Consider the following 144,179-nt stretch of genomic DNA (forward strand, 5'->3'; position numbering starts at 1 on the left):
GTATTTTACATACATATATTACTCTTAAGTGAAAAGTGAGTATTATATAAATCTTTAAGACATATACATATATTTTTTTTTAATTTTCACAAAAAAGAGCGGCAAGAAAAAAACCTAAATAAGGGTCTATTTAACACATGGCCAAACAACATTACAATTTGATGTTATTATCCTTTTTACAGTCGTTTGTACTGAAACTAAATAAGTATAAACAAAATCAAAATATAAATACTTACGACAACATATGTGTAGATGTTTGTACATAAATAAAAGAAAAAAGTAAAACATTTAAAGAAAAAGGTTACATTGAGTCCTTCATATCCTTCACATGTGTGTAGTTATGTTCATGAATACAAAAACACATGCAAGTATAAATAGAATTTTTATTATTTATAAAAAATTTACGACTGTTTTGTCCCTGAAATAATATAAAGTTAATCTAGACACAACAACAGTATATAGTGATGCTTAAAAAACAGATTTATTTGTTCTTGCTTTTTTGTTCTTGTGCAACGAATTTTGTATTTTTTTGTTTACAAAACACAGAAAAAGGACATTTTTGTTTTACCTCCATTTATACTTGTAGACATTTGTATACATATGTATGTATAATTATATACTCATGCATATTGTGTAAAGCTAAGATCTATGTTTAAATATAGCAAACATATACGTATAGGGACAGTCTCAAAAGTTTGTTTTTTTTAATTTACAGATATTTTTACTACCAAAATTTAAACTTATTCGTTAGCCACCGAAAAAGCTGGAATATTTCTAACTAAACTTAGTATTTAAAGAATAAAAACTGTCGCCTTCGCTTATAATGTGCATAGATATTCTCTATTTCTATATATCTTGTTGTATACTTTGTCTATGGCCTCTCATTAAAAACAGAGTTTATTCTTTTATTTTAAAGTTAACAAGTAAGAAAGTTTTATTCGGCTGTGCCCAATCTCATAAACCCAACATCAAAGCGTATGACGTAAAAGGAATGGTCTCCAATAAACATCAGGGTGATATTTGGAATATGACTTAAGTCAATTATGGGTAGAGATTAGTTCAACAAAATAATAATTTTGAACAACAAAATAATAATTTTGAATAACAAAATATTTTTGTTTAATTTTGAAACCCTGAACGTATGAGTAATTTTGTGAATAGGACCTTATATGCGTCAATTATGAACGGATACTGATAAAATTTTGTACATACATTTTGTTTTGTATAAAATATTTTTATGTTAAATTTCATCGTTATACTCATATTTTTAAATCAGGAAAATTCGTATTTTAATAACCAAAACTCTTTCCTGAAGGGAACCTTTTATGGGTCAGTTATAGATCAGTCCTCATTAAATTCAGAGTGAAGGATTATGTTCCTAAATATAAGTTTTTTTTTATTTTTCGATTTTCATCGTATGTACTAGTAATTTTCTAAATCCTATTCATCACATATTCTAAATAGGACCTTATATGAGTAGTACGGTTAATTATTGAACTATTATAACTTCTTGTGGATTTTGGTTTATATAAAACTTGTTTACATTGAATATCGTCGGGTTTTTCTCTAATTTTTATGCCAGCAATTATCGTTAATGAAATTTTCTGAAAGTTAGGGTGATTAACCCACGTACTCCGCATGAAATTCGATTGCATACAAGTTTCTTATGTCGAATTTTATAACGGTATTTCATAACTCGTGTTTTTAGACAATAACTAGGGCTAATTATGGACCGATTTATATACAATTTGGTAGAGATATTTTGGCTCGCAAGGAACATACTTCTGTCAAATTGTATCGCTATGATCGTATTTTTAACCAGTAATGATCGTAATAATAATATAATGAAGGGGACAATTATTTGCACTGAATTTCTTAAAAACCTTAGCATAGACTAGACTATAGACAAGACTATAGACTAGACTATAGACTAGACTATAGACTAGACTATAGACTAGACTATAGACTAGACTATAGACTAGACTATAGACTAGACTATAGACTAGACTATAGACTAGACTATAGACTAGACTATACACTAGACTATAGACTAGACTATAGACTAGACTATAGACTAGACTATAGACTAGACTATACACTAGACTATAGACTAGACTATAGACTATACTATAGACTAGACTATAGACTAGACTATAGACTAGACTATAGACTAGACTATAGACTAGACTATAGACTAGACTATAGACTAGACTATAGACTAGACTATAGACTAGACTATAGACTAGACTATAGACTAGACTATAGACTAGACTATAGACTAGACTATAGACTAGACTATAGACTAGACTATAGACTAGACTATAGACTAGACTATAGACTAGACTATAGACTAGACTATAGACTAGACTATAGACTAGACTATAGACTAGACTATAGACTAGACTATAGACTAGACTATAGACTAGACTATAGACTAGACTATAGACTAGACTATAGACTAGACTATAGACTAGACTATAGACTAGACCATAGACTAGACTATAGACTAGACTATAGACTAGAATATAGACTAGACTATAGACTAGACTATAGACTAGACTATAGACTAGACTATAGAGTAGACTATAGACTAGACTATAGACTAGACTATAGACTAGACTATAGACTAGACTATAGACTAGACTATAGACTAGGCTATAGACTATAGAAAAAACTTTAACCGTATTTAGCTAATTACATTTTCAATTTGTGTAGAGCAAAATTATATATGTATTTTGATAATCCTTAAATCTTTCACACACATGCATAAATGCAAATTACTTAATATAAATAAATATATTGTTCAATAAATCTTGGAATTGTAATAGATTTAAATCTTGGGATTTTTCTTTTAAGACATGAGAAAACTCATTTCTTCAAATACTTGATAAATTAGAAATGTATTAATATAAAAGTAGCAAGTGGAGGGTATTTAAGATTCGGCCCAGCAGAATATAGCACTCTAACTTGTTTTTTTACTCTGTTGGATTATTGAAAATTTCCTATCGGATTACCGACATTGTAAGCTGCATAGCAGAGATCGTCCCGTTATCTTCTTCTGGCAACTTTCTGGTACGATGGCGGTACTTTTCCTTTCCTAACATCCAATTTCTCCTTCCTTTTTTTATCCTTTTTGGGAATATATAGTGCATTTAATTTTTCATATTAGTTAGTTAGTTAGTTAGTTAGTTAGTTAGTTAGTTAGTTAGTTAGTTAGTTAGTTAGTTAGTTAGTTAGTTAGTTAGTTAGTTAGTTAGTTAGTTAGTTAGTTAGTTAGTTAGTTAGTTAGTTAGTTAGTTTGAACTGTTAAACTTAATATTGCTACCCTATTAACTATGTCTAAACGTTACTATAACTATTTAATGGTAAATATAAGACTGAGTATATGTCACTCATACAAATCTACAGCTATTTCATGCATTTTTGTTTTTGAAACAGGATACTTTCGCTTAACAATGCACAGTCGAAAGTATTTTATTAAAAATTTTAAAATATTTTGATTTATAAACAGTCATAATTTTTATAAAATAATATAACACATGTGTCGAATTTATACTTTTTTATTAGAAACCACAGCAACAAATAAATTGCATTCGATGGTAACTAAATTTTGTGATAAAATTTAAAAATTTAAAATAAATCTAATTATAAAAAAGATATACAATTTTACTACAAACATAATTATACTACAACGCAGCAAAAATAACACGAAGTACTTACAACAAAATAACATTTTAACTTCAAAAGTAGCACGAAGTGAATTTTTTTTAACTTCTGACGTCCAAAAAAGCGAAATGAATTTATTTATTTTTTTAATTTATTGTATATGTGTTTGTACTGAAATCTTCTGAATTAAACCAATTTATTTTGGAGTTAATTGATAAATGCGTGTAATTTATTTAATTGCGTCAAATTTGTTGTATTCTATAATACTACATTTTCACTAATAACTAATAACTTGTAAAAAGGAACATAAATATTATTTCCAGAAATTATCTTCAGATGTAGTGAATTTGGAATAAAACAAAAAGGACATGCCTCAGGACTTTTTCAGTACATCCATGGAGTAAATTCTTCTTTTTTAAGGCTCCTTTCAAAGTTCTTTTTTTTTTTGGGAATAAATGCATATATTTTTAGCCCTTTATTCATAATGTAATCTGAGATTTATATATGGTTTATAAAGCAGACGTTCCAAATTTAGAGCTTAAACCTTTATTCTTATAGACGCCAAATGGCAATTTTATAAATAAAGATGTCTTCATGCTGTTACGGCCTAAACAACATTTTTTCAAACTTTATGACAATATATCCAGACATGGCAGTTAATTTCTGAGATTTAAATTCCGCGCTGCTCAATTAATTCTTTGGAATACTTTGTATTCTGGATTAAACAATTATGGGCTTGTATTAACGAAATTCCACCTGAAATAGCGTTTAAGTCCAAAATCAATTATTAGTGCTTTGAATCTATAGAATTAACTTTAAAGGCTATATTGCAACAAGCTTCAATTAGTATTGCGGATAGTATTGATTTCATTTCAAGGGGTAAACATATTTCTTAGCCTTTTTCTAATAAGATACCCCAACAGGATAATTAAAATCGCTAAAAACGAAAATTTTTAATAAAGTTTATTCGTTTTTAAGTTATACTAAATTTAGTCATTTACATCTTTAGGGTGTACATACGTATGAGCAATATACTTATTATGTCATAATATTTAATAAAAAATATACGCTGTGTTTAACAATAAAATTTTTATTTAAATTTAAATAAAAGTATTTTTGCATTTTAACGTATATTGGGAGGGTATATTGAGTTTGTGCTGATGTTTGTAACACACAATAATATTGGTCTTATACTGTCCTTAAAGTATACCAATCGGCTCAGAATCTTTTTCTGATCTAGATATGTCCGTCCGTCAGTCCGTTCGTCCGTCTGTCGTTCTGTCTGTCTGTCCATGTAAACCCTGTTATCAAAGTACAGGTCGCAATTTTGAAGATAATTTAATGAAATTTGGTACATGATCTTATGTTATATCGTAGATGAAGCCTATTGAAAATGGTTAACATCGGTCCATTATTTCACCTAGCCCCCATACAACTGAACCCCCGAATAGAGCTTGCAAACATTACATTATTATACCCTACACCACTTTAGTGTGATGTTTATTGTGTGATGTTTGTAACACACAATAATATTGGTCTTATACCCACCTTAAAGTATACCAATCGCCTCAGAATATTTTTCTGATCTAGCTATGTCCATCCGTCCGTCTGTCTGTCCATGTAAACTTTGTTATCAAAGTACAGGTCGCAATTTTGAAAATAATTCAATGAAATTTGGTACATGATCTTCTATTATACCGTAGACGAAGCCTATTGAAAATGCTTAACATCGGTCCATTATTTCATCTAGTCCCAATACAACTATACCCCAAATAGAGCTTGTAAACCTTGTAATTAAACTACAGGTCTCATTTTTGGGGATTATTCAATGAAATTTGGCACATAATCTATTATGGTACTGTAGGCGAAGCCAATTGAAAATAGTTAACATCAGTCCATTATTTATCCTTATGTTTAATATATAATTATGTTTAATATATTCGTATCTCAAAAAAAAGCTGCAAAACCAAGTTCTATACTAGCATTGATGGCCTTGCCCCTAGCCCCTATAAAAAGCCCCCATCAAAATTTTACTTAAATATCCACAGTTTTATTAAACAATAAATGGCTTAAGTATATCTGAGTCAAGGTATAATTCAACTTAAATGCTTTCTTATGAAAACTAAATCACATTTTATTCGTATACAGGTGTAGGGTATTATATGGTCGGCCTCGCCCGACTATAATTTCTTACTTGTTTTTTATAACTTATTGTTGACTTTTGTTTTAAAAAGCATCATTAATATACTTTAAAAAATCAATAAATCAGTTCATTGCTATAAAAAACACAAACAATATTAACCTGAAGTAAGTATTTAATGTAAAAATCTAAAAAAATAAAAACAATATTTTAATGCCCTTAAGTGAAATAACAATAGATTTAGTTAACAATTAACAATAATATTTCAGTATTTTTCAATGACTTTTGCAGTAAGTTATGGCATTAAAAAAAATTGCAAAATGAGCAAATTCTATATGTAGTAGTAAAATATTTATCCACAATTTATTGACATTATTGGCATTTACTGAACTTTAATAACCACTAAATACTTTTAGACTTTCAGTTTTAAAAACTCTTAAAATATAGTGGTGCGTGCTTGTTTGGTATTTTTAATAAACTAATTAAAAGCTGACAGTTTGCTGTTTGCGTATTATTATATTATTTTAATTAATAACATATAGTTATTATTATAAATAATACACTTTATAACGGAATATAAATTGTGTTGTTAATGACACTCTTAAATTGTAAAGTGTAATTACCTGAGTGCATTATTGCTGTTTTATTTAATATTTTTTTTAATTTATTGAGAAAATATAAAATTTTTACAAATGGATTGTAATGCATGTTTGCCATATAAGAATATAAATTTTTTTATACCCTATACCCATATAGTGGGGAGGGTATTATGCGTTTGTACTGATGTTTGTAACATGTAAAGTCTGGGTGTCTATAATTGTGCGTACGCTACAGCTCGCAATTTTTTAAATAATTTGATGAAATTTGGTACATACTCCGTACCCAAAAAATAGGGCTTTTAGGATCATAATTATGTTAAATTATAGAAGTTTGAATTACGCTGCCGATTTTCCCCTTTAGAAAACGACCTAAAGGTCAAAATTCTCTCATAAACACTAATAACACGATTAAATTCCACATGAATTACTTTGAATTAGACGTAATTCCTCTACCAAAATGATAGGCCAATATATGAACCCTCTTGTTCACTTTTCAATTTATTTTTTGTTAAAATAATTAATTTATTATACCCTCCACCACTATCAGTGGTTATAGAGGGTATATATAACTTTGTCATTCCGTGTGTAACACCAAGAAATATAACACGCTCACGTTAAAACTAAGCCAAGGACATTAACCAAATTCACCGAAAATATTTATTGTTATCCTAAGCAGTTTGGTATTGAAAATGAGCAAAATCAGTTCACATCAGGAAACGTTATGAATCAAAATTTAAAACAACCTCGAAAAAATAAGCATTTTTTACATATTCTGATGTAATTTTCTCGAAAACTATGCAAGATAATTCCATAAAAATCAACATATATTTGTTTCTATATAAGAGCTTAATTTCTGCCGAAAATCGCCAAAATCGGTGTAAAATTTCATATACCTCCCATACAAATGTACATATTCCCGGAAAATAGGTTTTTTGTTAATAACTTTCGTCGCAATGTCGATATCTTCACAAAATTTTAGAAATTAAAATCTTATGCTAATAGAATTCATTCAGAGGAAAATTTTTTTGGATGGGTCCATAATTGGGCATAGCTCCCATACAAGGGCCCCTCCCGAAAATCACTTAAACACGCATAATTCATTACCAACTTAAAATACCCATATAAAATTTGGTACAAGTATTGATCTCACATAAGGAAATATTGTTATGAAATTTGTTTCCGATTGGTCCATAATTGGTCATAGCTCCCATACAAAGTCCCCTCCCGAAAATCACTTAAACGTGCATAACACTTTACGAAATTAAGATATCGACATAAAATTTGGTATAAGTATTGCCCATATTTATATAAATATTACAGTGAAATATTTTTCCGATTGATCCATAATTGGTTATAGCTCCCATACAAAGTCCACTCCCGAAAATCACTTAAACGTGCATAACACTTTACTAAATTAAGATATCGACATAAAATTTGGTATAAGTATTGCCCATATGCATATAAATATTACAGTGAAATATTTGGTCATAGCTCCCATACAAGGTCCCTTTCCGAAAATCAGAGCGAGCTTCCGGTGCTCTTAAAGTGGGTGAGAGAATCCCATAAAACTTCTTGGAATAATGAAACAATGGGTAGAACCACAAAAATCATATGGGGTGACCCTGATGAGAGCAAGACGAAAAATCTCTTCAAAATGAGTAAGTCTGAAGTTAGTATGATAGTACGTATTTTGAGTGGACACACAGGATTTCGAGCACATTTATGTAAATTTGGACGTGCGGATTCAGACACACAGGATTTCGAGCACATTTATGCAAATTTGGACGTGCGGATTCAGACCTATGTAGAGCATGTGGAGAGGACAGTGAAACACTGGAGCACTTTCTTTGCCACTGCCAGGCTTTCACCGAAGTTAGATCAAAGTATCTTGGAAGTGATGTTATTCCGGAAATGGCATTCCTGACTAACACTGATTGAAAGATTCTTAGGAATTACGTTCAGGAAACTGAGTGTCTGAATACTGAAAAATAATTATTTTTTTATACCCTACACCACTATAGTGGGGAGGGTATTATACGTTTGTGCTGATGTTTGTAACATACAAAAATATTGGTCCACCTTAAAGTATACCGATCGATTCAGAATCATTTTTTGGATCGATTAAGACATGTCCGTCTGTCTGTCCGGCTGGCTCCCATGTAAACCTGAAATTTGAAATTTGGACCAAGCACAGGGACGAAGCCTATTGAAAATGGTTAAAATCGGTCCATTATTTCACCTAGCCTCCATATAACCGTACCTCTCGATTTGATTTGATTTATGCCATAATTACGTCAAATATTCTATTATCTCTCTAAAAATTGGCACAAAAAAGTTTTATATAAGTATAAATGACACTGCAGATTTTCGTAAGGATCGGTCCTTATTTGACCCTAGCCCCCATACAAACCCCCCTTCAAAAATGTCTTAAACGTCTGAAATTGTCTTGTAACCATTTGTATCGCAATGAAACTCAACAAAACTAACAATTATTTAAAAATATATCCTTTTCCCAAATTTACCGAGGATCGGCCCATATTTTCCTACTTGTTTTCTCATGATAAGGAGCGCACAACAGGCCCGATTGTGGCATAAGTGTATTTCTTCGGATTAGATGTAGTATACATCCTCCTATCAATCTAATCATATATTGTCAGTCGATAGCTCAAATACATACATACCCTTTTGTCAAAAATCATAGAGCAGTATACCTTTGATAGACCTCGAAATAATCGATCTGATTTATATACGATCGCTTGAAAATTGGGCGTTAAATAATATAGTTACACATATAGGCGAAACTGAAGGTCAAAGACTTTTGTTCTTTCCAAAAGCCTAACTGATGAGAATGTATTAGTAGAAACACTAAAATAAACACAGTTGTTTAAAGGACTAATTAGTAAATGTACTTTTGGAACGTTATGTTTTCAAAAATTTCAAATATTAATAAATGAAAATATTAGTTTAAAACTCTTTTTAAACCCTTCACCACAATCAGTGGTGACAGAGGATATATATAACATTATCATTCAGTGTGTAACACCTAGAAATATTCATCAAAGACCAAACAAAGTATATATTCTAGGTCCATCAAATTCTGATATGGTGTAGACATTGGAAGCATGTACTTAATACGCTCGTTTACAAATGACTACTTATAGAAGTACTTACAAATAAGGAGTTAAACATTTTTTTTAACATAAAATCGGTACACAGAATATGAACCTTGTTTATTAGTTGGCCGTCTTACTAACTATACCACCTCTTAGCTAGTGCGCTTCCAGTAATGGTTTTTACACAGAAAAAAATGTTCTTTCTTTTGTTTGTAAAAAAATTTCTAACGCGCATAAATAAAAAAAATGTGCAAATAGAATCTCAAAAATCAAAAAAAAGTTCTAACTTATCGGATTATATGTAAGCAATTGTAGGAATACAGGAGATAAGTAATAGTCATTGTAAAGTAAGTGGTTATGTAAGTACAAGCCATTACAACGTTTTTGCTGGTTACATATATATGTATATAGCTTCATTTTCTCTTTAAATGATTATCTAACATCTTTTCTCCTTATTTGAAAAAAAAACAAAAATCCTTAACCATATTATCGTGCCAACAGATGAAAAAATCCAAAACGAAACCAAAAACCACTTAAATACCATTAATTGAATTGTACAGGTGAGAAGTGATAAAAGCTATAAATGTCATTATTTCGAATCTACAACACACATGTGACAGTTTTTCTTATGAATCTGTATATGAATGTATGTAAATATCTTTTTTTTCTTTTTTGCTAAATCAGTCTATTTGTTTTTTATGATTTTATTTCAACAAACTTTTTAGTGTGAAAGTATTTTAGTCAACCATATACGTATGGTATATGACATGTTTCAAGGAAGACCATTGAACAAAATATCCTTTTACATGTGTCCAAGAAATTTGTACACTTGTAGTTTGTTTTTTATCTCTTCTTTCAATCTTTCACTTAAAGTTTGTTTTAACACCTTTTTTAGTGATTTTCTCAGAGAAAGAAAAAATTTTACAACATAGTTAAAGTTGTAATAAAAAAAATCATAAAAAAATATTTTAAATGTTAATAAAATTTGTAAATCATTTAACAAATATAAAGGCTGGAAGAGAAAATAATATTTAAATTTGTAATGTGCTAAATATAGGAATTTTTTTATGTTTCCGAAGGTTCAAAGTAAAAAGAGCTATGAGTAAGATTGTTCTAACACATAAAGTGATTTTTAAAATTTCTTAACTCTCCAAAATTTAATGCAACATTTTCTACCCAGTGTGCAACAGGACATCATAAAAATGGTAAATAAAAAAAATAAGAATTTCAAGTTATATCCAAAAGGTAAACCATAAACCGTAAATGATAGGGAATTGAACAGGTGAACAAGTAAAAAAGTAAAGTGTGTGTGTATGTTCATTTAACTCATAATACTAAAAACATGTTAGGAACTTTAAAATGACAACATAAAAAGGTGTCATATTTTTTGGTCGGTCACATTTAAACGTGACTTTTAAACCATTTATTTAGCTGTATTTGTTTCATCACCGTCATCATTATTCACATCATTTGTGGTCAATTTAAAATATTTATAAACGCAGTCATTCATTTCCCCACCATAAATCATAGAAAAAAATAAAAATTTATTACTCGTAAAGAAGAATTGCTAAATAAAAAACTTTACAAAGTGATAAAATATTTTTTTTTAATTTTAAACCTTAATTAACAAGTAATTTGTTGACAAATTTGATTCATGATGGCTTAAATACTTCCTGCATGCCATCGAGTAATTAAGGTTAATTAATTAAGGTCAGTAAAGTAATAACATAATTGCAAAATGTAATAAATGCAAATGTATAAAAAGAGCAAACAGTTTATATGTAAGTAATTAAAAAATCTCTATTTCTGATTTAGTTGGATGTTAGATTATAAATACAAATGACTGGTAAACATACGCTAGTTGTAGTGAAGCGTGGAAATTGAACCGGTAACAACCAGGATAAAAAGTAGCTTACCGGGCAAAGCATAAGAAATTTATTTAGGTAAAATTTTTGTCGCAATATCCATACACTTGTAAACGTTTTTATACCCTACACCACTTTAGTGAGGAGGGTATATTGGATTTGTGCTGATGTTTGTAACGCACAATAATATTGGTCCTATACCCACCTTAAAGTATACCAATCGGCTCAGAATCATTTTCTGAGTCGATTTAGCAATGTCCGTCCGTCCATGTAAACCTTGTAATCAAACTACAGATCGCAATTTTGAAGATAATTCAATGAAAATTGGTATATGATCTTCTATTGTCCCAGAGGCGAAGCCTATTGAAAATGGTTAAGAAGCCCCCATACAACTGAACCCAATAATAGGACTTGAAAACCTTGTAAACTACAGGTCGGAGATAATACATTTCGGAGATAATTTAATTAAATTTGGCGCATGATCTTTTATGGTACCGTAGACGAAGCCTATTGAAAATGGTTAACATCGGTCCATTATTTCACCTAGCCCACATACAACTGAACCCAATAATAGGGCTTATAAACTTTGCAACCAAACTACATGTCGCAATTTTGGAGATAATTTAATGAAATTTGGCGCATGATATTTTATGGTACCATAGATAAAGCCTATCCCCCATACAATTGAACCCGCCGAATAAGGCTTTTAAGTTAATAATTATGTTAAATATACTCTTATATCGACATAAAACTGCAAAAACCGAGTTCTATACAAGACTTGATGACCCTCATGAATCAAACCCAAGCCCCTATGTAAAGCCCCCATCAAAATTTAACTTAAATGTCCACAATATTATTCAACAATAAATGGCTTAAATGCTATTTAAAATCAGCAAAATCGGTCGGTAAATAACGGAGATATGAACAAAAATCCGAGACAACCTCTGAAAATTTCATCAAAAAATTGTTATAAAAGCAACAACAACACTGAATATAGAAAAAGACTTACATGTGTGTGTGTAGATATATTTGGTTTTATTCAGCTGTGTATTTTTTTGTTTTGTTTGGAATCCAAACATACAAAAAATACACAGCAAAAAAATATGATTTGCATTTTTTGTTAAAATAAAATAATATTCCCTTTTGTATTGCAAATATATTTTTTAATGAATAGAAAAAAGTATTTAAAACGTATTCAATTATATGAGAGTAGATTGTGAGTTATTGTACAATAATTTTAATGCGAATAATGTAAGTTTGAAATTTAAAACTAACACAAATTTTTCCCAAGTGCTTTTGAAAACAATTTTTTTTACGATAAACAAAAACAAAATCTACGTCTCGTCAATGTTTACCAGCAATGAATCAGAGGTCGAAGTCGACCGGCTTCGAGTCGGAGCTTAGCCGCCGAACTATACTTAGTTGCTTGAGCCGCCGCCGAAACATTCGGCTTAAATCGACTCAAATTTTTTTAATGTTTTTATTAACAAGACTGTAAGATCAATTATGTTTAAAATACACTATGGTGAAGGGTATATAAGATTTGGCACAGCCGAATATAGCACTCTTACTTGTTTTTACTAAAATAGGACCTATAACAAAATTCGTAAAATCAAGTACACAAATTCGTAAATTCTTTATTGAAAAAAAATTCAGAATTTTTCTTATTAAAATTTACGAAAAACAATAATAAATATTCGCAACATTTCCAAAAAATTATTTTACTGCAACCATAACACAAGTTATTTGTATTTCTACTGAAATTCAAGCAAATTATTTATCTGAAACAAATATATATGTTATTGTAGTTTGACAATAATAATTCACAAGGTTTCATATTGAATCTATAAAAACTTTTTTTAAAAAATATATATTGAATATAGACAAAAATTCTATAAAATCTATAAAATTAAAATTTTTTAAAACAGTATTTATATACATACAATAACTTTATTTAAACAGAAACATTTATGCATTAAACGGTATAAACCAAATAAGAATTATACCAATTCATATTAGAGAAAATTTCAAAATTCTGTATCAATATCATTCTTTGGTAATAGATATTGTGAATTTAAGTGATCTTCTGGAGGTTACCTAGTATGAAAGCTATGCTTATTTTTTCGAGGTTGTTTTAAATTTTGATTCATAATTCATAATATTGTCGTGTGTGTGTCCATGTAAACCTTGTTATCAATTTTGAAGATAATTTGATGAAATGTGTACGCACATTACTTTTAGGTGAATAAGGGCAAGCCGTATGGATTTTGGGTGATATCGGTTTATTATTTCATCTAGCCCACATATAACGGAACCTCCAAAATTTGGGATTTGTGGCTCATAATTATGTCTAATACCAAAGTAGGCACGTTTCACACAAGCATGAATGATACTGCAAAGTATTTTAATGATCGACCTTTTCTTAACCCTAGCTCCCCTTGCAAAATCCACCTCTGAAAATATCTGAACGCCGGTAATTCTCTTATAAAAACGTGCACTTCGAAGTTGGTTAGTTAGTTAGTGGTTAGTTAGTTAGTTAGTTAGTTAGTTAGTTAGTTAGTTAGTTAGTTAGTTAGTTAGTTAGTTAGTTAGTTAGTTAGTTAGATAGTTAGTAAGTTAGTTAGTTAGTTAGTTAGTTAGTTAGTTAGTTAGTTAGTTAGTTATTTAGCTGGTTAGTTAGTAGTTAGTTAGTTAGTTAGTTAGTTAGTTAGTTAGTTAGTTAGTTAGTTAGTTAGTTAGTTAGTCAGTCAGTTACTTAGTTAGTTAGATAGTTAGTTAGTTAGTTAGTTAGTTAGTTAGTTAGTTAGTTAGTTAGTTAGTTAGTTATTAGTTAGTTAGTTAGTTAGTTAGTTAGTTAGTTAGTTAGTTAGTTAGTTAGTTAGTTAGTTAGTTAGTTAGTTAGTTAGATAGTTAGTTAATTAATTAATTAATTAATTAGTTAGTTAGTTAGTTAGTTAGTTAATTAGTTAGTTAGTTAGTTAGTTAGTTAGTTAGTTAGTTAGTTAGTTAGTTAGTTAGTTAGTTAGTTAGTTAGTTAGTTAGTTAGTTAGCTAGTTAGTTAGTTAGTTAGTTAGTTAGTTAGTTAGTTAGTTAGTTAGTTAGTTAGTTAGTTAGTTAGTTAGTTAGTTAGTTAGTTAGTTAGTTAGTTAGTTACTTAGTTAGTTAGTTAGTTACATTTAAAGGTAACACAAAATTTATTCTAAATATTAAATATTCGCTTTAATTACACTGCTACTGAAAACTTTCTAAAATTACACAAACTCATTGCATACCATAGTCAGGTAAAACACTTCCTTACAAATAGAATTAAGCACTAACATTACATTACCTCTTCACAACAAGGATAATCACAACAAAATACAATAATAAAATATCGGAGAAAAACAAAAATAACCAAAACAATTAAATTAAAACAACCACTAAAAGGCATTTTAGCACGTGACACACACAATCAGCGTATGTGTTGGTGGATGTTGTTTAACAACAACAACTACTACATAAACAACAATATTCCGACCGGGTAAATAAAAATAACAAGCAAACAGGTGAGTGAAACCCAGACAACCGTATTAACCATGGTAACAGATGGTTGCCATGGGAAACGTAACGAATCACGAAGCCCACTAAGGAAGGACACAACAAATAAAAGCCAACACATGGGACACATTTAAAACAACAGCTCAAAGGACAACAGTCAAACGAAAAGTGAATTACAAAGAAAAATATAAAAAAATAATAAAACCAGAACAGGAAATAAAAATCCTGCCACAAAAAAATATTTCAATTTACAATTAAAGACATTCGCTAGATAAATAAACAAAACATCATGTCGAATAAAACGAAATTTATCATCAATACATCTGGTATTATATACAAATAAGAAAAAAACAGATTTAAATAAATATATATTTTTTCTTCTTTTAAAATCACTAATTGACATGACCTAATTTTTGTGCTTTTTCTATTTCCACTCTATGTCTTCCAATATTCGCTATTTAGTGGAATATTTTGCTGTGAATTCACAAACTGGCATCGCTTTGGATGAACAGACCGCAGCAATATTAGAATTTTTGGAAAATGATGAAATAACTGTAATCTCAGCTGTACATAATAAACAAGAAGATAAAATTAAATTTCATCATCGCATACCGAACGATGAAGTTTGTTTACTCTTCTATAAAATACCACAAGTTGGTAAAAGTGGTATGGGAACCGGTACAACATCAACATCGTCGTCATCAACAATGGTAAAAACAACAGCTACTATAGATAACCAACCACTTGGCATTTTGACGCTTGAAGGAGGTTTGGTTAAATCCATTTATAATTCTGTTTCACGTGTATTTTCACCACATGCAAATACTCGGGTATGTGTTATTTTTACTACCTAAACATATATGTACATATACATAAATATGTATCTATGTATGTATATTGTATATATATGTGAGTGCAGAAATGCACATTGTTTTCTTTGTTTATTATTATTTGTGTATATTTTATTTAAACACCGTAGTTGCTTTACTCCTGATACTCCTTTATAATACCAGATAACAGCTAAACAACATAAAAATAAAGTTTTAATCCAATATAGTCTAGAGAATTATTCTTATGCTAAACATAAATAAAATTTACTTTTAGGGAGTACGTCATTATTACGTTTAGTTTATAAGAAATTCTTAAACTTTTCGTTTACAGTGAGTCAGAATATATTTTTTTAGAAATAATTCTTTGTATCCTATACCACTATAGTGGTTGGTAACACCTAAAAATATGGTTTCTGCACCTTAAAGTATACTAATCAGCTTAGAATCACTTTCTGAGATGATTTAGCTATGTCCAACTTTACCGAAAAATACAATTATAAAGGTGAAATTCAACACAAACTCGATCCATAACGTATCGATAAGAATCAGTCTATAATTATAAAGACCTCTTATATTGGATATGGTAAGTTATGGACTTTTTAGTTTAAAACTCGTAACTTATATGACTTACCATATCTCCTATATGAAGTCCTTATTAGAAAATTATGACTAAACGGTTGGACTATAGGGACATGATACTTCCCATATTAAATTTTATACCTTTGTGAAATTTTGAGTAAATTTATGTATGTCCGTCTGTCTGTCTGTTTAAAGCAAGCTCAAGTTAAAACTACGCAAAGAAAACCAACCAAATTCACCAAAAAATATTTGTTGTCTGACAGTTTGGCTTTTAAAAAATTATGAGCAGGGCAAGGATTTTTATGCACTAAAAAATTTAAAATAGGCGCTTATAATATGCACTATAAAATATGCACCAAAAATATTTCTTTGTGAAGGTACATATTAATAGAATTTAGACCTTAGAATTTTGACAACAAATATGCTGGTTTTTAAGGCCTGCTTTATGTACTGTAATACCACTTTAACGGAACAACGATCTCGAAAATGACAAATGTAAAGACTAAGAAACAACTTTGAATAGTATATATTTAATTTCTGAAAGTAGAAAGCTTGATAGCAATTCTAATAAAGTTTGGTGAATGAATGTATTTTTGTATAAATCATATTTCTTCCGAATTTTGTCGTCTGGTAATGTATTTAAGTGAATTATGGACGTGAGAGAGATGTAAGAACAAAATTTCATTAAGTTCTCTTTTTATATGGACACACAGATGGACAGATTCAGAAATAGTTGCACCGATAGTTTAAATAGCAAAATATTTTGGACGTTACAACTAGCGGCACAAACTCTATTGTGGTTTTAAAAATTAAATAAAACTATGTAAAATTGTACTTCATAGAACATAGTATTTTTCATTCTTTCTGAAAAAGTTGTAACTTTTCATTTTTAAAGAATACAAGTTAGAGTGCTATATTCGGCTGTGCCGAATCTTAAATACCCTCCACCAGCTACTTTTATGTTATTACTTTTCTAATTGATCAAATATTTGTAGAAATAAATTTGCTCATGTCTTTAATAGAAAAAATCCCAAAAGTTAAATCTATTACAATTCCATGATTTATTGAACATTATAAATTTAGTAATTTGCTTGTATGCATGTGTGTGAAAGATTTAGAGATTTTCAAAATACATATACATATAATAAATTGATAATGCTCTTTAAATACGGCTAAAGCGCTTTTAGGGGAAGGACCTAATATATGAGAAATAGAAGTATAAACAAGTAAGAGTGTTATATTCGGCTATGCCGAATCTTTTATACCCACCATCAAATCACTGTTATATAAATGAACTTTGATATTTTGAATATTTTATTATTATATATCGATATTAATGCGAACATCAGGGTAATATTTGAAAGAGGTCCATTAATGGGGGTTTTACTATTGACAGTGCTATTTTTTATAGCGAGTAGGGGTATTTATACATACATACATATATACATACATACATACATACATACATACATACATACATACATACATACATACATACATACATACATACATACATACATACATACATACATACATACATACATAAAGTCTGTAGGAAGATTTCAGTTCATTATTTGTTTAAAATTTCATCGATCTACTTGTATTTTGAAGCCATTAAGGAGCATTAGTAATAAAATATGGTAGTGAGATTTTAAACATTTCCTGAAGGGGCCTTATATGGGGGTAGCGTCAATTATAGACCGATCTCCGTAAAATTTTGTAGAACGATCTTAGTTCCTACAGGTTTATATCGAATTTCATCGATTTATTCGTTTTTTATTGCTTTACTCGTTTTTTTGATGGGGACATTATATGGGGGTAGGTCAATTAAGGCTCGATCCACATAAAATTAAGAGTTTTTGACTGGCAAGAAACTTAATTGAGTCGAATTTTATTACTATACTCGTATTTTTAAGCCAGTAATAGGCCTTAAAGTATTTTCTGACCTTATGTTGGGGTTAGGGTCAATTAAGGTCTGTTCCACATAAAAGAGATTTTGGCTTGTGAAAAACTTCTGTGAAATTTCATCGATATACTCGTATTTTTAAGGCAGTAAGGAGCGTTAAAGTAGTTTTATGGAGGGGACCTTATATGGGGGGTAGGGTCAATTATAGGCCGATCCACATAAAATTTGGTGGAAAGGTTTTGGTTCCTAAGATACATACTTATGTCAAATTTCTTCGCTATATTAGTATTTTTACGCCCATAATTAACGTTAAAGACGTTTTCTGAAGGGGGCCTTATATGGGGGGAAGGGTCAATTGTGAATCGATCCACATAAAATTTGGTAAATTTTGACTTGTATAAATCTTACTTCTGTGTAATTTCATTGCTTTAATCCGATTTTTAAGCCAGTAATGAGCATAAAAAAAAATTATGGGGGGGACTTCTTATGGGGGGTAGGGTCAACTATGGACCGATCCACATAAAATTTGGTAGAGAGATATTGCCTAGTATAAAACTTATTTCTTGGAAATTTGGTAAAGAAATTTTGACTAGTATAAAACTTACTTCGGTTAAATTTCATCGCTTTAGTCGTATTTTTAAGCAAGTAATGAGCGTTATAGTAATTTTATAAAAGGTCTTTATATGATGGGTAGGGTCAATTATGGACCGATCCACATACAATTTCATAAAGATTTTTGGCTTATATCAAATTTCATCGCTATATTCATTTGTTTAAGCCAGTAATGAGCGTTTAAGTCATTTTTGAAGGGGACCTTATATGGGGGGTAGGGTCAATTATGGACCGATCCACATAAAATTTCATAGATAGGTTTTGGATAGTAAGAAATTTACTTATGTGAAATTTCATCGCTATACTTGTATTTTTAAGCGAATAATGAGCGTTAAAGTCATTTTCTGAAGGGAACGTTATATGGGGGGTAGGGTCAATTATGGACCGATATACATAAAATTTGGTTGAGAGATATTGGCTTGCATAAAACTTATGTATGTCGAATTTCATCGCTATATTCCCATTTTTAAGCCATAATGAGCGTTAAAGTCATTTTCTGAAGGGGACCTTATATGGGGGGTAGGGTCAATTATGGACCGATCCACATAAAATTTCATAGAGAGGTTTTGGCTAGTAAAAAACTTACTTATGTCAAATTTCATCGCTATACTTGTATTTTTAAGAGAGTAATGAGCGTTAAAGTCATTTTCTGAAGGGGACGTTATATGGGGGGTAGGGTCAATTATGGACCGATATACATAAATTTTGGTTGAAAGATATTGACATGCATGAAACTTATGTGTGTCAAATTTCATCGCTATATTCCCATTTTTAAGCCAGTAATCAGCTATTTAGTCATTTTCTAAAGGGGACCTTATATGGGGGGTAGGGCCAATTATGGTCATATGTCCGCCATAATGCAGAAATATTTTTCAGACGTCAAAAAACTGACCTATGCGAAATTTTATGGTATTTGCTTCATAAACAACGAATTTGTGAATATTTGAAGCTATTTATACAATATTCCGGGGGGTACATTTGTATGGGGGCTATGTGAAATCGTTGACCGATTTTGCCCATTTTCAATACCAAACATTTCTGATCAATAAAATATATTTTGGGAAAATTTCATCTCAATATCTCTTATTTTGTGGACGCTATCGTGCCAACAACAGACAGACGGACAGACGGACAGACGGACAGACGGACGGACATGGCTAGATCGTCTTAGAATCTTACGAGGTCCCAGAATATATATACTTTATAATATACCCCCCATCTTTTTTGATGGTGGGTATAAAAACTAATATTTTTTCCAAATTATGTATCAATAGCTTAAATTGGTAATAAGTAATGTGCGTTTAAGAGATTTTCATAAAAGGACTTTATATGGGAGCTTTGTCCAATTATGTATATAAACACAAAATTTCAGAATTCTGTATCTATATCATTATTTAGTAATAAATATTGTGAATCTAAGTTATTTTCTGGACCTAGTATGAGAGCTATGATCAAATATGGACCGATCGTAAAATAATTTTGTAGTGAATTTATGTATATAAGAGCAATATTTTTGATAAATATATGGATATCAATATTTAGTTATGAGTTATGTGCGTTTTTTTCTGATTTTCGGAAGGGAACCTTGTATGTGTGTTTTTCTAAGAGTGTGGGAGCTATGATCAATTATGGACCGATCGGAAAAACATTTCCCAATATTATTTCTCTGTATATGAGCAACACTTGTGCCAAACTTTAAATGGATATCTTAATTTATTGGATATCTTAATTTAGTAATGAGTTATGTGTGTTTAAATTATTTTCGGGAGGGGACCTTGTAGGGGAGCTATGACCAGTTACAGACCGATGGAAAAAATTTTCTTAGTAATATTTTTGTGTATATGATCAATACTTGTACCAAATTTTATATCGATATCTTAATTTATTAATGAGTTGTACGCGTTTAAGTGATTTTCGGGAGTGGACCTTGTATGGGAGCTATGACCAATTATGGACCGATCCAAAAAGCTTACATTGTAATATTTCTGTGTATAAGAGCCAAGTATTGCTCTGTGTATATCGATATCTTAATTTAGTAATGAGTTATGCGGATTTAAGTGATTTTCGGGAGGGGACCTTGTATGGGAGCTATGACCAATTATGGACCCAACCAAAAATTTTTTCCTCTGAATAAATTATATTGACATAGAATTTTAAATTCTAAAATTTTGTGAAGATATCGACATTACGACGGAAGTTATTAACAAAAAACCAAATTTCCGGGAATTTGTACTTTTGTATGGGAGGTATATGAAATTAAGGGCCGATTCTGGCGATTTTACGAAGAGATTAAGCTCTTGTGTGGAAACGAATGTATGCCGATTTTTATGGAATTATCTTGCATAGTTTTCGAGAAAATTACATCAGAATGTGTAAAAAATTCCTATTTTTTCGAAGTAGGAAAGTTTGTCGGGCATGACCGACCATATAATATCCTACATAATGAGTATATTTTTAAAATTTTTATTTTTTATAAAGAATCTTTTATGTTGAATATTACCATAATTCCAAAATATTCAAGAAATTTATTGATAAAAAACTAAAACTTCTAAATGAGGCTTTATATAGGTCAAATATGGGCCGATCCTCGGTAAATTTGGGAAAAGGATATATTTTTAAATAACATTTAGTCTTGTTGAGTTTCATTACGATACAAATGGTTACAAGTCAATTTTAGACCTTTAAAACATTTTTTGAAGAGGTGTTTGTATGGTGGCTAGGGTCAAATAAGGGCCGATCCTCCAATAGGCTTCTTCCCTGTGCCAAAAAACATGCTTGGTCCAAATTTCAACAAATTATGTTGAAAATTGCGGCCTTTACCTTGCGCACAAGGTTTACATGGACAGCCAGCCGGACAGACAGACGGACGGACGGACATGTCTTAATCGACTCAAAAAATGATTCTGAATCAATAGATATACTTTAAGGTATTGGACCAATATTTTTGTATGTTACAAACATCAGCACAAACGTATAATGCCCTCCCCACTATAGTGGTGTAGGGTATAATTAGGAATGATAATTCCACTTTCGATCGAAACGGAATTCTGTGACAAGTCTTTATGAATCATTCTATGAATTGTTCTTCGGATAGGATCGTAAATGTTAATAGCTCCCATAAAAGGTACCGAAAATAATCTAAACGCATATATTTCTTTGAATAATAAAACTATCGGAATAAAGTTCGTCTTGTATATAAAAATTCTACCAAATTTTTCACGATCGTTTTATAGTTGGTAATTGCTTCCATATAAGGGCCACATTCAAAAATCACCTAAACGCACATATTTTATTGCCAAATAAAGCTATCTGGATAAAATTCGACACAAATATTTTTTGTGTATACAATGTATATGTATACTATACATTTTTATCTCACCTCCTCATTTTATAAAACGAAACTTTCGTTAACGTAGAATTTTTTTGAACGTTTGTCGTTTCGCTTTATAAAATGAGGCCCTAAGAAACTACTAGAAGTGGTATCCCAAAATTTTCCACAAAGAACATTTATATAAATATCTGCGAAACTATTAGAATAATTTAGATTTTAATGGATTACATTAAATTCAAAATAACAGTTACTTTGCTGGGGTAGAATACATTCTCCATTTTGAGGGAAATTTACTATATAATTATCGCCTGTGTTAGGATCTCTTAGTATTAGTTCTGGAACGGTAGAGATTTAAACTGGTCTTAAAAACTTTTTAAATAAACTGAGATCCTTAAAACAGGATCCTTTTTAAAAAGAACTGCTAGTAAAAGACGTTACAGTCAACTTTAGTAAAACTGGTAATAAAAACTCTAATAATAACTTTTACTCTTGGATTTTGAACGTACTTTGTAACTTTCTTTCTAATACTGACATATCTATCGTATAGATTTTATATGATTAAAACAATTTTATTTCTACAATTTCAATAGCAAATGAATAAATTTGCTCTAGTATTATTAGCTTTTCATATGTTTTTTTTATTATTTTCAAAAATATAAATCAAATTTCAAAACCATTGTTGTATTTAAGACATTGGCTATGCACGCTACATATTTTAAATGGATCTACATTCTATATATTCTTTCACAAAATCTCCTAAATTTTTTACTAAGTAGAATATTTTGATGTGTTAAATTCGTATGTATATTGTAAAATTAAGTAGATTCTAGTTATTTTCTTCAATTTTTTTTTCGGGTGAAGGAGAGAAGGCAGGAGTTTACTTATAATTGTATATATTTCTTGCTTTTACTACTATTTTCCCATTTTTATTATTCTGATTGCAGAAAACCGAATATAGTCCGGAGTTAAGTGGTTTACTTGAAAATTTACATGTTTCACTTGGTTCAACATTGGGTTTACCTCAAAGTGGTAAGTTATGTAATGATATGCAAATTTGTTTTTCACTTTATTTTGCAAAACAAACTTGTACTTGAGGTAACAACAAGTAGGAATGAAAGAATTCGAATGGAAGGAGGGACGCATTTAAGGACACAAATACTGTAGAACTTTAGTTACTCTGTGGGAATGTATGCAGTTAAATCTTTTTTCTCTTGGTTATTTCGATGCAACAAAAAAGATAAATGGATTAAAATTTCATGTAGTCTTTAAATAACAGAAGAAAAATTTACAAAATGATAAATTAAAGATCTTAAATTATACAAAAGAAACAAACAACATTGAGATTTAAATCTTTTGTTTGTGCATTTTAAAATAATGCTGTAGTGCAGCATTAACAAGTTTGTTTTCTTAAGTCAAACCGTAAAATTAAACCAAGATCCTTACATGCAACTGCAAAGGGAAAATTCTAAATCTCAGTCTAGTCTATAGTCTAGTCTACAGTCTAGTCTATAGTCTAGTCTAGTCTATAGTCTAGTCTATAGTCTAGTCTATGGTCTAGTCTATGGTCTAGTCTATAGTCTAGTCTATAGTCTAGTCTATAGTCTAGTCTATAGTCTAGTCTATAGTCTAGTCTAGAGTCTAGTCTATAGTCTAGTCTAGTCTATAGTCTAGTCTTTATTCATTCATATTCATTTTCATAGATAATCTAGACCATTTACATATATAATCGTAAAAAATTTTGATTTTGTACTGAATCACACTGAACTGCTTAAGTTCGAATTTGCCCATCACTGCATTAAATTCGTTGACTTTACATAACTATAGGTATAACATCTATCAAGGATGAGATAAACTATTGGAAACAAAAGCTAAATAATAAATCCAGTTCCCGCTTGGATAGGGAGGCAGCACAAGTTTTTATGGGTATTTTGGAAAATATAGAGCAACGTATAAGGTATATTTATCTATTTATGGTAAAATTATTTAAAATTTATAAAATTTTTCACAGTTCAATTAACGTCAATTCTGGCAATAATCTTGAAGACTTTCTCGATAGTGCTCACAATAATTTCGATGAACTTTGGCGGTTATCCTATCAATTTCCCCAAAGTCGTATGGCTGATCTAATGGATATAATTGGCAATCAAGTAATTGAATTTTGTTTAGAGCCCTTGATAAACGAGGATATTTGGAGTTTAAATAACTCCGTGGTAAACAGCCTTATGAGTCAGTGTATAGATACCGCAGATTCTTGGATACAATTATGCGATTCTTTGACACGACTCTTTTGGCCTAATTATGTCAAACATCCCTGGGTAGGGGAAGCACATATACCAAAACGTGCCCAAATGTTCAAGGAGCGCATGTTGGAAATTCGCAATATTAAAAATCTTTACAAACAAATTGCTACTCTTTTAAATGATGAGGAAATGCGTGAAATGATTACAAATCAATCGCCATTTAGGAATCTAAATATTTTCGATACCACTACCATGGGTCAGGCGAAGTGGAATAAGGCTTTGCAAAATTTTGAACATTTATTACAGCCAACAGATGAGCGGATTGCTGCTGCCTTGAAGGCACAACTTCATCAACATTTGAGTAATCCACGTCAAGTGATTTTTATTTTCTCAAAATATGAAACATTAATACAACGTCCCACGGTCTTGGAGTTATTAACTATTGAGCGCGAGCAGTTTATGCAGTCGTTGCACATTCTTTTGCAAGATTTACGTAAAGCTATGACTGATACAAATATGGAACCAGATACCGGACACTTATCGGTAATATGCAATGAATGCCGTTGGTTGAAAGTGGTACAATATCAAGTAAGTCGAAGTCATAGTTAAGTTAGTCTATAGTCTAGTCTATAGTCTAGTCTATAGTCTAATCTATAGTCTAGTCTATAGTCTAGTCTATAGTCTAGTCTATAGTCTAGTCTATAGTCTAGTCTATAGTCTAGTCTATAGTCTAGTCTATAGTCTAGTCTATAGTCTAGTCTATAGTTGATTTCATGTTTATAATTATGTTTATAGATCCAAGAAATCGAAAAAGTTAGTCATCTTATATCTGGAAGAGAAGGATTCGATAAGATCAATAAAGCGGTGCAGGAAATAAAAGAGGAAACGGAATCATTATTGAGAACTAATTTTGAAATTTGGTGTGGTCAGCATGCGACAGCCGTAAAGTCAGGAGATCTAAAGTAAAACTTGAATTCTATCTCAATATCTTCTTTCTAAAATTTAGATTTTCTTCATTCCATAGACTTCGCGATGATCAACCCGTGGTGAAATTCGAAAAAGAGGGTCGTCAACTGATGCGCGTTACATTTAACCCAAAATTGGTAACATTTTGTCAAGATGTTAGAGAATTTGAAAATATGGGCTATAATGTACCCTCCGAATTGCGTTCGGCTGCAACACATGCCGCTAAGTATATGTGTTACGCCCGTCGATTGCAGCAAATTGCTACTTTTCACAATACCATTGGTGATCGCATGATACCCTGTCAAAGACCTATTATGTTGAAAAATGCTATGGAACTTTCGAAATTAGTGCACAGCGAAACGGTGGCTTGGAATGACGAAGACTCCGTGGAACGTTATGTTAATACCTTACAAGCAGCTGTGAGTAAACTTTCAGCTGATAATACACTTTTAGTGGGTTATCATGAACAGGCAAAGAGAACGGTTAGTGTTTCTAAATATATTAAGAGAAAACTTGTTTTTTATAAAACTCTTAACTTCCAGGTTATTAAACTTATGAACACCGATCTCTTTACCCAAAGTCAAACCTGGAAAGATGAAATGCGTCATTTAAGAGAACTGGTAGCAAATTTAGAACGTCAGGGTTTTACTAATCTTGACGCTTTTAAGTTGCACTGGGATCATCAGTTATATAAAGTATTGGAATATCAGTATATTATTGGTTTAGTGGATATGAATAATAAACTGCCCGATATTCATATAAAAATAACTTTTCGGTAATTAATGAAATTTATTATAAAGTTGTCTTTATTCTCTATTTTTTTTTTTTTTTTTTTTTGTTTCAGTCAACGCCAGCTAATTTTTATACCCTCAGAAGAAGAAATTCGCGATAAGTATTTTTCACAATTGCGCCGTTTTATAGAACGTCCTTGTGGCTTTCGTGGTTTATCCGATAAAGGTTCTGATCTGTTTAAAACTATGGTCGAAATAAATCGTCATTATTTGGGTCCTTTATATGAACAAGCTGAGGAATTATTTTCGAAATTAGATAAGTTTAAAAAACTCTGGCTGCCCTGGGTGGCTTTAGGCTGTGTCGATGTGGAAGAACTTTGTGGTGTACATTTACAAACCTCGGACGATTGGGATCGTAATTTTCGAAAGTGTAAACATTTTAGCCAGAAAATTGCCAAAATACAAAAGTAAGTTAGTTTAAAATACCATGACGATCATACTTTAGGATGATTTCCAAAACGATTATAGCACAAATTTATAAAGCTTAAAACATTTTATTTTCAATTAAAGTGATGAAAATAAGTGATTAATAATCTTCAAAAAGTATTCAAGATCGTATAAGAACTATACGATTTGCTTGAATGATTCTATTTTCACTCCAACTAAATCTGAAATCCGCAAAACAAATTCACTAAGATCAAGGAACAGTACTATTTCAAACCACATAGAGATATCCCAAAAGTTTTTCGGGAATTTTGCTTTTAAGTCCGGATCGAGGCACATTTTCGAAACATTAAAAAAAATCACTAAAAATTATTTGTCTATTTCAGCAATGAGGAATCTATTGACTGCATTGTAATCGATATATTACCCTTACGGTCAGACATTGAAAATATCAGTCGTCGTTATTGGGAGGCTTTATCCAACAGCCTTAGAGCATCCATACTAAACGATATTACAATCATACAAGAGTTTCTACAAAATGCTCTACAATTCTTGCAAAATGTACCCATGGATGAATCCTCCATAACAAAGTCGGGTATGAAATATGAAAAAATTATGACCGAATTACCAAAAGTCACGGAAACTCTTAATTTGGTCAAAGCTAAAGATACCTGTTTAGCTGGTTGGTGTAAAGAGCGTGTTACCTCATTAGCCTCCATACTAATACAATGGGAAAAGTTGCAACCTTTATTGGAAAATCATGCTGTTATACTGCAACGTCAAGTCGACATGATCAAAGATCAGGCTCAGACACAAATACAAAATTTACACAATGAGGCAGAGAAATTTGTCATACGTTGGGAATCAACCATAGCCGAGTTGGAGGCTAATGAAGATGCCTCGCTGGATATGTTCAAAGAGCGTCAAGAACACTGGCAGGAGATTTTATGCAAGAAAGAGCAACTTTTAGAAGAATGTGCCAAGTTCAATATGATCTTTCCCGATGATTTGCTTAAGCCATTCGACGAAATTGATGCCAAAATGAAGGCTCAATCACAAGAGTGGCTTATATACGATGACTATCTAAAAGATTTGGATGCTATACTAAAAGAAGAATGGGCCATTTACCGCAGGCGTCCTTATATTTTAAATGAGCTCATAACACAATGGGAAAGTTCAGTTAACTCTTCTATAGATCTCTCATCAAAAAGAATAAGACAAAGTGTTGAAAAGTTGCAAACCATTTTACCAATTCTGCAGCAGTTGCAATCAGACTCTTTAACTGAACGTCATTGGGCTAGAATTTTTGTTTTACTCAAAAAAGAAGATATGAAAAAATTACACAATTTTACCTTAAAAGATATTTTACAAGATCAGGCTTTATTGCAACAACATGCTGGAGAAATATCACAAATTGTAAGGCAAGCCTCTTCAGAGCAAGTGGTGCGTCAAGCTTTAACTGAACTAGATCAATGGTCGGTTACAGCCAAATTGAAGCTGATATCACAGAAAGATTCGTCGGGTAATTCTATAACATTAATTAAGGATTATCAGGAAGTCCTAAATAAAATTGGTGATAATCAATCATTACTTCAGTCGGCTAAAAATTCATCAGCTTTTGAGGCCTTTTCGGATCAGGCCGAACTATGGGAAAGTAGACTTAACTCTTTGGATGCTATTTTAACAAGTTTGAATCAATCACAAAGGAGGTAAAGTATTATTAACAATCAAGTTTTGTATAAAATAATTCAACTCATCCTTTAAACTTCTAGATGGGTTTATTTGGAACCGGTTTTTGAGGCTGGCACTCTAAAAAATGAAGAGGCCTTATTCAAACGCATAGATAAAGACTTTCGCTATATTATGAGGGAAATAGAAATGGATCCTAGAGTTATATCTTTGGTAAAAATTAACAATATAACTACTCTAGTCAAGTCTCTGGAAACTCAACTGACCAGATGTCAAAACAATTTAATGTCCTACATAATGGTAAGATATTGTAAAAAAAGCTCTATAAAAGTTAAAGAATTAATATTTTTATAACTATTAAGGAAAAACGCAACTCTTTTCCCCGTTTTTACTTCCTGGGCGATGATGATCTTTTGGAAATCCTAGGACAAGCCTCTAAAGATCCCGAAGTTATACAAAAACATATTAAGAAGCTTTTTCCTGGTTGTCATGCTTTAGGTATTAAACATGGAACCAATGGGGAACGACCAGTATATACCATACAATCAGTGAAAAGTTCTGAAGGAGATGTTCTTAATCTAAAAACAGCCATTGAAATGTCTGGACCCATAGAAGTAAGTAAAAATGAAAAAAAATAAACACTACTATTTACTTAACACTAATATAACGTAAAATTACAACCTATTCAGACTTGGTTAAATGCACTGGTCAACAATATTCAACAAACCCTGAAAGAGCAAATTGTTCAATGTTGTAACTCCTATCCAACAGATGGTTACAATGAAAATATTTTACAAAATTATGCCATACAAGTGTTATCGACTACACGAGCCATACAGTTTACCAAACAGGCTGAAAAAGCCATACAAACGATGTCACTGCAGAAACTCCAACAACAACTCAATACGGAAATAACCAAATATTCGACATGGAAACATCAAACTCATGACATGTTGTTACAAATGAAATTGCGTTCTTTGCTCTTTGAACTGGTACACTATGTAACAGTCGTGGAGGAACTAATACAAAACAATACAATGCATCTAAATGATTGGCATTGGTTGGCACAACTAAAGTTTTATTTAGGCAACGACGGAGGTGGAACAGGGAGTGCAAGTGGCAGAGATGCACGCACGGTTATCATACGTATGGTGTATGCTGAATTTGAATATTCGTATGAATTTTTAGGTAATCCTAATAAGCTGGTCAGTACACGTTTAACACACAAATGTTATCTTATATTAACACAAGCCATGCACATGGGCTTGGGTGGTAATCCTTTCGGCCCAGCTGGTACTGGAAAAACAGAATGTGTTAAAGCATTGGGCGCTATGTTGGGTCGTCTCGTATTGGTATTTAATTGTGATGAGGTGAGTGTCTGTTGGTTCATTTGTTTAATTTTTTTTTTACATCGGTTTGAATTTTATTTTAAGGAGGTAGCTATTTTAGCTTGCAGAAATTTTGATTTTATTTCCTTATTTTAATTTTTCAGTGCAAAAATATTCCCTTCCTTAAAAGTATTGGTGTCAACCTTAAAGAAATGTCTTAAATGATATCGTCTAAATAATATTATAATTGTTTTGGATTAATATTTAAAATGCTTACTCCGGACCCTCAAATTTAGAAAGAAATTAGACTCGAATTTAGAATTAACACTCAGTTTTCTTTAGGCTATATCTTAGAGCTTTCCATTGTGGAGAGCTTTCCGTTGCTATTTTGTCACTTTGGAAATATTGTGTCTCTTTCGACAAAAAAAATTGGTACATACATGTTATACAAAAGTCAGTTAGTTAGGTAGTTAGTTAGTTAAATAGTTAGTTAGTTAGTTAGTTAGTTAGTTAGTTAGTTAGTTAGTTAGTTAGTTAGTTAGTTAGTTAGTTAGTTAGTTAGTTAGTTAAAAAAGTTAGGTAGTTAGTTAGTTTGTTAGTTTGTTAGTTAGTTAGTTTGTTAGTTTGTTAGTTTGTTAGTTTGTTAGTTTGTTAGTTTGTTAGTTTGTTAGTTTGTTAGTTTGTTAGTTTGTTAGTTTGTTAGTTTGTTTGTTTGTTAGTTTGTTAGTTTGTTAGTTTGTTAGTTTGTTAGTTTGTTAGTTTGTTAGTTTGTTAGTTTGTTAGTTTGTTAGTTTGTTAGTTTGTCAGTTTGTTAGTTTGTTAGTTTGTTAGTTTGTTAGTTTGTTAGTTTGTTAGTTTGTTAGTTTGTTAGTTTGTTAGTTTGTTAGTTTGTTAGTTTGTTAGTTTGTTAGTTTGTTAGTTTGTTAGTTTGTTAGTTTGTTAGTTTGTTAGTTTGTTAGTTTGTTAGTTTGTTAGTTTGTTAGTTAGTTTGTTAGTTTGTTAGTTTGTTAGTTAGTTAGTTAGTTAGTTAGTTAGTTAGTTAGTTAGTTAGTTAGTTAGTTAGTTAGTTAGTTAGTTAGTTAGTTAGTTAGTTAGTTAGTTAGTTAGTTAGTTAGTTAGTTAGTTAGTTAGTTAGTTAGTTAGTTAGTTAGTAAGTAAGTAAGTAAATAAGTTAGTTAGTTAGTTACTTACTTACTTACATACTTACTTACTTACTTACTTACTTACTTACTTACTTACTTACTTACTTACTTACTTACTTACTTACTTACTTACTTACTTACTTACTTACTTACTTACTTACTTACTTACTTACTTACTTACTTACTTACTTACTTACTTACTTACTTACTTACTTACTTACTTACTTACTTACTTACTTACTTACTTACTTACTTACTTACTTACTTACTTACTTACTTACTTACTTACTTACTTACTTACTTACTTACTTACTTACTTACTTACTTACTTACTTACTTACTTACTTACTTACTTACTTACTTACTTACTTACTTAGTTATTTAGTTAGTTAGTTAGTTAGTTAGTTAGTTAGTTAGTTAGTTAGTTAGTTAGTTATTTAGTTAGTTAGTTAGTTAGTTAGTTAGTTAGTTAGTTAGTTAGTTAGTTAGTTAGTTAGTTAGTTAGTTAGTTAGTTAGTTAGTTAGTTATTTAGTTAGTTAGTTAGTTATTTAGCTAGTTAGTGAGTTAGTTAGTTAGTTAGTTAGTTAGTTAGTTAGTTTGTTAGTTAGCTAGTTACTTAGTTAGTTAGTTAGTTAGTTAGTTAGTTAGTTAGTTAGTTAGTTAGTTAGTTAGTTAGTTAGTTAGTTAGTTAGTTAGTTAGTTAGTTAGTTAGTTAGTTAGTTAGTTAGTTAGTTAGTTAGTTTGTTAGTTAGTTAGTTAGATAGTAAGTTAGTTAGTTAGTTAGTAAGCTTATTCCAGCAATCTTATTTTCCTCTGAGCGAGTAGTAGGTTTAATGCCATTCTAATATTCATCTAGCACTACAACACTCAACTCATCTCTACACAACTCTAAAATGTTTATGCATTCCTATTCAATTTGTTTTGTGTTCAAAGGTGCGCAGAATTCAAAAAGAATGTATTGTTTTTTGTAGCATTGGATTTGTCATATGCTGGCAACAATTATGTACGATTTGTTTATAAGTATTTCGATTCGAATCTTGTTCTATAATATTATAATGAAAGTTTTTCGCTAAACTTCCGAGTTTTTTGATGCTTTATTCAAGTTATTTAGAATGTTACATGTTTTTAGATTATCAGATTATTTTCAATACTTTTAAAATTCAAAAAATGCATTATTTCCATACTCTGTTGTATTCAATATGAGAATGTCATTTGTTTTCTCATGCTTCCTAGATGTTTAAGTTGTTTTTATCTTTTTTACGAATGTTTGTGTTTACTCCTCCATAGTTAGTTACTAAAACCATTGTGGTACAAGTTACGACTTATACATTTTTGAATATTCCACTTTTACATGAAAATTATTTAATGTATTCAACTCTCATATGTGCATATTTTTATTATTCAAAATACAGAATGTTGATACTGAATCGATGGGTTTGATTTTGACTGGTCTGGCTCGTTGTGGCGCCTGGGGTTGTTTTGATGAATTCAATCGTTTGCAAGAAGCAACACTTTCGGCCATATCAATGCTCATACAACCCATACAATGTGCTCTAAAGGATAAATCGGATACGGTTCAAATTGCTGAAAATAATGTAAGTAAAATTGTTGTTCGAAATGTAAAAGTGCAAAATGATAAATGTACACATTCATAATTACTTACGTATCTTCTCTAGTGCATGATTTCAAATTATGAGTTGGTATTTTTGTAATAAGTTGTTTAAGTACATACTAAATTGAGTTTATTTTTAACAAATTAATTAGTATAGGATTTTTCAATTATATAAAACTTATTTCATACTTTAAATTCTAATATTTGTAACGTCTAATGTTAATTGATATTAATATTCAATTTTAACGGTTCTGTGTTGTAACTACCCATAATAATAAATAATTTTATTAGTAGACTGTGACAAACCAAGTCATAATTATTTCTTTATAACATGAAAATTAGGGCACTGCTCAAGCAGGTGGTAAAGCGTAAGATGTACTCTTCTTTTAGAATTAAAAAATACTAACTTTTCCGTTATCTCACCTCAATAGAATATTTATAATTAAAACAAATAAGGACATTCTTGTGTAAAAATGTAGACTGATTTCGGAGGTTAAACTCAATATGCACCAATATTTAAAAAAAGAAAAGTTGGTTGTAGAAACTGTTGATCGTTATGGTAGTCTTCTACTGTATGCGGTATTTTTGACTGAAATTTACGATATCAATAGGAATGCGATATATATGACATCTATATCTGAAGGCATCGACAGTTTCACTTAAAAATATTCAACAATGTTGACCAATTTAAGAAGATTCCAATTTCATTTACAAAATAAAGCAGTTGTAAACAATTTGTAAACACTCGTTACGTTTCTAAACCACTCCAGGAAGTGGCATACTTGATATAAATACCAATGGATTAAAAAAGTAAATCCAAAATCGTATTTCGATCTACCTGTAACGACTGTAGACGCTGTTGCCGAATCAACAGAGGCCTTCACATGGAAATGATGTTTTTAATTACAGAGTTTATGCAACATTACAGCAGTGCTCTTAGATTAGTTTGAGTACTTGAGCAAAATTCGGACCGGCAGAATAGATCCCAGCGGGAAAAAGAGTCAGTAAAGAGACCTTACCAAAGGCATTAGACACAAGCACACCCCGTAGCATTGCAAAATCATTTCAATTTTACACGGCGTGTCATTGTCAGTCAAGTGCTTGCCTTCTCGGTTCTACTAAAGGGCTTACTTAAAAGGGCCTTTTAAACGGTCTTCTGTTGTAGGCCTATTAGAAGATCTTTCGCTAAAGGCTTATAAGAAGACCTATAACGTAATCTATGTAAGATGGTCTTCCGTTAAAGTTATATTAGAAGATCTTCAGTCGAATGCTTTAAAGCTTTAAAGTCCTGATTATGAAAAATTGAGTACTCAGAGTTAATACTAATTGTCCACAGTTTCCTGCACGCATAGATTTTTTCATGCTTGAAAATAACTTTTGCACGGTTTATAAACAAAAATATTATTTTCACTTCATTCAATTTTATGTTTAGTTTTTTTTCAAATCCGATTTCAAAAAATGGAATTTTAAATTTATATTAAAAAGTTGGTATTAATATTAATTTCAAATGAAGCTGACTTCCTCTGCTTCGAAATAATATAATTTATTTCAAATCATCAAGAAAGAATTGGAAATCTTAAAGAAAATTTGTCACAAAAAGTTTTTGAGTCGAAAATGAAACCTTTTTCAATTTAATTTCTTTTTCGTTTTTTCTCTAAGTGATACAGGTAAATAATATAGATAGAATGTACAGATTCCCATCTTCCATTTGATACCAATATTGGCATTATAAAATATATATAAATATTTTAAACATTCGTTTGTAGTCCTTTAAACTTTGAAATCCTTGTATAAGGACATAAAAGTTGCTTATCAACTTTTCCATGTGTGAATGTTTGTGAATTTTTACAGGATGTAATATGAAGAAAATTATTGTAAAAAGCAACAGTAACATCCAGTTTCCTTTTATTCGATTAACCAAATAATTTTTAATTATCCGATTATTAACCGGCTAACGCAAAACCTCAAATAATTGAATACCCTAGTTCATATGCTCTTTGCCGCGAAAAAATCCAAAATTGTATCGATTAGTTCGATAACCAAGTGTAAGTTTGGACATATTCGAATATAAGTCTTAATAGTTTATATTTGAATATGTCATACATATGTATGTCAGTGAGAAAACTCTTAATCTTAAAATGTGAAAGAACAAGCTGTTCTAAGAAATCAAGCTTTCTTGTGGCTTATTGAATTTTAATTAATTATTGATAAGACGTTATATTACTTGTTAATTCATTTCGGATTTCTGGCACAAATTGTTTATTAAGCCTATAAAATTACTCTTTTTAAATGCCATCAATAATCAACATGCAAATTAATTGCACTCTTAATGAAAATTAAATAAACAGCCTGTAAGTATGTGTATATAAGACTTGCAATCTTTACAATCGTAAAGTACATTCCAACTTACATATGTATACTTGGACTCATAAATATTTACTTTAGATTTCTTTGTTCCTTTGAACTTTAACATATAACATGGAATGTTTCTATAGATTTGCGTTTGCAATCATCATACCCTACACCACTATAGTAGGGAGGGTATTATACGTTTAACATATAACATGGAATGTTTCTATAGATTTGCGTTAAAGTATACCGATCGATTTAGAATCATTTTTTGAATCGATTAAGTTAGTCCGTCCGTCTCTCCGGCTGACTGGCTGTCCTTGTAAATCTTGTGCGCAAGGTACAGGCGGCAATTTTCAATTTGATAAAATTTGGCACAGGGACGAAGACTTTTGAAAATGGTTGAAATCGGTCCATTATTTCACCTAGCCCCCATACAGCCATACCTCCCGATTTGAACTTTTTATGCAATAACTATGTCAAATATTCTACTATCTCTCTAAAAATTGGCACAAATAAGTTTTATATAAGTATAAATGACACTGCAGATTTTCGTAATGATCGGCCCTTATTTGACCCTAGCCCCCATACAAACCCCCATTCAGAAAATGTCTTAAACGTCTAATTGACTTGTAACCATTTGTATCGCAATGAAACTCAATAAAACTAACTGTTATTTAAAAATATATCCTTTTCCCAAATTTACCGAGGATCGGCCCATATTTGACCTATATAAAGCCTCATTTAGAAATTATAGTTTTTTATCAACAAATTGCTTAAATATTTTGGAATTATGGTAATATTTAACATAAAAGTTTCTTTATAAAAAAATAAAAATTTTCGGCCATGCCCGACTATACTTTCCTACTTGTTTTTATATATGTTTATAGTAATGTTGGAAACTTTTCCTTTTGTCACAGATTAAACTCAATCATCATTGTGGCATATTTGTAACGCTTAATCCGGCTGGCGCTGACTATGGTGGCAGACAGAAATTACCTGGCAACATACAAGCATTATTTCGTCCAATTGTTATGCAACAGCCGGAACCACGAGAAATTGCACGTGTCATGTTGTTTGTGGAAGGATTTAAGCAGGCAACCGAAATAGCCGAACGTGTGGTCGAACTGTTCGATATGTGTGGCAAAATATTAACACACCAGCGTCACTACGATTGGGGATTAAGAGAATTGAAAACCATTTTACTTGCTTGCGGTGAAGGTTTACGTGAAAATCTAAAGATTACACGCACTTCAGCTCAGAGCACAAATAATGTCGATGCAACAATAACAACCACACCAACAGCAGCCACGATTGCAACTAATAAAAATAATAATAGTAATCGTGCAACAAATAATCATGACAATATTGTGGTCGTGCACAATGACGACAATTATAATAACAGTGAAATGTCGGTGGTGGTACAGTGTCTACGTGCCTCCACTATGTCCAAATTGGCACTACATGATGTGGCACGTTTTGATATGCTATTGCAGAATGTATTTCCAGAAATTAAAATCAATGACAAATTTAAATCAACCTTGCAACAGTCGATTACGGAGGCATTTAGTTTATTGGGTCTTTGTGCTAATGAAATGCAAATGATTAAATGTTTGCAACTCTATGAACAATTGCAAAAGCGCATGGGTGTTGTTGTAATGGGACCACCCGGTTGCGGTAAATCAACCATAATATCAGTATTGCGTCAAGCTTTAATTACACAAACATCAGTGTCATCAACATCAACTGCATCATCACAATTAACTATTTCCGCTAGGCCAACTGCGACCACCACTTCAATGCAGCAGCAACAACAAATACGTATTCACACTATTAGTCCTAAATCCATGAGTCGCATTCAACTGTTAGGTCGTCTTGATCCTGATACACGTCAATGGCTTGATGGCGTTTTAACACATACAGCTGCCGTTGTAAATGCCGAACCACTGCACATTCAATCATGGATTGTTTGTGATGGCAGCATTGATCCAGAATGGATTGAGGCACTCAATTCAGTGTTGGATGATAATAAGTAAGTAGAAAATTTGTTGTTTCTTTCTATGGTTTGTTTGCTTTGTGTTGTGGGTGTAAAATAATTTGCTTTTGTTTCAATTTATTTACTACTACAACATTCTATTGCATATTGGGTTGAATGTTGTGTCTACTGGTCTGGTCTGGTATTTTACAAAAATTTAAATTCGTAAAATTTAATATATAAAAGATAAGTTTAATTAAATTGGTAAACTTAATTTCGATTCGTACCAAATTTTTTGGTCACTTAGTATTTTATTATAAGTGAAATTTTTTAAAAGGAGATATTAGATCTTTGTTAAATATTGTAAGGATCGGTCTATAATTGAACCTACCCCCATTTAAAGTTCCTTAATCTATCTTAACAATACGAGTATAGCGATGAAATTCAAAATAAACAAGACCTGTATAATCAAAAATCGTCCTAAAAATTTTACAAGGATCACGCCGTCAAGTCTTGCCCTACTATACTTCCTTACTTTTCTAAAAGACAAAACATGTTGACACATTAAAAACACGTTTATAAGACAATTTTTAAAGGACGAAGTTTAGAGTGTTATACTTTGGAAGCTTATATATATATATATTTTTTTTTTTGGTAAAATCCAAAAATATGTAATTTATTTCTCCTTGCCTCATATATGTTTCAAAAATTACTATAATGCAGATAACTGGTTAAAAAATCAATCGTATAGCAATAAAAAGGTTAAGTTAGGTTTATAGGGGATGTATACAACATCAAATCCATCGGGCCTGTTGCGCGCTCCTTATCGCGAGAAGAAAAAGGGAACTGAATGAATTATTTTTCAGTGTTCAGAAACTTAGTCTCCTGAACGTAATTCCTAAGAATCTTCTAATCAGTGTAAGTCAGGAATGTAATTTTCGGAATAACATCACTTCCAAGATACTTGGATCTACCTTCGACGAATGCTTGACAGTGCAAAGAAAGTGCTCTAGTGTTTCACTGTCTCCACATGCTCTACATACGTCTGAATCCGCACGTCCAATTCACTCAGAATACGTACTATCATACTAAATTCAGACTTCCTCCTACCCCACAGTATTCCCCAATTTAGAACCATTCGTGTAACAACGGATTCCTACTGGTATTTGCTCTAACGTTCCGCTTGAACAAGACATTCTATCTGGGATCAGAGTTTCAAAGTTTATGACATATTCTGTGTCTGGTATACGGTCAGGCACTTCCGATGATTTTATATCAACCGCTTTTGGCCAGATCACCTAAAGTAAAGAGCCGTTCGGCTGTAAGCGCCGACTTATATCTTAAATATGTTTCAATGGTTTCAAGAACCATGGTTGAAGTAGTACACATGGCACCACTTATACCCAACTCCCTGTAGAAGTTTGATATTGCACTTTTTGTCTAAAGTAGTCCACCAGACTATTGAAACATAAGCTAGAATTAGTCTTATTACACTTTTATTAATCCAATTTGTCATAGTAGGGCTATGGCACCACTTAATCCAATTTGTCATAGTAGGGCTATGGCACCACTTCATGCTTATAGTTCTCCACATATCGCCCAGCACCGATGTGCTTTGTTGATCCTATCCTCTATGTGGTGTCTCCATTTTAATTTTCGGTCGAGGAATACACCTAAGTACTTAACTTTGTCACTGGTATCTTTTTGCCCCGGAAGAAAGGTTCGGTATACGTAGAAATTTTTGTCTTTCTTGTGAAAAGACAGATTTCGGTTTTTGCAGGGTTATCATGGAGGCCTCTCAAAATCGACATTAACAAGTTAAAAAAAAACAAAAATGTTTTTGTAAAATTTTAGGAAGATCATTTGATAATCTTACTCTTCACATAAAGATTCCATTAGAAAAGCTCTGCGGTGATAACTTTTATAAGAAAGAATTTACTTCTAAAAGATCTGATTCTGTATTTTAAGGGCCTGTTTCTCTAAATGCGAACGAACAAGTTTTTACTACTTTTATAATGAAAACAACAAATAAATTCGAAAAATTATTATTGCGAATACGTAATCGAAATGCCGAATAGGGGTGAATACATTAGACAAAAATATACCTGGTAAAACCAAAATCAGTCCCTGCGAATACGGGTCACTATGAAAATGGGCAGGCCAATCATTTAGCCAGAACATATATGATATATGATATAAGTTTGTCATTCCGTTTGTAATTTCTATAATATAATTTTCCGACCCTATAAAGTATTTATATTAAGCCATGTCCGTCTGTCTATCTGTCTGTCCGTCTGTATGTTTGTTGAAATCAGTTTTTAGAGGACCCCAGATATCGGCGAGATCCGAATCTTCAATAATTCTGTTAGACATGATTTCGGGAAGATCGCTATTTAAAATCAGCAAAATCAGCGAGATCAGCAGAGCAAGAGTAGCAGTGCGAGAGCAGCACTAGTGTGTTGTTATTGGCTAGAAACATGAAATTGAGTATGTGAAGCCAGGCTTAAGTTAGAAGCCATAAAAGGCAACTTTTTGGTACATTTTTATTTTTCAAAAGGTACTTTTTGAATATTCTATAATATTGAACCTAGGAACATAAAATCAAGTATGTAGATTCGGAATTAAGCGAGAACACATAAAATATAATTTTTTGATACTTTTTCGTTTTTCTATAATAATGAACCCAGAAACATATAATTAAGTATGTAGAGTCGGAATTATGTGAGAACCGGAAAAAGTTAACTTTTTGGTACTTTTTAGTTTTTCAAAAGGTACTTTTTGAGTTTTCCATAATAATGAACTTAGAAACATGGAATTAAGTATGTAGAGACCGGATTAGATGAGAACAAATCGAAAGGAATTTCTTGGTACTTTTTCGTTCTGCAAAAGGTACTTTTTGAATTTCCTATAATATTGAATCTAGAAACATGAAATTAAGTATGTAGAGTCGGAATTAGGTGAGAACCGGAAACCTGAACTTATTGGTATATTTTTTGGTTTTTTAAAATACTTTTTGAATTTTCTATAATATTGAATCTAGAAACATGAAATTAAGTATGTTTAGCCCGAAGTAAGTGATTTGAAAGAAGAGTTTTTGACACCGACTTTTTTTAACACATCATGGTGAAGAGTATATAAGATTCGGCACAGCCGAATATAGAACTCTTACTTGTTTAAATTCATACCTACCTGAAATACACTTTCACTCTAGATGACTGAAAAAATAGTGTTTACATTACTCAAAAAAAAAAAGATTTTTTTATTATTTTCGCATAAATTCGTAATAATTAAGTTTTTTCTTTCGTACGGTTGTTGTTTTTAAGAGTGGCAAATAATTCCTCTTTTTTTCCTTTAATAATAATTATTATTATTTATTACGTTTTATGGTTTTTATTTAAATTTAAATGGATACATACAGTTTTTTATCATTTATATATACCCAACTCGTACTATATATATTTATTATATATAATATTTACTGAATATATAATTCTGTTTGTTGTGTGTGTTTTTTTAAGTGTATACTTAATAGATTTTAATTACTAAAGCATTTAAACCTTATATAAAAAAATGAGTAAAAATTTATGATGTTTCGAAAAAAATGATAAAGTAAATAAAAACAAATATTGCAATAGTAAAAAAAGGACATTAATTAAACTAAAAAATAAAATTATTAAAATAATAATAATATGAGAATAAAATTAAAAATTTTAAAACATTTATGTTTACATTAAGTAAAAATTAAAACAAACAAATAAATCAAATGGAAGCAAATCGACGGACTAAAAAAAGGATATAAATAGACATTTAAATAGTGAAAATGGTTTAATAATATTAAAGCTTAAAAATACGAAAAAAAATATAAAATTTATGTTTTTATATAAAACATGATTATGTATACGAAATGAAAAAAGAGAAATTGCTTTTTTACTCACAAATACTTAATTAAGTGAGTGCAACAAAAAAAATACAGTGTTAAAGTGAAAAGGAGCATAATTAATTTTGTATTTTAAGGTAAACAGTTGCTACAAAATTATATTCTAATGATTTTCAACCATAGCCTATAGTCTCGGCTGTAGACTGGACTACATACTTTTGAGTACAGTTTCGACTATAGACTATAATTTGAACTATAGTCAAGACTATAGCCTGGACTATAGACTAAAGTTGCGACTAAAGAATATATCCTGCATTATAGAATATAGACTGTACTCTGAACTTTAGACTACAGTCTGGACTATAATCTGGACTATAGACTATAGTCTGGACTATAGACTATAATCTGGACTATAGATTATAGTTTTGACTATATACTATAGTCTGTACTATAGACTGAAGTCTGGGCTATAGACTATAGTCTGAACTATAGACTATAGTTTGGACTATAAACTATAGTCTGGACTATAGACTATAGTCTGGACTATAGACTATAGTATGGACTATAGACTATAGTCTGGACTATAGACTATAGTCTGGACTATAGACTATAGTCTGGACTATAGACTATAGTTTGGACTATAGACTATAGTCTGGACTATAGACTATAGTCTGGACTATAGACTATAGTCTGGACTATAGACTATAGTCTGGACTATAGACTGTATTCTAGACTGTAGACTATAGTCTGGACTATAGACTGAACTATATAATATAGTCTCTACTATAGACAGTAGTCTGGACTATATAATATAGTATCGACTATAGACTACAGTTCAACTATAGAATATAGTTTCCTCTATATAATATAGTCTCTACTATTGACTATAGTCTTGATTATAGACAATAGTCTCGAGTATAAAATGAAGTATATATAGACTATTCTCTAGATTATATAGCCTGGGCTATAGGCTAAAGTCGAGACTATAGAATATAGTCTGGACTATAGATTATAGTCTTTACTGTAGACTATACTCTGGACTATAGACTGTAGTCTTGACTATAGACTATAATCTGGACGATAGACTATAGTCTGGACTATAGAATATAGTCTCGAACCTCTACTCTAGACTATAGTCTTGACTATAGACTATAGTCTCGAGTATAAACTAAAGTATATATAGACTATACTCTAGATTATATAGCCTGGGCTATAGGCTAAAGTCGAGACTATAGAATATAGTCTGGATTATACAAAATAGTCTGGACTATAGATTATAGTCTTTACTGTAGACTGTACTCTGGACTATAGACTATAGTCTTGACTATAGACTATAATCTGGACGATAGACTATAGTCTGGACTATAGAATATAGTCTCGAGCCTGTACTCTAGACTATAGTGTGGACTATAGCCTCCACTATAGAATTTTGTCTGGACTAAAGACTGTACATGAACTATAAATTTTAGTCTGGTCTATAGATCTCGACTTACGATTATAGTCTGGACTAAAGTCTCGACTGCAGTCTATAAACTATAGAATATAGTCTCGATTATAGACTATAGTCTGGAATAAAGACTATAGTCTAGAGTATGAACTATAGTATATATATTCTATAGTCAACATTATATTCGGTACTCTAGATTATAGAATAGACTCTTGAATATAGTCAGCCTATAGATTGTAGTCTGAACTATATACCATAAGTTCGACTATGAAATATAGCCTCGACTTCAGAATGCGGTGTATAATCTGGTATATATACTATATGCTAGACTATCGACTATAGTCCACCCTGTATACTATAGGACTATATTCTTGACTGTAGACTAAAGTCTTGGTATTACCTTTAACACTTTTCTACCAACATTAAATTCTTCCTAATCCACTGTGTAGCCATAGTGAGACGACATGAATGATGTTGACCACAAACGAAAGGAAACAAAAAACAGAACTGAAGAAAAAAAATACATAATTATAAAAATGGCATAAATTCTAATAATGCCCACGATTACACAAAAAAACAAGCTAAAATAATAAAATAGTAAATTTGCAAATATGCAATTTTTCCGCTGTTTGTTTTAATTAAACATTAAAAATTTATTGTTGCGTTTGATGTTGTGGCTGCTGTTGTTGTTGTTGCTGCTGCTGCTGTTGTTGTGTTATAGTATGTTGTGATGTAGGATGTTGTTGCTGTAACTGCTGCTGTTGATGTTGAGATTGTACCGCAGCTACTGCAGCTGCCAAAGCCGATGCTGATGGCGGTATATGAGGAGCATGAGCTGCTGCACGCATATGTGCGGCTGCCATATGAGCCTGTGGTGCCATATGCGTAAACATATTACACTGTTGCTGGTGCAAATGATGTGCATGGGCATGATTATTGAAATGATGTGGCGCCGCTATTATATCCGATGATGTTTGCAATATTATTTCCGGTTCAATCATATTCATCTCATGTTCATCATTATTATTGGCGGCCCCGGCATTGGCTGCGCCCGGTGCCGAGGATGGTGATTGCTGTTGATTGTGGGCATTTGTTGAAGGCGAGGTATCATTACTACCCGAATTATATTCTTGTTTAATATTATTTTGTGGATACAAAGTAGCACTTAAATTGTGAGCATTTGACGTTGATGACGTGTCATTTCGAGCCGTATTATACTCTTGTTTAACACTATTCTGTGGATACAGAGTAGCACTTAGATTTTGATGTAAAATGGGATGGCACAGTGAGGGCATTAGTGCCACACCGGGTATGGGTAGAGGATGATGGGGAAAATTGGGTGGTGGATAGAGTAGACCCTTGTTTAGTTGTGACATGTGAGTGGCAGCTGTATTAGTGGAGGGTGGCATGTTGGCCGTTGTGACCTGTGTTAGATTGTTGTTTGTATTAGCACTGGTAATGGTAGTTGTTGTTATACTACTTGTAGTATTCGGCATATTTGAAGTATTTGTTGTATTTGCATTATTCGTATTATGTATTCTTCGCCTTTGTGGCTGATGCTGTTGTGTATGATGTTGTTGCTGTTGCGTTAGCAACGGTTGCTGCTGCTGTTGTTGTTGTTGTGTAGCCTGCTGCTGTTGGTTAGCTTGCTGTTGCTGCTGTTGTTCTGTGGCCGTTACCACATCACTAATTATAACTTCCGGTTCGACAGGTGTCGTTGGCACTAAATTAAAATGTTTTGCCAATGCTGCCTCATCGACTATTATGCCTTTTTTACGTTCTTTGCGTATTTTATCGCGTAACTTTTCGAGCTGTCTAAATGCTTCATTGGCTCGTCGGGCCTTTTTACGATCACGATCTCGTTCTTGTTCCATTCGCCTATATTCGGGATTCATACGTTTTAAACGTTTACGCTCACGATCTCTTTCGCGCATAATCATTTTGTTGCGGGCTTCTTCTTCTGGTGTAAGCTGTGTGTAAAAAATAGGAAAAATGAAATAGAGAATATTACAACTATTTACATATTTTTAACAGAACTTTAATATAAAACTAAATTACACATTAATCCTCTATTTAAAATACACATGTATTCACATTAAATAAAATCCTTTGAATAATATTCCCTTAAAACTACAAATTTTAATTACAATTTCTCTTTTCTAATTTATTTACGAATAGATTACTAACATTACCATCTGGTTGGCGCATACAATTCGGTAATAATGTGAATTTTATATTTGAAACTGATGATGTACGTAATGCCTCGCCAGCAACAATATCTCGTATGGGCATAGTAAATATGAAGTAAGTAAATGCTACAGCATTAAAGATGCACAAAATAAAAATTAAACCACCAACAAATAACCTTCCATTTTTGTACAAACATATAAAGCAATGAAGACTATCCCTTAAAACGTATACTCGAATATCAATTGAGTAAATTTGAATTTGGTGATTTAATACAAAGTTTTATAGAGGAAATCTATGAACCTGCTATGGAATGGTTAGAAAAGGAATATTTACAGTAAGTACTGGCAAAGAATAATATTTATAAAATAAAAAATACACAATTTCATATTTTTTCTATTTAGTACGTTTCCTGGTTTGACACGTTCCCGCATGTTACGTGCTTTACTATTAAAACTTCAGGCAGGACATGATAATAATTTCAATATACAAAATCGTGAAGAATTTACAGTGGCTGCTTGTCATGCCGCTTTTGAATTTTTACCAGTAGAACGTCAAAATGAATTCTCAAATTGGTTATATAACAAGGCTGGCCTTTACGTTGCCAATCCAAATCATTCAGAGTTATTGTTTTATAATAAAAGTAGAAAGTCCTTGGATGTTTATGAAAGTGATATAAGTGGTGGCGGCGAATTAATTGAAACAGCTTCTATTAAAATGTATTTGCAACAATTGAAAAGTTTTCTAGAGGCTCCCTCCAGCACACCATTCTTAGTTGTAGGTCCGGCTGGTGCAGCCAAAACTTTGCTTATACAACACGCAGTTCAGGATATGTCAGGTTATGAATTGCTGACCATTAATTGTTCAACACAATTGACGCCGGCTTATATTATACATTGTTTGAGACAGGTAAGTTTTATATTAAAATATTCTATTGGCAGGATGTTATGAATTATATTTAACTTACAAGTTTTTTTAATGGAATATGAGAATTGTAACAATTTCCCTCTTGCAGTTTTAATGGATTTGAATTCTTTCTTTCAAGTAATGTTATTGTAACATCTGAAATATCCTCAAAAACTTTAGGACACGATATCTTGAAAACATTATGTGATTGAAAAAAATTAAGTTCAGATTCAACTTATATTTGAATTTATGTTCGAAATATTATAAATTATGTTTTGAACATAATTTCAAATTTCCGAACTATTCATTTTCATAATTTTAATTAATGAATCCCAAAGATTTTTATCAAAAACTTCTCGACAATTGGTTGAAAACTTTAATGCACAGAACTTTATTATTTTCAAACTATCACAAAGTGATCAATGTATCCGTAATGCCTACCAATTGCAAAACTGAGAGGTACCAAAAAGTACCCTTTTATAGGATCTCACTTAATCCAGACTCTACATACTTAATATCATGCTTCTAGGTTCAATATTATAGAAATTTCAAAAAGTTCATGTTTCTACGTTAAATATTATCGAAAATTCAAAAAGTACCTTTTGTAGAACGAAAAAGTACCAACAAGTCCTTTTTTATGTGTTCTGACTTAATCCAGGCTCCACATAATCAATTTCATGTTTCTAAGTTTAATATTATAGAAAATACAAAAAGTACTTATTATAGAAAACTCAAAAAGTACCTTTTGAAAAACAAAAAAGCACCAAAGAGTTCCCTTTTATGGGTTCTCATCTAATTCCGAATCTACGTACTTAATTTCATGTCCCTTGGTTCAATATTATAGAATATTCCAAAAGTACCTTTTGAAATTCTCACCTAATTCAGACTCTACATACTTAATTTCATATTTCTAGGTTCAATAGTATTGAAAATTCTCATACTCATATCTTTGTTATTAATGGACCGATTGGACTGATTTTAAATAGCGCAGATATCTGTGGTCTTCTGAATACTGATTTCAACATACACACAGACAGATAGGCGGACATGGCTAAATCGACTCCGCTGTCTATAAGAAATTATAAACGGACAAGGTAACTCACCCCCCGGGTGCATGTTACCTTGGTGAATTCTCCACCTTGGTGTTATTGCAATACCGGGGTATAAAGAGGTGGCTAATACCTCTAGTCTGGCTGGGACTAAAAAATTGGTTACAGTCTACTGCCTGGCTTAGTCCTTGCATAGATTGAAAAGGGGTCACCCCAGAACACAGCATAATTTGTTACTACGGGTGGCCAGTTGCCCGCAGGTCTATGTCCTGGCTCTTATGTTTTTCTCTTATGAGATGTGTACTGGGTTATATGATAATGAATGAAAGGTACCTTATACAAATGTTACCATTGAATTTCCTTTCTTGTCCAGATATGTTCGGAGTATACTCTTTTCATATCAGAATTACCACAATGTGTCTCTGTGAGTAAGAACAATGTCCTCGGCAGATGCCATCCAATGGTCAGAGATTTGATAGCTCAAGTACTTCAGCAAAGTGGGTGTACATTGGACCGGTCAAATCCAATATAAAAAAATTACCACCTGAGTTCTTTATTGAAGAATAAAAGGGATATGGTAGACCGTTGTCAAGTCTACCCAGTGGATGAAAAAGACCACCGTGGGGTAGAGCATCATGCCAGGTACTCACGTAAAACTATCGACATTCATACCCTTCTCACGAAGGTGAAGTGTATAGTAAAAAAAGTTAACAGTAGAGGTTGACGATTGATCACATGCTCCATTGGAACACAGGGAACTAGGGATATCTATGAGCCTAGTAAAACGTACAAGTTCCTTTTCTATATTAATATATAGTTTGACAAAGTCCATTCCTTCGTTTGATGTTGACGCAGATGAATTTCCCGACAAATCAGTACTTTGTTAGTTTGCACAAGTTCCGTATTTATAATATTTGTTTGGTGCTAAACCGTGTATTTATCTGTTTTCTTCGCCTGGTTAATGGTTATTTGGTAATCACCACTTAGCGTACCATTTTGGTATCAACCCATTCACTGAAATGCACCCTTTTAGGGCATTTCGCATCGTATTAACTGACACCAGTAAATACCTAATTATATTGGGGTATTGCATACATCATTATGTCACTTTTATATTTTTCAGATTTGCCGAAAAAAATTCCTCTGCATCAGTAACACTCAAATGGGTAACAGGAGCACCTGTGTCAATTTCAAAATTTATTATTACATTATTAACCATTTAATTACAATAAAATTTTGAACAGTCAGAGTACTTATTACCCTTGAGCTTGTTTACTACCTCCTCATATATTTGTAGAATTTCCTCGGTAGAATCGGCATTATGCTCCTTCTTAATTTGATTCAATTGACGTTTTGCTTTAGAACACATGCGTCTTAGATGACCTTTTACGCCGCAAAAACTGCATATTGTATCCTTATGTCTTCTTTCGTTATACTGTTCATTTTCTTTCGATCTATAATTACTGGTTAACATGTCTACTGTAGTATCATTCGATAGAGATTGTTGCAATTCCTCTTCATTTTTGTCAGCACATTCATAAGTTTTCGCTATGGCTAGTGCAGTTTCTAATGTTAGTTGCACTTTTTCAAGCATATGATTTTGAATTTTCTGGTTTTTTAGTCCAAAAACGAATTGATTACGTAGAGCTGTACTCAGGTATGTGCCAAAATTGCAATGTATTGACATCTTTCTTAAACCATTCAAATATTCTTCACACGACTCATCCGGCTTCTGTTTCTGTAGATGGAATCTGTAGTTGGCTAATATTTCATTAGGTTTCGCTTCGTAATATTCATTCAAAATGGATTTAATATCATCGAATGTTTTATTTTCCGGGACGTCTGGTAATAATTTGTCACATAGGATATTATATGTATCCATGCCCATATAATATAATAAATAATGTTTCTTTTTTGCTATATCGCAATTCAATATGTCCAATGCCGTCTCCAGGCGAGTGACCCATCTTGACCATGTGGAGACATTAGCATCGAACGATTCCATATTAAAAACAGTTGCCTGTGGTTGTGTATTTGTAAGTGGTGTCACCATTTTGTATTATGTCCAATTTTTTGACAGCTTGAATTTTTTTATCTGAATCATATTCTTGTTTATCCTCGTCACCAGTTGTTATCCTTTAAATAAAACCAATATTGTTCCATGCTTTCATGATTTTATTTCAAGAACAACTTATATACATAAATATGATATTCAAAGCAACTAAAACAAGAATGTTATATTCAGCTATTCTAAATTTTATACATATATATTTTATATGAGAGATAAGGTCAATTATGGACGTATCCTAAAAAAAACTCATTTGCTGTGGCGTCTTTATAAGATGGAAACGTTCTTTATTAAATTTCGCTGAGAGAGAGAGAGAGAGAGTATGGGGTAGGGTCAGTTATGAACCAATAGTTATCAAATTTATTGAACAAATTAAAGTTGAAACAAAAGGAAGTCTTATATGGAAGATAAGGTCAGTTTTTGACCGATCATTATAAAATTTGGTAGACAGGTTTTGGTTCCCACAAAACTTGTTTATCTAGAATTTTATTGCTGAAGTGGTGTCTTTAGTAATTTGCTGTGGCGTCCTTTTATGATGAGTAGAGATAAATATGGACCCATTATGATTGTTTAAACATTATTTCGAGAAGCCACAAAAAAGCTTATCTTGCAACACGTACTTAACACTCTTTTAATGGAATCACAATGGTTCTTTTGGTGTACGTGCGGAATGCATATATTTATAGCATTTTGAAGGGGTTTTTTCATATGGGCTAAGGTCAAACGAGACTCTATAATTGTAAAGTTCATTAGGGTCATCGAGGCTAGTATTGAACTAGGTTTTGCAACTTTTTGTCGACATACGAGTATATTAAACATAATTATGAACTTAAAAAATGGACCGATATTAACCATTTTCAACAGGCTTCGTCCCTGGGACAATAGAAGATTATTTGCCAAATTTGATTTAATTAACTTCAAAATTGCGACCGTAGTTTGATTACAAGGTTTACATGAACGGACAGACGGATGGACATAGCTAAATCGACTCAGAAAAAGATTCTTAGCCGATTGGTATACAAACATCAGCACAAACCCAATATACCCTCCCCACAAAAATGGTATAGGGTATAAAAAACATAGCTAATGTTGCAACATAAAAATAAACTAAAGATTTATACCATTTTTTATTTAACATGAAATAAATTTTAATTGCCACTACAATATTTAGAAATTAAAAATGTAAACAAATTATTTACCACAATTTCAACACAATCCCAGTCGAGGCATTTGTTTATATTAAAATATATACAAACATTCAAAATATAACAAAAAACAATTTCATTTAAATGGAGATTAATTAAACTTTATTGCTTCGAGGTTTTTAGTTTTCAACAATTAATTTCTGAACGCTACTAAACGAAATTTTTCTTTTGCAAATAAAATTTATACTCAGTACAAGTATTTATTTTTTGCATACATAGTTTTATAAAAAGCTTTTAACCACTTTCAAAATGTCCTTTTTTATCTATTTTATAAATGTATTTTGTATTTTATGTTCGTTCGTTCGTTTGTTTGTTTATGCATTTTCATTTTAAAAACATAGAATTGTATGACTGTAAGTGGAGTGCGTGGACGGGAATTTAAAGCGAAACAGACACGTTTGGTAATGTATTTGAAAAATTTGGATCTGTGTTATTTGGATGCTTGGGGTTGCAGTGAAATTGTTGAATTATTATTGCAACTTGTGCAACGACAAGGCTTTTATAACGATAACAGCTCAAATTCTGGCCTAAATGCGGTTAAGAATAGTACGAGTGGTGGCGATAGCAACAAAGGCAAAGGCAATAATACTACCAACAACAGTAGCAAATTGGAATGGATAAATGTAAGTGGTTTACAAATATGTGGTTCCATTTCACAGTCTACAACGCAAACGACAACAGCTGCGACAGCTAATGCAAGTTTGGTGAAAATTGCACCGCGTTATTTGGCTATAAATCACTTGCTGCACGTCGGTTATCCCACCCAACAAGATATGTTAGCTGTTATACAACGACATCTGGAACATTTACTTTTAGGCAACCCATACCATCTTCAAGCTGGCGGCAGCAGCAGCAATGACTCTGCCCGTTTTAAGGGTATGAGTTTACAAAATGTACAATCTATATCTGAAGGTTTAATGGAATTCTATACAAAGGTTAGTAGTAACATAATGGCTGTAATAACTATTTTTCTGTACATTATTTTGTATGCGTTTACTTTTCAACATGCTCATACTACTCAACTTAATACAAAACATATGAATGAAAACTATTTAAATTGTTCCTTTTTCATATTTTCTCCCTTCCCTATTTAATAGTTTCAAGCTGCCTTTACTATGACTCGTAAACGTGGTGGCAGTGCTGGTAGCAATAGCACAGATGCTGCTGCCATTGCTGCTACTGGTTGCAATGCTCACTATCACTTTTCACCGAAATTTATAATGAAAACATTGGCAAATCTCAAATATTATCCAGAAAATTCATTCAATGAGGTAAGCTTGTTCTACGCTTCGTTTTCGTCCTACATATATTGGTTTTTATCTATTATTCTTTTTTTGCGAGAACTTCCATTTAAATGCAAACCAAAAAAAAAGAAATTTGTTAAATAAATTTTAATTAAATTCTTTATTTTTCTCATTTTCTTCTTGTGTATAATATGTATTTATCTGTATTTTGTTTAATGTTGGTTCGTGGGTTATTTTCATTAAATGGTTGCTGCATACAAATAAAAACAATAATAAAGGCTTTATACTGTGAATTAGTATCCATGTTTAAGGATCGTTTAGCTTGCGAGGATGATGCTGAGAAATTTGAAACAATATTAAGACATTCAATGCGTAAAATTGGTAGTAAAGATGTAAGTAGAAATACGAGCTTTTTATATGTTATATATTTTTAAAGAGTTGGAGGAATTTCTAATTGAAAATTAAAGAGAGTTTTGTAACGCAAAATTAAATAAATTGTACATGTAGAAAAATGTTTATATTATACGTAGTTACAAAAATTTATTTGAACATTTCTCATCACATACACGATACAACATCAATTGTGAATTAAACAATTGGACTTAAGGATACAACTACAGTTTCAAACCTAAAACTGAACTAGAACTGAAATAAAACCGAAGAGGAATTAAACTAGAGTTATGTGAATCTGAACTAGAACTGAACTAGAACTGAAGTAGAACTGAACTAGAACTGAACTAAAACTGAACTAGAACTGAACTAGAACTGAACTAGAACTGAACTAGAACTGAACTAGAACTGAACTAGAACTGAACTAGAACTGAACTAGAACTGAACTAGAACTGAACTAGAACTGAACTAGAACTGAACTAGAACTGAACTAGAACTGAACAAGAACTGAACAAGAACTGAACTAGAACTGAACTAGAACTGAACAGCATGACTAAGCTTCCTTATTATTACCAATATAAATATTTGAAATATTAACTGTATTTTACATAATTTTTACGCTCTTTATCTCTTTATAAAATAAATTCACTTTAAATAATTTAATTTCATATCTTTTAGAAAATATATTTTGTACCAAAGACAACAAAACACAATAGTGAATTGCAGACCTTACAACATGATGAATGGCTGGAGGAAGTTCAAAAACAAATTACTATTTGTAGTAAGTAGAAAATGAAAACGAAAACAAAATACCACATAAATACCAACTCTGAAAACATTTTCAACGCATTGGAGAAGAAAAGGCAACAAAAGACTAAACTATAATAAATTCTAAATTTTCTTTTTTTTCTCTCTCTCTGTTCTTTTACAACAGACTCGGAAAGTTTTATCATTGATGCACCGGTTACAAAAGAATTACTGGAACAAACATCGAAACTTGCACGTTTATTGACACGCAATAATACACACATACTCATGGTGGGGACGGCAGGTGAAAGACAAATGGATTGTATTTATGCAGCAGCCACAATGCAACAGGCTAAAATCCAATTGCTACAGGGTGGTTGTAATTATGGTCTAATGGATTTTTACAATGATTTAAAATTGGTAAATACAAATACGTATACTCTTGACTAGAAAGCGAATACTCGTTTGCGGAATCAGAATTAATATGAAAACAAGAATTTTGAAAGTATTGAAAACTCTTTATAATTTATAAATAAATATTTTAAGTGATTAATTTTTCTATAAATGAAAATGAGTGTCCTCTTTTAATTCTTAAATATGTGGACAAGTTATTTTCGATCACCGTTAGTTAAAAGCTTCTTACACATTGTTTTATTTTCTTCTTGCTATTGTACCGTTTTGCTTTTTTGTCACATTGCAGGCCATGCAAGTAGCTGCTTTAGAAAATCAATGCTCCTGTTTGATAATAGAACATTGTTGGCTCTCCTATGTGCCGGACATAATGAAACCAATCGAAGCTATTTTGGAGGAAAGTGAAATATTGGATTTATTTGGTGATGATTTAGAGTCTATTGCTAGTTCACTTAAGCATTCAGCTCAATTGGAGGGCTATCAGGATACAATAGGCTCATATTTTATGAAAAGTATGTGAAAGCACAAAAGGAAAATGAAGTGGAATTATTAAAACAATTGATTATTTTGTGTTTGTCTTTTTAGGAGCCAAAGAAAATCTTCATTTAATTATTTGTTTGGATCCTATGAATTCTAAAATTGAGGAATATTTTACTAAATATCCTGCCTTATATAGGAATATGGATATATTATATCTAAGAGGCACTTCAATAGAGACCTTAAATATGTTGCCCAAGAAATTTGTGGAAGTGTTAAGCGAATTTCCTGGTCAATCAGCACCGAAAGAAAAAGTTCCTGTTTCTAGTTATTTTTCGGAGATATTAGATACTTTATTACAACAACAGGTATCTTTAAGATTTTATCAGTTGATAAAATCGTACTATTACATCTATTGTAATTTATCGAAGGATATTAATAAAAGATTGGAAAAGTTACAGGTAATTATTTAAAAGCCTTAACATCATCTGACAGAACTCTAACGAACTAGAACTAAACTAGAATAACTGTAGAATGAACTAGAACTAAACTAGAACTAAACTAGAACTGAACAAAACTGAACTAGAACTGAACTAGAACTGAACTAGAACTGAACTAGAACTGAACTAGAACTGAACTAGAACTGAACTAGAACTGAACTAGAACTGAACTAGAACTGAACTAGAACTGAACTAGAACTGAACTAGAACTGAACTAGAACTGAACTAGAACTGAACTAGAACTGAACTAGAACTGAACTAGAACTGAACTAGAACTGATCTAGAAGTGAACTAGAACTGAACTAGAACTGATCTAGAAGTGAACTAGAACTGAACTAGTACTAAACTAGAACTGAATAAGATAAAAAAATTTTGTTTTTAAACAGCACGGTGTCGACAAACTTGCTTCTGCTCATGCCGTGGTTGATACCCTGAAATCAAATGCCTCCAAACAGGAAGTGGCTTTAGCCGAAAAGCGAAAATTGGCTAATGAAGCTTTGGAAATGATTTCTTCGACTATGAGAAATGCCAATGAACAAAAATCTAGCATGTTGGAGTTAAAAAAGAAAACACAAGAAAGCAGTGAAAAACTAAAAGAGAGACAACAAGAAATCCAAGAGGAATTAGCTGAAGTAGAACCAATATTGGCAGAAGCATCAGCCGCTGTAGGTCAAATAAAATCAGAGGCATTGTCTGAAATAAGATCTCTAAGAGCGCCTCCCGAGACTATAAGGGACATACTTGAGGGTGTCTTACGTTTAATGGGTATACGGGATACGTCATGGAATAGTATGAAAACATTTTTGGCTAAAAGAGGTGTTAAAGAAGACATTAGATCACTTGATCCAGCACGTATAAGTCCCGAAAATTGCGAGGCTGTTGTTAAACTCTTAGCTAATAAAGCCGATTCTTTTGAAATGAAAAATGCTAAAAGAGCTTCGGTGGCAGCGGCACCTTTAGCAGCATGGGTAAAGGCTAGTGTTAGATATTCAAAAGTTATACAAAGTATTAAGCCTTTGGAGAGAGAACAAAAGGAATTACAAAAGAACTTAGATGTGGCCGAAGATGAAATGCAATCTTTGATGACGGGTCTAGATGATGTAGACAATCGGGTGAAGCAATTGTCGGCTAAATTAAATGCATATACCCAGGAAGCAGCAGTATTGGAATTAAAATTAGAAGAAGCTCGCAGTACCTTAACGGCTGCTGAAGTTTTGGTAGAGCAATTAAGTTCAGAGTATCAGACATGGAGCATGCAACTGGAGGAATATAAAGTTACTTTTAAAACTTTAGATACCAAGTCCTTGTTAATAGCATTGGCCCTTAATTACTACTCGCATATGTCACTAAAGGAAAGAAGGTATAGTAGCTGGTAAACTAATTTCCTCTTTACATATTAATCGCCATTTTTTATATTACAGCTTTTGTCTCAATAAACTTACTACTGAACTGCAACTAAAAGAATCATTTGATTTACACAAAAATTTACTAACCGAACAAGAGCAAATTATTTGGGAAAGCATGGGTTTGGCTAGAGATGCTCAGATTATAGAGAATGCTGCAGTTTTAAGACAAATGCTTAACTTACCATTTGGCTCTTATCCTATACCTCTACTACTAGATCCCACAGAGACTGCCATTAATTGGCTTAAAGAATACTTACACTCAAAGGAAAGACCATTTGAAGTTTTATCTCAGAATAATCAAAAATTAGCGTACGCACTGGAACTGGCGGTAAGATTTGGTAAAATATTTATAGTAGAAGACTGTCAGGAATTAAGACCACCACTAATGCAATTGATTACAAATAAAGTTTATATGAAATTCAATAAAAAACAAATAGAAGTGGGATCGAAGATGGTGGATTTGCATGACAATTTCCAGCTGGTTTTGGTCACTAAGACCCCCAAATTAACCATAGAATCGGAAATATTTGCCTATATCACTTGTATACCTTTTACTGTAACTGCGGTGGGCTTAAGTGATCAACTAATGTCTAAAGCTATAATAATGAAAAATCCAGTTTTGGAACAAAAACGTGTGAATTTATTGAAAAATGAAGGGGTACTACTAAAACAACGCCTAGAATTAGAAGATAAACTATTGGAAGAGCTATCCTTAGCTCAAGGTGACATATTGAAAAATGAAAAGCTTTTAAAAACTTTAAATGAAGTCAAAGAAAGCAGTAGTTTTATAGACAAATCCTTAAAGGAAAGTTCTGAAATAAAAGACACTTTATTGGCAGACTTTACTGCGTTAAGAGAATTATGCTCCAAAGCTTCGTGGTTTTATGTAAATCTAACCTCCTGTTATGAATTATCTTCTATGGTATTTATAAAACTATTTCTAAATGCTTTGGAATTACATGATATTGGTGGTGTCAACCCGTCTATACAAATAGAATTAAAATTTTATGGTCAATTAGTTCGGGAGACATTTCAGTATTTGGCTAGATCTATACCCAAGGATAGACATTTATCACTGGCATTATATGTATGTCGTACGGCATATAAGGAACGCATAAATGATGCTGAATGGGAATTATTTGTTACGAATTTCATGTCGGGATCTGAAGGCAGTTCTTTAAGTAGTAGTGCTGGTTATGGTCGATCACAATTTGTGGAGAGTTTTGGCAAAGAGGCAGCTTTAAAATTGCAACTTTTAATTAACCAAAAACCTGAAATGGAGGAAAAATTACAAGTGCATAATTTTTCACTATGGAGTGGTTTTAAAGAAGGAAAGTCAACAGAAATACCAGGTAATAATAAGGATATTAATTTAGTTAAAAGTTTGATTAAAAAAAGCTTGTCATGCATGAAAAAGCTTTTCTTCAAAATATATGGCTTTTCATTAAAAAGATTTTGAGTCAAAATGCTTTTCATAAAAATAAATTTAAATGACCTTTTCATTAAAATGCTTTTTAAAGAAAATTTTTATAAAAAAGTTGCAATTTTACAAAAATAATTTAAGAAAAAATTAAATTTTCTATTTCTTTTCAGTAACAACCATTAATAGCTTTGAAAAACTTTTAATAACACTAATCATAAGACCAGAACTAGTAACCCATTATATGAGACAAACTGCAGAAGAAATGTTGGGCATATCCATTGAAACAATACAACAACCCAGCATTGAGCAATTGGTGGAAGAAAGTTCTGCCGAAAAACCCATACTTATGATTACACAAACCGAAAATGATCCAGCAACGGAAATATTAAGTGTGGCAGTGCGCACTAAAGGCAAAGATAAATATCAAGAAATTTCTATAGGCAAAGGTCTAGAGAAAAAAGCCATGGATGTTATTAAAGTTTCAGCTGAAATGGGTAAATGGATATGTGTTAAAAATGTCCACCTAGTACCAACCTGGTTACTAGAACTGGAAAGAGAATTTAGTGAAATGAAAAAGCATGCGGAATTTCGTTTATGGTTGATTTGTGAATCCACTAAAGGTTTTAGTGAAGCTGTAATGTATAAGTTTGTTAAAGTTCTATATGAATATCCAGCTGGTATTAAACAGAAGGCCAAAAGAATGTTACAAAATTACGTTGTAATGGAGCAAGATAGAAGCATACTCAAAGAAGCTAAACTAATGAAGATAAGAGTAGTGATATTTATAGCCTTATCTGTTTTACAAGAACGTCGACGTTTTATACCGCAAGGTTGGTCACAAAAATATGAGTTTGGTGAGTCAGATCTTAAGGCCGCCTTACAATTACTTAAGTGGTTGGATGCTCTTATGCTAGGTGGACGCATTGATTGGCAAATAATGCAAAAATTGAATGAAAATGTGGCTTTTGGTGGTCGCATTAATAATTTAAGAGATCTGTTGGTTTTACAGAAATATTTGCAAGAATTTTTTAACAATGAATCTTTGAGTTCTAGATGGACTCCTTTTGAGGGTAGAGTTACTATACCCACTAGTACACAATGGTCAGATTATTTAAATGCCTTATCAAAGTTACCATCTCAAGATGAACCAGAGCTATTTAAACTGTCCACTAAATCAAATGTAAGCAGAGAAATTGATTACGGCCTAGATATTTTAAGAGAACTGAGGTTGTCGTATTTAGGTTTAAGTGGAGATAACGAAAAGAACCAGCAGAATTTGGAAAAACAAATTAAACCTATATTGGCTTTATGGAGGAAATTGGCACAGGTAAGGCTATTGACAGCAAACCTTTTTAATGTAAATATAAATCTACTACTAATAACATATTTTAATTTTTTCTTTTAGAACTGTTCCATAAATATTACTGCTCAAGAATTAAATGATGAACAGAAATCATCCAATCCATGGCTGGTTTTCATACACACAGAATTGAAATTGGCCGGTGAGGGTTATCAAATGATACACAATACCTTAAGTCAAGTATATAGTAGTCTTAAAGAGCTCAACTCACAGAATACAGCAAATATGGAAATGATTAATATACTTGCTTCAAATCAGGTAAGTCCTAGGAAACAATTCGCTTTAAAAGAAAAAACATGCAATAAAGAATTAAAAGGGTAATATGTTCAAATCTGAAAAGATCGCAATAAAATTACTTTTTGGTTTTTGTATACATATATGTACCGCAACTAAAACTGAACTAGAAATGAACTTGGACTAAACTGGAACTGAACTATCACTGAGATAGAAGTTAACTGGAATTGAACGATTCTTGAACCGAATTAGAACAGAACAGAACAGAACAGAACTAAAACTAGAATTGAACCAATGCTAAACTACAATTAAAGTTGAATGGAACTAAAGTTTAATGAAACTAATACAGAATTGAATTATAACTAAACTAGAACAGAATTAGAACAGAACTAGAACAGAACTAGAACTGAACTAGAACAGAACTAGAACAGAACTAGAACAGAACTAGAACAGAACTAGAACAGAACTAGAACAGAACTAGAACAGAACTAGAACAGAACTAGAACAGAACTAGAACAGAACTAAAACAGAACTTGAACAGAACTAGAGCAGAACTAGAACAGGACTGGAAAAGAACTAGAACAGAACTATAACTAGACAAGAACTTATCTAATATTAACAAGAACTTTTCTAGAAGGGAATCAGAACTGATTTAGAAATAAAATAGAAGTAATCAAGAACTTAACAAGAATTGCATTTATACCTAATTTATACAAGAAGTTTTTAATATGTAATATAACACTATAAATACTACCATAGGTCCCCCTAAACTGGCAACGTCTCTGGTGTGGGCCCACTAACGCTTTAGACTATATAAAAGCTTTCATGCATAGAGCCTCCAACACCGAAACTCGTTATCGTACCATGCAACACTTGGATTTTATTGAGGAAGTTGACTTAACCACAGTCTACAATTGTCAGACTCTTATATCGGCATTGAAACTCATCAATTCACATAAACAACAGATTTCCTGTAAAAATCTAACACTGGAGTCTCACAGTCTAACCTCCGAAAAATCATACCAAACCAGCAATACCCAACAAGTACAGCTTAGATTAAAACCTTTGCAGGTAAGTGTTTCGGATTAGAATTATAAACGGATTTAATCCGGTATTCATTTATGAAATAATTGTTTTAATATAAATTCTCGGCTTTTAGCATTTTTTCTTATTACAACCAATGTTTGTAGTTGATTTACATTTTTTCACTTAGTGTTTTTTACACGTTCTTAGCACATACCTTTCCCATTTTAGCCATAAACTGTTTGACCACCTTCTGTATATTGTTTTTATTTAACAATTTCTTATAAATATTATTGTTTTATTGCTGTTTTCTATGAAATTTTCTTATTTTGTCTGCTTTTGTATAAAAATTTTTGTTTTTGATTGACATCACGGTACCACATTTGACATTTAATGTAAGAGATTATGTCTGCTTTCAGAGTTGTAATAGATTAGCTTAAGGTGGGTTTGTTTGGCAGAGTTGTATTTTATATTAACTATCAAGTGAGCGTAGAAAAAGGAAATTCATCAAAAGGAAATCAATTTGCAAAGAAATACAAATTTTTGTTAATTAAATTAATAATAATATAATATCGTGTCACAATTTAAAGAATAAATATTGCAAAAAAATATACAAGGTGAAACTAGCCTCAATTTATAGTAATTCTAAATATATAAAACTAAAAGTTCAATACAAAAATAAATTTACACATAAATAAATTCTTATAAAATACAAAATTTTAAGCAAATCATTCTTTTCTATATTCTACATCATATTTGACAGACAATATTTTATACAAATTTTGTTCAATAAACATTTGAAATATTGTTATAAATAGGACAAATAATTTTTAAATTCAAGGAAATTATTATTACTGTCATTTTGCTAGATTCATTGTTCAAGCGATTTCCATGAAAAAATGATTAAAAACTGCAGCAGTTTGAATCGTAAACTTCTAAACTATCAGATTTGTTCAGGGTATAATTTATTTTATGAAACAGAGTTTCAATTAACCCTTTTTATACCCTACACCACTATAGTGGTGAGGGTATTATGCGTTTGTACTGCTGTTTGTAACACCCAAAAATATTGGTCCTAGACTTACCTTAAAGTATACCAATCGGCTTAGAATCACTTTCTGAGTCTACTTTCTATGTCCGTCCGTCTGTCTGTGTCTCCTTGTAAACCTTGTGCACATGCTATAGGTCTCAATTTTCAATTTCAATTTGATAAAATTTGGCACATACTTTTTTTTTTTGGTTCAAGAACGAACACTATTGAAAATGGTGTAAATCGGTCCATTATTTCGGGCTTTAAGGCTCATAATTACATTAAATATTTTATAATGTCAACAAAAATCATCAAAAATTAGTTTTATAGAACAATAAATGATAATACTAATTTTTATAGTGATCGGGCCTCATTTGACTCTAGCCCCCATACAAACTCCCATTCAGCAAATGACTTTAAGGTCAAAATTAACTTATAATTACTAATAAAACGATTAAAATCTACATAAATTACTTTGAAGTAGAAGTAAATTCATTTCTGTGCTGATTGGTATACTTTAATACCCTCCCCACTATAGTATATTCAATATTATAGAAAATTTAAAAAAGTACCTTTTATAGAACGAAAAAGTAGCAAAAAGTCCCTTTTTGTAGGTTCTTACCTAGTCAACGCTCTACATGCTAAATTTCATGTTTCTTGGTTCAATGTTATAGAAAGTTCAAAAAGTACCTTTTGTAGAAAAAAGTATCAAAAAGTCTCTTTTTGCAAGTTTTTACCTAGTCAAGGCCCAACATGCTAAATTTCATGCTTCTAGGTTCAATATCATAGAAATTTCAAAAAGTACCTTTTGAAGAACGAAAAGTACCAAAAGTCCCCTTTTATGTGTTCTGGGCTAATCCGGGTTCTACATACTTAGTTTTAGGTTTCTAGGTTCAATATTGTAGAAAATTCAAAAAGTACCTTTGGAGGAAAGAAAAAGTACCAAAGAGTCCCTTTTATAGGTTCTTACCTAGTTAAGGTCCTACATTCTAAAATTCAAAAAGTACCTTTTGTAAAACAAAAAAGTACTAAAAAAGTTCCTTTTTATAGGTTTTAACCTAGTCAAAGTCCTACATTCTAAATTTTATGTTTCTAGGTTAAATATTATAGAAAATTCAAAAAGTACCTTTTGTAGAACGAAAAAGTACCAAAAAGTCCCTTTTTATAGGTTCTTACCTAGTCAAGGTCCTACATTCTAAATTTCATGTTTCTAGGTTCAATACTATAGAAAATTCAAAAAATTACCTTATGTAGGACGAAAAAGTACCAAAAAATCCCCTTTTATAGGTTTTCATTAAACTCAGGCCTTTAATGTTTAATATCATGTTTTTAGGTCCAATATTGTGGAAAATTCAAAAAGTACCTTTTGTAAAACGAAAAAGTACCAAAAAGTCCCCTTTTATGTGTTCCCACCTAATCCGGGCGCAACTTACTTAATTTCATGTTTCTAGGTTCATTATTATAGAAAACCCAAAAAGTACCTTTTGTAGAACGAAAAAGTAACAAAAAAATCCCCTTTTAAGTTTTCAACCCTAATCCGGTCCTACATACAAAATTTCATGTTTATAACCAATAACAACATACTCCTTGTTTGTATCGTGACGTCATGCTCAGCATTGTTTTTATAAACAAAGGGAATAAAAAATTTACCGTATGATTATGTGTTTTGTTGTTGTAAATTAAAGTTTTTGCCTGAGCATGAATAAAAAATCTAAATTTTGTTATGAAATTTTCTGAGGTTGTCAGATTTTTGCTCATATGTCCAATATTTATGGATCGATTTTGCTGATTTTAAATAGTGATCTTCTCGAAAGCATGTCTAACAGAAGAAGATTCGGATCTCGCCGATATTTAGGGTCCTCTAAAAACTGATTTCAACAAACACACAGACAGACGGACTGTATACATTCCATTCTTTTTATTAAAGGGAAATTATTACTTTAATTTTTGATCTGATTAGCTAAATTAAAAATTTCGACTTTTGCGATTTTATAGAGCAAAATTGTTTGTTTTTTGTCCTTTAGCTCAATGTTGATTGTAGGTCATTTTTTTCTTTTTCTGGAAAAAATATTAAAATTTTATGGCAAAGAATATAAGGAAATTGGAGTTTGTCAGTTGGTAACTAAGACCTGGTTCACACTGGGAAACTTTTGAAGAAAGAGATGGTTGATATTTCTTTCTCTCACACACAAAAATCAAAAGTTTCCCAAAAGAAGTTTCTTAGTGTGAACCGGGTCTAAAGGAGTTGTCATTCGGTACCTAACTCTAAGAATGTATTGGTAGAATTTCACTTTCACCACTGATTCCAAACCTACATAGTTGCACAAAAACGTACTTAAAAATTTTTGGGAAAAATATAAAACATTTAAATGTATACTTTCACAGATGTTTTATCTTTTTATTGTGCACTTGATCTGTAAACTTTTAATAAATACATGTTTTATTATTTTATTCTCATATTTGCAAATCATTATGTTTATTTTATATTAATTTCCCATTTTCTAGTTTTATTAAAATTTCTCAAATATGAATTGTCAAAAAATAAAAAGAATATATTTCTCGTTTACAAAAAGTAAAAATATTTTGGGCTATTTAACGATGTGAAAATGGGCAAATTTCTTATTATTCTTTGTTTTATGGTCTCATTTTCCAAAACGACAAATATTCAAAAAATTTTCAGTATACTTCAAAAAATTTTTTACGTTAACGAAAGTTTTGTTTTATAAAACAAGAGAGTCAATTTAATTTATATTGCTTTTCAGATATGTAGAAAATTTCCAATTTGGAGATGTTGAGTTATAGAGGGTTAATAAATCACATACATTAATCTATTACAATTTTCAAATAATGGTTTGTGTCTAATATTTGTTTAATTTCTCTCTTTTCACCACAGGTAAATGGCGCTGTTTTTAGCTATGGTAAATTAATAATCACCTCTAATGACGTCCTTATGGCAGAAGACAAATCTCCAGAGTTTGTTATTACTTTTAAAGAAAAAGATAATCGCATGAGTGATTTAAAAAGCATTTCCCGAGGCAGTTCGGCTGCGATATCATCTACTTATTTGCCGGTGTATACAAATGCAAAACGTGAAAAGTTATTGTGTGAACTAGAGGTGGCTACCACAGAGACAGCTGATACGGTGTTATTGTCGGGTGCTGCCTTAATAGTGGGACATTTTTAAGTAATATTTAGTTTTTTCATATTTATAGTACATCACTGTTAAAATAAAAGGATATTTTTGGGCTTCAAAAAAACTGTGAAAAATATTTTTTGATTAGTGGTGGGTTTTTATGCTCCTATTGGTGAGTTTGTTTAATTTTAATTTATTTAAAAGGATTTTTATTACTTCTAGGATTATTGTGGTACTTTTGGTGAATTTGTTTAATTTTAAGGGAATTATTATTCGCGCAGTTTTTTAAATCCTAGGTCACAACCTCATAGTAATTTGTGGGAATTTTCGTTTTAGGAAATTATAAAAAATATAAGGAAATTTTTTGTGAGATTATCCTTCCATTCCCATTTTTACAGTTACTACATACAGTTTGCTACTAGGTATGTAGTGATTCTATAGTTGAAAAAAAAGTCGGCTTTCCGATAATTTCCAATTGAATTTTATTGATATTTTTCAACTTTTTATATATTTCTGAATTGTAGCCTTAAATATCTTATCTTTAAATATGTTCTGAATTATATCAGACTTAAATTATGATTTGTGAATTTTGCGCATACATATTGTTAAAGGGAACAGAAAGTGATCTGAACAGATTTATATGTCTGGAGAGTTAAAGCATCCGAATACGGCATGAGGAGTAACGACTACATTTTCAATTACAATTACTTGTAATTCAAGTGCATCCAATTACAATTACTTTTAATTGTAATTAAAAAATAAAAAATATTTGACATTTTAATATTTTTTAAGGCAATTGCTTGAAATTTTATGAAAAAGGCGAAAACCATAAAGCGATTTCTTAATCCTTTAGAAAAGTATAAACTGATCTTAGTTTTAAATTTTGTTCGGCCTATGTTAAAGGTTGGAATAATTCCAAGCCTCAAAACAGTATAAATATGTCAGAATAGTAAGGCGAAAGTTTTACGATGTTTTAGGAATGAACTTCTTTAAATAACTAAGTGAGATTTTGACCTATATCAACTGACGATATTTATGTTTAGGTAAAATATGATAATTTCACCCGTGACAATGTTCTGTTTGAACATTGCCGTGACCAGGATTCGAACCTGGGTTACTACGGCCACAACGTAGGGTCCTAACCACTAGACGATCACGGCTATGTGAAATCTTAAAGCGGCGTTATTTTATGAAATTTAATAATTCCCAAATGTATTTTCTTAATAATTTCATACAATTAAATATTAATGTGGTTAATTAGTTTTTTAAACCTTTCACTTTTTTGTGGTAAAACCTTTAAAAATCTAATATTTTTTTTGAAAGAAAAAAAAAATGTTTTAATAGATTTTGGCAAAATTAAAATATATTATTTATTTTCTTTGATAATAAGATTTCACATAGCCGTGATCGTCTAGTGGTTAGGACCCTACGTTGTGGCCGTAGTAACCCAGGTTCGAATCCTGGTCACGGCAATGTTCCTTAAGGAAACATTGTCACGGGTGAAATTGCTATTTTTATTAAGAGAAAGTTTAATTAATATTAAAGAATTACTAAATGCTGCGCAGTTAAAATTATGCAAACAAGATTTTACTAAAAGTAGGTTTTTTTGGGCATAGTATGTCGATTTTAATTTGTTCTAGCAACTATACAAAGAAAATTACTTGAAGTTAAAAATTCACTTTATAAACACTAATAAGTATTACGGTGCAATTATGCATGAATAAATATAATATAGCCATAAACACCTGTAATATGTATAAGGATATGTCCATATTTGCTTTTGTCCCCAGAATAACCCCTCTAAATATTTCGAAATTATTATTTAAAATACTGGTCTAGGATAACAATTAGACGGTCATGGCTTACTTTAACTCAAAATATATTTTTGTTTTAATTGAAGTTTATAATTTTTGTAATCGTTAAACAAGATTTCACGTAGCCGTGATCGTCTAGTGGTTAGGACCCTACGTTGTGGCCGTAGTAACCCAGGTTCGAATCCTGGTCACGGCAATGTTTATAAGAAACATTGTCACGGGTGAAATTGTGTTTTTATGACTGCAATAACAATTGTACCTCATAAAAATTTGCTTTAAAACCGATTCATTTTGAAGCAACCTGTTGATACTTCCCGGTTTTAAAATATGGCTGACCGCCATTAGTTAAGTAAAGCCTATTACCTACCTCTAACCACAGAATTATCTAGGTAAGGCTGTTGATGGGAGGATGTATACATGTCAGAGCTGTGAATGTATCATTAATTTTTGAATTAATTAGTGAATGATTTGTGAATTGAATTAGAAAATTTTGAATTAATTCTTTTTATATAAAAAACAAGTTAGAGTGCTATATTCGGCTGTGCCGAATCTTAAATACCCTCCACCAGCTACTGTAAAAATATGTGTTTTCATGTCTTTAATAGAAAAAATCCCAAAAGTTAAAACTAATTACAATTCCAAGATTTATAGTAATTTGCATGTATGCATTTGTGTGAAAGATTTAAGGATTTTCAAAATACAAATACGTATATAATTTTGTTCTACGCAAATTTTTGTTCAACACAAATTGATAATGCTCTTTAAATACGGTTAAAGCGCTTTAAGAGGCTGGACCAAGTATAGGAGAATTTTTGCCAAATTATGTATTACTTAATAGCTTTATTTGGTAATAAGTAATGTGCGTTTAAGAGATTTTAGTAAAAAGATTTTGTATTTTCGGAAGGATACTTTGTTTGTGTGTTTTTCTAAAAGAGACTTTGTATGGGAGCTATGATCAATTATGGACCGGTCAGAAAAACATTTCACAATATTATTTCTCTGTATTTTAGGAAAAAAATTTCTTAGTAATATTTTTGTGTATATGAGCAATACTTGTATAAAATTTTACATAGATATCTTAATTTAGTAATGAGTTATATGCGTTTAAGTGTTTTTCGGGAGGGGACCTTGTATGGGAGCTATAACCAATTATGGACCGATCCAAAAATACCTTTCATTGTAATATTTCTGTATATAAGATCAATACTTGTACCAAATTTTATATGAATATCCTAATTTAGTACTGAGTTATGTACGTTTAAGTGATTTTCGGGAGGGGACCTTGTATGGGAGCTATGATCAATTATGGACCCATCGAAAAAATTTTCCACTGAAACAATTCTATTGATATAAGATTTTAATTTCTAAAATTTTGTGAAGATATCGACATTACGACGGATGTTATTAACAAAAAACCAAAGTTCCGGGAATATGTACTTTTGTATGGGAGGTATATGAAATTGTGGACAGATCAAGCACTTGTGTAGAAATGAACGTATGGTGATTTTCATGGAATTATCTTGCATAGTTTTCGAGAAAATTACATCAGAATGTGTAAAAAAATGCATATTTTTTTCGAGGTTGTTTCAAATTTTGAACTTTTCCCGATGTGAACCGATTTTGCCCATTTTCAATACCAAACAACTTAGGAAAACGAAGAACATTTTGGGTGAATTTGGTTAAATGCTTCGTTTTATCATGAGCGTGTTTTACACAGAAAGACGAACAGTCAAACAGGACATAGCTAAATCGACTCGGAATTTGATAAGTACCCAGATGAATATTGGGTCTCAGATGAATATTTCTTGGTGTTACACATGGAATGACAAATTTATATATACCCTCGATCACCACTGATGGTGTTGGAGGGTATAAAAATTGAATGAAAATTGAGTCAATTCAAATTATTTTGGTAAAAATTAATTTGAATTCGTTTCCAATTCAAATGAATTTGTCAATTGAATTCGTTTCTAATTCAAATGAATTGGAATTTTATTGAATTGATTTTGAATTAATTCAAATGAATTAGAAAAATAAATTGGCGCTTAATTTCCAATTCATTTGAATTGATTTTATAAGTAAAATTACACTTAGATTTATCTACAGAAAGAATCCTTGTCGTTTTGTTATTAAAATAAAAACAAGTTACTTTTGAAATTGATTGTAACTCATTTTTAACTTCATTCGTTTGAATTAATTAAAAATAAATTCAAATGAATTGGAAATTAATTGCAATTCATTTGATAAATTCATTTGAATTAGAAATGAATTGAAATTCTTTATCAAATTCACTTGAATTTATTCAAATTTCATTCAATTCTCATTTTTGCGATAGGAATCAATTTAAAATTAAATCAATTCGTAAACGAATTAAAATCAAAAATGAATGATTCATTTACAGCTCTGGTACATATGTATACTAGAAATAAACCTAGGCCACTATCGGGTTATTTTTACATGGGCTTGTCATATGAGGAAGACAATTGACTATTTGGAGACTACTCTTCGAACTCCAGTCGTCCAGTGGTTTGGACCCTACGTTGTGGCCGTAATAAACCATGATTTAACAAAATTTAATTATTGTTATTAAAAATTTGTATATCAAATATGAGTGCATATAAAGACATTATATTAAATAGTCTTTATCTTATACCATGTTCACACAAATAGTCATTGTTTATTACATTCATTATTTTGATAGTTTTTGAAATAGATGTACTAAGTGTTTGATACAAAAATACGTTTGTATTTTTAATTTAAACAAATTAATATTTTAATTTTTTGTAATTTTGTTTATTTTTTTTTTGTCACCAAGTAATGAAAACAAACAGCTAATTATAACAAATACCCAATAATAATTAAAGTTAATACTAATTCATTCCTATTGAATTTAAACTGAATTACCTACAGCTTGTGTAATTTGCAACGGTAATTTGGTATGCCGAATTTTAAAATTCTGTTAGTAAATTGGTGACGAATAATTGTTTCGTGTGAACGGGGTATTAAATAACACATGTTTTCTGGAGAGCAAAAAACGCAAAGTAACCTCGCAAGTTGGTTAAGATTTTTATACCCTCCACCACCATAAGTGGTGATAGAGGGTATATATAAGTTTGTCGTTCCGTGTGTAACACCAAGAAATATTCATCTGAGACCCAACAAAGTATATATATTCTATGTCCTTGTGAAATTCTAAGTCGATTAAGCTATGTCCGTCTGTCTGTCTGTCTGTTTAAAACACGCTCAGGTTAAAACTAAGCCATGGAGATCAACCAAATTCACGGAAAATATTTATTATAATCCTAAGCAGTTTGGTATTGAAAATGAGCAAAATCGGTTTACATCGGGAAAAGTTATGAATCAAAATTTGAAACAACCTCGAAAAAATAAGCATTTTTTACACATTCTGATGTAATTTTCTCGAAAACTATGCGAGATAATTGCATAAAAATCACCATAAATTCGTTTCTACGCAAAGGCTTCATTTCTGCGGAAAATCGCCAGGATCTGTCCACAATTTCATATACCTCCCATACAAAAGTACATATTCCCGAAAAATTGTTTTTTTTTTTTGTTAATACCTTCAGTCGCAATGTTTATATCTTTACAAAATATCACAAATTAAAATTTTATATCAATAGAATTCATTCAGAGTAAAAATTTTCTGGATCGGTCGATAATTGGACATAGCTCCCATACGAGGTCCCCTCCCGAAAATCACTTAAACGCACATAATTTATTACTCAATTAAGATATCGATATAACATTTGGTACAAGTATTGCCTTATATAAAGAAATATTACTGTGATATTTTTTGGTCATAGCTCCCATACAAGGTTCCCTCCCGAAAATCACTTAAACGCACATTATTCATTACTAAATTAAGATATCGATATAACATTTGGTACAAGTATTGCCCTCATATAAAGAAATATTAATATGATTTTTTTCCGATCGGTCCACAATTGGACATAGCTCCCATACAAGGTCACCTCCCGAAAATCACTTAAACGCATAAAATTCATCACTAAATTAAGGTATTGATATAAAATTTGGTACAAATATTGCTCTTATATACAGAAATATAACCACGAAATTTTTTTGGATCGGTCCAAAACTGGTCATAGCTCCTGTACAAGGTCTCCTCCCGAAAATAACTTAAACGCACATAACTCAGTACTAAATTAAGATATACATATATAGTTTGGCACAAATGTTGCTCATATACAGAGAAATAATATTGTGAATTTTTTCCGATCGGTTCATAATTGATCATAGCTCCCATACAAGGTCCCTTTAGTAAAACACTTTAAAGCACATAACTCATTACCAAATAGTGATACCCATAAAATATTTGGCATAAGTACTATTTTTATATGGATAAATGTTATTTAAAAAATTTTTCTCGATCAGTCCATCCTTGGTCATTGCTCCCATACAAGGTTCCTTCCCGAAAATCAGAAAAAAATATAACTCATAACCAAATATTGATATCCATACATTTAGCAAAAATATTGCTCTTATATAGATAAATTCACTATTAAATTGTTTTACGATCGATCCATATTTGGTCATAGCTCTCATACTAGGTCCAGAAAATCACTTAGTTTCACAATATTAATTACCAAATAATGATATAGATACAGAATTTTAAAATGAATTATAAACATAGTCCATATCTGAAAAATATTTAAACGTAAATTGACAATCAAAGTTTTCGGGATAAAATTTTCATAAATGCAAAATTTCACTATTAAATGATAATATTTCGATAAAATGAGTATGTTCTGTGTATAGATAGATCATTCTGATAAAATGTTTTCAAACTGGCCTAATATTGATCATACTTCTGATTTAAATCGTTTCAAAAATCACTCAAACATATTTACTTCACTATAAATACTGATGTTGGAAAAATACACAAATCGTTCTCCTAATTCTTGGCATCTGCATGATCTTTTTATAATAAGTCATGACATCCGTATAAGAAAAAGCTTGCTGGTGGAGGGAATTTAAGATTCGGCACAGCCGAATATAGCACTCTAACTTGTTTCTTTAACAATATTTTTACGACCGTATCTTAAACTCCATTTTAAAAATTTACAAGAAAGTAATATAACATGTTTTGTAACAAATAACAAGTTAGAGTGCTATATTCGGCTGTGCCGAATCTTAAATACCCTCCACCAGCTACTTCTATGTTATTACTTTTCTAATTGATCAAATATTTGTAGAAATAAGTTTTCTCATGTCTTTAATAGAAAAAATCCCAAAAGTTAAATCTATTACAATTCCAAGATTCATTGAACATTATAAAATTAGTAATTTAGTATGTTTGTATGTGTGTGGAAGATTTATAGATTTTCAAAATACAAATACATATATAATTATGTTCTACACAAAATTTTGTTCAACACAAATTGATAATGCTCTTTAAATACGGTTAAAGCGCTTTTAGGGGCTGGACCTAGTATAAGAGAAATAGAAGTATACAAAACTATTATTTTTGCCAAATTATGTATCAATGACTTAATTTGGTAATAAGTAATGTGCGTTTAAGAGATTTTCGTAAAAGGACTTTGTATGGGAGCTATGACCAATTATGTACATAAAGACAATATTTCAGAATTCTACTTGGTAATAAATATTGTGAATCTAAGTGATTTTCTGGACCTAGTATGAGAGCTATGACGAAGTATGTACCGGTCATAAAACAATTTTATAGTGAATTTATGTACATAAGAGCAATGTTTTGCTAAATGTATGGATATAAATATTTGGTTATGAGTTATGTGCGTTTTTTCTGATTTTCGGAAGGGAACCTTGTATGTGTGTTTTTCTAAAAGGGACATTATATGGGAGCTATGATCCCTTATTGACGGATCGGAAAAACATTTCACAATATTATTTTTCTGTATATGAGCAACACTTGTGCCAAACTATATATGGATATCTTAATTCAGTAATGAGTTATGTGCGTCTAGTTATTTTCGGGAGAGGACCTTGTATGGGAGCTATGACCAAATATTGACCGATCGAAAAAATTTTTCACTGTAATATTTCTGTATATAAGATCATTATTTGCACCAAACTTAATATCGATATCTTAATTTAGTAATGAGTTATGCGCGTTTAAGTGATGTTCGGGAGGGGACCTTGTTTGCGAGCTATGACCAAATAAGGACGGATCGAAAAAATATTTCATTGTTATATTTCTGTATATAATAGCAATACTTGTACCAAATTTAATATCGATATCTTAATTTAGTAATGAGTTATGCGCGTTTAACTGATTTTCGGGAGGAGACCTTTTATGGGAGCTATGACCAATTATGGACCGATCAAAAAATCTTTAATTGTAATATTAAAGTGAATTTCGGGAGGGGTCCTTGTATGGGAGCTATGACCAAATATGGACCGATCGAAAAAATCTTTCATTATAATATTTCAGTATATAAGAGCAATACTTGTCCCAAACTTAATATCGATATCTTAATTTAGTAATGAGTTATGCGCCTTTAAGTGAAAGAAACTTCCATGGTTATATTTCAATATATAAGTGCAATACTTGTACCAAATTTTATATCGATATCTTAATTTACTAATGAGTTATGCGCGTGTGAGTGATTTTCTGGAGGGGACCTTGTATGTGTGTTTTTCTAAAAGGGACCTTATATGGGAGCTATGAATTTGGTACAAGAATACTTGTACCAAATTTTATATCAATAACTTAACTTAGTAATGAGTTATGCGCGTTTAAAAGTTTTTCGGTAGGGGACCTTGTATGGGAGCTATGACCAAATATGAAACGATCGGAAAAATCTTTCTTTGTAATATTTCTGTATATAAGAGCAATACTTGTACCAAACTTTATATCGATATCTTAATTGAGTAATGATTTTCGGGAGGGGACCTGATTTTCGGAATGGACCTTGTATGTGAGCTATCACCAATTATGGACCGATCCAAAAACGCTTTCATTGTAATATTTCTATATATAAGAGCAATACCTGTACCAAATTTTATATCAATATCTTGATTTAATAATGAGTTATGCGAGTTTAAGTGATTTTCGGGAGGGGACCTTGTATGGGAGCTATGACCAATTATGGACCGATCCAAAAAAGCTTTCATAGTAATATTTCTGTATATAAAAGCAAAACTTGTACCAAATTTTATATCGATATCTTAATTTACTAATGAGTTATGCGAGTTTACGTGATTTTCGGGAGGGGACCTTGTATGGGAGCTATGACCAATTATGGACCGATCCAAAAAAGCTTTCATTGTAATATTTCTGTATATAAGAGCAATACATGTACCAAATTTTTTATCGATATCTTAATTTAGTAATGAGTTATCCGCGTTTATGTGATTTTCGGGAGGGGACCTTGTATGGGAGCTATGACCAATTATGGACCCATCCAAAAAAAATTTTCTAAAATTTTGTGAAGATATCGACATAACGACGGAAGTTATTAACAAAAAACCAAATTTCCGGGAATATGTACTTTTGTATGGGAGGTATATGAAATTGTGGACCGATTCTGGCGATTTTCCACAGATATTAAGCTTTTGTGCGGAAACGAATGTATGCCGATTTTTATGGAATTATCTTGCATAGTTTTCGAGAAAATTACATCAGAATGTGTAAAAAATGCTTATTTTTTTCGAGGTTGTTTCAAATTTTGATTCATAACTTTTCTTGATGTGAACCGATTTTGCCCATTTTCAATACCAAACTGCTTAGGATAACAACAAATATTTTCGGTGAATTTGGTTGATGTCCTTGGCTTAGTTTTAACGTGAGCGTGTTTTAGGCAGACAGACGGACATAGCTAAATTGACTCAGAATTTCATAAGGACCCAGAATATATATACTTTGTTGGGTCTCAGATGAATATTTCTTACACGCGGAATGACAAAGTTATATATACCCTCTATCACCACTGATGGTGGTGGAGGGTATAAAAATGATGAAAACTAATAGAATTTAAAGCAAGTTTTGGAATATATAGTTTAGCTTTTAAAATTTGTGTGTTTCTAAGCTTAGAGAACATTCAAAATGCTATAAAGTTGCCAACAATGTTTTGTAATATCTAAAAATTCTATCACGGATGCAGCGGAAACGTTTACTAAACATTTTGCCCTCAAAATTTCATTTTCATGAAAATATGAGATAACAACTATTGAATATATGCCCCCAATATGTATTTGAAATAATTGAAATACATGTTTTTAGCTAACTACCTAATTTATCTAATTCATTTCGAATTCAAATAAATTTAATTGTTTTGTATGCTTAGCTGCTGCTGTTTCTATGTCTATATATGACCCGTATCTCAAATTAATTGTCATTATTTGCGGTTTTTGTGGTTGAATACCTCCTTTTGTATAAATACCACCTCATACATATCAATTATAATTGCAATAATCATAATATTTTATTATAAACTAGAGTTTATATTAATATAAACATTCATTTATTATTTAGTTATGAAAACTACCTTCTCTTCTGCCTTCCAACACTTAATACACCTGACGGTCATTTAGCATTATAATTATATATCTATCTATATATATGTATATAAAAGAGTAGAGTTACTGACTGACTGATTTATCATCGTACAGCCCAAACGGCTGAACCTAGAATCATGAAATTTTGACAGTTGATGTGTTTTTGGTTATGTGGATTCACTAAGGAGGGATTTTTGGAAATTTGCACATTTACGGGTAAAAAGGGGAAAAACGGGTAAAACAGGGTTTCTTAAATATCTTACATAATATTAGTGATACAAGAAAAATTTTAAATGCACCTGTATCTACTCTTAAAATGAGCATATGGGTGTCTGGTACTTTTTTGAAATTTGTACTTTTAAGGGGTAAAAATGTTTAACAAAGGTGATTTTGGTACCTTTTTATATAACTTTTAAACTAATTTTCTAAATATTTTGTATACATCTCTCAAAATTATGGGACACCTGTTTCGTACTTTTTTAAAATATGGCAGTCGGTAGGTTAGTTGTAAAATACACGAGTAAGAACGAACTTGTTAAAAATAAAGGCGCTGAAAATAAAATTATAAACTGTCTTTTACTGACGAATAGTACAAACTCTGTAATATTTAATGTAATAAAATTTTTGGTATTTCACTGGGTAAAAAAGTACCAAAAAGGGGGAAACGGGAAATTTAATTTTATTAAAACTCATTGAGCCAACTTTTATAAAATTTCAAAAAGTAGTTTATTTACTCTCACAAAATAAGCTTTTGGTATATTATTTTGGAATTCGAGTACTAAGGCCTATATAGGACCAAATTCGAGTAAATTGTTTGGTACCTTTTTTAAAGCACATTTTTTCTGGAATAAATGAATGCATATTTGAATCGCTTGAGTTTTATCTGTGATATATATGTAGATTTAAATACGGAACTTTTTGTAAACTTAATTCTCGAAATTGTATACTTTTAAGCGAAAAGGGGAAACATTGTACTCTTTTTATTAGTACTTTCCACTTAGGTAAACTTTATTCCACTTTTGGTACTTTTTCTTCCTTCAAATGTTTGTTCTTTAATATCAACTGAAAACACATGATTATTAAACATACACGGTCGCCATTGAATAAGATCCTTTAAGAGACAACTTTTTAGTACTTCTTACCCCATAAATTGTACTTTTTAATTTTCTAAAATATTCAATCTAGGAACATTAATTTTAACATACATGGTCTTGACTGAATAATATTGTAGAAGTGGGAACTATTTGGTACTTTTCTATTATTCAAATGAATTCTTTATAATGGTTAACCGGAACACACGCTCCTTATTAAATTAGAATTTATTGAAAGAGATCATTGTACTTTTTCGTTTTTCCGATAGTACTTTTTGATATTTTTACGATATTGAACATAGTTAGGGTAGCGAAGCACCCAGGGTATGCTAGTAATTGTATAAATTCGGATGCTTTCACGCTGGTTTTGGGGGAGGGCGAAGAATTGTAAAATCAATGAATGAATAAATATGGCGACAAATTGTGCACAATATTTCGTTACATTTGTGTTTTGTTGTGTGTATGTAAATGTTGTTCAGAATTTATTACCCAGCTGCATTCCCTTAGGTCTTTTATTTGGTTTCACCTCAATTCAACTTCACTCTAGTATTTTACTCTCTATTCCAATCGTATACACATGTGGGTCTACATTAACAACCAACAGTGATAACCATGACCACTATAACTTGGATACTGCCTCGGTAACTGATTGACTGCTTGCTGGTTAGGCCATGTTGAAAACTGGTTTATTTACAGAATATTTATGGTAAAAAACGCCATTACAGGGGAAGTTCTTAAAAAGGGAGATTTTTAAAATATCTAATAGGAACTGTATGGTTTAGCCTCTATTTAAGGCTTTTACTGTCTGTAATAATGTGTGGATAATATTGAAAAATATGAATTGTATTATTTTTAGCAGACTGATAAACCAACAAAGAGCCAGTAGTAACATCAGCTCTGAAATCTCATTATCATTATGAATATTATACGTATGTAAGTAGTAGGTAGGTCTAAGGTTGATTGTGTGACTATTCCACAAACCAATACAATCGTCATTGTCCACAGAAATACTCCTCCTGTTCATAGTAAAATAAAAATAAGTTTATTGCATTTTCATGAAATGCAATGGTAATTAAACTATAACACATAAAAAAGTTAACAATTTTCACCCGTGACAATGTTCTCGCAAATGAACATTGCCGTGACCAGGATTCGAACCTGGGTTACTACGGCCACAACGTAGGGTCCTAACCACTAGACGATCACGGCTATGTGAAAACTTGTTTCCATGAAAATTTTATTTTCTGAACTAATTATCTCAGATAAACTTTTTTTAGTTGGTACAATTATAAGAAAAAGTGAAAGGATTTTAAAGGTAATTAAGTAATTTTAAGATTTAATTGTATTTGAACTGTTAAAAAATCAAGTTCAAGTTAATAAATAGCTGAAATATTCATTACCTTAAGATTTCACATAGCCGTGATCGTCTAGTGGTTAGGACCCTACGTTGTGGCCGTAGTAACCCAGGTTCGAATCCTGGTCACGGCAATGTTCCTTCGTGGAAACATTGTCACGGGTGGAATTTGTATTTTTATGATATTAAAACTTCATAAGAAAATAACTTTAAATGTTGAATATGTAAATGAATTCTATGGATATGGATGAAGTCTAAGCTATATATAGCCACAATTACCAAGAGTAAATAATATTTTTTCTACTTACCTCCTGAATCAGCAGTTAAAGTTTAATTCATAATTTTTTGAAGAAAAGTCTGTGTATTATTTAAATTGAACTGAATTAACGGTAAAATCTATTTATAGCATTTCACATAGCCGTGATCGTCTAGTGGTTAGGACCCTACGTTGTGGCCGTAGTAACCCAGGTTCGAATCCTGGTCACGGCAATGTTCCCGTACGCGAACATTGTCACGGGTGAAATTGTTTTTTACTAAAATAAATTTCTAAACGAAATCTGAAAAATCGGAATATGTGGATGGATAGATAGATAAATAGATAGATAGATAGATAGATAGATAGATAGATAGATAGATAGATAGATGGATAGATAGACCTACCTCTAACCACAGAATTATCTAGGTAAGGCTGTTGATGGGAGGATGTATACATGTCAGAGCTGTGAATGTATCATTAATTTTTGAATTAATTAGTGAATGATTTGTGAATTGAATTAGAAAATTTTGAATTAATTCTTTTTATATAAAAAACAAGTTAGAGTGCTATATTCGGCTGTGCCGAATCTTAAATACCCTCCACCAGCTACTGTAAAAATATGTGTTTTCATGTCTTTAATAGAAAAAATCCCAAAAGTTAAAACTAATTACAATTCCAAGATTTATAGTAATTTGCATGTATGCATTTGTGTGAAAGATTTAAGGATTTTCAAAATACAAATACGTATATAATTTTGTTCTACGCAAATTTTTGTTCAACACAAATTGATAATGCTCTTTAAATACGGTTAAAGCGCTTTAAGAGGCTGGACCAAGTATAGGAGAATTTTTGCCAAATTATGTATTACTTAATAGCTTTATTTGGTAATAAGTAATGTGCGTTTAAGAGATTTTAGTAAAAAGATTTTGTATTTTCGGAAGGATACTTTGTTTGTGTGTTTTTTCTAAAAGAGACTTTGTATGGGAGCTATGATCAATTATGGACCGGTCAGAAAAACATTTCACAATATTATTTCTCTCTCTGTATTTTAGGAAAAAAATTTCTTAGTAATATTTTTTGTGTATATGAGCAATACTTGTATAAAATTTTACATAGATATCTTAATTTAGTAATGAGTTATATGCGTTTAAGTGTTTTTCGGGAGGGGACCTTGTATGGGAGCTATAACCAATTATGGACCGATCCAAAAATACCTTTCATTGTAATATTTCTGTATATAAGATCAATACTTGTACCAAATTTTATATGAATATCCTAATTTAGTACTGAGTTATGTACGTTTAAGTGATTTTCGGAGGGGACCTTGTATGGGAGCTATGATCAATTATGGACCCATCGAAAAAATTTTCCACTGAAACAATTCTATTGATATAAGATTTTAATTTCTAAAATTTTGTGAAGATATCGACATTACGACGGATGTTATTAACAAAAAACCAAAGTTCCGGGAATATGTACTTTTGTATGGGAGGTATATGAAATTGTGGACAGATCAAGCACTTGTGTAGAAATGAACGTATGGTGATTTTCATGGAATTATCTTGCATAGTTTTCGAGAAAATTACATCAGAATGTGTAAAAAAATGCATATTTTTTTCGAGGTTGTTTCAAATTTTGAACTTTTCCCGATGTGAACCGATTTTGCCCATTTTCAATACCAAACAACTTAGGAAAACGAAGAACATTTTGGGTGAATTTGGTTAAATGCTTCGTTTTATCATGAGCGTGTTTACACAGAAAGACGAACAGTCAAACAGGACATAGCTAAATCGACTCGGAATTTGATAAGTACCCAGATGAATATTGGGTCTCAGATGAATATTTCTTGGTGTTACACATGGAATGACAAATTTATATATACCCTCGATCACCACTGATGGTGTTGGAGGGAGATAGATAGATAGATAGATAGATAGATAGATAGATACATAGATAGATAGATAGATAGATAGATAGATAGATAGATAGATAGATAGATAGATAGATAGATAGATAGAATGACTTGGAGATAACAGTACAATATCAACATAACAGGAGTCAATCTGTTTGTATGCGAATCCAAATCAATGTACAGATTTTCACGAGAATGTATCTATGTACAATCGGTTCGATACCTCATAAATAATAATACAATTCCAAAGCGAACGATGTCGCAATAGTCCGAATATAACTATTACTTGCTTTAGGTATTATTATACATACACACATGTTCCGGTTGCTATAGAGGATTGAGTAAATAAAAAAGATTTCACCCGTGACAATGTTTCCGAGAAGGAACATTGCCGTGACCAGGATTCGAACCTGGGTTACTACGGCCACAACGTAGGGTCCTAACCACTAGACGATCACGGCTATGTGAAATCATAAATTACCGTTATTTCGAACAATTTTTAAATAATTGAAATTTAATTGGTCTAAAAATAGAAATTAATAACTTCAAGTCACTTTCACTTTAAATGTGATTTGCAATATAAAATTAAGTGTAAGCTTTACTTGTTACACATTTAGATCACAATTATTTAAATACGTAATTTCTATACATATTCATACTTATTGTTATGACCAAATAGTGTTATTTCTTAAATTATGAAATAAACTAGTAAAAAACTGATTTCACCCGTGACAATGTTTCTTCATGGAACATTGCCGTGACCAGGATTCGAACCTGGGTTACTACGGCCACAACGTAGGGTCCTAACCACTAGACGATCACGGCTATGTGAAACCTTGGGAAGCTGGACTTGAATTTCATATTTATATTAAAGCTCATTAACAGTGATATTTTTGGACTACTCGTAATACTAGAAATATCACTAACAAGTTTTTCTTTTTATATATTCTTAATAAAGTAGTGGTAATACATAAAAACTTTTAATCAAAATTAATAAAAATTCATTAATTTTCTAAAAATAACTTGATTTTTAACAACAGCAATAAACATTTAATTGGCTAAAGCTAGTTTATATAAACATGCAAGATATTGTATTAAACAATTTACCATCTATTAGCCGGTTTTCTTTTGTGTCTTATAAAAAAAAAAGAAATCAAAAGCAATAAACAATAAATATAAAATAGACTTTCAAAAAATTTTTTACCACACTATCGTGTCTAAACATGTAGTTTCTTTAGCTGTTATTTCAAAACACAAGCATGAGTAATTTTGTTGCGTTTTGTTGTATTTTGTTTTCTTTATCTAATAATTTATGCCTTTCACATTCATTCACCAACAACTAAATGTTGTTTGTTGTAAGTGGTAGCGAGAGCTCCACTCTTTCTCTTTAGCGGCAGTGACAATAACAATAACCTCGCTCTCTCTCTCTCTCTCTCTCACATATACTTATTATCATTGAATACTATTTTTAACACGCTTTGTATGAGCTATGCGGGCATAACCTCAATAGCCGTGATCGTCTAGTGGTTAGGACCCTACGTTGTGGCCGTAGTAACCCAGGTTCGAATCCTGGTCACGGCAATGTTCCTCGTTAGAACATTGTCACGGAGAGGTTGATTTTTTTTAATTTATTAATTTATTTTCAATAAAAATAATAGTTGTTAATTTAAAATCGTGTTATTTACACTCAATTAATGCTTAGAAGTTTATACTTAACACTCAACGCTTAATGTACTCTTGTAATTACACAGACTGTTATACACATTTGTTTATTCATATCATATCAGTATGAACCACAGATATATTTATATAAATATTATTTTAGTGTTTATTTTAATTCAGAGGTGTTAAAGATTTTATTCGCCTAGTGAATTGTTGTTATTGGAGATAAGGACTTTTGTATTTTATTATAACTAAAGATTTGTTAATTTATAAGTTGTTTACTAACTAAAATACATACTGTAAAATCGTTTAAGTTCAGCTAACATTCTTTTACATTTTGATCATATTCGTGTATCATATTCGAGACTCTTCTGAGCAATTAAAATGATCACATATAGTTACATGTTTACGAGCTTTATATTTCATTATCTCATTATATTTACATTCCTTAATTTAACTTTAATTTTTCCTATTTATTCTTATTTTGCTTTAATTCTAATTTATATTTCTATATAATAATATGCAAAAATTTTTTGATCATAAATTATACATTCGTCGGGGGAAAATGACACTCGATGTGCGACTCTTCATATTTCAAATACCACGATGATGAATTTATGATTACTGTACATATTGTTATTGTTTTTGTAATAATAAGTATTTAATCTGGATAATTTTCCAATTATTTTTTAAGCACACAGGCTCAGTTTACTGATTAATTATCCAACAATCATTCAAATCCTAGCTAGGGTGCTATATTCGACTGGAACTTAAACTTCGCGAGAACGATGTATATATTGTAGACTCTTATAGATATCGCAGTCGATTAAGTGTCCATCTGCCTGTATGTGTGTATGTTTGCAGAAGACACTACTGTGTCTTTTAAGTCCAAGTCTTCAATAATTCTGTTACATATGCTTTTGAGAAGTTTATTATAAATATTGGTAATAACTCCTCTTATATCTTATATAGTATATCAATATCGTATTACTAACTAAAACCTAGATCGGTTCATATTTGTCCACATAAGGCTCACATCTGAAAATCAATTGAACAATAACCATAATAAGACAAAACCCAACTCTAATATGTACATAAGAATATATTGTACCTGATCGGCCCATTATTATATAGCTCCCAAACAAGGTTCATCCCCAAAAATACTTAAACGCACATAATTCATATTCATACATACACTGAGAAACATCCATGCCTAATATATACGAAAAATGTCGTACATTGTACGAATTGTTCGTTGTTTCGCACCACGAAATTCTTTCGTAATATATACGAAATTGTATGAAATATTTTAGTATAATGCAAAATATTCTTGAAAAAAATTAATTTACATAAATTGAAAAAAGGAAATTTTGAATAAATATGGTAAAATTTACGAAATATTAATTTATTCAAACATTTTTGTTCATTTTTAAATAAATTTTCTAATTTTTAGATCAAATTTTTCATTTTTTCTGAAAATAATTCGACAATAATATTATACTTTTTCTGAAATTTTATAAAAATGTTGTAGTTTTATTTAATCATAATATAATTAATATCATTATGTTTAATTTCGCTAAAATTTAAGAAAACAAGTTAGAGTGCTATATTCGGCTGTGCCGAATCTTAAATACCCTCCACCAGCTACTTCTATGTTATTACTTTTCTAATTGATCAAATATTTGTAGAAATAAGTTTTATCGTGTCTTTAATAGAAAAAATCCCAAAAGTTAAATCTATTACAATTCCAAGATTCATTGAACATTATAAAATTAGTAATTTGCATGTTTGTATGTGTGTGGAAGATTTATAGATTTTCAAAATACAAATACATATATAATTTTGTTCTACACAAAATTTTGGTCAACACAAATTGATAATGCTCTTTAAATACGGTTAAAGCGCTTTTAGGGGCTGGACCTAGTATAAGAGAAATAGAAGTATATAAAACTATTATTTTTGCCAAATTATGTATCAATAGCTTAATTTGGTAATAAATAATGTGAGTTTAGGAGATTTTCGTAAAAGGACTTTGTATGGGAGCTATGACCAATTATGTACATAAAGACAATATTTCAGAATTCTACTTGGTAATAAATATTGTGAATCTAAGTGATTTTCTGGACCTAGTATGAGAGCTATGACCTAATATGGACCGGTCATAAAACAATTTTATAGTGAATTTATGTACATAAGAGCAATGTTTTGCTAAATGTATGGATATAAACATTTGGTTATGAGTTATGTGCGTTTTTTCTGATTTTCGGAAGGGAACCTTGTATGTGTGTTTTTCTAAAAGGGACCTTATATGGGAGCTATGATCAATTGTGGACCGTCCGGAAAAACATTTCACAATGTTATTTCTCTGTATATAAGAATACTTTTACCAAATTTTATATCAATAACTTAACTTAGTAATGAGTTATGCGCGTTTAAAAGATTTTCGGGAGGGGACCTTGTATGGGAGCTATGACCAAATATGAACCGATCGGAAAAATCTTTCTTTGTAATATTTCTGTATATAAGAGCAATACTTGTACCAAACTTTATATCGATATCTTAATTGAGTAATGATTTTCGGGATGGGACCTGATTTTCGGAATGGACCTTGTATGTGAGCTATGACCAATTATGGACCGATCCAAAAAAACTTTCATTGCAATATTTCTGTATATAAGAGCAATACATGTACCAAATTTTATATCAATATCTTGATTTAGTAATGAGTTATGCGAGTTTAAGTGATTTTCGGGAGGGGACCTTGTATGGGAGCTATGACCAATTATGGACCGATCCAAAAAAGCTTTCATAGTAATATTTCTGTATATAAAAGCAATAATTGTACCAAATTTTATATCGATATCTTAATTTAGTAATGAGTTATGTGCATTTAAGTGATTTTCGGGAGGGGACCTTGTATGGGAGCTATGACCAAATATGAACCGATCCAAAGAAACTTCCATTGTTATATTTCAGTATATAAAAGCAATACTTGTACCAAATTTTATATCGATATCTTAATTTACTAATGAGTTATGCGAGTTTACGTGATTTTCGGGAGGGGACCTTGTATGGGAGCTATGAAAAATTATGGACCGATCCAAAAAAGCTTTCATTGAATTATTTCTGTATATAAGAGCAATACATGTACCAAATTTTATATCAATATCTTAATTTAGTAATGAGTTATGCGCGTTTAAGTGATTTTCGGGAGGGGACCTTGTATGGGAGCTATGACCAATTATGGACCCATCCAAAGAATTTTTCCTCTGAATAAATTCTATTATCATAGAATTTTAATTTCTAAAATTTTGTGAAGATATCGATATAACGACGGAAGTTATTAACAAAAAACCAAATTTCCGGGAATATGTACTTTTGTATGGGAGGTATATGAAATTGTGGACCGATTCTGGCGATTTTCCACAGATATTAAACTTTTGTGCGGAAACGAATGTATGCCGATTTTTATGGAATTATCTTGCATAGTTTTCGATAAAATTACATCAGAATGTGTAAAAAATGCACATTTTTTTCGAGGTTGTTTCAAATTTTGATTCATAACTTTTCCCGATGTGAACCGATTTTGCCCATTTTCAATACCAAACTGCTTAGGACAACAACAAATATTTTCGGTGAATTTGGTTGATGTCCTTGGCTTAGTTTTAACGTGAGCGTGTTTTAGGCAGACAGACAGACGGAGAGACGGACAGACGGACAGACAGACGGACATAGCTAAATCGACTCAGAATTTCATAAGGACCAAGAATATATATACTTTGTTGGGTCTCAGATGAATATTTCTTGGTGTTACACACGGAATGACAAAGTTATATATACCCTCTATCACCACTGATGGTGGTGGAGGGTATAAAAAATATTACGAAAGGTTTTCGTACTTTCGTAAAAATAGAAAAGGGTTTTATTAAATAATATTTCGTATTATATACGAAATTTTTGTAAATATTACGAAAATAGAAGTTACGAATTTTTTTTTTCGTAAAGTTGAGCATGGATTATTTTCAGTGTACCATAATACATAATATGTTTTGTTATGTAAGGCCAACAATATTTGTTTCATATTTTTGAAGATGAGTAAGAACTAGGGATGCCAATCGGAACTAATTTTTAAAAGTCCCGAGATTCGGGATTTTTAAATGAATCCCGGAATCCCGATATCGGGATCCCGGAATTTTCGGGATTTATAAATCCCGTAAAATATAAATAAATTTTCAACAAATCTTAATAATTTACTGACAAAAATAACATTTTCTATTTCATATTACAATATGAATACATTAAGTATGCCACTCATGTGACCAAACGTTTTGAGCTGAATATCGTATATATGGTTTTTAATGGCCACAAGGGAAACACTACAAAACTGGTCTATATCAAGTATAGCCATAGTAGTTCCAGCTTTTGCCAAGTTATTAGCAATATTATTTCCAGTTATATATCGTGTCCTCTTACCCAAATAAGAGAAATATCATCTCGCCATCTTATTAACAGGTTGACTGCCAGTATATATTCTGATATACCCATATCCGATAGTATCAATGCCTATTTATTGTCCTTTTTATATCCTACACCACTTTAGAGGGAGTGGGAGGATATATTGGGTTTGTCCCGAGTAGCTCATAATTATGTTTAATATACTCGTATATTGACAAAAACTGGCACAACTAAGTTTTATACTAGCCTTGAAGACCCTATTAAATTTCAGGCCTCTTTTGACTCAAGCCTCCTTATAAATCCCCCCTTCAAAAAATGACTTTAATATCCACAATCCGCGTAAAATGACTAGTGCCATAGTGAAATTCAGCGTAAATACATTTTATGTGACCATAAATTTATCCTCCAAATTTTATGAGGATCGCCTCAAATAGGAGGCTTTGGGGGAAGCCCCTATATAAAGCGCATTTCAGAAAATTAATTTTTAACAATAAATTGATTAAATATATCGAAGGCGTGGTACAAATCAAGTCAAAAACTATTAAAATTCTCTTATTAAATATTTTAAAATGTATAAATTTAGAGGGAAAACACTTCGGGATTTTAAAATCACGAAAATCCCCGGGATTTCATTTTTAAAATTCCCGGTTTTCGGAACTTTCAAATCCCGAAAATTCCGGGATTTTTGGGAATCGGGAATTCCCGTTTGGCATCCCTAGTAAGAACTGAAAATGACAATTTTAAAAATTTTATTGATGCGGTAAGCAGACAAGTAATATTGAAGCAATGTGGAATAACTAACTATTTTTAAAAACAAGTAAGAGTTCTATATTCGGCTGTGCCGAATCTTATATACCCTTCACCATGATGTGTTTAAAGCCTTTTGTACCTTTTGAAGAACGAAAAAGTACCAAAAAGTCCCCATCTATGGGTCCTCAGTTAATCCGGGCCATACAAACTTAATTACATGTTCCTAGGTTCAATATTGTAGAAATTGTAAAAAGTACCTTTTGAAGAACGAAAAAGTACCAAGAAGTCCCCTTTTACTGGTTCTCAATTAATCCGGGATATACGAACTTAATAACACGTTTCTAGGTTCAATATTATAGAAATTTCAAAAAGTACCTTTTGAAGAATGAAAAAGTACCAAAAAGTACCCTTTCATGGGTCCTCACTTAATCCTGGCCATACATACTTAGTTACATGTTTCTAGGTTTAATATCGTAGAAACCTTTTGAAAAACGAAAAAGTACCAAAAAGTCCCCTTTTATGGGTCCTTACTTAATCCTGGCCATACATACATAATTACATGTTTCTAGGTTTAATATCGTAGAAATTGCAAAAAGTACCTTTTGAAAAACGAAAAAGTACCAAAAAGTCCCCTTGTATGGGTCCTCACTTAATCCGGGCCATACATACTTAATTACATGTTTCTAGGTTCAATATTGTAGAAATTGCAAAAAGTACCTTTTGAAGAACGAAAAAGTACCAAAAAGTCCCCTTTTATGGGTCCTCACTTAATCCGGGCCATACATACTTAATTACATGTTTCTAGGTTCAATATTGTAGAAATTGCAAAAAGTACCTTTTGAAAAACGAAAAAGTACCAAAAAGTCCCCTTGTATGGGTCCTCACTTTATCCGGGCCATACATACTTAATTACATGTTTCTAGGTTCAATATTGTATAAATTGCAAAAAGTACCTTTTGAAAAACGAAAAAGTACCAAAAACTCCCCTTGTTTGGGTCCTCACTTAATCCGGGCCATGCATACTTAATTTCATGTTTCTAGGTTCAATATTATAGAAATTTCAAAAAATACCTTTTGAAGAACGAAAAAGTACCAGAAAGTCCCCTTTTATAGGTTCTCACTTAATCCAGGCTCTACATACTTAATTTCATATTTCTAGCCAATAACAAAACATTAGTGCTGCTCTCGCTCTGCTACTCTTGCTCTGCTGCTCTTGCTCTGCTTTGCTTTTATAAACAAATTACAATAACAATATTTACCGTATTGTTATGTATTTTGTTTTTGTTTTTTGCAGTTTCTGTCTGAGCATGAATAAAAAATCTAAATTTTATATGAAATTTTCAGAGGTTGTCTCGGTTTTTTGCTCATACCTCCGTTATTTATGGACCGATTTTGCTGATTTTAAATAGCGTTCTTGCCGGTCGTATGTCTGATAGAATTATGGAAGATTCGGATCTCGCAGATATCTGGGGTCTTCTAAAAACTGATTTCAACAAACATACAGACAGACAGACAGACAGACAGACAGACAGACAGACAGACAGACAGACGGACATGGCTTAATCATCTCCGCTACCTATAAGGATCCAGAATATATATACTTTATAGTGTCGGAAAATTATATTATAGAAATTACAAACGGAATGACAAACTTATATATACCCTTCTCACGAAGGTGAAGGGTATAATAACAGCTTACAAATGTGCTTACCCAACTTTTCCAAGAATACAACTGTCTCTGCAGTTATTTTTTGTATTTATTAGTCTTTATATAAGTTAGTTGTATTTATTAGTTTTTAATAAGTTATTTTATACTTTTGGACTGGGCTGGAATGGGCTACAAATCCCATTCTAAAAAATTAAATAATGTTATTGATAATGACTTTTGGACCGATTCTCTAGATAATTGGCTACAAATCCCATTTAAAAAATTTAATAATATTATTGATAATGACCACTCATTGGAGTATTTCCGAAATTGTTGGATAGTGTTATATCTACGGGACATGAGGAGGTCACCTGTACATACTAAGACAATTTTTTTCTCCAGATCAGTCCATAATAAGACAGCTCCCATATAATGTCCACTTCCGATAATCACTTCAGCACACAGAATTGAGGTCTTTACAATTTCCCTTAAAACATATATAGTTTTATATATTTTGCCGTTTTCTATATTTCCATATTTCCTTAGATTTGTTTAACATTAATCTCTACTCCAATATTTGCACTCTTTTAAAATTCTGTTCGTTTGTTTTCTTTTCATATTTACTTATGTACATACACTTCTTTCTATTTTCTATCATATATGTATGTATATACATACATATATACATATGTATATACTTTATAAATCTTTCGAAAGTATTTACTTAAAGCAAAATCTTTTAAAATTATACTCGTGCATGCATAATTAAAGTTTCACATGTTGAGTCTAAAACAACACAGATAAGATGCATTCATTCAATATTTTATATTTATTATTTCATAATAATATAATATTAATACTCGTATCTGGATTAAAGTACAAATTCATGTGGAAAATTATCTGTAAAATTTAATTTTTAAATCTTATAATTTATGTGTTTTCAATGGTAAAATATCAATTAAGCACTTAAATATTTCTATTCAATAGTATTGATCCGTAAATTAATAGAAATATTTAAAGTTTAATTTATTAAAATGTGTGTAAATAGTTTTTATCCGAAAGTAAGAAGGCTTAAAACTATAACTAGTGCACATAATACATAACTAACTAACTAACTAACTAACTAACTAACTAACTAACTAACTAACTAACTAACTAACTAACTACCTAACTAACTAACTAACTAACTAACTAACTAAATAACTAACTATCGAACTAACAAACAAACTAACTAACTAACTAACTAACTAACTAACTAACTAACTAACTAACTGACTAACTAACTAACTAACTAACTAACTAACTAACTAACTAACTAACTGACTAACTAACTAACTAACTAACTAACTAACTAACTAACTAACTAACTAACTAACTAACTAACTAACTAACTAACTAACTAACTAACTAACTAACTAACTAACTAACTAACTAACTAACTAACTAACTAACTAACTAACTAACTAACTAACTAACTAACTAACTAACTAACTAACTAACTAACTAACTAACTAACTAACTAACTAACTAACTAACTAACTAACTAACTAACTATCTAACTAACAAACTAACTAACTAACCAAACGACAAAATTATATAAATGGTTTATAAGTTTTAGTTCAATTATTTAACTTTTACCACAATGATACTACAATTGTTTTCTTAAGCTTTGGCTTTTAATACCCGACACCACTTTTGTGGGCAGGGTATATTGGGTTTGTGCTGATGTTTGTAACGCACAATAATATACCCACCTTAAAGTATACCAATCGGCTCAGAATCATTTTCTGAGTCGATTTAGCTATGTCCGTCCATGTAAACCTTGTAATTAAACTACAGGTCGCAATTTTGAATTTGGTATATGATATTCTATTGCCCTAGTGACGAACTCTATTGAAAATGGTTAAGATCGATCCATTATTTCACCTGGCCCACATAGAACTGTACCCCCGAATAGGGCTTGCATATATTGTAATCAAACTACAGGTAACAATTTTGGAGATAATTCAACGAAATTTGGTACATGATCTTCTATTGTACCGTAGACCTAGCCCCCATTCAACTGAACACCCCAATAGAGCTTGCAAACCTTGTAATAAAACTACAGGTCGCAATTTTGGAGATAATGTAATGAAATGGGCACATGATATTTTATGGTAGTGTAGACGAAGCCTATATAACAGTTAACATCGGTCTATTATTTCACTTAGGCCCCATACAACTGAACCCGCCAAATAGGGCTTTTAAGTTCACAATTACATTTAATATACTCGTATCTAGACAAAAAGCTGCAAAACCAAGTTCTATACTAGCCTTGGTGACTCTGATGAACTTTATAATTATATGGCCTCATTTGACCCTAGCCCCTATATAAAGCCCTCATCATAATTATACATAAATATTCACAGTTTTATTAAACAATAAATGGCTTATGTATATCTGAGGTAAAGTGCAATTCAAATTAAATGCTTTATTATGAAAACTAAATTACATTCTATTCGTATACAGGTGTAGGGTATTATATGGTCGGCCTCTCCCGACTATAACTTGTTTATAATATAAACATGTATTTATCTAAATTTGTTTACTTTACTCATGAACATTTAAATGTGTATTTACATAGTTTTCTCAAAACATTATTAAAACTTTATACTCCTTATTTAATAGCATAGATGTAGTTAAACATTAGTGTAAATATATAGAGTGTTTAAGAAAATTGTGTGTAATACAGGTTCGAGCTTTAAGTTAGGCCTGTTTTGTAGTAAATAAGCTTTATGAATAACACTTACTTACATAAGCAAAAACATACAATAAAAGTAAGGAGCCAAAAAGTCAATAAAAAACCGCTCGCTTAAAAGTAACTACTTAAATAAGTACTTACAAATACATACAGAATACCTATTTTCTTCAGCGTGTAAAAAACAGATTAATAAAATCAAATAAAACAGCAAATCTCAAAATAAAGTACATTCTTATGTATCTGATAATATATAAATCATTATAAGAATACTTAGAAGTAATACGGTAAGTAGTAGTAAATTAAAAAGCCTGTCGTTACGTAAGTACATGCCATTAGCGAGCTTTGGCTGGGTATATTCTATACTTTAAAAAATAACTTTTCTTTTTTAAAAAACTCAAAAATTTTCAAAACAAATTGTCCCAAAATAGACCCTTAAATAGTTCTTAATTACAAGAAACAACAACGACATCATGTATAATAACATATAGTTTATGGGTTTGCTCCAATGACACTTGATACAATAATCCTTTAATAATTTAACCGTTATAAATGTAACATTCTTGTTTCACTATACACGGTCAATAAAATGAAATAATAATGATAAACAAACAGTAAACCAAGTATATATTTTAAATACACAAATGTATGTAATTCAATTGTGTAATAATCATTATAATAATGATAGAAATTTTCATACACACACTAGGCTCTATTAAATTTGAAACTTAAATCCGATAATAATACGAGGGCTTTAAAATTAATTAGTAGTTTGATAGTTAGGGTTTATAGGGATGTGACAGTGAGGGTATATTTTTATTTTGCTACAGGGAAAACTTTATTATTTAGAGCTAATTTTGGGAATGCGAAGTAAACTGATAATAAATGTTACTGATAAAATTTTTGCATAAATACGTAAATATGTATTTTATTATTTTATATTTGGAATACTACCCAGCGAACTTGACAAGGGCAATACTGAAAAAAAAATGGGCAGACTAGCACTATCCATATGAATTAAATAGAAAAATTCGTCAATCAAAAAACTTTTGGAGCTTATATCCTCAAATTTTGCAGGAATAACTTTGACATTATAGTGAACGTTTGAAAAATAAATAGGAGGACTAGCAATGAGGGGCGTGGCACCTTCCGTATGAAATAAATAAAAAAATGTCTATATCTGATAAGAGATAAGAGCAAAAATTTTCACTTTGATATATGTGTGAACATTAAATGGTCGGACATTCATTAGGGGGTTTTGGGCCTGTGATATTAGTTAAATCCAAAAATTTATATATCAGGGAAACTATAACAGATAAAATGTCCAAACATTACACGAACAATTCTGAGAGTATATTGGGTTTGTGCTGATATTTATAACGCACAATAATATTGGTCCGCCTTAAAGTATGTCAATCGGCTCAGAATCATTTTCTGAGTCGATTTAGCTATGTCCTTAAATGGTTAAGATCAGTCCATTATTTAACCTAGCCGCCATATAACTGAACCCCCGAATGGGGCTTGTTATTATATGGGCGTCCTCGCCCGACTATAATTTCTTATTTGTTATACCTTACACCACTATAGTGGGGAGGGCTTTATACGTTTGTGCTGATGTTTGTAACATACAAAAATATTGATCTAATACCCACCTTAAAGTATACCGATCAATTCAGAATCATTTTTTGAGTCGATTAAGACATGTCCGTCTGTCCATGTAAACCTTGTGCGCAAGTTACAGGCCACAATTTTCAAGATAATTTGATGAAATTTGGACCAAGCATGTTTTTTGGCACAGGGACGAAGCCTATTGAAAATAGGCTAGCCTCCATACAACCGTACCTCCCGATTTAAACTTTTTATGCCATAATTACGTCAAATATTCTATTATCTCTCTAAAAATTGGCACAAATAAGTTTTATATATGTATAAATGACGCTTTTCGTAAGGATCGGCTCTTATTTGACCCTAGCCCCCATACAAACCCCCCTTCAAAAAATGTCTTAAACGTCTGAAATTGACTTGTTACCATTTGTATCGCAATGAAACTCAACAAAACTAACTGTTATTTTAAAATATATCCTTTTCCCAAATTTACCGAGGATCGGCCCATATTTGACCTATATAAATCCTCATTTAGAAATTTTTGTTTTTTTTTATCAATAAATTGCTTAAATATTTTAGAATTATGGTAATATTCAACATAAAAGTTACTTTATAAAAAGTAAAAATTTTAAAAATATATTCATGGTGCAGGGTATGACATGGTCGGCCATGCCCGACTATACTTTACTACTTGTTTTTTAATTTGGCTGGCTGCGGATGGTCATAAATATAATCTAATTATCTTTAAAGGCTAAACCAATTTTAGTATATACTTAATATTTCAACCATTTCATAAAAACGTTTCTTTTTCCAACAACTTAACCCACACAAACAATTTAATTGTTTAACTAAACTATTTATTCAAAATTTTAATTATTCTTTAAATTACTTACAACCAAAGCGTTAGTAATTCTATTTAAATTGGTCTATGTCTTTACTATTTCATTAGTTTTTTTAAGTAACATTAATATATGCAAGGAGTTATGTATACATAAATTCATTCAAATATTTATTTAAATTTATACGCAGAAGCTTATTACACTTCTTACTTAAACGTTCACAGACCGTTTAACATTAATGACCTTTTCAATTTAAAAACTCGTATTTTATGGCCAAAGAAGTTAAAAGAGATTTAATTGTATTAAAGTTTTTCAATGTCCCCTCTATTCTTATAGAAAAGGATTGAAAACTACTAAGTATATGTTGAAAGTGCTGCATATATGAATACGTAGTTAATGTTAAAAGTTAAATTGATTTTAAAACTTTTGTAAATGAAAAACACATGAAAATAAATTTCTAAATTTAATGTTTATTAATTTATTAAATAAACGTTTTTTTGTTTAAAACAAGTTTCAGTTTAGTTTATGTTTTTCTGTTAATAACACTTGCATGTTTTTAATAAATTGATGTCAGCAGCATAATCTGATTAAAACTTTTAAATATGTATGTATATAGTTAGTGTACATAAACATATTAATTTTTTTTTTATTTTTAGCCAACAAGACATTTGTTTGTATCTGCCAGTGTCATTCCAGGCAAAAGTTCATTTTTTTAGAATTTTTTTTTTATATATATTTTTGATTATATTGAAAGCTTTGCGAGTAAAAAATTTAATTTAATAAAAAAATTAATTTGCAAAGTAAAATCGTGTGTTTAACAGATGAATGAAAATCTATTAAAATATATTTACGTAAATATTTCCAAAATTGTAAATAACATTTTGAAATATGTAATATTTTTTCTTTAGTTTCCGTTTAATATATATATTAAATTTCATTACAGCATAAGCATCCCAAAATTCTTTACTAATTAAGTATAAACTTATATTTTTGTTAATTAAACTACGAGTATATTTGAATTTACCAATTATTTTCTCTACTATTCCCTAATATGAACACGAAGCATGTACAACAACTAATTTGACACTAAACATATACATATACCATTAACATTAGTATGACTCTAATTGATAACGATTTAATTTTTTGCTTCTAGATCTTTGTGGAATGCAATCCCGGAGTAAAGAAATACTGCCAGTACCTCTAGTGTGCCAGGACTATAAACTGTTGATGTCAATTCACTCGGACATTTATTGGAATAATTTGACATGGCGTCGAACCAGAGAACAATATAATCTGATACTACGGATAGACAGTTACCTACAAATCTTGTCGTGGTCAGTTGGTTGAGGTTCCTTCGGAATCCACTAAGTGGCTGTGGTTAAAATCCAAATTCGCGGGGAATCTATATTTCGGAATAAGTTCAGTGCTGTTGCCAAAAGACAACAAATACTCCTCAGAGTGGTGACTGTGTGCGTAAGCGTTGAAAATGAGTTGGTGTCAAATATATATGATGCAGTACAAATGTTGAAGTACACGGGTCTTACCGTACCTCTAGTTTTCCTGGACTATAAACTACTGATGTCAATTCACTCGGAAATTTCTTGGAATAATTTGACGTGGAGTCAAACCAGAGAACGATATAATCTGATACTACGGGTGGCCTATTACCCGCAGGTCTTGTCGTGGTCAGTTGGTTTAGGTTCCTTCAGAATCCACAAAGTGGCTGTTGATGCACGGTGAAATCTATATTTCGGAATAAGTTCAGTGCTGTTACCAAATGACAGCAGATATTCCTCAGAGTGCACGCAGAGAATAAACATGATTATGATAACCATGTTTTAAAAGAAACATATTAAGGTTATTGTAACAATTTTAAATTATCATATTATGATTAAAATGATCTAAAATATTTTATCATAATAATTTTTATTTACCATAATATTAGTAAAAACCTACATTAAACGACACGATATACAAACTTCAATTTGATTCGCAAAAACATAACTACATTATTCTATGCAAAGTGAAATACTTATACATATAATGTTATAAATCATATGAGAATTATTTTGTCTTTTTTATAGTCGCACACACACAAAATAATATGTGTGAGGTGTGTGGCTAAAGTTGTTTTTGTTTGTTGTAGCAACAGACATAGAACAACAAAACATATAATGGTTATTTATAACAACATAACATACAATGGTTATATAACATATAGATAAATAACATATAATGGTTATTTGTATGTTTAAATATTTGTTAGTAACATAATATGTTTTTAGCGTTACCATTACTTAGTTATTGAAAAAATAATTATTTTTCAGTGAATCATACTCAAATTTATAATTACCATGAACATGAAAATGATTACATTACAATATTGTTGAAATAGAATTAAAATGACAATTATATGTTTTTGGGAAAAATATATTGTTACAGTGAACATAGTTTAGTTATAGTAACCATGTCGAACTATGTTTTTTCTCTGTGTGTGGTGACTGTGTGAGGAAGCGTTGAAAATGAGTTGGTGTCAAATGTATGTATGTATGTATGTATGTATGTATGTATGTATGTATGTATGTATGTATGTATGTATGTATGTATGTATGTATGTATGTATGTATGTATGTATGTATGTATGTATGTATGTATGTATGTATGTATGTATGTATGTATGTATGTATGTATGAGAGCGACCTTTTATACGGGTAGGTTCAAATACTCATACAATTAGTTATGGAACAAATTCGAAATTCGAAGTAAGGAATAATGTTTCTTTGTAAAACATTTGTATGTAAATTTTTTTTCTGAATCCTCCTGATCACATTTACTGATGAGGACATTATATGAGGGGTGCTGTCAATTATTGGCCGATCCTCACAGCTTTTCGTAGAATGACTTCGGTACAAATTAAACTTGTTTGCATCGAATATCATATTTTTTTCTGAAGGGGGTTATATAGGGGTAGGATGAGTTACCGACTCATGAGTGTTAAAGTAATTTTTTGAAGGGGACATATATAGGCCTATCATAAGTTGATGCTTATAAAAGTCAGTAGAGAGGTTTTGGCTTGTAAGAAACTTACGTTACTTTTCATCACTACACTGGTAGTTAGTAATGAGTGTTAAGAAAAATTATGGACCGATTCCGATAAAGAGCATAGTACAGAGGTGTTGGCTAGCAAGAAACTTATTAATGTCAAACTTCATTGATGAGCTTATCATTATATTTTATATATATTTATATTTTATATATATTTATATTTTTAAGTCAGTAATGAGAGTTATAGTTATTATCTGGTTGGTACCTTTATAGGTAAAATCATTTACAGGTTGATCCCCATTAAATGTTGTAGAGAGATTATAGTTTATTTATGTGTAATTTGTTTTGAATTTGCTATACTCGTACTATCAAAACAGTAATATTCGTAAATCCTGTTTCCGGGGGTTCATTTGTGTAAGGGCCATTCGAAAACTAGGATCGATATTGCCCATTTTCATTAACGATAAGAAATTTGTGTGAAAATCTTCAAATTTTAAAAAATCAAGTAATTTCAAGAAATTGGTAAATAATAGCTTGATTTCAATTCTCTGCATTAATGCTGCAGTTATTGATAATACATTTTTTGGGGTCATTCTTATACATAAACATGTGTAGTACTTAGAAGTAAATGTGTGTGTAAATGTATTTACATTATCGAACGTATGCATTTGAGTAGAGTTCAATAATCAAACTATTTGTGTATGGGGGAGGTTTATATTAACATTATATACTTATTATAGGCTCCTATTAGTTTTAGATTGCAAAATTGTTTAAATGCCGGCTGCCTTACCACCTTCATGATCATCTGAAGCATGAAAATATTTTAATTTTCATAAAATCTATTTGGCTGTTGCATACAGGTAGACAGATTTGATGATAACAGGAATGTAAGAAAATTTAGTCCAAAAAAAATGAAATTTTTCATTTAAGGACATTATTTAATTTACTTAATTAATAAATTAATTCATTTTAAAGTATTCAGTTTATTAAAAATTTTAATTTATAACACTTATTAGAGACGTTTTTCACAGTTCTTGTAATATTTTGAAAATATATTAATATTGTCATTGGCCGAAGATCTAGTCATATACGGTCATCTGTTTATGCTTTCTTTATTAGTAAGATTTGTTTGTTGACATATAGTAAATAAACTTTGAATACATTTAAAGGTCTGTTGTAAAATAATTTCCACTTTATTATGAATTCACAATTTTAAAGAGATTAAGTCAGTGCATCTGACATATTAATACTTAGCAAAATTTTGTACCACCCTAATATACAAACATACACATAACTAACACTAATCGAAGTTAGTTTAAATTTCTATGTTGCATGCGCTTTTCATTTATTAAATTCCACGTTATACACATCGCATATTCGGGGTAAATTTTATATGCATGTTGCATATAATTAGCATGAAATATTTATATTATTTTGTTATTAAATTAATTGTGGTTTTTTAAATTACAGCAACATGTACTCGTGCAGACTTTATTACTAAATGCAAATACATAAAAATAAAAAAAACATAATCTATTATCTAAATATTTGTTGTTTTTTTTTTGGTTGTTAAGTAATATTGGTTTAAATGGTATTAAATTGTTTAGGATTTTTGTTCTGCTTGTTTAAAAATTAAACCTTTAATATGTATATGTATAATTTGTTGTCTTATGTGTATTTGTATTTAAGAGAAATTTCATTAAATTTCTACAAATAATTAGATTTTGATAATAAAACTGAGATGATCAGTTTTCAACGTAAGGAAGTGATTCGGAGTCAATTGGTGTACTTTAAGTTGGATGTAGGATCAATATTTTTGGGTGCTACAAACATCCGCACAAACGCATAATACCCTCCCCACTACAGTGGTGTAGGGTATAAAAAAGATAAAATTAAAATCCTGATTGATAAAAATTTGAAATGCCCCTATATATGTATGTAAATTGCGGTGATAGAAGGTATATATAAGTTTGTCATTCCGTTTGTAACACTGAGAAATATTCATCTAAGACCCAACAATGTTTATATATTTTTGATCCTTATGAGATGAGTTGTTTTATATATGTCTGTCTGTATGTCTGTAAAACAAGCTCACGAACGAATTAATGGAACTCCATAAAATTTACCGAAAATATTCATCATATTAATCCTAAGCAGTTTGGTATTAAAAATCAGCAAGATCGGTCAAATAGGTTCTGAGTGAAAAGATAACCTCGAAAAAATTGTGATTTTTCACATATTTATTTGTACTTTTTTGCAAAAACTACTGCAGATAAATGGATAAATTTTGTCAGAGATACAATTCTTGGTGTCAGGATCAACATTGTTAAAATCGGTTCACAATTTCATATATTTCCCATACAAATATACATATTTCCGGAAAATGTTTTTATTGTTAATAACTTTTGTTAGAATGTCGATCTCTTCACAATATTTTACAAATTAAAGTTTTATATCAAGAGAATTCAAACGAAGGAAAACATTTCTCCATATTTGGTCATAGCTTCCATACAAAGTCCCGAAAATCACTTAAACGCCCTTCACTCCCATACTATTAAACGTATATTACCCATTTTACTTATTTCGAACTTACGATATAGATACTAAATTTGACTAAAATATTGCTTTGATTTACAGAAATTATCGGTCCTTAAATGGTCATAGCTTCCATACAAGATTTCTTCTCGATAGGCGTTTTTACCGTATTTAACTATTTGCATTATCGTAAGTAAAATTATAAACAATAAGTGTATAACAATGTGTTTGAATTAACTCAAAATTTTCACTCACATGCATATAAGTAAATTATTAAATATTGATGAGGCATATTTTAGGGCGCTATTAAAAAAATATAAAATAAATTGGTGTTTATAATGTTCAACAAATTTTGAATTTGTAATAGTAATAAGCTAAAATTTTTTGGATTTTCTATTAAAAAACAAGAGAAAACTTATTTTCGCACTTATAATTTGGCATGATTTAATATAGTACTATAAGTTGTTATAGCCACCATCAAAAAAGATGGGGGTATATTGATTTTGTCATTACGTTTGTAACATGTCGAAATATTAGTCATAGACCCATAAAAGTACATATGTTCTGGGTCCTTTGTCATTTCGTGTGTAACACCAAAAAATATTCATCTGAGACCCAACAAAGTATATATATTCTGGGTCCTTATCAAATTCTGAGTCGATTAAGCTATGTCCGTCTGTCCGTCTATCCGTCTGTCTGTGTAAAACACGCTCACTATAAAACGAAGCAATAGAATTTAACAAAATTCATCCAAAACGTTCTTCGTTTTCCTATGTTGTTTGGTATTGAAAATGGGCAAAATCGGTTCACATCGGGAAAAGTTATAAATCAAAATTTGAAACAACCTCGAAAAAAATAAGCATTTTTTACACATTCTGATGTAATTTTCTCGAAAACAATGCAAGATAATTCCATAAAAATCGGCTTACAATCGTTTCCACACAAGAGCTTAATCTCTGTGAAAATCGCCAGAATCGGTCCACAATTTCATATACCTCCCATACAAAAGTACATATTCCCGGAAATTTGGTTTTTTGTTAATAACTTCCGTTGTAATGTCGATATCTTCACAAAATTTTAGAATTTAAAATAGTATATCAATACAATTTATTCAGAGGAAATTTTTTTTGGATGGGTCCATAATTAGTCATAGCTCCCATACAAGGTCCCCTCCCGAAAATCACTTAAACGCGCATATCTCATTACTAAATTAAGATAGCGATATAAAATTTGGTACAAGTATTGCTATTATATACAGAAGTATTACAGTGGAAACTTTTTTGGATCGGTCCATAATTGGTCATGGCTCCCATACAAGGTCCCCTCCCGAAAATAACTAAAACGCACATAACTCATGACCAAATATTTATATCTATACATTTAGCAAAAATATTGCTCTTATATACATAAATTCACTATAAAATTGAATGGTCCATATTTGGTCATAGCTCTCATACTATGTCCAGAAAATCACTTAGATTCACAATATTTATTACCAAGTAGAATTCTGAAATTTTGTCTTTATGTACATAATTGGTCATAGCTCCCATACAAAGTCCTTTTACGAAAATTTCTTAAACGCACATTACTTATTACCAAATAAAGCTATTGATACATAATTTGGCAAAAATATTAGTTTTGTTTACTTCTATTTCTCATATATTAGTTCCTGCCCCTAAAAGCGCTTTAACCGTACCGTATTTAAAGATCATTATCAATTTGTGTTGAACAAAATTTTGTGTAGAACATAATTATATATGTATTTGTATTTTGAAAATCTCTAAATCTTTCACACAATAAATCTTGGAATTGTAATAGATTTAACTATTGGGATTTTTTCTATTAAAGACATGAGAAAACTTATTTCTACATAAGGGTCATAATACCCCTCAAAAAAATAACTGGCTAAGAGAAGCATCAATAACGGTGAAATTCAGCACAAATATGTTTTATGAGAACATAAATCTCTGCGTAGAATTTTATAAAAATCGGTCCTTAATTGACCCTACCACCCATATAAAGTCCCCTTCAGAAAATTACTTTATCGTTCATAAATGGCTAAGAGAAGCATCAATAGATATGATAGATGCTATAGCAAGTTTTGCCCCTACAAACAAAATGATGATGATATAAATTATAAAATTTTTAGAAAAAAACCTCTTTTCAATTACGGAAATAATCAAAAGAATTAATAATATAATATTATTATGTTTTATAATTTAAAGTTTAATTGGTTTGTTAATCAAATAAATTAAACAGTTTAAGTAGTTAAAAATTTATTAAACATCATTTAAATTGATGATTAAAAAACTCAGAACGTTAGTTGAATGCTTACAATTATAAAAGATTATCTAACCTTTAACTATGCATTGAGAAATCTTAAAAATAATACATTTTTGTCAAACGCTAACAAATAAAATAATTTATAAATTTTAAAATAGTCATGAAACTATAACTTCATATGCTTAAAATATTTCGTATAGATATCATTATTTGATAATGTGTTATATGCTGTTTAAGTGCACCATAGTAATAAATTTCATTTTATAATTGATTGTCTTTGTGTCTTGTTTCTATATTAATTGATACATTAATGGATTTATTTGATTTAATACTAACATAAATGTACATAAATTTTCCCTTTTTTTATCACTTTGAAACACAACTCTTTTAACTTTGTGCAACACAGATAACTATAACAAATGACAGTTTGACATGCTTTTATCAACCTACTGCATCTATTTTTTGTTTAATAAAAACTTGAATTACTAATATTTGAATGAATATAGAGTGTTGTATTTTATTTGAACTTTAAAAATACAGTCTATTGGAAATCGTGAACAACCACCATATAGGTATGTGTCAAATCTTGCATGGATATCGTTGTTTGGTATGGATTAATGAAGGTAATTTTTGGAAAAGGGGACCTTTTATGGGAGCAATATTTGCTAATGCCAAAGATATGACAAATTTTAAACTGATTCCAAAAATATTTCCTATATACAATTTTTTTATCAAGCTGTTTTTATTTTTTAATTTTTAAGATTTTGAGGATAACCGATTTTGATTATTTTTAATACAAATGTACTTAATAGCAGACAGACGAACCGTTAGTTACCATGTTAGTTAGTTAGTTAGTTAGCTAGTTAGTTAGTTATTTAGTTAGTTAGTTAATAAGTTAGTTAATTAGTTATTTAGTTAGTTAGTTACACGCAGAGAAAAAACATGGTTCGGCATGGTTAGGAAAACTATTCTATGTTTTTTGTAACAATAATTTGTTGTCATGACCAAACAATTGTTATTTTTATTGAACTTCATCAATATTTTAGTTACTGAAAACATTTATATGTTTATGACAATTTTAAATTTGAGAATGATTCTCTGAAAAATAATTATTTTTACAACAAATAAATAATGATAATTATGTAAACATATTATATTCTTTAGAATCATTTAAACTATCAAATAGGATTTTACACGCTTATGCATATAATGTTTAAGATATAAGTAAAATACGTTTACTATTAAAAATATTTTGGTATCGCCATTTTTATATCAGGTGTATGGTTTATCCGTACTAGATCGGATTAAATAAATTGTTAATCAAATGTAGTGTTAAAATAATTGTGAAAAATAAATACTATCTAAAAATATAATAGGCTACATAAAAAATTAATAATTAAAAAAAAATATATATTGTGTTTATATTGGTTTGAAAGTGTGGATATATATTTTTTATGGGAATATCAGTGATTGGAAGTTTTGTGTTTGTTTAAAAGAAAATTAACAAATAATTACATTTTACGCCGAGCAAATAAGATTAACCATATTATGTTTAATATGTAACCATAATATGGTTACATGAAGACATGTGACTACTTGTAACCATAATATGGTTACTTGAAACAATAATATGATTACTTGAAGCCATTATATGATTACATGAAATCATAATGTGGTTGCTTGAAACTACAATATGATACTACAACATCACATTATCACTATATTATGATGAAATATTCGGACTATATTTAATCATAATATAATAGGTTATTATACTAATAATGATCATAATATGTTTTAAATTTAACATTAATTCTAACCATAATATGTTGCTCTTAGATTATGGTTACCATAACTATATTTTTTCTCAGCGTGTAGTTAATATTAGGTATTATTTCAGTCTGTGTTTTAAACGCTTTTTGTTACAAATACCAATTAAGTTATAACACTGAAATGTGTACTATTGTTAAACACTACTTTAGATTTCTATTTGCTACCTCTAATTAACACTATACCAAAGACCCACTTATTAGCATTTTTTATTAATATAATAATTATATAAAAACCGTCTCCACATTGAAAAACAAGTACTTAAGTACTCAATAAAGATATATTAAAATTATTTTTTATAAGTCTTTAAGAAATGAGTTTTTACTTGCATATAAAGTTTGCTGAAACGTCTACGATGCATGCCGGAAAAAAACCAAGAATTCTTGGCAGGATATCATAGTATTTTTCTTTTATTTAACTTTTTTGCATATTGTATAGATGTAAAAGAAATCAGTTTCTCTCTTTCATTCCCAGATTTTCTACATAAGTAGTAGTAATAACTACTTTTTATACAGTATATTGTGTGGTGATGATGATAAGTCATATATTTTTGTTATCAAAACTTACACGCTTAATTTAAAATGTAATTTAAAACTTTTGGGACTTTTACACACGTACACATATACAGCAACAATTCTATGTAGATGTAAATGTCTTTGAACACTAACACATGTAAGCAAACTTATGCTTACAAATAATACATCCTGCAGTTCGGAAGGCCATTGAAAATATTGAATTGACTTTTCGATGCATTACTTAGGGATACTAAAAGGACCATTGAGTTTCTCTCTGTAATATTTGTATTACTTCAAAAATGTACTTCTTTTCAACCAGGTAGTTTGGTATTTGGAAAAAATATGTAATGTTCTAAAGGAATATTTAGAATCATTGTAAAACTGCTGTGTTGGCACACTCTAAACATACAAATATATATACACACACATATTTACTTTATGTTATTTTTCTGTTTTGTATTCTAGTTTTATGTTTTATTTGCAATTTTACTTTATTTGGCATTTTTTTTTTGAGATTCTTTTCTCAATGTTGTACAAGAATGTGTTCTGTATTCAATGGCCAAAAGCTAACAACATGTATAGAGAAGTAAAAAGTTTATTTTATTTTAACATTTCCCAAAAGGACACGTTTGTATGGACAGCGGGTGTTGGGAAAAAAGCAGTTAAATTTGCAATCGAATTTACATCCAAAAAGGGGGGGGGGGTTTACAGCACTTAAGTCAATGGAACTTATTCAGGTAAAAGTTCGATTTGTAATATATTTTTTACAAACTTAATATAGTCAAGTCTTCTGTATTGACTAAAGAGATGACTTTAGGCAGGTATATAATCAAGTCCATAATATGAACTATAGTATATAGTCTTGTCTATGATACGTCTATATTTAATTGCAAATTAGGGACCATAGTTTGAATGGACTGAAGTCCAGATTATAGATATTCTAGTCTATAATCTGTGCCATGCCATAGCCTATAGTCTGGATAATAGTTTATTATGTAGTCTGGAATACTTTCTATAATCTGCGCCGTAGTTTTGTCAATAACATAAATTATAGACTATTATATAGTCTGGACTTTTTTAAAATTTATAATCTTGACTATACTTTGTCTATAGAAAATTTAGACAAATATTTTGTCAAGTTTATGGTCTCGACTATATTCAAGTTTTATAAACTGTCTTTTATAAACTGGACTATAGTGTAGTATATAGTTTTGTCTTTATGCTAGTCTAGAGACTGGACTACACTTTAGCCGTTGTAGACTGGACTAGAGTCTATTTTACAGTCAAATATGTAATCTAGTCTATGGTATATACTCTAATCAAGTCTAGTCTGCAGTATAGTTTGTACTGTTGTCTGTAATGTTTGTGTTGTAATCTGGCCTATAGTGTGTACACTAGTTTATACTATATTCTGGACTATAGTTTAATTTATAGCGTTGACTACGGTATAGTCTACAGTCTGGTCTATAGTCTAGTTTATGTTCGTGTTAGTTGTCTAGACTAGTCTATAGCATAGTTTATAGTTTAGACTATAGTCAAGTTTATAGTCTATTCTATAGTCTAGTCTATAGTCAAGTCTAGTCTGCTGAAAATTTCAACATTATTTTCCATCGCCAACTGTACAAATAAAATATATTTCTCTAAAAAAAACCAACAACACCAACTAACACTTACTAGCTCCGAAAACCAACTTATAATGTTAGACCATTTGCCATAGAACCAAACGTTAAAAAGTGAACATCAACGAAGTCCAAAAAATAACGACAAAAAAGAAAAACAAATGACATTTCATACAAAATAAAAACAAGTTGAATGTGAATATGAAAAAAGGGTCCTACAACACAATATTTGCATATAAATTTTTATCCTTGTACCTCATAGTGGTCATTGTAAAGTTCATAAACATAAATTTCATTTCTTTTAACTCGGTGTTACTTTTTTCATTACCTCACACTCTCGCCCACTCTCATAAGTTAAATTTAAAATTTTTATGTGTTGTTACTGTTTTCCTTTTTTTACATATATTTTCATAATAATCTGCTTTTAATACCCTATACATAGCTAGATAGTGGAAGAGGTTATACTAGATTTGTCCAAATGTTTGATTGTATTAAGATATTGGTATCAAGGACACTTTAAATTTATTAAATAAAATTTAGGAAAATTATTGTTAATCGCTGGAAGCTATAAATAGCTTCTATATAAGACCCATTATTCCCTTAAAATCACAAACATATGTTCCTAACTTATACATATGTATTGTAAGATTTTTGTGAGGTTGATACCACAATTGGCCATTGCTTTAATATTTAGGGTGTAATAGAATCGTCCTTTTAACAACACACTTTCTTTCTTATTTTCTGTTATATAGTTGTTGTTTGAATAAAAATTGAGCTGGTCGACAATTGCGATTTGAAAAAAAAACTAGAAGCATATTCTGCTGTACATAAAAACGTCTAAAGCAAATAATTTCTAACAGCCAATTTATTATGGGTAAAAAAGTGGAAACTAAACAAAATAAAAACACATTTTTTCCTATATATTTAACCCAGTTTTTTGTAAGCCATTCATACAAATAGTAAAAAATTAGACGATTTAAAAAAAATGTTTTGCCTTTTAATGTTGCGAAGTACAAACATAAAAGTTAATTGTTTAAATTTATAAACAATGCAATAGGGAGTTGAGATTATTATAATTATTAAAAGGATTAGATTTTATTATTTCCGCTATAAAAGGCTGTTAAATTAAATTTAGTAAAGAAATGCTATGGGTGTGTCAATAAAAATTTAAAAATTTTGTTTGAATAAGTTTTCTAGGGTGGAAATATATGGTATATTTTTGATTTAATTACTAAAAATGAGACTGTGTTTAAAATATTTATTAAAATTACAATTTGTCTAAGTAATCACAAGGGAAGAGCAAATATTTATGTTAGTGGTGCGCTTTTGGATGATATTAAAGCTCCGCCCTAATCCAATATCTGCTGTGGTAGTAAAACTACTGTCGTTTTACGATTGTAAGAACATTCTGAATTCGTCTTAAATTCACAATTAAAACACAGTATTGATCTCGTGAAGTATTTTATTTTTGAGTTTTTAGTTGAGTTTTATAAATATATAAAATTGACCTTCGCCAGCAAGAAATTGTAATTGACCTAGCCAGCAAGAAATTGTAGTTTCATTGGTGAAATAAATAAATAAATAAAATAATAACAAACCGAATCCACCAGCTATTTGTAAAACTAAGTTTTCTCATGTCTTAAATAGAAAAATCCCAATATTTAAATCTATTACAATTCCAAGATTTATCGAACATTACAAACGCCATTTTCTTTATATTTTTATAGAGCTTAGTGATATTTTATGTTTTTGCATGTATGCATGCGTGTGAAAGATTTAAGGATTTAATACATATACATATATAATTTTGTTCTAATCACATTGATAATGCAACTAGGTTAAAGCGTTTTATGGAGTGGACCTAGTATGGGAGATATGATTAATTATAGACCGATCGTAAAAAATTCTTTAAGCTAAATTTCTATATTTCAGTCAAATTTTGTATTTATATCGTAATTTAATGTATGTATGTTTAGGTGATTTTCTGAAGAGAACCTTGCATGGGACGACCAAACTTGAAATAATATTTTTGGATACAAAACTTTGTTACATATACCCTCTACTTCCACTGATGGTGGTGGAGGATAAAATAAATTGGCCAAAAACTATTATTTTTATACCCTTCACTACCATCAGTGGTAGAGGGTATATACATATTAGGCTTCATTTCAAAAAATAAAATGTTTCCCGTTTTTGTGATTTGAAGGTTTTTGTATCAGTGAATACTATGCTGTAATAATTTTTTCAAAATTCCAACTCCTTCTTCTGCAAATCTGAGGCGGAAACCATTAATTTTGAGCGAAATTTTTTACAGAGCAGAAACTGTAGAATTTATAGGAAATCATGCTCTAATAATTGATTTTATAGGAAAAATCAATAACAATGAGCTTAATTTCACACTTTTATAATGCTTCAAAAGTGCATTTAGTATTTTCCAAAGATGCATTTTTTTCAAAAAAAATTTCAAAAATATGTGTCTTTGTGCATAATCAAAGTAAGCATTTTGCTGAGACAAATGGTGCAAAAACAAAAATTTTATCATTAACCCTTTAGATGTGATGAGACTTTAAATTTTCAGATTTTAAACTTTACAACGCTATATTTCGAAAACCACGAAAGTTATAAGGCCCAAAATTTGTCATTATACATGTTATATATGGAACCATAATTGGATGAAGTTTTATTAAATTCAGAGATGATGATGAAAAACACCATTGTTTGATGGGAAATTATTAAACCACAAGCCAATATTATAACCATCATAACTCCTAAAGGGATTACAATAAATTAAAAATTTAACACTATTTTTTAAGGGCATTGAATATTATATTTACGAATGATGAAATCAGGTTTTGATTTTTTTTTTAAATTGCATTTTTTTAATTTGGTCTTATGCATTTATATTGCATCTAAATTCTGTCAAATTAAGTTTATATATCTTAAATTTTCCTATAGAATAGTATACTAAAGTCATATTTGAAAAATGTACAGCAGTTTTCGGTCTATAAAAAATGTCGCCCAAAATCGGTATTTTGGCCGCAGATATGCAGATGAAGGAGTTGAAATTTAAAAACGCCAATCAAAAATCACGCCAATCACAATTTCAAAAATATACATATGTATAATTTTGTGCATAGCTTCCATATAATGTACTCACCCGAAAATCACTTAAACGCCTATAACTCATTACGTAATTAACATATTTATAAAAAATTTGTCACTTTTGTATAGCAAAATTTTTTTCTGATAGGCCCACAATTGGTTATAGCTCCCATACAAGTTCCTTACACGAAAATTACTAAATTGCACATATCTCATTTATACAAAATTTGCTACAAATATTACCTTTGTATACAGAAATGTTACCATTAAAGTTTTTTACGATCGGTTCAAAATTGGTCATAGCTCCCATACAAGGTCATAGCTCCCATACAAGGTCCACTTAAACGCACACAGCTTATTATTTATTTAAGATATTTATACAAAATTTGCCACAAATATTACTTTTGTATACAGAAATTTTAACGTAAAAGTTTTTTTCTGATCGGTCCACAATTGATCATAGCTCCCTATTCCGAAAATCATTTAAACGCACATAATTCATTACATAATTAAGATATTTATACAAAATTATGCGAAAATATTACTTCTTTGTAAAGGGATGTAACTGTAATATTTTTTCCTATCGGTCCACAATTGGTCATAGCTCCCGTACAAAGTTCCCTTTAGAAATACATATAAACGCATATATTTCACATTCAAATAATCTATACAAAATTTGGACCAAATATTACTTGTATATACAAAGGATAATGTAATTTTGTTAAACGATCATACAACCATACAAGGAACACTTTTACATTCTGTTAGAATTGCATCTTTAAGTCAAATTAGAAATGATTTTAGGCTATTGGAACATCGTCAGGTAGGTATGGTACCTACCTACCTATTTACAAAGAATAATATCCTCCGCATATAGTTCAGGTTGTAAAAACCATGAAGACACTAAAAAGTATGAGCTTTCATAGTTTAGGTGATATTTTTACAAATACAATTGTCTTAGAGCTGTTATAATAAAAAGGGTAAAAATGATGTTTTCTAAAACACGATATCTCAAATTCCATAAATGAAACATATGTAGTGGGATTTAATTTTCATATGAGATAACACATTTTTAACGAAGGCGTTTTGTACTATTATAAAGTCAAACATTTTTTCAAAAATGGCTTTAGAACGCAATATCTTGAAAACTTAATATGATTGAGAAGTTTTATGATTAGATTCTGATGCACTGTAGCTCAAAACATTACAAATGTTTACTTCGGTGTCTGAATTATAAATCTATTGAGCCTGTAGCTTATGTTCGTTTGACTCTCAAAGTTGGTTTCCTCTGGTCTAAAATTATGGAGATATTTTTAGTTTTTTTCACTCTTCTTCATATATGCTCTAAAATCTAATATTTAAACTAGGAAATAACAAAACAAATGATTTAAGAATTATGCTATTTAGTTATGTAAACACAGAGAGTAATACAAACAGTAAAGAATAATCTTTAAAAGTATTCTATAATACGGTTAATGAAATGTATTTTTGTAAGTAGGTATGTATTTAATAAATAAAACAAACATTCATCATACAAAGCACGAAGTGTTCTGTAATGATTGTGGTAGAAAATTGCCAATAACATTTTATTTTACCACTAATCTTAGTCCTAAATGAAAATATTTAAGAAAATCCTAGTTACCAATTCTACATATTTCTCCTTTTTAATACCCTCAAACACCAAATAAATACCTTATTATGCTTATTCTAAGTGAGAATAAATAATATGTATGTTTACCTATCTACCCTACATAAGCTAAATAAATAAAATTAAATAGAAATAGTTTTTCTTGCAAAAAATAAACTATTATTTGCAAACACTCAATTGTTACTTTCCAAACAATATAATTTCCTTCTTAAATCATACGCATACAAGTGTACTTTTACTTCTACATATTTATATAAAACAATACATATTTCTCATCTTCTGATGATGTTTTGAACATAATTGTATCTCAATAGAATTCGATTCAAAAACATTATTATGTTTATTATTCCACCTTCACATCTACACATTTCTGCACTTATGATCAAAACCAGAAATGACTCCTCACATGTGGGTATTTTTATCAATGTAACATTAAGAGACTTGTGTTTTATGACCAACAAAATAGACATGTGTGAATGTCTCCATGCATATGGAGGATTATATATAATGCCAGTACAAATAAGTATTGAAAAAAATAAAATAAACAAATCCCCACCACAACAGGACTACGATTATCAATATACAATAACAACAACAAACATTACATTTTCCAGTATGGTGATGATTATGGCTAAAACGATGTGTATGAGGATATGAGAAAACATGCATACATATTCAATGACAATGAAATATACAAAATTCATATGTTTTTACGAATATTGAAAGGTAAATAGTATGTTCAGTTGTAGTAAAAGTATTTTTTTACATTCATTCGTGCATACATTTATATACATATGTATATGTGCTGAGTACAAATGGTGCAAGGAAATCTAGGTCGACTCATAAGAAAATTTTAAATCTAAGTTGTTCAACAATTTTTAAATTATAAAAATTATGATTGGTATGATTGGAGCATAAAATCTATTAAACATTTGCACATGTCAAGCAGCAGTAGACCACATTTAACTCTAGCTTGTCTCTTTGGATATTTTGTTTTATATCTTTTTAGCCTTGTGCTGGTAGATCAGAAAGATCTTTAAAAAATCCTTGCCCCGATTTCTTTTTCTTTTGACAATTTCTGCAGCAGTCGATATATTTAGGCTAAACCAAGACTTCCTGCATGGTTACTATCTTTACGATAGACAATTTGATGTAATTTTACCAAGTAGGGACTTATGAACTTGATCAACTTGATCACTCAAGGCCTTATTATTATACGAATTTAGATCGAGTACAACCATGTGGATCACTCTGAAATTAAAAGGGTAGACTGTCCAGCAAAAAGTGGGCGCTCGTCAGATTCTGAGGAAACCTCAAAATATATAATCCAAAAGTAACCGGAAAACATAGATATCATATTGGTGAGTTGTTGTCGATCTAATTTGAAAAGATGTGCAGACTGCAGCTTGAATGTGGGAACATATTTAAATTAACTTGTTCCGGTTGCACCACTTCAGGTTCTAAAGCCTTCAAATACAATTGGAAGAAGTCATTAAAATCTTTTAACGATTAAATAAACTTGTGTTTGAATTTGGTTGGAGCTTCTTCTGAAGCTGTGATATCATCTGATAGATGTTGCTCTACAACTTCGGTTGTTAGTTCAATCACTGCGACTTTGGTCCATAGTTTTATAACTGCGACATTAATCAATATTTAAGGGATTTCGTAAATCAAATTAGAATAACTTATGTTTAATTTGGTTAGAGCTTCATCTGAAACTTAGACATCGGCTGAATTATGTTGCACCTCAACTTCGGTTTTTTGGTTTAATTATTGCGACTTTGTTCGATAGTCTTATCATATCAACTTCGATTAGTTCAATTACTATTGATTGAATATTGCAACTTCTGTCGATATTTTAGACACTTTCATATTGGTCGGTAATTTAGAGACTGAACACTGCTTACAACATTCTTAGGAATTACATCGGATAATAGTCATTACCATCAAACATTTCAATGAAAAGAACGTCATATCAATTTAACCTAATCCATAACTGTCCGAAAGTGAGAGTTTAACTTCATTAATTCTGCAGTGTGTAAAGTTATATATCTTGTGTTTTAAAGGGAAAAGGTCTAGTATAGTTTTGATTGGATTTACACCGATTTTAGTATATACATTCCATCGACTTTTTTTTGGGTGCATCTTCGGTCATTGTCGTATAAAACGAGAAGGTTTTTTATAAACCTGATTACGGATTGATCTATTTCTAACTCTTGTAGAGAGTGCATAAACAATAAGCGTAGGATCATATCATCAGATTATCTTTTAATGCAAACGAGTTGAGATAAATTAGAGTACTTAGTCCAGAAATCATCAATAACACTATATAAAGTTTCAACAGAAAATCTAGGTTAGGTTAGGTTAGGTTAGGTTTGCAGGCTGTCCCTTGCAGTTCGCATTAGGGGCACACTTGGGTCCATGTTATGATCCCTTTGTGGTACCTGAAAAGAGAAAGAAAACGGTCGGCGTATTATTACACTTCGACCCATCTACTCTGGTTTCCTATCCAAACCATTTTGTCGCACGAATAAAGGAGTCTATCCCTCGGATGTCAGCCTCAGATACGTCCGTTAAATCGTGCATGACATTTGCTCCTAGCAGATTCGATCTATGCTCCGCTAGGGCAGGACACTGACAGAGGAAGTGAACAGTACTTTCCTCTTCCTCTTCGTCTTGACAGCTCCTGCAGAAGTCATTACTAGGAAGGTCTAGTCTTCTAGCATGGAGCCCAAAAGGCCAGTGGCCAGTCACCACTGCAATCAAGTTTCGAAGATTTGCTCTCGGAAACTGAATTAGGACTCGTGATCTTCGTGAGTCATAAGACGGCCCCATGATCCTCGCCAGTCTACAGGTAGCCTCAGTCGACCATCTGTGTTGCGCAAGATCGTGGAGTTTTTCGCGAATCGAGCGCTTGCAGCTTGAAAGCGGAATGCCAACGAAATTGTCAGTGTACTCTGTCGCTAGTGAGGAACCCACTTTCGTAAGAGAGTCCGCGATGGTATTACCAGGTATCTGTCGATGACCTGGAATCCAATACAGTCCCACTGTGGAATGTTTCGCCATCTCGTTTAGAGATGCCCGGCATTCTAGGACCAAGTGTGATGTTGTATAAACACCACTTATAGCCCTTAGGGCAGCCTGACTGTCGGTATAAATTCGAATATCTTCCTGGTATATTCGATAGAACCTGAGCCAGTTTGCAGCCCGTTTTATGGCTGATAATTCAGCCTGAAGTACGCTACATTGGTCAGGAAGTTTAAAAGAAACTTCCGTTCCAGTATGTGCAATATTGAAGCCACCGCCCACGCCATCTTTCGATTTAGAGCCATTGGTGAAGACCAGATACGAACCGTCACGGAGGATAGATTCCATCTCATTTGGGTCGTGTTGAAACGACACTGAAAAGCTTATATCAAAAGATGGTTTGGGGATGCAATAATCAATGTTTCCTGGCATTGCTCCTAGGAAGTTGATTATGGTAGAGTGGCCTGACTTAGTCATTTGCCACCTACCGATTGTACTGAGTCTAATCGCTGAGTTGAGGGCAACCTCCTGAGCCATTAGATCAACAGAAAATCTAAGTAGGTGTCGTTCCAAGAACTTTAACATATTTTGTAAGAGATTTAAGGTCTAGGATCAAAACTACATACACACTCAAATAATTAAAAATTGATTATATGACAAATGTTTCAACTAAAAGCTAATGTGTGACTGTAATAGTGTAGGGTATCAAAATAACAAACAAATATATTTATATATATAAGAATATAAGTGTTATTGTTGCATTTAGATTTAGGCTGCGGCTAATTTATTATTTGCTTAGACAATAAATTTTATACTACTGCTGTTGTTGATATTAAATATTGTTCGTTCGTTTGTTTGTTATTGTTGCTGTTATTTTGTAAATATGAATACAAAATACAACAATATACTATCAACAAAATACATTTTACATATTACATACATAAAAACGTAAATCTATATACGTATAGATAGATGTAAATACATTAACAAAGTTACACATGTCTTTATTATAAATCTAGGATTTGCTTTATTTTGTTTTCATTTTGTGTTGATATAGAGAAATTTCTACAAATAAATAAATGGAAACATATGAATGTTGGTATATAATTCCCACAAAAAAAAACATATGTACTTGTAAATAAAGTAAATATATAGATATATTGAAATGTACAGCTTTGGTAAATATATTTATACCATACACTACTAAGTATAGTGGAATTGGATAAGGTGTTTGTGTTGAGATTTAAAATAGATGCATTTATCTTAAAGTCCACATCCACACGATATTTGTTAGAAGTTTTGAATATAACTAAAGATAATAGTTATTTATCCATATAAAGGTATAGAAAACAGTTCATCTATTCCTTCACTGAAAAAAAATTCCTTGAAAGTCTTTTAGTAACTTTTTCATTTGAAAATGACTGGTGTAGAGTATCACAAGTTCGGTCATGTCTGTCTTAACTTTCTTGTTTGAATATTTGTGTACTTAAATATTTCCTTGTTTATTTGTGTGGGTTATTTTGAGTTCAAATTTGTTATTCATATCTAGATTATTGTTTGTCGGGTTTATAGAAAATAAAAAAATACGAAAAAATAAAAATAACAGCTTTGAAATATCAACTAAATCACAATATGTCGTTAAATTCAAGTCGTTTTCACATATATAGAGACAAATAAACAGAAACATTTTTATTTATAACTTTACTGTTTTTAATATACATAAACAGTTACAAATACATGCTATATAGACATGTGTGTATACACATACATATATATGTGTGTTAGTGAACTATATTTGTCTGCCATTTGTTTTATTTATTTATTATATTTATATGTGTATAGATGTTTTGGCGGAATTTGTATTTATTATCGAATTAACGCTTTGACAAATTGCCCTCGAGGTATAATTTGTTTAAATCGGCGAGTGTGAATGAACGAACGAACGAACGTCTGTGGCATTAAAAATTATTCAAAAGCTGACGAAAATAACAACAACAAAACATATAAATAAATCAACATATTTGCAAAATATAAGAACACTTAGAGAAAAATACACAAACACTTTTTCTACTTTTTAAGCAAACTATAAAATACATATGACAAAAAGACAATATTTGCAATGGTAAAAATCGTTTAAAGATAATAAAAAATTTAACATTAAGCCATACAAAACAATTTAAAGCATTAAGTTTTAAGAGTATTTGCCAATTGTTTTACTCTGTGTAGTAGTTCATATACATGGCGTATGATTGATATGTTTTACTCTATCTTTAAGAAATACAAATAACTCATACGCATGGGTGTTATTAACAAAAGACAATTGAAAAATGTTGAGATATTTGAACAACTATATAAAAAAGAAGAAATTAATCAGTCATAAGCTTATATCTGCTTATGACAAGGTCATCTTAAAAATTATAATTTAAAAAAAAAATTTAAGTTCATGATGGATTAAAAAATTTTTTAGCTGTAGACACAACAACGTATACATATTAAAAATTTAAAGCAAAATAATAATTAGCTAAAAATGTTTATTAAGCAATATATTATTTTAAATGTTATTTTTAATAACATCGAAAATATATTTTGGTAATAAATTACTGACATAAAATAAGATAAATTGTGATAACTGAAAATAAATTGTTTTAATAAATATTAGAAATTATATGGTACTGATAATTTGAAAAGGTTTTTTTATAGGAAAATTATTTATATTTGAAGTTTTTAATTATTTGTTTGAAAGATTTTTTTGGCACGAACTCTCGCACATTTAGTTTTACACAGAATCACTATTTGCGTTGAAAAATTTCGTTTCGAGCAATAGCAGAATGATTTTATCAGATTAACAGCCAGAAGTCAATTATTGCAATGTCAGGTCATGAACTTAAATTTAAGACCAGCTTTAACTGAATTTCCTTCCAGAGGCAAGGACTACATTATATGAGAATAGTCGGCAACGATAAGCGAATATATTAGTTTTAAAGTGAAGGAAATTCTAATTAAGGTAATTAATAAAAGTAGGATAGGAAAAATTATAAAAATTAACAAGTATAAGGTAATGTTACGTAATCTGAGTGAACACACAGGATTTCGTGCACAGCTATGATGACTGTAGAGCATAAAGAGAGGTCATGTGAAACTATGGAGCATTTGTTTTGCATTGTTATGCCATTATCATGAGCAGGACAAGGTGCTCATGCATGTTTGTAGTCAAAATCTCAAAATAACTTTAAACGATATTTCTTTTTTAATCAAAAGTTTGCTACAAAATGGCATCGATTTGTTGTTGCATATTTTGCTATAAATCCATAAATTGCAATTTTTGCTTTAAATTGCACATAATTTGCATATTTCAAACATTTTTTGTATATTTTTTATTTTTTTTAAGAAATAAATTAATATCAACAAATTTCAATTTAACAACAAAATACTAGATTCTGTGAAATATAATTTTAAATATTTTTATTTAATTTTTAAACCGCAATAGTGCATAGATATTTTGGGTTTATGCTGCTAATTGTAACGTCCAAAATATTTATCCTTAAAGTATCGATTCAGTATGAATTTCTGCATCTGTCCACTTCTGTGTCGATAAAAAAAGATAACTTGATGAAATTTTGCTTTTACATCTCTCTCACGTCCATAATTCACCTAAGAACATTATCGAACGATAAAATTGGAAAGAAATATAATTTATACAAAAATAAGTTTATTCAACAAATTTTATTAGAATTGCTATTAAGCTTTCCACTTTCAGAAATTAAATATCTACTATTTAAAGTTGTTTCTAAGTCGTTATATATGTCATTCTCGGGGACGTGGTTCCGTTAAAGTGGTGTTCTTAAAAATCTCTATATTTGTTGTCAAAAACTTAAAATATTAATATCTGTTAATATGGATCTTCACAAAGAAATATTTTTTGGTGCATCTTTTTACATTTTTAGTGCATATTTTGCTATTTTATAGTGCATATTATAAGCGAATATTTTTTAGTACAAGAAAATCCTTGTCCTGATCATGAGGAATGCTATTTTCGGTATATAGTATTCCCCACCAACATTGATTGAAAAATTCTTTAGCTTTTGAACATCAGATGATATATTCAGTGAATACTATATAATGTTTTTACACTCACCATCGAAAAAGATGGAGGGTATATTGATTTTTTCATTCCGTTTGTAACACATCGAAATATTGATCATAGACCCACAAAAGTAGATATACTGGCATACAAGTGGTCAAAAAAAAAACAGTTTTATCAGTCATAACTGTTTTAAAAATGCAACATAAATAAGTCTTATAAGAGGATCGGTCCATAATTCGATATAATTAAATTTCTTATGAGCATAAATCTATTTACTGAATTTTAGGATCGGCCCATAATTAACCCTATCCCCTATATAAGTCCCCCCAAAAAAGTGACTTTAACGCTCATTGCTGACTTCAAAATATTTTTTTTAAGAAACAAGCACTATAGTGGTCTATGTTTATCCTATACTGCCAAACTAACCTAATCTAAACATTTTAAAGCAGATTAGATCGATTATAAAACACAATAAACCAGCAGAATCCACACAAATGCCCAATATCTACGTGCTTAGGTAATGATCGATATTTGGTGGAACCAAAAGTGTATAATATATGGTGATGATATAGTACAGAGAATCTACACTTATTGGAAGCGATCATTTACATAAAAGTGTAAGAAAATTCGGACAGATATAAAAAAGTAATGGTAAAAAATTTAATACTTTTATTTCCAGCAGGAATCTATAAAAATTTTTCCACTATGCAACTGTCATTCAGATATTGAAGTACCAATTAAAAACGATTTAAAAAGAAATGGATAGACGACTTCATCCTCCTCACATTTTCTTACTTGTTTTTAATTAACTTCTGAATATTGTAAAGATTTTACTCTGCAAATATTATAGTCGCAATTATCATAGACCTTTTACATATTATTATTTTATAGTCAACATATCTTTGCAAATACTTGTACACACATAGATATTTATTTAACATTTTACAAATAATATAATGCAAAAATATATATATTATCCTTCAAATGAATACAAATGCATCTCTTATAAAACTCTTTAAATATTACATTTTGCAATTTACATTTAATAAAGTTCTCAATCATTGACTATGCAAATTCATTAATCAATATTAAATTAAGACTATTTTCGAAAAATACAAAATCAATTTAAATATTTATATTTACATTTATTTTTTCTAATGACAAGTACGATTGAATGAATACGTACGCATAAAAACACTGCAGGATATAAACATGCATACACATTTACACACAAAAGTAGTGTATGTATAATACAAGGATGTTTGTGGAATTAAAAATATACACACACTTATGTATATAGAGACACAGATGCTGCATAAAATAAGTAAACATATGTATTTAACTATACGTAACTGATCTTTACACCAGCTATAGGCGAGGACAAATAAATAGACTTCTTTGAATTATTAACTAATCGATCAATACCTAGTCCGTAAGATCGTGTGCAACCTGCAAACAAAGACAACCTAGTGATTGGAAGGACAGACGTACATGTTTTAATTAACTAAAAAAAGTAATTGTTATATTTTAAAACAGTGAAAATACCAATATTTCTTTTTAACGTTACATACATTAACACAAACTTATAATACTCATATTTTACAGTATAGTGATATAAACATGCGTTAAATTGTGTGCAATCAATTACGTTTATCTGTGTTAGGAAATCAAGCGTAATATAACATTTGTATAAATTAAAACTACAAACACAAATACTTAAGTATACGTACAAAAACAAGCACGACGATAACAACAACAACAATAATAATAAGTAAAATTTATCTATAGCTACTCAGCATTTCTGTGATAGTTAAACGACTACAGATTTTTCTATTTCTTACTGCTAGTAGTTGTACTTAGTTGCTAACGTCATTATTACTATTACTAACACAATTACAAATATAGCTAAAGCTATGTTTAATATTTGTTGTGTATTCTGGCACAATTGTTGTTGTTGTCTGATTGCTTCGTTCCATTTTTATTTCATCTTCATTTATTAGTTATGTGAAAATAAACACAAGCACATTTATTTATGCACTTGTATACATACACACATAAATATAAACTATTTAAAAACATACTCATGCCTGCATATATCATATGCTGACAATGACACAACAAGGACACTCCTACAATATTTTTGTTTTTTGGTTTACTTATTTTTAGTTTGAGAAAATAATAATAAAAACTATTTAGTTTTGCACATAGTACAGTGGTCATTAAAATAATCATTTTTAATTAATTTATCCTTTTACGAACTTTATCGTTTTATATTTTTAGGTTCGACTAATATTAGAATTTTTTATACCCATCTTCAATCCAGATAGTGTTCTTTTTGTAAGGTTCTAAGCCCTGTTTATTGTAACACCTTTAGATATAGAACATTATACTGAATGTAATTACTAATATTTTGACTGTCACTGTATTAATATCCGATTTAATTCTGTTCAAAAACCATTAATTAATTCACCAATATGAACAGCAGTATTTTGCAAAATTTTCGACCATCATATGCCCTAAAGAGGGACTTATTAAATGAAATTTTAAGGTCAAATGGAATATTAAACTCGTCTCTTTTGAATCAGTCTAATAATTTAAACTTATTTTTATATGTAATACTGTATTGTATATTGTCGCATATATTAACATCAATTGAAAAACCATAGTATATGAATGTAAACACAATAGTCTATTATATTATATATGTATGATATGTATATAAGAGTGTCCCAAGGAACTGCCTTTTACAGAATGTAATGTAGAATTACCTCTCAAAAAAAAAAAAAAAAATGAAGAATATATTTATACACTACACTACTATAGTGGGAAGGATTTATGCGTTTGTGCTGATGTTTGGAAGTCCATTATTTCGCCCCTATACTACGTTTCCCGCTGGTTATGGCTTTAAGCTCATAATTATGTTAAAGGTTCTAGTATGTCAAAAAAACTTGGCAAAACTTAGTTTAGATTAAATGACACTGCCAATTTTTTTTAATAATCTGCCCACGTTTGACCCTAGCCTCCATACTAACTCTTATTCAGAAAATAACTTGAAAGTCAAAATTTATAAACATAACTTTGAAGTAGACGTAAATGCCTCTACTAAAATGTATGAGGATAAGCCCATATTTACCCTCTTGTAGAAAATTTCTTTTGTCAAGAATAAGTAAAAATATTCCAGAATTAAGGTAAAAAATGTAATACTTTATTACTAAAAAATAGTCCATGTTTTTAACATACTAACTGGTGTAGGGTATCACATGGTTGGCCACGCCCGACTGTACGTTCATACATAATTTTTTTCAATGAAAGTGGTTTCAGTTTCTTAACAACGATTTATAAATGCCCCCTTTCAAAAAATTATTTTAACGCCCTTAATATAAGAGTTAAGCGATGATATCCACAATTGACTCTACTCCCTAAATAAGGTTCTCCTCAGAATTTGATTAATATGGTAGATGCAATGCCCATGACCTCGTAAAATTCTAAGACGATCTAGCTATGTCCGTTTGTCTGTTGTTGGCACAAGAGCGTTCACAGAAAAGAGATAGGGAGATGAAATTTTCCCATAATATTTTCTATAAATCAGGAATGTTTGGTTTTGAAAATGAATAAAATCGGTCGACGATTTCATATAGCTCCTATACAAATGTACCCCCAGCTTCTAAAAATACCTCTATGAAATTTTGTGGGGATCGTTCCATAATTTGCCCTACCCCTCATATAAGGTCTCAATCAGAAAACTACTGGATTGAAATTTGACAAAATTTTAAGGGAACCGATTAATAATTGACCCTATCCTCATATAAGTTCCCCTGTAGAAATGACTATAACGCTAATTAACTTCTTCAAAATAACCATATGACCATAAAAGTCGACATAAACAAGTATTGTATGACCCCAAATATCCCTAAGTACTTTTGTGGGAATCGGTCTATATTTACCCTACCTCTCATTTAACGCTCAGTACTGATTATAAAAGAATTTCATAGTTTTACTAGACCGATTAAATTCGACATAAAATAGTTTTGTATGAGCAAAAATTTCTTTTCCAAATTTCCATTTAGATGTTCGTAGACTGATCTAGTCAACAGTGAACTCGACGGAACCTAGGCCCTTTAAAAACTATATCTTTAAATGTATCGATTAAGTGGAATTTTTACAAAAAAGTGATCACGGGGAAGCCTTATGTACATAATATTCGATAGCATACACGCATCACACATATTTGCTGTTTGTGATTGTGAATTGTATTTCTATAGCAAGTAAATTAATAAATACATACATATGTACATATGTATCTGTCTACAATAGGGTGGTCTCTTGTAATAAAATATTTAGAAATAAATTGTTATAATGTACCGAAAAAATCTCAAATATAATAACTTTCGATTAGCGGCACTCCCTTATATAATAGAATATCTCTTTGTATGTACATATGTATTGCATGTTTATATGTTGTTTAGTTTTGTTTGTTTGTTAAATGATAACACAAAAAGTTTTTTTCCCTCACAATAAACAATATGATTATATATTGAATATTTTTTTCTATGTTTCTTTTTATTTTCAATTTGAAAATATTAAATTGTTTGTGAATTGTGAATGAAAATGTGGGGACTAAGTAAAAAAACTTATTTTTTTATCACATTTACAGACATATCAACACAATACATAATCGTAAAATTAAAAATAGTTTTCTTTAATTGATAAATCGAAAAATAAAGTGTTCGAAGAGGAAAAGAATCTCATGAATACTATTACAGTATTACTATTGTTGAATCTATTAAGAAATTGAAAATTTTTTTAAATAACTACTCCTAAAAGTATGCTTCAACTTGTAAAATTTATTTAAACTTTAAGAAACAAAATTGTCAGAAATACAAAAAGGTTGATGACTTGTTTAATATTTCAATAAATTCTAACCATCAACAGCGACGAGAAACAACATCAGTATTAATGAACATACAACACTTTTATATATTGGACCCAGTGGGATGCTGGCGTCAAAAGTTTATTTATTTTTTAAAATAATAGAAAACTAAATCAATAGAAAATACAAAAAAAAAAAAAAGTTGTTGATTTTTTTCACTTAAAAAATCTATTTGAAAACGTTTTGTGGTACATATCAGAGATAGAAATATTAGTATTATTATATTAACTTTTTATAACCTATACCACTATAGTGGGGAGGATATTATGTATTTGTGCTGATGTTTGTAATACTCAAATACCTTAAAGTATATCAATATGCTTTTTGAGTTGATTTGCCGTCTGACTGTGTGTCTTTGTAAACCTTGTGTATATGGTTTAGGTCGCAATTTTTATTAGATGAAATTCGGCATATGCCTTTCTTTTGATTCAAGTAATAAGGAAAAAATTGCAGTAATATTACATATTGAGTTCTTTTTAATAAGGCAAACTTTAATTAAGAAGCCTTTGAACCATTCAGGGGACTAATCAGATGACACTCCAATGAACTAGTATATAAGTCTATGAAGTAATCCAGTAAAAGACTTATATATAGAATGTTAATAAAATATATATAAAACTAATCTATAGTTACAAATTCCTCGACAAGTTCATAGATTAGACAATAGACCAGTTTACAGACAAGTTAAACGTATAGTCTATTAACAAAATTTTAGTATAAAGACAAATTCTTAAATTGGTTTATAGATTATATAATATATATGATAGTAACTAGTCAATCGATTAGTTCAAATACTAGTCAGTAGGTTTATCCACAGACAAATCTAGAGACTATACCATAGACCTAGATAGGGGATTATTAAAAAAACAATTGGAATCATACATATACTTTTCTAAAAACGATTCAATAGTCAAATATCCGGACTTTACTCCACAAAATAATACTTTTCCATAAGTACTTAACTAAACAGATTTGTTCATAAAAAACTCCACAGACTAAAACGTAGATAAGTTCATAGATTACTATATAGACTAATTTATATACTAGTCCATCAGCTAATCCAAAGGATAATTTATCCAATAGGCTACTAAATATGCTAGATAATAGGCTAGTCAATATACTAGACAATAAGCTAGTCAAGAGACTAGACAATGGGCTCGTCAATACACTATACAATATACTAGTACATAGGCTCGATAATAAGCTAAACAATATACTAGACCCTAGTCAATAGACTAGATAATAAGCTAGTCAATATATTAGATAATGGTCTAGGCAATAAACTAGACAACATGCTAGTCAATATAATAGACAACAAACTAGACAATAGTATTGTCAATAAACTAGACAATAGTACTGCCAAAAGACTAGATCGTAGGCTAGTAAATAGGATAGACAATGGACTAGACAGGCAATAGGCTAGTCAATATACTAGACAATAAGCTACAATATCCTAGTCAATATACTAGACAATAGACAAGGCAATAAGCTAGTCTATAGAACATGCAATAGGTTAGTCAATAAAGTAGACCATAGGCAAGTCAATAGACTAGACCAAAATAAAAATGTATCACTATTTATCTTAAAAACGACTGTTTATACTCTACACCACTTTAGTGGGAAAGGTATATTGGGTTTGTGCTGATGTTTGTAACATACAAAAATTTGTCCTATACCCACCTTAAAGTATACCAATCGGCTTAGAATCATTTGAGTCGAATAAGTTATGTCCGTCCGTCTGGCTGGCTCGCTATCCATGTAAACCTTGTGCACAATTTTCAAGATAATTGTATGTAATTTGGCACACACGCTTCTTTTGGACGAAGTCTATTGAAAATGGTTAAAATCGGTCCATTATTTCGACTAGCCCCCATACAACCGTACCCCCCAAATAGGGCCTTTTGGCCTATAATTAATTTAAATGATCTATTATTTTAACAAAATTCGACAAAACTTAGTTTTATAGAACTTTAAATGACATTGCCTATTTTTGTAATGATCGGGCTTCATTTGATCCTATCTCCCACACAAAATCCCCTTCAGAAAATGACTTAAAGGTCAAAATTCACTTTAAAACACTAATAACACTTATAAATTCTACATAAATAATATTGAAGAAGACTTAACTCCCCCTACCAACATTTTTAAGGATAGGGCCATATTTTGCCCTACTCCCTTAAAAAATTCTCTTTTTTCGCCAAAAAAAGTAGTAAAAATATTCCGAAATAAAGTTAAAAAAAAACAAACCAAATGCTTTATTTTTTTTAATAATCTCCATTTTTAACATACATAGTGGCTGATGTAGGGTATCATATGGTCGGCTACGCCTGACTATACATTCATACTTGTTTTGAAAATATAAAATGTCCATACATGCTATGTAATAACTATTCTGCTCTTCTCTAATTCATAGAATTGTGAAATAAAATCATAAAAAATAAACGTATTTAAGCAAAATTTACTTAATTCAATCTCTTTTTATACCCTCCACCACCATCAATGGTGGAGTGTAACACCAAGAAATATTCATCTGAGACCCAACAAGTATATATGTATAATCTGGGTCCTTTTCAAATTTTGAGTCAATTTAGCTATGTCCGTCTGTCTGTGTAAAACACGCTCACGATAAAACAAAGCATTAAAATTCACCGAAAGTGTTCTTCATTTTCCTAAGTTGTTTGGTATTGAAAATGAGCAAAATCGATTTACACAATCAAAATTTAATTTTTACACATTCTGATGTAATTTTCTCGAAAACTATACTAGATAATTCCATGAAAATCATCACACATTCGTTTCTATACAAAAGTTGAAATTTGCCAGAATCGGTACAAAATTTCATATACCTCCCGTACAAATACCGGGTTTTTTTTTGTAATAACTCCCGTGACAATGTCGATATCTTTACAAAATTTTACAAATTGTAATGTACACGTACAAAATCTTGAAATAAGATTGGATTTTTATATATTTAGAATTGGACAAAATAATATACATTTAAGAAATACAAATGATATCCCAAATGACCAAAACTAAATGATAATGACCGTAAATAAATCAATTTGCAATAACTAGTATTAGATATTTTATAAACAGGCCAATTTAAAAATAACCAATCAAACAGAAACAAGCACAGTTCAACAAATTTTTAACCAGGGACCAAAGTAAACTTTTATAAATTTTCGGAACATATTAGATTTTTGGGATATTGTCTCTTAAAAAAACTGTAAAAGTAATTACTCTTTATAACAACGAGAAGACATCTTAGTTGTTTAAATTTATCATCTTTAAGTTAAAATATATAGAAGACTAATGAAGATTTTAAAGTCTACAGATCGATCTTTCACACGACATGATTAAGGTGATTGTAATTGCCCAGTTCTACTTTCGCCTTTAATAGTAGTTCTATTCTGAATTATAAATTTCTGCTAAAAACTATATTTAGTAGTCTATAGACTAGATCCTGACATAGCCCACTAGTGTGGGCTATGAGTTGCCGATAGTGGCTTTATTTTAAAGTCGACAGATTGAACTTTCACACAACATGATTAAGGTGCCTATCCTGCAATTGCCCAGTTCTACATTCGGCTTAAACAGTAGTTCTATTTTGGATTTTCTGCTAAAAACTATATTTATTAGTCTATAGACTAGATCAAAACATAGCCCCTAGTGTGGGCTATGAGTTGCCGATCATGGCATTATTTTAAAATAGACAGATTGGACTTTCACAAGATTAAGGTGCCAGTCCTGTAATGTTACATTCGCCTTAAATAATAGTTCTATTCTGAATTATAATTTTCTCCTAAATACTTTATTTAATAGTCTATAGACATAGCCCATAGTCCATTCCATAGTCGTTTCCATAGAACAGTTGATAGACTAGTCAAATACAATATAAAAGTTCATGGATTACTATGTAATAGATCTATATATTAAAAGAAGAGTAGCATTACTGACTGACTGATTCATCATCGCACAGCCCAAACGTCTGAACCTAAAATCATGAAATTTTGAGAGTAAATGTGTTTTTGGTTATGTAGATCCACTAAGGAGGGATTTTTGGAAATTTGCACATTTACGGGTAAAACAGGTTTTCTTAATTATCTTACACAAAATTAGTGATACAAGAAAAATTCTAAATGCACCTGTATCTACTCTTAAAATGAGCAGATGGGTGTCTGGTACTTTTTTCAAATTCGTACATTTAAGGGGTAAAAATGTGTAACAAAGGTGATTTTGGTACCTTTTTTGGCCCCTTATAACTTTTGAACTAATTAACATAATACAATTTTTATAAATATTTTAGATACATCTCTAAAAATTATGAGACACCTGTTTCTTACTTTTTTAAAATTCAGTACTTTTTGGGTGTAAAAGGGAGAAAACTGTATTTATGGTACTTTTTTTTTAGCACATTAAGAAAACTTTTTCTGTTTATTGAATTACTCCTATTAAATTACGGACTAACTCTTTAATATTTATTGTAATAAAATGTTTGCTATTTCAGCAGGGAATAAAGTACCAAAAAGGGGAAAAAAGGGAAGTTTAATTTTATTCAAACTCATTAAGCCAATTTTCATAAAATTTGAAAAAATATTTTATTTACTCACACAAAATAAGCTGTTGGTATACTATTTTGGAATTCGAGTACTAAGGCCTATATAGGATCAAATTCGAGTAAATTGTTTGGTACCTTTTTGAAAGCACTATTTTCTGGAACAATTGAATGCAGATTTAAATCGTTTGAGTTTTATTTGTGATATGTAGATTTAAATACGGAACTTTTTTTAAACTTAATTCTTGAAAAAGTATATTTCAAATTGCATTCTTTATTAGTACTAAATTTTATTCCACTTTTGGTACTTTTTCTTTCTTCAAATGATACTCTTTGTATGTTCTTTAATATTAATTCAAAACACCTCATGGAATAAGATTCTTTAAGAAAGAACTTTTTAGTACTTTTTTTCTCATAAATGGTACTTTTTTATTTTTTAAATTGTTCAACCTAGGAACATTAATTTTAACATATATGGTCTTGACTGAATAATATTCTGTAAGTAGGAACTATTTGGTACTTTTTTATTCTTCAAATGCTACCTTTTAGATTCTTTATAATGGTTAACCGGAACACACGGCCCTTATTAAATGAGAATTTATTAAGAGAGATTTTTGTACTTTTCCTTTTTTCCTATGGTATTTTTGGATATTTTTGCGATATTGAACAGAGATATTAAAAATAAAATTTAAAATGTATGAACCTTAGTGAATGAGTATCTACTGAAAGGGACTTTTGGTACTTTTTCATTCATTAAAATTATATTTTTTGTATTGTATATAATATTGAATATTGAACCAAAACATGATATTTTTGATTAAATGATAATCTATTAGAGATATTTTATAGTACTTTTTTTCATATAGTACTTTCGAAATTGTCCATAATGTGGAAGCTAAATGAATGAAACTAAAAATACAAGCTTCTTACTAACGTATAAAACTGATATTGAACGTATAAAACTGAAAAATTAAAAAAAATTTTTAATCAATTTTAATTTTCAATAAAAGTAAACAAAATTTTGTATGTATTTAATTTAAGTTGGGGTAGCGAAGCACCCAGGGTATGCTAGTAAAGCTATAAATACTGACAGATCAAATACTGGCGAATAATGTAATTAATACTAGTCTAGCCTACACCACCACTAAATTATTATCATGACCTTTAAATGATCTATTAAGAGCAATGTTTTTTTTTAATTTTGTTTATAAATTGTTGTGAAAGTATCTTAATTCCATGATTTATAGCTACGATTAATGATATACATAAATATATATAAACGTCGATAATAAATAAAATTATGTTAGAAAATAATATTAAAGGTCATTTAAATAAATAGTAATACATTTTTCACAAATAAATTGTAATTAATAACATTTTTTTCTATTTAAAATAATTTTTCACAAATAATGTATAATTAATAACATATCTATTCTATTTAAAATGTTTTTTTTTTATAGGGTCTTGCATTTTCCCTTGAAGAACGTCAAATCTTAGGCATACAAGGCCTTTTGCCAGCCAGAGTTAAAACCGAAGATGAACAAGTTCAGCACAGTTTATTGTTGCTCGACCGTTTGGAAAATGATCTGGACAAATATATGTATTTGAATAACTTGGCCGAACGTAATGAACGTTTATTCTATAAAGTTCTATCATCTGATGTTGCTAAAATGATGCCTTTAGTCTATACGCCCACAGTAGGATTAGCCTGTCAAAAATTCAGTTTAATCTTTCAATATCCCAAGGGCATGTATATAACAATTAATGATAAAGGACATGTATATGATGTTTTAAAGGTAAGTTTTAATTTAAGAAACATTTTGTTATAGAGAATAATCAATATTGTATTATGATGATTACAGAACTGGCCCGAAACAGATGTACGTGCTATTGTTGTTACCGATGGTGAGCGTATTTTGGGTTTAGGTGATTTGGGTGCCAATGGCATGGGTATTCCTGTGGGTAAACTATCACTTTATACCGCTTTGGCGGGCATCAAACCACACCAATGTCTACCCATTACTTTGGATGTTGGCACAAACACCGAGAGTATCTTAAATGATCCTCTATATATTGGTTTGAGACAAAAGCGTGTCACCGGTCCAGAATATGATGAATTCATTGAGGAATTTATGACCTCGGCTGTACGTCGTTTTGGACAAAATTGTTTAATACAATTCGAAGATTTTGCCAATGCTAATGCTTTCCGTTTGTTGGAAAAGTATCGTCACGATTATTGTACTTTTAACGATGACATTCAGGGTACTGCCTCTGTAGCTGTGGGAGGTCTGTTGGCTTCACTGAAAATCAAGAACACTCAATTAAAAGAGAACAAAATTTTATTCCTCGGAGCTGGAGAGGCGGCTTTGGGTATTGCCAATTTATGTTTAATGGCTTTAATGAAAGAAGGACTTTCGGAAGCCGAAGCTAAAGAACGCATTTGGATGGTTGATAGTAAGGGCTTGATTGTTAAAAATCGTCCAGCCGGTGGTCTTAGCGAGCACAAGCTACACTTTGCCCAAGACTATGAACCAATCAATACTCTGGCTGAGGCTGTTGAGAAGCTAAAACCTTCCGTACTCATTGGTGCAGCTGCCATTGGCGGTGCATTCACCAAGGAGATACTTGAAATGATGGCCGAATTCAATGATATGCCCATAATATTTGCTCTATCTAATCCGACCAGCAAAGCCGAATGTACAGCTGAACAGGCTTACACCTACACCAAAGGCAAATGTATTTTTGCCTCCGGTTCTCCTTTTGATCCCGTGGAATATAACGGCAAAACATTCTATCCCGGTCAGGGTAATAATTCGTATATATTCCCTGGTGTTGCTTTGGGTGTTCTCTGTGCCGGTATGTTAACCATACCGGAAGAAGTGTTCCTAATGTCAGCTGAACGCTTGGCAGACCTATGCGAACCCGAAGATTTGGCCAAAGGCAGTCTATATCCACCACTAAGCAAAATTACCGAATGTTCCATTGAAATTGCTGCATATATTATGGAATACGCCTACAAAAATGGTAAGTGTAAAAAGCTTTAAATTATCTATGTATATTCACTATCTATAACATAACTTCTTCAATCTTAATTTTACAGGTTTGGCAACTGTACGTCCTGAACCAGAAAATAAACGTGACTTCATTAAATCGCAAATGTATGATCTATCGTATTCATCATCTGTACCAGAAGTTTATGCATGGAGTCATAAACTTTAAATCATACTACTATTTAATCTATTATTATAATTACTTATAAACAAAAGTCTAATTTATGTGTGTGTAAGAATTGTATAAATTAATCAAATTAAAAAAGTCTACAATGCAAAAAAAAAGTCAATATTGAACTTACACTTTATGAGGAACATTTTAACTTTAGAACTTTAGTAGTATTGTTTTATTTCACTATCTTTTAGTTATTAAATTCAATTGAAATATGATTTTATTTAATATTTTTATTTGTAATTCTTATTATTTGTAATTCTTATTATGGTTAACAACAACATTATCATTCCATTTTTGTTTTTTTAATTAATTTTTTAACTACAAGTATGTAGTTTAAACTTTATTTTATATTGTTGTAATTATTTGTTTATTTTATAATTTTTCTTATTTTATGTAAGGGTATGATGATGCTATTTGATATTAAATAATTTATTATAATAAAATTAAAAAAAAATACATAAATACTAAAGTGTTTAATTATTTACTTTTTTTCTTTGCACGACACTCTTAACACTTAATAAGAGTAGCTTCAAGAACTGCCCAGCATGGCACCAAGTGCGATTTCAATATCCCTTTGAGTAGATTAGCTTAACATATTTAATCAAAATTGATCTCTAAAAAACTATTAAAATTTCCCAATTTTTATACCCTCCACCACCATCAGTGATGATAGAGGGTATATATAACTTTGTCATTCCGTGTGTAACACCAAGAAATATTCATCTGAGACCCAACAAATATATTCTGGGTCCTTATCAAATTCTGAGTCGATTTAGCTATGTCCGTCTGTCCGTCTGTCTGTGTAAAACACGATCACGATAAAACGAAACAATAGAATTTAACCAAATTCACCCAAAATGTTCTTTGTTTTCCTAAGTTGTTTGATATTGAAAATGGGCAAAATCGGTGCACATCGGGAAAAGTTATGAATCAAAATTTGAAACAACCTCGAAAAAATAAGCATTTTTTACACATTCTGATGTAATTTTCTCGAAAACTATGCAAGATAATTCCATAAAAATCGGCATACATTCGTTTCCGCACAAAAGCTTAATATATGTGGAAAATCGCCAGAATCGGTCCACAATTTCATATACCTCCCATACAAAAGTACATATTCCCGGAAATTTGTTTTTTTGTTAATAACTTCCGTCGTTATGTCGATATCTTCACAAAACTTTAGAAATTAAAGTTCTATGATAATAGAGTTTATTCAGAGGAAAAATTTTTTGGATGGGTCAATAATTGGTCATAGCTCCCATACAAGGTCCCCTCCCGAAAATCACTTAAACGCGCATAACTCATTACTAAATTAAGATATCGATAAACAATTTGGTACATATATTGCTCTTATATACAGAAATATTACAATGAAAGCTTTTTTGGATCGGTCCATAATTGGTCATAGCTCCCATACAAGGTCCCCTCCCGAAAATCACTTAAACTCGAATAACTCATTACTAAATCAAGATATTGATATAAAATTTGGTACATGGGTTGCTCTTATATACAGAAATAGTACAGTGAAAGCTCTTTTGGATCGGTTCATAATTGGTCATAGCTCCCATACAAGGTCCCTTCCCGAAAATCACGTAAAATCGCATAACTCATTAGTAAATTAAGATATCGATATAAAATTTGGTACAAGTATTACTTTTATATACTAAAATATAACAATGGAAGTTTCTTTGGATCGGTCCATATTTGGTCATAGCTCCCATACAAGGTCCCCTCACGAAAATCACTTAAATGCACATAACTCATTACTAAATTAAGATATCGATATAAAATTTGGTACAAGTATTGCTTTATATACAGAAATATTACTATGAAAGCTTTTTTGGATCGCTCCATATTTGGTCATAGCTCCCATACAAGGTCCCCTCTCGAAAATCACTTAAACTCGCATAATTCATTACTAAATCAAGATATTGATATAAAATTTGGTACATGTATTGCTCTTATATACAGAAATAGTACAGTGAAAGCTCTTTTGGATCGGTCCATAATTGGTCATAGCTCCCATACAAGGTCCCTTCCCGAAAATCACGTAAACTCGCATAACTCATTAGTAAATTAAGATATCGATATAAAATTTGGTACAAGTATTGCTCTTATATACGGAAATATTACTATGGAAGATTTTTTGGATCGGTCCATAATTGGTCATAGCTCCCATACAAGGTCCCCTCCCGAAAATCATTTAAACTCGCATAACTCATTACTAAATCAAGATATTGATATAAAATTTGGTACAATTATTGCTTTTATATGCTGAAATATAACCATGGAAGTTTCTTTGGATCGGTCCATATTTGGTCATAGCTCCCATACAAGGTTCCCTCCCGAAAATCACTTAAACGCACATAACTCATTACTAAATTTAGATATCGATATAGAATTTGGTACATGTATTGCTCTTATATATAGAAATATTACAATGAAAGCTTTTTTGGATCGGTTCAAAATTGGTCATAGCTCCCATACAAGGTCCCCTCCCGAAAAACACTCAAACGCGCATAACTCATTAGTAAATTAAGACATCGATATTAAATTTGGTACAAGTATTGCTCTTATATATTGAAGTATAACCGTGGAAGTTTCTTTGGATCGGTCCATATTTGGTCATAGCTCCCATACAAGGTCCCCTCCCGAAAATCACTTAAACGCACATAACTCGTTACTAAATTAAGATATCGATGTAAAATTTGGTACAGGTATTGCTCTTATATATAGAAATATTACAATGAAAGCTTTTTTGGATCGGTTTATAATTGGTGATAGCTCACATACAAGGTCCATTCCGAAAATCAGGTCCCCTCCCGAAAATCATATTTGGTCATAGCTCCCATACAAGGTCCCCTACCGAAAATCTTTTAAACGCGCATAACTCATTACTAAGTTAAGTTATTGATATAAAATTTGGTACAAGTATTCTTATATACAGAGAAATAACATTGTGAAATGTTTTTTCGGACGGTCAACAATTGGTCATAGCTCCTATATAAGGTCCCTTTAGAAAAACACACATACAAGGTTCCCTTCCGAAAATCAGAAAAAACGCACATAACTCATAACCATTTATCAAAAATATTGCTCTTATATACATAAATTCACTATAAAATTGTTTTATGACCGGTCCATATTAGGTCATAGCTGTCATACTAGGTCCATACAATCACTTAGATTCACAATATTTATTACCAAGTAGAATTCTGAAATATTGTCTTTATGTACATAATTGGTCATAGCTCCCATACAAAGTCCTTTTACGAAAATCTCTTAAACGCACATTACTTATTACCAAATTAAGCTATTGATACATAATTTGGGAAAAATAATAGTTTTGTATACTTCTATTTCTCCTTTACTAGGTCCAGCCCCTAAAAGCGCTTTAACCGTATTTAAAGAGCATTATCAATTTGTGTTGAACAAAATTTTGTGTAGAACAAAATTATATATGTATTTGTATTTTGAAAATCTATAAATCTTTCACACACATACATACATGAAAATTACTAAATGTATAATGTTCAATAAATCTTGGAATTGTAATAGATTTAACTTTTGGGATTTTTTCTATTAAAGACATGAGAAAACTTATTTCTACAAATATTTGATCAATTAGAAAAGTAATAACATAGAAGTAGCTGGTGGAGGGTATTTAAGATTCGGCACAGCCGAATATAGCACTCTAACTTGTTTTAAATTGCTCTTAATTTTAATAATACAATTTGAAAAGTAAAATATTTTTTATTCATTTAAACAATTTTAAGAAAATCATACATACATCAGTGCCACATCAGCTGTGTAGAAATTAATTAAAAACAAAATATTATAAAACTTTTGTAATATTCTTTCTTCTTTTTTTGTTTTTAGTTTTCAACAAAAAACATTTTAAATTTGCATAAGTACGTGACAGTATATTTCACTGCCATTTGTTAAATTTAAATAAACAAACATGAATGAGTGAATAGTTCTGTTGAAGCGGGTCTTACTTTTAACACTATATGGGAAGCTAGTTTAAAGATTAACATTTTTAGCATTTTTATAGCCTTTCATATATTGTTATAATGATTGCTCCTGGAAATTTATGATTGTTTCTACAAACAAGTTCTTCATGGGTTAATCACTTTAATCTTTTCCACATGGTATTTTACTAGCTTGCTTCTTTTTGATTATATTTTTTCTTGTTTATTATATAAATAATCAAATATTATATATATTCTTACATTTTGCAACAATCAGTCATTTATTTATTCGACAAAAAAAATATAATATTTATATTAAAGAATACAACAAATAAATAAAACAAAATAGTGTTTAAAAAATTGCACATGAAAATAACTTTTGCCTTTTAGCACATGTTCTCGACTTCCTTAAAAAAAACAGATGAAATAAGGAAAAATATTTAAATATACAAAAAACATAAGTGGAGTGTGTAATATTTGTACTTTTTTTTAATAATTTTCTACATATTTTACACAAAAGGATTGAGTACATTTCATTTCCGACATACATATAAAACACGTACATAAGCTTATGTACACACACTCACAACATACATATGTATGTATATGGATTTATTAAAATTTAAAAAGGATGTGGATAAAAAACTTACATAGATATACATAAAAATATGTAAAACACAAATGTGTAAAAAAAGTATGTTTTTGTGTGTGTATGTTTGGATTTATGAATTTTTGTTTAACTGCCTTGTCACAAATACATATGTTATATTATTATAACCAAACACATACCTATATATTTGTACATGTACAATTGAACATAGGTTTGTATGTATATATGTACATACATAATGTATTACTTTTATTACCCTACACCATGATAAATGAGATAGTATATAGATGTGTAACTTCTAAGTAAGTAGTAATCGTTTTTAAAAGAATTGATTTTACTTCTTTGTTTCACCCTGTGCCTACTATGTTCTACAGTTCAGACTGTAGTCTATACTAGTATATATATAGCTATAGCTATAGTCCCTCCTATATTCTATACGATAGTCTATTTTATAGTCCAGACAATAGTCCACATAGTAGTCCCGACTGTAGTGTATTATATAGTCCAGACTTTAGTCTAATGTAGTATCCAAAACACATAGTCCAAAATGCACTATATTGTATAGTACAGACTATAGAAGAATTCAGACTATATTCAATTATAAATTATATTCTGCAGTCCAAGCTAAAGTCTGTACTTTTATCTATAATTCAAACTATTGTTGTCTAGACTATAGCCTATTAAATAGTTCAGACTATAGTCTATTCTATAGTCCGCTCTGTATTGCAGACAATAGTGCATACAATAGTTTATTCTGTAGTGCAGACTATAGTCTATTCTGTAGTCCAGACTATATCCTATTATATAGTCAATCTATTCTATAGTCCATTCTATGGTACAGACTATTGTCTCTTCTATAGTTCAGACTAAAGTCTATTATGAATTATATTCTACAGTCCAGGCTAAAGCCTGCATTTAGTTCTGAAGTCCAGACTATAGCTTATTAAATAGTCAAGATTATAATCTATTATACAGTCCGAATTATAAATTCTATAGTCCTGTCTATAGTATATTCTATTATCCAGACTATAGCCTATTCTATAATCCAAACTATAGTATATTCTATAGTCCTGACTATAGTCTTCTGTAGTCCAGACTATTGTCTATTCTATAGTCCAGACTATAGTCTTTTTTTTACAGTTCAGACTATAGTATAACCTATGGTCTATTCTATAGTTCTGATTGTTAGTATATTCTAAAGTCCAGGCTATGGTTTGTTCTTTAGTCCAGGATATAGTCTGTTATATACACTACAGTATATTCTATAGACCAGACTCCGGTAGTTTAGTGGTTAGTGTCAGGTAGACCGGAGGTGGTGGGTTCGATTCCCACCTTTGGCACTGATTAAGAAGCGCACAACAGGTCCGATAGAGGCCTAGGTGTATTTCCTCGGATTTTTATGTATATATGTACATCCCCTTTTCAAACTAAATAACTAACTAGTCCAAACTTATATGTCCTAAAGTTGCATTATATCAAAAGGAGCACATGACCGACCATACTTTCTTACTTAATTTTGAATATATGCATTAAATAGTTATTTGTGCATATGGATTTTTTTATGAAAATCAACAACAAAAAAATTACATGTTTGTATTTTGCATTCGTATTGTAGAATTACAAAATCAACAAGATTTATAAATGTGAATTATTACTTTTTTTTAGCTGTCTTCATTTTTTTGGTACGAGAAGGCTTGTAAAATTTTGTATTAATAAAGAAATGTTTTGATATATGTATACATATATAAATATATATGTATGACTTTTAATATGTTTAAATACTATGTAGGTAAATACATATATATTAATGTCATAACTTTTATAGAATTTTTAAAATGGGCTCCTATACATTACACATATAGTATAAAAAAAAAATAAGTCAAAAAAATATATCACTTTTTTCCTAGTGTTTAAAAAGTTGCCGCGGCAAATGCTTTGACATTTTTGATATTTACTCCAAACTAAATTTAAGGTTTTTTAACAAAATCGAAAATTTTCTATATAAACAAGTCTCATTATTTAACATTTACAAGGAGAACAAGTGAGAGTGTTATATTCGGCTGTGCCAAATCTCTATCATATACCGTAAAAGGAATGCTCCCAAGGTTATGTTTGGAATATGGATTAAAAGAATTATGGATTAAGATCTTTTGAAATAACAAAATATTAATTTTTTAAAACAAAATATTTTTGGTAAAATTTTAAACCGTGAGCGTATGAGTAATTTTTTGAAGAGGACCTTTATGTGCGTCAATTATGAACCGATACTCTTGAAATTGTGTACAAGGTGAATTACTAACACATTTTGCATGAAATTCGGTTGCGAATTTCTTAACCGTATTTCATAACACATGTTTTTAAGGCAGTACTGCTCGTTAAAAATATACATATATCTAAATCAAATTTATTTTGTTTACTGAATCAGTATAATTACAGCTCCTAAAAAAATAAAAATCTATAATACACGAAATGATTAACAATTATTTATTCTATTCAAAGTGAAATACTTATACATCTAATGTTACAAACCAAATGAGAATTATTTCAACTCATTTTATTGTCTCTTAAAACAACACACACAAAATAATATGTGTGAGGTGTCTGACTACAGTTGTTTTGTTGTTGTAGCAAAAGACAAAGAACCACGAAACAAGTAATGGTTATTTATAACAACATAACATACAATGGTTATATAACAGATAGCAACATAACATATAATGGTTATTTGCAAGTTTCAATATTTGTTAGTAACATAATATGTTATTACTATTTTTCAGTGAATCATACTCAAATTTATAATTGTCATAAACATGAAAATGATTAAAATAACAATTATATGTTTTTGATAACAATATATTGTTACAGTGAACATAGTTTAGTTATAGTAGCCATGTTGAATTATGTTTTTTCTCAGCGTGTACAATTTGGTAGAGATTTTGGCTCGCATACTTTTATCACATTTTTTAACCAGTAATTAGCGTTTGGCTCATATGAAACTTTCGTGTGTCGCCAACGCTTTACTCGTATTTTAAGGCCAGTAATAAGTGTTAAAGTAATTTTCTGAAGGGGACCATACATGGGGTGTATAGTCAATTGTTTACCGATCCACATAAAAAACTTATGTATCGATTTTTTTGCTATATTCTTATTTTGAAGCCAGTAATGAGCTTCATAGTGATTTTCCGAAGGGGAATTTACCGCGAAAGGTCTTTGCAAAAAAATGACCCGAGAAAAGAATATTCGTTACTAGAACACTATTGGCTACCGCCTAGTGGTAGGCCATAATTTTGGTTATAACCCTAATAGACGTACGTATGTTTAAAGTTTTTGTGCTGTTGACATCTGTTACAAGTACAAAAATTTTACTCATAAAATATTATTTTATACATTCATCATGATTGTTTAATTTATTTGAATGTCTACATATACAAACATACGTACGTACATTTGCATATGAGTGTGTGTTTGTATTTTAAAGAAATATGTATACCCGTCTTACGTACGGTTCCTTAAGAATGAAAAATTAGTTTTCATTCTTAAGAAACCATACATAAGACGGGTATAAATTTTTTAGAATATATAATTCATGATAATAGGAAGTAAAATTTTGAAGTTTTTGTAAAATAGAAATGTTGTCCATAAACTGTGAAGGTCAAACAAAAGCTATGTAATATTGGGAACTTTTATACCCACCATTAAAAAAGATGGGGGTATTTTGATTTTGCCATTCTGTGTGTAACACATCAAAATATTGTTTATAAACCCCGTAAAATATATATTCTTGAACCTCTTAAGATTCTAAGAAAAAACAAGTAAGAATGTTATATTCGGTTGTGCCGAATCTCACATACCCACCATCAAACCGTATAAAGTAAAAGGAAAGCTCCCCTATAAACATCAGGGTGATATTTGTATTATAGATTAAGTCAATTATGGACCGAGCTCTTTTAAACTAACAAAATGCGCCAAGTATGAACTCAAAAAAATTTGTACCTAGATTTCGTTTGTATAGAACCTGTTTATGCAACATTAAAAAAACTCTTTCCTGAAGGGAACCTTTTATAGGGGCTAGGGCCATTTATAGATCAGTCCTCATTAAATTCGGAATGAAGAACTATGTTACTAAGTATGCATGTTTTTATATCGATTTTTGCGCTGTACTAGCCATTTTCGCAGTTTGGTATTGTGAATTACCGACACATTTCGCATGAAATTCGGATCGAATTTCATAACCGTATTTCATAAATCATATATTTAAGTAATTTTCTGAAGGTGACCTTATATGGGGGGTAGGGATATTATGAACCGATCCACATACAATTTGGTAGAGAGATTTTGCCTCGCGAGAAACTTTCTTACTTGTATCACAATATGTTGGAGAGATTTTGGCTGACATTAAACTAATATGTGTCAAATTTCGTCGGTACATTAATACATTCAGGGTCATTCATGGGCCGATCCTAAAAAAAATTGGTAGAGAAGTTTTGGTTCGTAAGAAACTTAATTATACCGAATTTCGTCGCTATACTCGATTTTTAGGCCAGTACTGACTGTAAAAGTAATTTTCTGAAGGGGACCATATATGGGGGGTAGGGTCATTTATGGGCCGATCCTATGAAAAATTGGTACAGAGGTTTTAGTTCGTAAGAAACTTACGTATACCGAACTTCATTGCTACACTCGAATTTTTAAGCCAGTAGTGAGCGTTGAAGTGACCTTATATTGGGGGTAGGGTCATTTATTGGCCGATCCTTAAAAAAACTGTTTAGAAGAATTTGGTTCATAAGAAACTTACTTATACCATTGCTATACTCGCATTTTTGGGCCAGTAATGAGGGTTAAAGTCATTTTTTGAAGGGGGCGTTATATGGGGGGTAGGGTCAGTTAAGGACTGATTCTCAAAAAATTTGGTAGAAAGATTTTGGCTAATATGAAACTTATTTATGTCGAATTTCATCGCTAAAGCAGTTATGCCCTTTAAAGCTGTTTTCAGGAGATCCACTTGTATGGGTGCTATCCGAAAATGTGGACCGATATAGCCCATTTTCAATAAAAAACAAACCTTAGTAAGAGGATATGGCTAGATCGTCTTAGAATTTAATAAAGTACCGAAATATATATACTTTTATGGGTCTGTGACAAATATTTCAATGTGTTACAAACGGAATGACAAAATCAATATACCCCCCATCTTTTTTGATGGTGGGTATAAAAATAGATAGGAGGATGAAATTTTCCCAAAATATTATCCGATAATCAGAAATGTTTTATATTGAATATAAGCAAAATTGGTCAACGAATTCACATAGCCCCATACAAATTCCGACTTGTTTAACTATATTTTTATACCCACTATCAAAAAAGAAGGGAGGTATATTGATTTTGTCATTCCGTTTGTACCACATCGAATATGTTGAAACCACTATAGAGACCACATGGGAGAAGCTAGACAGTTGAAATTTCGTATAAATATTCTTTAATGTTATGGTTTGTTTGGTTGGACAATATCGGGTGGACCCATACAAGTAGACCTCCAAAAAACAGTTTTAACAAGCATAACTGCTTTAAAAGCAGGAGTATAGGAGTATAGCAGGAGAAATTCGGTACAAGTAAGTTTTTGTTAGGATCGGTCCATTATTGACACTACCCCCATATAAGGTCCCCTTCGGAAAATCACTATAATTACGGTGGATACATGAGATTCCATATAGCCGAATATGACACTCTCACTTGTGATATATGTTTCAGTTTGTAACAAACACATTTACAATTTTATCTATAGATAAGTAGTAAAATCATCTTTACACAACTGTCCACGTTTAACACCATTTTTGAACAAATAAAAAATACCACATACGACTTCAATAACAAACATATCTACTATATACGTAAGTATGAAATGTATGTAGGTGTATGTATATCAACTACATACATTTAAAAATTGTATTCAACAAAAGTGTAAATGCGTATTTCCGTTAAAATGAGTGACAATGCGGGATATTTCGCATTCGCTACATAAGTCTATACCTCTTTGTATGCATGTACTTGTGTCCAAATTTTGTATATATTAGTATGTGTATTAATGAATGTAAATATAAGTATGTTTGTTCTATAATGACAATAACATGTTAACATTTGCTGCTAACTTGCCAACACAAAGAGTTTTTAGGCGAAAATATATACATAGATGGAGGAGATCGTAGAGTGTGAGCGATCAGCAACAAGAACAAAAAATACGTTAAGCGAATTAAAACACTATGAATGGTTTTAAAATGACACATGATGTGATGTGATGATGCCTTAGAAATAAAAGGGAGATTAAAACAAAGGTATATTTTGTATTGTTCTTTTGTTTTTTTAATTAAAATGTAAATTTTTGTTAAGCTTTTCATTTTTTTTTGCTTTTTATTTCTTGTTTAAACAAATTTCAAATAATATAACAAAAGATGTATTTACTGAACAAAGAAGTGATGATTTAAATCAACAAAAAGCATGATATGAGACTAACAAAAATTTAATTGTATTGTAAAGTGTCACGCATGCATGCAAGTTGTGTATTTTTATAAAAAATTTTTTCATAATATGTATATAGTATGGTTGGCCAATCACGACAATTACTTCTTATGAATTTGTTTAATAAAAGTTCTTATACTCTACTGAACTATAGTGGCAAAAGTAAATGAATTCAGATTTGTGATATAATGATTAAAAGGCGTAGCCTTTAGCAAACTTAATTATCGAAAAAGTATAGAAGAGATGAAATTAACATTTTTATTAGCACTTTTACACAACGAATTTATTCCACTTTTTTACCTTTTTATACCCTCCACCACCATCAGTGGTGATAGAGGGTATATATCAGTTTGTCATTCCGTTTGTAACACTAAGAAATATTCATCTAAGGCTCAACAAAGTATATATATATTTTTGATCCTTATGAAATTCTCAGTCGATCTAGATATGTCCGTCTGTCCGTCTGTCTGTCTGTCTGTCTGTCTGTCTGTCTGTCTGTATAAAACACTCTCACGTTAAAACGAAGCAATGGAACTCCACAAATTCACTCCAAATATTCATTGTTATCCTAAGCAGTTTGGTATTGAAAATCAGCAAGATCACTGAAATGGTTACAGAGTTATGAGTAAAAATTTAAGACAACCTCGAAAAAATTTGCGATTTTTCACATATTTATTTGTACTTTTTACAAAAACTACTGCAGATAAATTGATGATTTTATCAGAGATACATCTATTGGTGCCAGAATTAACATTATTAAAAATCGGAAAAATCGGTTCAAAATTTCATATACCTCCCATACAAATGTACATATTCCCGGAAAATGTGTTTATTGTTAATAACTTCCGTTACAATATCGATATCTTTACAAAATTTTACAAATTAAAGTTCCATGTTAATAGAATTCATACCAAGGAAAAAATTTTTCCATCGGTTCACAATTGGTCATAGCTCCTATACAAGGAGCGAAAATCACTTAAACGCTAAAAATTCATTACCTAATTAAGATATTTATACACAATTTAGCACAATTAATGTTGTAAGATTTTTTTCCGTTTGGACCATAATTTGTCATATCTCCTAAATAAGGTCACTTAAACGCACCTAACTCATTATCTAATTAAGATAAAAAGATTACTTTTATACATAGAAAAGTCATTGTAAAATTTCGTTCATTCCTCAATTGGTCATAGATCCCGAACAAAGTTTTCTTTAAAAAAACACTAACATTTATACAACTCATTTCTACAATAAACCATCAATAACATTATTAAACATTTCACTCGCATGCAAATTACTAAATATCGCTACAGCATATTTTAGGGTGTTTGTAATGTTCTTTCTATTAAAAAACATGAGAAAACTTATCTTCACAAATATTTCACCAAATTTTAAGAGATACAGCAAAAAACAAGCGAAATTTGTGATCACTTTTCTTTCCTACCAATATCATGTTTTTTGACTAAAAGCATTAAGGTCCGCTTTTATCGAAAAGATGAAAAGGGAGATACAGCAGAAAAATCGCTCCATTATTTCGCCTAGCCCCTATACAATCATAATTTGTCATAATTTCTCTCTTTTTATACCCTTCAGGAGTTTGTCATTCCGTGTGTATCACCAAGAAATATTCATCTGAGACCCAAGAAAGTATATATATTTTGGGTCCTTATCAAATTCTGAGACGATTTAGCTAAAAAAATAATAATTTTTTACACATTCTGATGTAATTTTCGAATCGGTCCACATTGTTGATATTTTCACAAAATTTTACAAATGAAACTCCTATGTCAATAGAATTCATTCAGAGATAAACTTTTCTGATTAGGTCCGAAAATCACTTAAACTAAATTAAGATATCCATATAAAATTTGGTATAAATATTACTCTTATATACAGAAATATTACTATGAATTTTTTTCGGATTTGATACAAGAATACAGAAATATTACTGAAAAATGTTTCTCTTATTGGTCCATCTCTGGGCATAGCTTCCATACAAGGTCCCCTCCCGAAAATCACTTAAACGCGTGTAATTCATTACTGAATAAAGATATTCATATAAAGTTTGTTACAAGTATTACTGTTATACAGAGAAATAATCCTGTGAATTTTTTTTCCTATCGGTCCATAATTGATCATAGCTCACATAAAAGGTCACTTTCAAAAAAACACATAACTCATTACCATATATTGATATCCATACATTTAGCTAAAATATTGCTCTTATATACATAAATTACAATGTAAAATTATTAAATTTTTTTAAATTATTAAATTTTCTTAAACTCACATTAATTATTACCAAATAAAGCAATTAATATAAAATTTGGTACAAATATTAGTTTAGTATACAAATATTTTATTTCAAGATTTTTTCACGATCGTTTCATAACATGGGTGCGGTCGGTCCATACAAGTTTCACTTTAGAAAATCACTTAAACGCACATAACTTGTTACTAAATTACGGTATGAATACAAAATTTGACTGAAATTTTAACGATCGGTCTATAATTGATTACATCTCCCATACTGGATCCAGTCCCTAAAAACGCTTTAACCGTATGTAACTAGTTGCATTATCAATTTGGTAGAACAAAATTATAATGTATATGTATTTTGAAAATTCTTTCACATGTATGCATTTACATGCAAATTACTAAATATAGAAAAGTATTTAAGATTCGGCTCAGCCCAATATAGCACTCTAACTTGTTTTTTGTTAACAATATTTTCAAATGGCTTCATCTACAGTACTATAAAAGATCATGTGCCAAATTTCATTGAATTACCTCCAAAATTGCGACCGGTAGTTTGATTAAAATAATGGACCGATGTTAATCATTTTCAATAGACTTCGTCTACGGCATAATATAAGATCATATATCAAATTTCATGCAATTATCTTCAAAATTGCGGCCTGTAGTTTGAAAATGATTCTGAGCCGATTGGCATACTTTAAGGTGGGTATAGGACCAATATTATTGTGCGTTACAAACATCAGCACAAAACCAATTAAAAGAAAGTTTTAAAAAGAAAATTAAATGCTTTACTTTTTAAACAATAATCCACACTTTAACATACTGTAGGGTATCATACAACCCACATAAATAATAATTAAGATCATTATTAACAAATTTAAAACAAACGAATATGTACAAACAACAGAATTCCTTACAATCTATAACAAATTTTCTCTTTTGTATAATATTTAAAATTTCTATTTATCATTTTCTAATGAAATAATCTAAAACTTAACATTTATATGAAAACTAAAAAAAACTTTCTCTTACACACACACTTTTACATAAATACCCAAACTTGCCTTTAAAATAAACATTTCATTTGAGGGTAAACAAATGTATAAATGGAATCCCTGTTGTGTATTTTAAACCAAATTTATTTAAAATTCCTGTCCGTACTTGTAAATTGTAATTATAAATAACAATTAAACAAACTAAACACATACCTACATACATACATATGTATATAAACACATATCTTTATTTAGTACTTTGCATTTTCTCTTATTCTCCTTCACAATTGTTGTTCTCTAACACTTAATGTATTTTGTTTATACTTACAATGCATGTTTGTGTTTAACATTCCTATTGAATGTGTTAATCTTTGATGTATATGTGTTTTATATATAAACATATGAAAGTGTTTATTTGTGTGAGTACATGCATTCAGAGAATTATATTAGAAAGAAGAGTGTTTGGAAACACGAATGTTTTTGTTTGGTTTTGTTATTGTAGTAATTGAACATGTTTTTTGTTTGTTTTCCATCCACAACATTCACATGTATTAGCACATACACACTTGTTGGCATTGAATGTTAAGTGCACTTTGCAAAATAATGGTTATTATAATTGTTTTTTTTTTTTTTTTGACATTAACCAATTTTTAATTAGTATTGTTTAATTGTTTCAACAGAATATTATTATATTTATGTGGCAAAACTTATCATAAACTTGTGAGTACATGGTCGTATGACTGTTAAAGAACATGCAATGAATTAAATATTACTCATACGTCATTTTTTGAACAATTTTTTTTTGTTCAAAATTAGATACATTTTATCAGGGAAATAATAATTTAGATATATTAAAACGAAATTCAAATCGAAACAGATGGGATCATAGAATTAAATATAACTCATACGTATTTCTTGTATACATTTTGTGTGTTTTCGGTATCTTGTAAACTAGTAGATACTAATTAAAGCGAATTTCAGACTTTAACAGTGAGTTTACCAGATTTTAAGTGTCGAAAACTGAGATATATTTCCATTTTATGGTGCTAATTGGCCTTACAGAAGGTAAGTTAAATTTCAGTTTTAGATATATGTATATCCTTTGAATAACAAAACATTTCCTATTAATCTTCGATTAACTTGTTTACAGTGTACAAAATACTTCATACTTCAATATACAATTGTAGGTAAGTCTGAAACTATGAGTGTATGTGACCACTAACATTAACAATACCAATGGAAAATATCTTTATATAAAATTCTATTAAATACAAACAAAAAGCACAATACCAACTATATCCTTTCATGTTTAAATGTAAACGAGGATTAATGTATATGTGTATGTATATAAATCATCTACCAACACCCATACTGACAACCGTTACACATGCAACAACATGTTCTGCTACTTTAGAATGTTCTGTTGTTTCTATGAAGGTGTTTTGTGTTTGCTTGAACACGTTACGTTATTTTTTTTGTTGTTGTTATTGTTATTGTTTATTGTTGAATTGTCGTACTTCTATTTAGTACCGGTTTTCCTTTATTTTCTTTCTTTGTTCTTTAATATCCGAGAGTACATATAGAAAAACACTTGGAATTTGTATGTGTTAGTACATAACTATAGTTTGTATGCAAAATATTAAACAAAGAAGTATTCTGGGACCCAGATACTAACCACATTGTAATACTTCACATTCATACGCAGAAAGTTATTTATATACATACGTTCATGTATGGATATTTGGTTAACTTTTTATAGTGTTTAAAATGTAGTGAATAATCTAGTATATAGACAAATACATAAAATGGTAAATGTACTAGTACAGTATACTACTCTATAGACTAGACGATGGTAGATAGTCTAATTAATAGACCATTTTAAAGTCTTCTCAATAGACTAGTCTTTTATCTAGCCAAGAGAATAAGCTATCAAGGGAATATTCCATAGATTATTCAATAATATAGTTCATGGACAAGTCCATAGTCTAATCCATAAACAAGTCCACAGCTTATTTAAC

At 30.4% G+C, this 144,179-nt stretch overlaps 3 protein-coding genes and 9 non-coding genes across 14 annotated transcripts; 7 read left to right on the forward strand and 5 right to left on the reverse strand.

Annotated features, from left to right (window-relative positions):
- The first annotated feature begins 15,153 nt into the window (after nucleotides 1–15,153).
- LOC111682214 (cytoplasmic dynein 2 heavy chain 1) lies at nucleotides 15,154–62,891 on the forward strand. 2 transcript variants are annotated; one of them, XM_046950896.1, is made up of 31 exons: nucleotides 15,154–15,246; nucleotides 15,383–15,750; nucleotides 23,123–23,207; nucleotides 24,003–24,132; nucleotides 24,187–25,006; nucleotides 25,214–25,380; nucleotides 25,443–25,866; nucleotides 25,927–26,159; nucleotides 26,229–26,582; nucleotides 26,946–28,268; nucleotides 28,332–28,548; nucleotides 28,611–28,862; nucleotides 28,938–29,618; nucleotides 32,132–32,314; nucleotides 35,601–36,712; nucleotides 44,158–44,283; nucleotides 44,372–44,503; nucleotides 44,571–45,075; nucleotides 49,736–50,329; nucleotides 50,492–50,665; nucleotides 50,917–51,030; nucleotides 51,707–51,809; nucleotides 51,963–52,195; nucleotides 52,476–52,698; nucleotides 52,772–53,124; nucleotides 53,550–54,523; nucleotides 54,585–55,921; nucleotides 56,163–57,319; nucleotides 57,398–57,610; nucleotides 58,346–58,657; nucleotides 62,533–62,891. In XM_046950896.1, exons 1-31 carry the CDS (start codon nucleotides 15,210–15,212, stop codon nucleotides 62,821–62,823), a joined length of 13,227 nt encoding a protein of 4,408 aa, XP_046806852.1. In that variant the 5' UTR covers nucleotides 15,154–15,209; the 3' UTR covers nucleotides 62,824–62,891. The 2 variants fall into 2 exon arrangements, 1 of the variants encoding a protein (XP_046806852.1); XR_006940886.1 differs by lacking the exons at nucleotides 15,154–15,246; nucleotides 15,383–15,750; nucleotides 23,123–23,207; ... (1 more) ...; nucleotides 58,346–58,657; nucleotides 62,533–62,891 and having other exon boundaries at nucleotides 24,206–25,006; nucleotides 56,163–57,172; nucleotides 57,234–57,319; nucleotides 57,398–57,426.
- LOC124419905 (GATA zinc finger domain-containing protein 10) lies at nucleotides 42,067–59,002 on the reverse strand. 2 transcript variants are annotated; one of them, XM_046950902.1, is made up of 3 exons: nucleotides 58,827–59,002; nucleotides 47,401–48,257; nucleotides 42,067–43,949 (listed from the first exon to the last, which is right to left on the reverse strand). In XM_046950902.1, the coding sequence occupies exons 2-3, from the start codon at nucleotides 48,172–48,174 to the stop codon at nucleotides 42,633–42,635; spliced, it is 2,091 nt and encodes a 696-aa protein (XP_046806858.1). In that variant the 5' UTR covers nucleotides 48,175–48,257; nucleotides 58,827–59,002; the 3' UTR covers nucleotides 42,067–42,632. The 2 variants fall into 2 exon arrangements, with proteins under 2 accessions (XP_046806858.1, XP_046806862.1); XM_046950906.1 differs by lacking the exon at nucleotides 47,401–48,257 and having other exon boundaries at nucleotides 58,827–58,999.
- Nucleotides 62,892–63,860: 969 nt separating the features above from the next.
- On the reverse strand, nucleotides 63,861–63,932 carry Trnah-gug. Its single transcript has one exon. It is a non-coding gene; the product is annotated as a tRNA-His (tRNA).
- A 240-nt stretch (nucleotides 63,933–64,172) lies between these two features.
- Trnah-gug lies at nucleotides 64,173–64,244 on the forward strand. The gene has a single exon. It is a non-coding gene; the product is annotated as a tRNA-His (tRNA).
- Nucleotides 64,245–64,710: 466 nt separating this feature from the next.
- Nucleotides 64,711–64,782, forward strand: Trnah-gug. The gene has a single exon. It is a non-coding gene; the product is annotated as a tRNA-His (tRNA).
- A 10,549-nt stretch (nucleotides 64,783–75,331) lies between these two features.
- On the reverse strand, nucleotides 75,332–75,403 carry Trnah-gug. Its single transcript has one exon. It is a non-coding gene; the product is annotated as a tRNA-His (tRNA).
- Nucleotides 75,404–75,610: 207 nt separating this feature from the next.
- On the forward strand, nucleotides 75,611–75,682 carry Trnah-gug. Its single transcript has one exon. It is a non-coding gene; the product is annotated as a tRNA-His (tRNA).
- Nucleotides 75,683–75,965: 283 nt separating this feature from the next.
- Trnah-gug lies at nucleotides 75,966–76,037 on the forward strand. The gene has a single exon. It is a non-coding gene; the product is annotated as a tRNA-His (tRNA).
- Nucleotides 76,038–78,105: 2,068 nt separating this feature from the next.
- Trnah-gug lies at nucleotides 78,106–78,177 on the reverse strand. The gene has a single exon. It is a non-coding gene; the product is annotated as a tRNA-His (tRNA).
- Nucleotides 78,178–78,469: 292 nt separating this feature from the next.
- Nucleotides 78,470–78,541, reverse strand: Trnah-gug. Its single transcript has one exon. It is a non-coding gene; the product is annotated as a tRNA-His (tRNA).
- Nucleotides 78,542–79,225: 684 nt separating this feature from the next.
- Trnah-gug lies at nucleotides 79,226–79,297 on the forward strand. The gene has a single exon. It is a non-coding gene; the product is annotated as a tRNA-His (tRNA).
- A 46,733-nt stretch (nucleotides 79,298–126,030) lies between these two features.
- On the forward strand, nucleotides 126,031–128,275 carry LOC124421351 (NADP-dependent malic enzyme-like). Its single transcript, XM_046956388.1, has 3 exons — nucleotides 126,031–126,384; nucleotides 126,451–127,612; nucleotides 127,689–128,275. The coding sequence occupies exons 1-3, from the start codon at nucleotides 126,187–126,189 to the stop codon at nucleotides 127,805–127,807; spliced, it is 1,479 nt and encodes a 492-aa protein (XP_046812344.1). The 5' UTR covers nucleotides 126,031–126,186; the 3' UTR covers nucleotides 127,808–128,275.
- Nucleotides 128,276–144,179: the final 15,904 nt, after the last annotated feature.

This window comes from Lucilia cuprina, chromosome 2 (genome assembly GCF_022045245.1).
Source record: "Lucilia cuprina isolate Lc7/37 chromosome 2, ASM2204524v1, whole genome shotgun sequence".
Taxonomy (NCBI): domain Eukaryota; kingdom Metazoa; phylum Arthropoda; class Insecta; order Diptera; family Calliphoridae; genus Lucilia; species Lucilia cuprina.

Excerpts from the sequence above, each read along its gene's own strand:
- LOC111682214 (XM_046950896.1), top strand. The coding sequence starts at position 15,210 with ATGTCGAATAAAACGAAATTTATCATCAATACATCTG. Across the intron at positions 26,583-26,945 it reads AAAATTGCCAAAATACAAAA|CAATGAGGAATCTATTGACT; the intron begins GTAAGTTAGTTT and ends TGTCTATTTCAG. Across the intron at positions 52,196-52,475 it reads TTTACAATGATTTAAAATTG|GCCATGCAAGTAGCTGCTTT; the intron begins GTAAATACAAAT and ends GTCACATTGCAG.
- LOC124419905 (XM_046950902.1), bottom strand. The coding sequence starts at position 48,174 with ATGGTGACACCACTTACAAATACACAACCACAGGCAACTGTTTTTAAT. Across the intron at positions 43,950-47,400 it reads TTCTACAAATATATGAGGAG|CTTACACCAGAAGAAGAAGC; the intron begins GTAGTAAACAAG and ends TTTTACACACAG.
- LOC124421351 (XM_046956388.1), top strand. The coding sequence starts at position 126,187 with ATGTATTTGAATAACTTGGCCGAACGTAATGAACGTTTATTCTATAAA. Across the intron at positions 126,385-126,450 it reads ATGTATATGATGTTTTAAAG|AACTGGCCCGAAACAGATGT; the intron begins GTAAGTTTTAAT and ends TGATGATTACAG. Across the intron at positions 127,613-127,688 it reads GGAATACGCCTACAAAAATG|GTTTGGCAACTGTACGTCCT; the intron begins GTAAGTGTAAAA and ends TTAATTTTACAG.